Here is a 140,985-nt window from a genome sequence, read left to right on the forward strand (position 1 = left end):
TTAACTTATGTTAACTTTATGGCAGGACTGGTTTCGAAGTTAACTTATGTTAACTTTACGGCAGGACTGGTTCGAAGTTAACTTATATCAATAGCGGACCTGTTTCGAAGTTAACTTTTTGGCAGACATAAAAACAGTCCTAGGACCAAGTCCGCTTTTCAAGTTAACTAGATTTTGATCCTAGGAATGGTCAGAGCAGTCCTAAATTTGGTCACAGGTTAACTTTGACCAGTCCAAATGACTGGTTATCAAGTTAACTTGCTGTACAGGTTAGGACTGCACCCATCTGTATCTATAATAATATTCAAGATAATAACCAAAAACAGCAAAATTTCCTTAAAATTACCATTTCAGGGGCAGCAACCAAACATCGAAATGTCCGATTCATCTGAAAATTTCAGGGCAGATAGATGTTGACCTGATGAACAATATTGTCAGATTTGCTCTAAATGCTTTGGTTTTTGAGTTATACGCCAAAAACTGCATTGTACCCCTATGTTCTATTTTTAGCCATGGCGGCCATCTTGGTTGGTTGGCCGGGTCATCGGACACATTTTTTAAACTAGATACCCCAATGATGATTATGGCCAAGTTTGGTAAAATTTGACCCAGTAGTTTCAGGGAAGAAGATTTTTCTAAAAGATTACTAAAATTTACGAAAAATGGTTAAAAATTGACTATAAAGGGCAATAACTCCTAAAGTGGTCAACTGACCATTTTGGTCATGTTGACTTATTTGTAGATCTTACTTTGGTGAACATTATTGCTGTTTACAGTTTATCTCTATCTATAATAATATTCAAGATAATAACCAAAAACAGCAAAATTTCCTTAAAATTACCATTTCAGGGGCAGCAACCCAACAGCGGAATGTCCAATTCATCTGAAAATTTCAGGGCAGATAGATCTTGACCTGATGAACAATTTTAATCCTGTCAGATTTGCTCTAAATGCTTTGGTTTTTGAGTTATAAGCCAAAAACTGCATTTTACCCCTATGTTCTATTTTTAGCCATGGCGGCCATCTTGGTTGGTTGGCCGGGTCACCGGACACATTTTTTAAACTAGATACCCCAATGATGATTGTGGCCAAGAAAACCCAACATCGGTATCATCATGTAATAATAAGAGCGTTTGCAATCATGGAGAATGTAGGGGATTTAATCTTAGAATAAATAAAGGAAATATTTATAAAAAATTCCTGAAGTTTCTTTTAAAACCTATTTTTTTTAATCCCGTAATACAAAAAATGTTATCAGAATTAATATTGCATCTGATAAAAAAGGAAATTTCCATTGGGGACTTGGTGCATGAGCCTGAAAATATTATACATATTAATAAAAATGGATAAATAAAAATATGCTTTTTTTAACTTTTTATTTCCAGTTTGTTTGCAATATTCAATACTAACATGACTAACTTGTTTTATCCTCTAAATGTTGTATTGTGAAAGACGTTTATTAAAATGTAAATACACCATCCGTACCAGATCCTGCTTCACATATGACACCGGTCTTGTATCTGCAATATAATACATATGTTATATCAAGACAGTGATGGGCATCACAAAATAATAAAATATTTTTGATAATACTAGTACATGCTGAAGTATAGAAACAGGTCTATTGAAAAGTATTAAACAAATACCAAATAAACTGCAGATTAAGTATACTACCAAAAGAAGAAGGTGTTCAAAATATATTGTTAGCATTTCTCCGATCATTACACATATAGACGACTTCATACTGGAATACAAACATACGGGAGTATTTTAACTTTACAATTGTTGTCGAATTGGTTGAAAATAGTCGACCAGTCTGAAATAGTCTTACTCGATTTCGACCTGTATCCGAACCTATTTTTTTTCAGTCTAAACCATACTTGACCAACATCTTAACAATACTCGACCAGTCTGAACCATATTTGAGCGAATAATCGCTACTTATTATGAATTTAACTTTATTTCTGTTTAACTAGCATGACAACCGCTATAATATAATAAAGATATTTATTATATACTTAGTAGTAAATACAGATAAATTGTATGTGTAATACAATCATTGGCAAGCGTGCTGTATCAGCCACCCGTGATGATATCGATATGAGCACGGTTGCAAAAGCTTTATCACACCTTAAATCTGTATGACGTCACGTCATCGATTGCAGTCACTGTTGCAAAGGCTTTCAAATCCCTAATCTGTATGACGTCATGTCAAAGCTATAATCTGTATGACGTCATGTTACATAAAACATCTACTTGATGTATATGTATATAATGAAGTGTATATGATATAGCTCTCAACCAATATAATCCCTCGAGCAGAGCTCTTGGGATTATATTGGTGTCTCGGGTTGATACGGATGCGATATTGAAAAAGCCATATGATATTCTCTCTCTCTATATATATATAAACAGATTTTCAGAACCTTAAATGATTCTCAGATTGATCAAATATAGATGGTTAAATCAAATCATATTGAATAATAGTTGACATATAATAAGTTTTAATTCAAGTTTTAGAATTTTGTAACACAAATATTTTTCTTTACAATAAAACCACACCTATACTAGGTAAACGAAATAAATAAAAAGACACTTCTTGTTCTGCATATGAATTTTATTAAATTCTGAAACTAAATTTTCCGAAATTCTGAAATAAAAACCACAAAAGTGTAATGGTTTCATACGATAGTTACATAACTATCATTTTAATAAGGTAACAATAGCCAAGACAATCATTGAAATTGATAAACCTTATATTAGAATGTAAATGATGTAGGAAAGAAAGTCACAGGACAAAAATCACAGACAAATCATGCAAATGTCATGAACACGAAATGTCACAATTCAGTTTTAAGATTATTGAAGAAGAAAACACTTATTCTAGAAATTATTTTTTTCTTTTTCTGGAAGTATTATGTATATACGAAGCAATTTTGAAATCATCTTTGTTTCAATGAATTCATTAACAATCAAATGATTGGTATGAAAACAAAACTACAATTTAGCTTGGAACTTAAATGGCTTCATTGAGCCAAGAAATATATCTATTGCATGATTAAAATTTAATTAATTCTCATTTATTAAGGTTAATGAACAATTTCCTAAACTTACAAAGGAATATATGTAAAAAAAAGTAAATAATTTAAGATATTTCTCTTATATATTTAAACAATTGTAAAAAAAAAATCAATAGTGACGTTCTGTCCTGTGACGTTCTGTCCTGTGACTTTTTGTCCTGTGATTATTAGTCCTGTGATTTTTTGTCCTATCAAATTTGTGACTTAATTCCCTTCACTAGATTATAAACTCTACAGCAATAATATGACAGTTGGTATCCATTCGTTTGATGTATTTGAGCTTTTGATTTTGCCATTTGATTAAGGACTTTCCTCGGCGTTCGGTATTTTTGTGGTTTCACTTCTTTCTGCTTGAGTATAAATATTGACGGGACATAAACGCGCTAATAATTTTACTACTTCGAGAATTAAGACCTGCTATATTAAAATGAAGTAGCTTAGTACAATGTAGTAGTGTACGCAGTGAACTTTTTGCGAAAAAAAACAATGATATAATTAGAAGAGTTTTTGTATATGTGGATGTAGTATTTAAGGTGTTATTTTCAGCAAAAGCATTACCTTTGTAAATAGTTATCCAATGTACCAGAATTATACTTTAATACGCCAGACGCGCGTTTCGTCTTCATAAGACTCATCAGTGACGCCCAGCTCTTAATGGCAATAACGACAAACAAAGTACAAAGTTGAAGAGCATTGAAGACCCAAATTCTAAAAAAAATGTGACAAATACGTATACGGCTAAGGTAATCTATTCCGGTGATAAGAAAATCCTTAGTTTTACGGAAATTTAAAGTTTTGTCAACAGGAAATTTACTTCAATAACCATATAAATATGAAAAGATGTTAAAATAAATAAAATTATATAACCATTGAACATTTTGAATGCTAATTTTAATTCTTGATATCTTATTTTAATACCTTTACAGCCCTATATATACGATGAAAAGGAGCAGACGTCTTTCATTATCAGATGTTTTCAATGCTTTTACAGCTCTATCAGCTAATGAAGAGAAACATACGTCTTCATCATCAAATATTTTTATATACACATTAACATTGTTTAATATTTGTTTTTATTTCAATTTTATTGCATTTAGGTATACGATAATGTTTTGGTACTAATGTACATAAATCTTTTGTCAATTGATTTAAAATTTGATAAAAATCTTCTTTAACGGGAAATAGTGATTACCCGTTAAAGTTTAAAGATTCCATGTTTACATTTCGTGAGGGTGACCTTGACCTGTTTCCATATCTTTGTGGCTATATACTCTTTGGTTTATCACATTGTGCAATAACATGTCCTTCTGCGCCACAGTTAAAGCATATATTATCTCTAATAGGACTTCTTTCTGGACTTGATAATCTTTGTGATTGTTAGAATCCATTGGTTGAATTACCTCTTTTGAAGATGTCCAGTATCTGTTTGATGTTCCATTTTTTTCTTGAACATCTTTTTAAGTTTTGACTCAATTTTACTAATTACATCAGTATCACTTGTTCCTTTTCTGTACAAAGCTCTTATACTTGCGGTGGATTCATGGTCCCCATGTCTCATTTTAAAACTAATAGTGTGATTAACAGGCAAATTTACCTACATGTACTGAATACAGTACGCTGAAAATAAGAGAGAGGTAGTGAACCAAAAGTTAATGTTGGGGGCCTGCCAACATGTTCAAACACTGATAAATTCTGTATGACTGTGTTTATTCTAATTCAGAAGCCTGTCATGTATAATTTGTCGTTTACGGCAGTATTTCATATACATTGTATATGTTTAAGCTAATTGTTTGATGCATGTATATCCGTTGAATTTCTTGTTTGAATTGTTATTTAATCTCTGGTGGGAAGCGGTCTTGTTGACAGTCAATACATACTATACAATACATTCTAGTATCTTATTTTTATATAACATTAGTATATTCCAAATAATTAAGATATGTTACCTGACAAAAGTGTTAGATATAAAAAGTAAACCGTTATATAAAGGGGAAGTCCAACAAGTAGAGTGTTAACTGCTGAATTAGTGTTTTAATGTTTGAAAACTTTTTTACCATTTTTTGGCGAGCCTGCAGCTTTGGTCGCAGAAAGCTCAACATAAGATGAGTGATCCGGCGGCGTCGGAGACGGCGTTAGCTACCTTCTTAAAAGCTTTATATTTTAGAAGGTGGAAAACCTGGATGTTTCACACTTTGTATATGGATGCCTCATGTTACGAAGTTTCCGTCAGTCACATGTCCAATGTCCTTGACCTCATTTAATGGTTCAGTGACTACTTTTTTGTAATGTTAAATTCTCTCTTATTATAAGTAATACGATAACTCTATCTGGTATGTGCGAACTTTGCAAGGTCCTGATATCCGTCAGACAGTTTTCACGTGAACTTGACCTCATTTCATGGATCAGTTGAACAAGGTTAAATTTTTGTGGTCAAGTCCATATCTTAGATACTATAATCAATAGGTCTAGTATATTCAGTGTATGGAAATACTTTGAGGTGTACAGTTCCAGCTGGCAGGTGTCATCTGACCGTGACCTCGTTTTCACGGTTCAGTGGTTATAGTAAAGTTTTGTGTTTTAGTTTGTTTTCATTATACTGTATGCAATAGGTCTACTATGTTTGGTGTATGGAATGATTGTAAGGTGTACATGTCTAGCTGGCAGGTGTCATCTGACCTTGACCTCATTTTGCATGGTTCAGAGGTTAAAGTTAAGTTTTTGAGTTTTTAGCTTTTTTTCTAATACTGTATTGAATAGGTCAACTATATTTGTATTATGGAAATATTTTATGATCTATATGTCAGTTGCGCTGGTTTTATTTGACCTTGACCTCAATTTCACGGATACGTTTTTGTGTTTTAGTCTGTTTTTCTTTAATTAAAACCAATAAGTCAAATATATGTGTTGTATGGAAAATTGTTAGCTGTACATGCCTGCCTGGCATGGTTCATCTGACCTTGATCTCATTGTCATGGTTCATTGGTCAATGTTTAGTTTTCTTGGTTAATGTTAAGTTTTTGTGACAGTTGTAATAAAGCTTTATATTTAGGACTTTAAGTCAAGAAGGCCAGACATTTCAGCGTGTGAACTCTTGTATTTGTTATATGAAATATATGGCATCAAATGTGTGTCAACACGAGTTCAGGCGGTCGAAGGGTTAGAACTCTGGCCGGATCAAACCGAAGACTTTCACATTGGTATTTACTGCTTTTCCGCTAAGCACACGTTATTAGAGCAAACCTGGTCAGCTTTGAATCAGAATACTGTGCACGTGTAAGGTGGCACGTCATCTTTGGGAATGTTGCATTGTGAACTAGCACGATAAGGTTCAGGTTCAGTATGTATGTCTAGTACAAAACAGGGTTAATAGTAAAAAAACATTAACAGCTTTTTGTACTGAATACGTATATTATTGTGCCGCTAAACGTTAAGCAGCCATTCATTATTATCGTATTCAACTTGCATTATTAAAAAGGTGAGAATGCGGACGTCTGTTTGTCGACATCAATATTAACAATATAATATGTTCACTGCACATGCTCCCAAGACAGTGTGAAAACAGACCGCTCGTATTAAAAATTTGTGTTTTACTATATAAGCATTACATAGACATTTGAGTAATAATGTCTGGGAATAATAGAAAAAAGTCATGATTCAATAATGTTTTGTTTATAATCCTGGTACTTTGGATAACTACTTACCAACTCTGCATGATAATGTATATGTCAAGCGATTATTTCGTTTACGACATCAAACGACAGTTTATTTCTGCTAGAGTCCTCAAATGTACCTTTCTACATCATGCTTTTTGAAGCTCAGCTTTTCATCTCTTTTTCTTGTTTGTAGTCTATTATTGGATTAAATTAACTCTGTCACAAGGTGGATTTACAATAATTAGAAACCATTCATAGGATGAATATGTTATGGCTGGAATTATCAATTAGAATTAAATGTTGCCCATAAGCATGATAAGTGGACTTACACTAAAGTATGATACCCTCGTCTTATATTTAAACTATTGTGTAATCAAAGGGGTACTGCATGTTAACATGGTTAAGGTATTGAGTCTGTTTGTTTTGATCGCTTGTTGTTGTCACTATGATGGAATTTATTGCAACTGTGTTATAAGTGAGAGTTTTTTTTACTTTAAGTAGATATAGGAAGGTGTGGTATGAGTGACAATGAGACAACTCTCTACACAAAGACAATTTATAAAAGTAAACCATTATAAGTCACCTTCAACACGAATCCTTGGCTCACACCGAACAGCAAGCTATAAATGGCCCCATAAATTACTAGTGTAAAACCATTCAAACGGGAAAACCAACAGTCTAATCTATATCAAAACGATAAACGAGAAACACGTATAACTACATAAACAGACGACAATTACTGTACATCAGATTCTTGACTTGGGACAGGTGCAAACATTTGCAATAGGATTAAACGTTTTTATGGTACCACCCCTTCTCCCTTTTCTGAATCAATAGTATAACATCATAACATACAAAAACACACTATAAAATATCAATTTGAAGTATTAACTCAATAAAAAAACAATTAAGATCCGGTTTAGCCCACAATTTTTTGCATAAAGAAATGTATGTACCGATTCAGGAACATTCATTCGTTTTGTGCGTTCGGACTTTTGATTTTATCATTTCATTTTTTTTCAATTTATACTTACATTTCGATCTACTTGTAAATAACTTTGGAAGTTTTAACACGTCTTGTATTACAGGATTTACAATTGTTGAAATTCGGATGGTCGGAGTACAGTTTTGAATAAATTGAGAATGGAAATGGGGAATGTGTCAAAGAGACAAAAACCCGACCAAAGAGCAGAAAACAGCCGAAGGCAACCAATGGGTCTTCAAAGCAGCCGAGAAACTCCCGCATCCGGAGGTGTTCTTCAGCTGGCCCCTAAACAAAAATGTATATTAGTTCAGTGATAATGGACGTCATACTAAACTCCAAAATATGCAGGAAGAAACTAAAATGTCAAACCATACAAGACTAACAAAGGCCAGAGGCTCCTGATTAGGTACATGCGCCGAAATGAGAGAGGGTTAAACGTGTTTGTTGAGATTTCAACGTTTATTTAGACTAAACTACGTTAATATTTTGCCTGTCCTAATAAACTCATCATAGATACCAGGTTAAATTTTTATATTTACGCCAGACGCGCGTTTCGTCTTCAATAGAGAAAGACTCATCAGTGACGCTCGAATCAAAAACTGTTTAAAAGGCCAAATAAAGTACGAAGTTGAAGAGCATTGACGACAAAAAATTCCTAAAAGTATTGCCAAATACATCTAAAGTAAATATAGGACATAGGAACATATATGTAGGACTAAATATTATTACACATGGTTTTAATCTTCCAGTTGGGATTCAAACTGTTCATTGTCACCTCATCAGATTGTATCAATACGTCATAAATCAGACATTAACCTCAATGCTAAGGGCATTCTATACCAGCAATTCAATCTGCTCAATCATTCTATCGTTTCTATGACAGTTCGCATTATTGAAAAGATATACCATAGCTCTAACAATCCTAATCTTTCAACGACTCTCCGTCGACAAAAAGAGGACTACTGGATTAGACAATTGGAAACTGCGACACCTTATGGTTGCAATGACAAAATTGATGGTATAGGTATATTTAGTCCTTCGTGTTACTCGGTGAATTTGTTGAATATCTTTAACTCGACTCCTCGATACAAAAGCCGCTAGGAATTCATCACATTCGCACGAAACTTTATTCATTACCCCTTTCAAAACTTCATTCTCTGTTCAATTTCTGTTTTGAATCCACTGTTACAAACCCTCATTCAAACCAATACAAACTTGAAGCTATAATTTCGGATGTTGCAAGTCACAGACTTTAAAGTCAGTCCGCATTGGAAAAGATGAAAAAGAGAAAAGATCTTTCCTTAATCTTCCCTTTGCCAACAAAGGTCTCGATGGCGTCAACTTAGGCAATATCCTTCATCATAAATTAGTTCAATCGTAAATACCTCCTTATTTTAAAGACCAGTCTGTACCAATCATATAATCTTATACCTATACCAAACCTATTGCAACTCAAATTTTCAATTACAAACACGTTTTGTAGGATCTCGATATTGACGACTTCAAGTCTAAACCTCCTGATTGCACTTGTGCTAGTTCCCAATCCACACATAATCCGGCTGGCCACGTATTTACCGGTGACCTCAACATTGTTAATAACACATCTCTACGAAATGTGTTATCGAAATGTCCAAAATATTGTGAGCCTAAATCCATCAATTGGAAATACAACTTTAAAATTTTGATGGATTTAGTCGAGGATTATGCCAGGCAATGGGCTAAATAAACTCATCATAGATACCAGGACTAAATTTAGTATATACGCCAGACGCGCGTTTCGTCTACAAAAGACTCATCAGTGACGCTCGAATCCAAAAAAAGTTAAAAAGGCCAAATAAAGTACGGAGTTGAAGAACATTGTGGACCATAATTCTTAAAAGTTTTGCCAAATACAGCTAAGGTAATCTATGCCTGAGGTAAGCGCGAGAAGGAAGACGTAGACACTCTTTCCGAATGGATTAAGGCAGTGAGGTCGTTGATACAAATCAGGATTAAGAAACTGGATGGGTCTATCAATGCCCATGCTACGTCAATCTTGAGACCCAAATATTGCAAAACACTTATACTACCTCCATAACAAATATGTTGTCCCAAAAGATAAAGCCCCATCAGCATCGTTTTTGTGTGTAAAACTCATTACATTGACTGCTTGATAAACGAATTAGGTATTGAAAATTCACTTGGAAAGTCAACATATACCCTAACGACACTTACCAAAGAGGAAATCCTGGATAATCATAGATCTGTTCTATGTTCTTTTGGAGTTTCAACCAAAGATGAAGAACTGGATCATCCATCACTGTATTGGATACCTAAACTTCACAAGTGTCCTTACAAACAACGGTAAATTGCTAGGTCTTCCAAGTGCTCCACGAAACCTCTTTCTAAATTATTAACATATATTTTATCAGCAATCAAAGACGGGCTTCAAAGTTATTGTGAAACTGCCTATTCTAAAGGTGGCGTGAATCAGATGTGGATACTTAAAAATTCCAAAGATCTTTTAGAGTACATACAATCTAACTCTCTTTCATCTTGTAAAAGTATTAAAACATTTGACTTTTCTACTCTTTACACAAGTATTCCACATTCCAAACTAAAAGACAAATTGAAACAGTTGCTTTGCTTCATAAAAAAGAATGGCCAACGTAGTTACAAGTGTCTTATCTTAGGGAGGGATAAATCTCACTTTGTAAAAGATCACTCAGATTCAAACAAAAAATTCTCTGAAACTGATATTATCAAGATGCTTGATTTCTTGATTGACAACATATTTGTTACGTTCAGATGACATGTTTTTCAACAGACTGTCGACATTCCAATGGGAACAAATTGTGCCCCTCTACTTGCCGACTTGTTTCTTCATTATTATGAGGCTGACTTCATGCAGGAACTTCTTAAGAAGAAAGATAAGAAGTTAGCGATATCCATTAACTCTACTTTCCGCTATATAGATGATGTTCTTTCACTAAATAATTCAAAACTTGGTGACTATGTGGAACGCATCTATCCCAACGAACTGGAGATAAAGGACACTACAGATACAGTTAAGTCAGCCTCATATCTTGACTTACATCTAGAAATTGACAATGAAGGTCGGTTGAAAACAAAACTTTATGACAAAAGAGATGATTTCAGCTTTCCAATTATGAACTTTCCATTTCTAAGTAGCAACATTCCAGCAGCACCTGCATACGGAAATATATCTCCCAATTGATACGATATTCCCGTGCTTGCATTTCCTATTATGATTTTCTTTATAGGATGTTGTTGCTCTCGAGGAAGCTATTAAACCAAGAGTTCCAAATGGTGAAGTTGAAATTATCCCTTCGTAAATGTTACGGACGCCATCACGAGTTGGTTGACCGTTATGGAATAACTGTTTCACAAATGATATCAGATATGTTCCTTACGTCGTAACTACAATGCCCTTTCTCTTTCATGAATGTGACCTACCGAATTAGACTATTTACCGGATTTGTTATCACATAAGCAACACGACGGTTGCCACATGTAGAGCAGGATCTGCTTACCCTTCCGGAGCACCTGAGATCACCCCTAGTTTTTGGTGGGGTTCGTGTTGTTTATTCTTTAGTTTTCTATGTTGTGCCATGTGTATTATTGTTTGTCTGTTTGTCTTTTTCGTTTTTAGCGATGGCGTTGTCAGTTTATTTTCGATTTATGAGTTTGACTGTCCCTTTGGTATCTTTCGTCCCTCTTTTACAGCCATATCTGACTGCGGAAACATACGTCTTTCATAATCAGGATTTGAGTTATTACTTTAACTGCTCTATATAAGAATTTTAATTAACACAACTGTTGTTCATACATCAAGTGTCGATTGATGTTCAATTTGATAAAGTCATCTCTAATGTGAAATAAAGATTGTCATTAGAAATTACAAATTTCTCATATAAGACAAAACAAGTGGAATCAACTCGCAAACGTTATACTGAAAAAATTAGCTTAACATTGAACACACAGGGAGATTTGGGCGTCACCAAACATTTTAAACCCTGGCACAATCTATATGAATCTGTTCTAATTCAAAAGCCTGCAATTAAGTATTTGTCGGTAATGAATGACTATCTGAAATATATATGTTCTGGCTTATTGTTTTGTGCATACTACATATCGTTATATTTATTGCTAGAACTGTTATTCGTTCTCTGGTGGAAAGTTGTCTTAACAATATTTTTTTTTTATTTGAGAATACGAATGGTCCCCGAAGGGAGGAACTTCCAATCAAATTAATATTGTTGGTTGTGAGACATATGCAAGCCAACTGCATGTTTGTGCATACATGTATTTTATACAACGACTTCATGATTTCTAATTAAACAATTTATGTTTACCCTGGAATAAAAAAAATCTGCATATTTTAATCTACTGTTAAAGACAATTAAATTGCAACAAATCGTTCTCTTCGCAGGAACAACATTGACAGACACTATAAGTAAGTTGAAAGATACGAAATAGACATTGAAACTCATAAGTCAAAAAGAAAAAGAAAACGCCATGGATAAAAAAACAAAAAAAGACAGACAGACAAATACTAGTACATGGCGTATGCAATACACAACGATATTAAAAAGGAATCTTTAGATTATAACATTTTAAAGAATTTTTGTTAATTTTGTAATGGATTTATTTTTATTTTCCCCGTGTTGTACCCAATAATCCACATGCACAATTTAAGATCAAGCTGACCATACACTCACTTAACGAAGTGTTTATGAACAGTAGAATAATTAATATAAACAGATCTTGAATTAAGTTCATCGCGATTTATGGATATTTATTTGTGTTTTAAGGGGTATTTCTAGTATTTATGCGTATATGTAAATGGATTGTGAGCGTTTTTCGTTTAATAAATCTTGGATGTAGAATAGTCTGATGAAAATGACATGGTACAACTTGAATAAATTTTCAGGTATGTTACACTCTAGTATAGAGTAACTAATGACGGTGTGTTTGAATATAAGTCATATCTGAAACAAAATCTGATTCTTTATTTCAAACCATTCCATTAAATCAAATAAAGTTAAACAAGAAAACAGTGTTTCATGTTGCATTCATAACCCAACATTTTCCCCCTTTGCTCATAACAACAAAACAAAAGTTATGCATGTTTTAGATAAGTTTTAAATAGCAAAACAAGCAAACTGAAGATATGTCCCATTCATCCCTATTATCAGAAAAGAGGCAAAACGTTTTAGAAATAAAACCTTTCTAGATCGCGTTTTGTATTTCTTTTACTAAAGTGGAAAACTACTCTTTAATTTCATTAGAACATGTCAAGATTAAAGCTGTTCTTTGCACTGTCGATATAACTGTTATATTTACCACTGGACATATAACACCGGCAAGGGAATTAGATTATGTTACGCGTTTCTGTTGAGAATTTAATAAAAAAAATCCCTTCCAATATTTACCTGTCGACCTGTCTACTTTGTCAACCTGTCGACCTGTCAATCTGTCGACCTTGTCAACATGTCTACATGTTTGCTGTTTAGAAATTTTACTTCTTTGTTATTATTAATCATTTTTAAATGATTTGTTGCGTATTAAAATTGTAATTCGGCTTTGAACTACTTGTTCCGTATACTCCAGTTGAGCCCAATTATCTACATAGGTTGACCGATATCAAATAACACACGTAAAAAAATACACTGATACAAATGTAAGTTGCAGACAGTCAGACATACCAGTATGCGGCAAAGCATACTGTTGGTCTTTAACCTCTTTTTTTAGTTCCTCTGATATGAATGACGAGATATCTAAGTATATAATGCTTTTTATTGTAGCTATTTTCATCTTATCATTCAGAGTCATTGTAGAATTGACATAACTTCTGTCTTTCATTATAATATCTTAATCCTTTTAACGTCATATCATGTGAACATCTTGTCAGAACATAATCTGTTAGGGTTAGTGTAACATTGTATTGTCCTGTAATTTTCGCGGAAACTTTATTTTGCGTATAGCCCTTTCTAGCCCATTCCGCGACAATTTGGCTTAGCGATTCAACGTTTTACTTGATGAATATAAATAAGGACAAATTCAAGTTAGATATATTCGGGACGATTTATATTCGTGCTATTTTTCTACTCGCGAAAGTCACATCAATAATTCTCTTGCGAAATTAGTTGGTTGGAAATAATTTACATTCATTAGAACAGTAGTACTAGGTTTTATCAGTTTGCTTCGGAAATCTTCGGATAAATCCACTACCCTTCATGTATCTGTCAGGAACGGAATAGGCCGCGAGTAGTGACAATTGGTTTGCTTCCTAATTTGGAACGGACTATCTGATGAACTATTTTTTCAAGGATTTCAAATCAATTTTAAGCCAAAAAACATCATAAGATTTTGTTTTCATGGTTTCTAGCATCTTTGTTTTCTCAGTTCCTGACTAAAAACACAAGCTAACATATTTATCAGAATATCTGCTTGAAATTATTATTATCAAAACCTTTAGCAACTATTAAACTTAATGTCACTGTGAAATAATAGAAAACAGTTTCCAAACAAATTTAAAATGTTTCAACGTATTTGTTTTTGTTATAGCTCTATATTTATGGCAAATTGTGAAAAAAGTCAATGCGATACTTTTATTTGTCTTAAAAGTTCAAGGTTATTTGTTAGAGATCAGAGTTTAATAGTTCCTGTGTTTATTATAGACATCTGTTGTTGTTCTGTGTAACGTTAATTGGAGTCATTTTTCCTTGCATTAAGTACATAGATCTTTAATTATCCATCAAAGATTATCAGGATGTAGAAATACGAGTCTGGCGTTAAAAAAAATAATCTTGGTATCCTGCCAATAGGACTGGTAGTGTTCCTTTATGGGAAAACATAGCACGAAGCTTTATAATAAAATAAGTATAAGAGAGTCAAGATCTTTTATTATAGTTTCATGGTTGAAAATTTTAAAGGAAAATGATTTACAAAACAAATGATGTTTTCCAATCAAGAGCACTGTATAGAGTTTTGTTATCCAGTTCATCAGCAGGTTACATACAATTAAGTTTGATAAGAGTGTTCCCGCCTTCTATTGGTTATACTCTATTGTAAGTATTATATTAGGGTCTGAATTTGGGTCATACATTTCTGTGGTTTAAGTGATTCTGTTTCTTCTTCCTTATTCTTTATATTTTGCTGCTTATTGTTTTAAATTCCTTATAATAAAGCACCCCATTTTTCTATTATTTCGGTCCTTTATGTCTATTGTTTCTATGTTGGTTGTTTTGTACTGATGTTTTCGGTGGAGCACATTGCAATTGGCTGTTACTGTTTGTTCTAATTTAGTGTTGCGTCACTACTTTCCAAGGTTTGAGGGAGGGTTTAGCAAACCAATTGTGTATGTGCCTTTACAAAGGCAGGAAACCGTAAGTCAGTTATTGTCGTTGGTGCATTTCTGTCATACAATATTAGCTGTGTCTTACAGCAGTATGTTGGAATACTCAGTGTCCCGGTTACAGCAGAATGTTGGAATACTCAGGTGTCGGATTAGACAGGTTCCACTGTACTTGTGTTAACATAAGTTATAGTTATGAATGAGGCCTTTAGTTTTCAAATTTTAATTGTGTCACATTTTCCATGTAGGAGCCTTTGTAGCAAACTGTACGATATAGGTTTTTTTTTCATTATCGAAGGCCGTATATTTGCCTTAACAACTTTAATCTGCTTCAATAGATAGTTTTATAATTGACTATCATTCCATATCTCTTTTATACATTTATGTATATATATTTCTGTAAGTCAGATGTATATTTGTGCAAAATGTTATACGTATTAATGTTATACTTAATTCAGGTACTCAACACGAAAAATCAAGAGAGAACATTTTCCCGCCATTTTGATTCCTCAAGTAATCCCCTATCAATATATAGTAATTTTATGGAATAAAATTGAGAAAGGAAATGGGGAATGTGTCAAAGCGACAACAATCCGACCATAGAGCAATCAACAGCCGAAGGCCACCAATGGGTCTTCAATGTAGCTAGAATTCCGGCACCCGTAGGTGTCTTTCAGCTGGCCCCTACAAATATGTATACTAGTACAGTGATAATGGACGTCATAATAAACTCCGAATTATACACAAGAAACTAAAATTAAAAATCATACAAGACGAACAAAGGCCAGAGGCTCCTGACTTGGGACAGGCGCAAAATTGCGGCGGGGTTAAACATGTTTATGAGATCTCAACCCTCCCCTATACATCGAGCCAATGTAGCCAAGCGGCGTTAAACTACTACCAATCAATATGATAATAAGAAGATTTGGTATGATTTTCAATGAGACAACTATCAAAAAGATACCAAGTGACACACAAATCAACAATTATTAGTCATCGTATGGACTTCAACACTGAACAAAACCATAATGCATAGTCAGCTATAAAAGGCCCCAAAATGATTTATGTAAAACAAATCAACCGAGAAAACTAACGACCTGTTATATGGACAAAATGAACGAAAAACGAATATGATACACACCATCAAACGATAACCACTGATTTACAGTGTCCTGCCTGCTACATATAAGAATGTTACTACTTTGAAGAAAACATAAAATATTGATTTTCAAAAGGCAAATGTCTAAAAATACAAGTAGATCATTGTTTCATAACGATATAGAATTTATCAAACTTTGTAGATTTATAAAGATTACTAACACAGGCATATGTGCGTCTCGTTAAAATTTGCATCATTTATTGTCTAAGCAAACTATTTTCTGTATTTTTCTGTTTTCATTTAAATATTGTACCTAAAATGCCTTTTCTATATCTAAAAATATATGTGGTTTTTTAAGAATACAGAAATGAAGATAACAGCGCGGGATAAAGTTTTTTTTATGCATTATTAACGGAAGGATTTCAGCGGAGAAGTCGGTTGATCTATCACGATCAATGTCATCCAAAATATAATTATTAAAAAGGCGGCAATAATCATTATTTTTGAATTTTAAATAAACATGCTGCTCTCAAAAATTCTAATGTTAGTGTTTTTTCTTTCGCTCTTCTGCTACATTTCCTTTCGCTAATGGTGTTAAAAAAACGCCTAAGTTACGAAAGTAGAGATTCGAAAAGTTAGTTATAAATTTGAGTATAAGTGACATAATATTTCTGGTTGAAGTAATTATTTACACTTTAGTAACGGAAATTGATACGGACTTGATGTAGCATAAGTATGTGTGTATTAGTATAGAAAACTTAACAGCAGGGACATATATATTTTCTTTATTCCAATGTTTTCTGATTTGCTTAGAGCGTCTAAATGCAACATTTGCTGTAGAAATAAGTATTGTTAGAGGAATTACTTCAAATGATGGAGTTATCGTTGGATGCATTACAAGTCATCTAGGTTCGGTTTTTCAAACAGTGATTGAAATATTCCTGTTTCAAAAGAGTTAATTAGTATGTTATACGAGTTATGACGGTATCAAGATAGCTTTAGTTATACCATTGGCATTTATTTGCTTGTTAACATTACTCATGTATATAGTGATTGTTGTGAGAATCTTCAAAAGACAAAATAACCGCCTGGGTTCCTCTAGCAACACAATGATGGCACAGATGACGATGAGGGCTCCCAAAACATTAACTGTAGTGATGTCGATCATACTATTTGTTAACGTACCAAATTGTATTATTGCGTTTTATTCGGAAATTCTATGGACGTTCGGAAAACATCATTAGATGGACTTTTTACACACTATTTTTGGTAATAATTAATCCACTTTTAGATCAAATTATTTATATTCTTCGTCTTGCAGATGTTCGTTAACAGATTTCAAAGGTACATTCCGGATGCTGTAGAAGAAACGATTCACGGGTTGAACCATGAAGTGAAAGCACAAAATTAATGCTCAATTCGAGATTTCGGACATTTCCGTTCCGAATCAATAGTTTTTCTTTCTTAGCACTACAAGTTTGCAGATAAAATCGGAGCTGTCAAAGAAATTAAGTCGAATCATGTATATATGAAGGCTCCTCGTTGAAGTTCGCACCTTGATCTAAAATGGTTTTCTTTTATAAACTGTTATTTGGATGGCGAATGGTCTCATTTGCACTCATACAACATCTTTCTGTATACAATTTATATGAAAGTAACATTCGGAATTGCTTTTCCAAAGAAGTAGGGCGGAGGTTTTCTAATAGATAGTGATCATTAAAGCAATCACTAAAACAATTTGGACAGTATATCCTACAATGCAAAATGCAATCGACAGACCAATCCGTGAAAAAACGCCACAGAAAGACAAACACCATTAAGAGCACCAACTTCAAAAAGCTTGGAGTTGTACAAGAATAATATTAAGTGGATTGATCTATAATTAATATAATGAGGACACACTTCATCTAACTATATTGTTTTATTTAAAACATTACATTATTGAAAATAGTGAAATAAAGGGTACTATTTTATATTGGATGCTTGCAATTAGTTCAGTTATGGTAAAAAAAGAATGCAAAGCAATTGCCTTTTTTTCGGAAAACATATGCCAAAGATATAAATTTGTTGTTGGTACCCTTTTAATTATTCTAAATGTATTGTCATGCCTTCGATAATATTTAAAATGTTAAATTGCTATATATATATATATGGAGATAGGAAAAGATGTGACATGAGTGCCAATGAAAAACTCTACATCCAAGTCACAATTAGTAAAAAGTTTACGATTATAGGTAAATGTTAGGCCTTCAACACAGAACAACGGCTCACGCCGAACAACAAGCTAGGAAAAGGCTCAAAATGACTAGTGTGAACCAATGTAAACAGGAAAACCAATGATTTAATCTTCACAAAAAAACATATCATAAAACGACAGCGACTGAACAACAGGGACCTGACTTAGAACAGGTGAAAACAACTGAAGCCGGTTTTAACTGGATTACATATTTCTTATATACCAATAAGATGCATTGCATCTGGTTTGAATAAAATTGTATTTCTTAATCTTTCTCCGTTGATTGCAAATGGATATGCTACTGATGAAATTCATAAAAGCATTTTTTTTTCAAGGTTTTTTTTTTAACGCCCATTTCCAATTTCGTCCAAATTTTTTAACTGTGTTTATATTTCTACCAAAAATAAGCTATACACAAAATATTTTAAATCAAAAGTTTTTCATTGTTAAACAATTAATATTATTATGTTTGGTATTTATGCTATATCAATGTACATCAATTTCTCTAATTCTTCGTCAATTTATCCATTTCTGCACTCATTGCATAAAAACATTTAATAAACGTGTGGTTCATTTGATCTCAGTTCTTCATTGGTTAAAATCCGATTATGACGTCAAATTTTCTTGTTTTCTTCTGAATTTCCAATTGTGACGACATGAAAAAAGGCGACTATGCCTGATGACGTCACATAGAAAGATCTTTTTGCAGATCAGTCGCAAAGAAGGAATAATTTTGCCTGCGTATTGTTTGAAAATCATTAGAGAAATAGATTCCACCACCAAATCTCGTGTAATACGATATTTATCCACTCTCGACAGTTAAATGTTAAATATTTAAAACGCTCGGCAAGCCTCGTGTTTTAAATTTGAAAATTTAACTGTCTCGAGTGGATAAATATCGTATGACACTCGATGCAGTGGTAGAATCTATATGTACCGATTCTTATGTGTTGCTGTTTCGTGATATTATTCAAATTTTCTTTGACAACATGACTGAATTTTATCATAAAATAGTATTCTCGTTTTAAACTCAATCGGTAACACATGTATTATCATCATGTACAATTCGGAGATTTTCCATAATGCATTCATATCACACATGTCTGTTGTGACGTATTATATCTTAATGAACGTAATTTATGTATAACTGGTAAATCATTAGGTCGGTAAGGGATCTCGTTACTAAAAATCACTTAACACTTTTACTAAATTCTTCCATTGTTATACAGATTTGGTTTTGAAGTTTGGTTGTTCCTATAGAGAACTTATTTCAAACGAGATAACACATCCTCATGTTTACGCAGATAATGTTTACTGTGCCCGGGAATTTAGAAGCAATCCTGGTAAACTTATCAATCTTGTAAAAAAATCAGTATATAAGGCTGACAATGAAACACTGTAATTAGATCTTTGAATATTGATTTTTGGTTTTGTAATTTATAATATTATTCTTATATACATATGCACTTCCATCGATCTACAATCTGTCGATACCTGTATATTGATTTTGCACACGTTCATGTTTTTTTCTAAGTGTTTTGTTTCGGAATGACGTATTTACACTGAATCGAAAGGGTATTGGTGTGTACTGATTGATAATTTAGTCTTAGATGAATTGATTTTTATTGTTAGTTTTTATTGGCTTTGAACTAGCTGTCAGTTGCTTCGAATACTCTCAGATCAGTACTTAGTGTCCTTTTGTTTTTGGGATATACAAGTCCCCGGCTACGTCCATTTTGTGTAGTATTTCTATGTGTATCCGTCTAATGAGTCAAACCTTTTTCAATATACTTTTTTTAGTTTGTTCTTATCGTGTTGTACTGTTACACTACTGTCCAAGGTAAGAAGAAGATGTGGTATGATTGCCAATGATACTATTTTCAAAAACAGACCAAAACGACACACAACTTAAAAACTATATTTCGCCGTACGTTCTGTAACAATGTGCAAAGCCCATACCGCATAGTCAGCTATAAATGGCCTCTACATAGCAATGCATAACAATCCAAATGTGAAGACTAACGGCCTAGTTTGGTTGTTTTTATAGTGATTAAGATAGTAACACAATGTTGACTGTTGTACCCCTATTTTTGACATTATTACATATTATATATGTTTGTTTTGTTCACACATCCTTGCCAATATAATCATGATAATGGAATTTGATGCAACTGGCATACACGTTAGAAGTTTAGCTAGCTAAAAAAACATGTTTATCCTCCATTTTCTACTAACAAAAGTGCCTGTATCAAGTCAGGATATGACAGTTGTTTTTCTTTCGTTTAATGTGTTTGAGCTATCGGTTTTGCTATTTAAGAAGGGACTTTCCGTTTTGAATTGTCCTCGGTGAGCCTCTAAATGTTAGTATTTCAGTGTTAAGATTTATAAGTACTTGTTTAGAAATAACAGAAAATTTGTATTCATGAAACTAAATAAACATGTAGTAGTGATGTAGCTTATTTCTGTTTATGTGTTATAGAGAGTACTGGCATTCTATTTTATCAATTTTCAAATACCATCTAGCATAGTTACTTTATCATTTGTTTTTTTAATGTAATATATCTTTTAAATTACTGTATAATTAATACTACATATACATGCATATGCTCAGACACGGACCTTTTTTGGATTAAATAAATTTTCTTAATATTCTTATTCTTATATCAATATGAAAAGGAAAATCAAAACGGGGAATGTGTCAGAGAGACAACGACCCGACTTTGCACCCGGAGACGATCCTCATTGGCCCTTTTACACAATGTATATCAGTGTAGCGGCAAAAGAGGGACAAACGATACCAGACTGACATTCAAACTCATAAATCGATAATAAACTGACACCATGGCTTAAGAGATAAAAAAGAAACAAAAAAAAACCAGTCATACAATAGGACACAAGACACATCATAGAAAACCAAAGACAAAGCAACCGAAAACTTATGATTATCTCATGTTCTCCTAAAGGGTACGCAGATCATGCCTCACATGAAGCACTTGGCGTGTTGCTCAAAATATTACAAACCCGATAAAAAGTCTAACTCGGTAGGTAACATTCATAGAAAGGGACAATGGATGTCACACTACATATGAAACATATAAATTAACCAAATTAAATACAAAATATGACAGTTGTTGTCTATTCGTTTGATGTGTTTTGTCATTTGATTTTTTGCCATTTGATAAGGGAATTCCCGTCTTGAATTTTCCGCGGAGATCAGTATTTTTGAGATTTTACTTTTTTTCTGGTTTTGTTCAACAGAGAGTTCTAACAAAAATTATCCGTTAATTATAAAACAAAAAATGATTTACTAATTTTAGCCAGATCAAGACATCTTTTCTCAAGAAGTGTCGCACAGTCCATCTCTGTTGTAATGCATTTGGTTATATCAGAGAAACAATGAAATGCGAGATAGATGAACATTCCAAAAGAATGTGATACCAGAACCCGACTTGGATATTTTTGCATTTCTGTAAATAGTTATCAAATGTACCAGACTTATAATTTAATACGCAAGACGCGCGTCTATGCAAGACTCATCAATGACGCTCAGATCAAAATAGATAGAGTCAAGAGCATTTATGACAAAAAATTCCCCATAAACTTGTGTCAAATACTGCTAGGGTTATCTATACCGAGGATTAGTAAATTATCAGTTTTCGCGAATAATTCTGTTATGATTAAGAACTTATTGATATTTTGATGGCATCTTTTCAATGGTCAAATGCAAAGTGTCTGCTTTTTTATGAAGAAGAATTCAAATATATATGTAGCACTCAAATATAGGGGGGTCCAAAGCTATGGCAGATTTCTAATCTATAGTAAATGTGACATCATGCCATCCCAAATCTATGGAAGATTTTTTATAATCCTAATAAATGGGAAAACAATTAGAAAAAACGAACATTTTGAACTTTCATATAATGTTATTTCATCGTAAATACTTTTTTATTTGATGACAATTTCAATCATAGTGGTATCTAGTTATTCAACAATTCGCTTTTTAAACTTTCACAGCCGGCCAATAAATTAGTTATTATAACTCCTTTCCTAAAATATCCGGTACTGAAATCAGCGGTATCTTTATTCATCGCAGGCTTCAGTCGGTACAGTTCATTTTGTCCCTCTTTCGGATAGTAGGTTAAATCTTCCTTTAAACCACCACCAAATTGTTGTCGGGTATAAATCTTAATCTGGAATCTATATTGTAAACGGCGGTGACAATGTTATATGGCGTTATTCAATTGTGACGTTTTGAAAAAGATCTGCCATAGATTTGGAGAAAACAAAAATCACCAAAGATTTGATTTTTTTGACGTTTGTAACGTCACATTTGCCATAGATTAGGAATCTGCAAGAGATTTCGTAACCGCCATTTATTTGAGTCCCACATATATCTAACCATCTGATAACTAATCTATAACTAAATGCAAGTGTATCCATGTAAAACAAGTATTTACATGTAATAGTGTTGTACAGTATTTATTATTACTATTAACTTTTAATGGCATTTGAAGGTTATGTACATGTGTATGTTTAAAACTTCAATGTATTGAACTGAAAATCTATAGAATTAATGACATGAATGGATAGTTGTCTTAATGCCAATTGTTTGTTCTTTTTTGTTTATTAATCAATATTTGTTTTAGAGATAATTAATGTAATAATTTAAAATGATTGAACTACGTATTAGGACTATTGAGACTAGTGCAGGCAAGAGTAACCTGATAAATGTAACGGACGCTCTCACGAGTTGGTTGACCGTTATGGTATGACCGTTGTTTCACAGGTGATATCCAATATATTCCTTATGTCGTTACTACAATCCCGTTCTCTTTTCACGAGTGTGACACATATGACATACCAAATTAGACTTATTACCGAGTTTGTACTGACATGATCAACACGACGAATGACACTTTTTTAAAAGGATAGGCTCGCCCTTCTTGAGGACATGTGATCACCTCCAGTTTTTGGTGGGTTCTGTGTTGCATAGTCTTTATTTTTTATGTTGTGTTTTGTGTACTTATTTTTGTTTGTTTTTCTTTGTTTATTTTTAGCAACGCATTGATCAGTTTCAATGTCTCTCTGACATCTTGAAATTCAAAATCATAACAGTGACATTTTGGTATTGAAATAGTACATTCATCTGAAAGTTATACAGAAGTACTACACGATAAAGGTGGTAGTTACAATGTATTGTACAAGAAAAGTCTATTTGCAAAAGAAGCTGTGAGTGTTCAACAATTTAGGGTTTTACTCTCTTATGCAAACTTGACCGAAAGTCGTTTGAATATTATCTTAAGGTCACTGTTGGTCATATAGCTTCTTTCCTTTCTATGTATCAATACATCCATGACTTTCAAATGCATTCCAGGTTAATTCCGTTACTTATGGACGCCATCACGAGTTGGTTGACCGTTATGGAATAACCGTTTTACAATTGATATCGGATATGTTCCATACGTCCTATCTACAATCCCTTTCATGAATGTGAATGTGAATTGAAATAGACTATTTACCGGATTGTTATAACATACGCAACACGACGGGTGCCACATGTGGAGCAGAAACTGCTTACCCTTCTGGAGCACCTGAGATTAACCTAGTTTTTGATGGGGTTCGTGTTGCTAATTATTTACTTTTCTATGTTGTGTCATGTGTACTATTGTTTTTCTGTTTGTCTTTTTCATTTTAAGCCATGTCGTTGTCAAATTATTTTCGATTTATGAGTTTGACTGTCCCTTTGGTATCTTCCGTCCCTCTTTTAAGGTAGATCCGAACAAAAGATCTGCGAACACATAAAACTTATACTGAGTTATTAAAAACATGTCGTTTAAAATTTTTCCCTGATACTAACTTAGGCATAGTCGATATGTTTTAAAATGAAGATTCTTTGTTATTAGGAAAATTATGAAATGTCGGGGTTTTTCCTAAAATGCCTTTCAACTTTTTTGGGTTGTTTTGTACTGCCTTTTTTATTCGTTTTATTAAAACAGGTAAATATGCTTGATACATTAATCGGAAATGTAATGCAATACGTATAGCAGCATAGTTCTCCCTGACAATCTCTGTGTAGTATGTTTATTTTGGCGAATTATCGATAGGATGTGTGTATTTCCATTGGCCCTAATTGTATCCGATTAATAGCAAAATTTCAATTTCAGATTATAATAGCATTTAATAATTGTTGCCCAATTCAGTAAACGTACATCTAGGTACAACTAATTTGAAGAAATCCATTTTTTTTATTATAGAGCATGAAGTCAAATGTTCCAAAATGTTTCAATACATTATTGTATTGCGTTATTGTGTACAAAAAACAAAACAAAAATATTTTCATATTGCAATTTGATAAAGCTTTATCCAAATGATAAATTATACAAGTACATATGTACAACAATATTAAGTTTCCTCCTTTTGTCTTGCAAAGCACTATCGTAATACTGACAGTCTATGTCTCTATCCTCATGTCACATAACACGTAAAGTGAATGAATCAGATGTATTTGGTTGATTAAAAAGCGTTTCTTTCATTTTATAACATCAGACACATAATGCCTGGTGTTTTAAACATGTATATTCATATTAATGACATGTGTATCTAAGGCAGTTAGAACTTCGAAGACTGGTTCTACCTCCAACTGAATTACCTTTGTTCACAATTATGAATACTCTGATTACCTAACAAGACTGATATGATCTTGTCCTTCAATGTCCTATATCAGAAAGAAAACAGTTAAGAATTGAATGCTTCTTTATGTAACTTCATTGGGGTGTACAAGCGTTGACCGAAGCGCTTCATTCTAAAAATGTGCTCACTTTCAACACTTTTACAACCCTATGAAGTTACAAAAAAAGGAATCCAATACTTATAATTCAATTTTTTTAGCTAGGATCATGAAAGCACGAATTTTATCAACTTTTCATTTGATTCACCTGTGCACTTTATTGTTGGACCTCGTGTTATCCATATTATCATGAATGATAATTTTTATTGAGTAATACAATTGCTTAAGGAATAACACGTGATGTACAGTTATCCAATCAGAATAAGTTATTATAATGAAACATACATCTAATGTTATTATTACATAATATGCTTACACTAATAGACTATAATAAAATGACTGTTATAATATAACATATACACATGCTGTGACGTAATTAACTGATTTAATAAACATACTTCAAAGGTTGTCGTTTGATTATGTGTTACATATTTGTTTTTCGTTCATTTTTTTTACATAAATAAGGCCGTTAGTTTTCTCGTTTGAAATGTTTTACATTGTCTTATCGGGACCTTTTATAGCTGACTATGCGGTATGGGATTTGCTCATTGTTGAAGGCCGTACGGTGACCTATAGTTGTTAATGTCTGTGTCATTTTGGTCTTTTGTGGATAGTTGTCTCATTGGCAATCATACCACATCTTCTTTTTTATATTCTATAACTGTTGATGCTTAAGTTTTCTATTTAAACAGTTTAGACTTTCTTACTTTTGCTGACAAACATATTCTACCAGCACATTTCAAAGCTCTATCATAACAATGATATGATGTTTCCTTATCAACGGGTATCTCATAGCATACACCTAGTGTTGTCAATTATCCAGATTAGATACTAGATTTAACCAAATATTGAATAATGATGAATTTAAATCTAGTAAATAAACTCATCAGAGATACCAGGAATACAAAATTGATATTTACGCCAGACGCGCGTTTCGATAAAAAAAAAGACTCATCAGTGACGCTCAAATAACAAATGTTATAAAAGGCCAAAAAAAAAGTACGAAGTTGATCAACATTGAGGACCAAAAATTCCTGTAGCTAAGGTAATCTATTCCTGAGGTAGAAAAGCCATAGTTTTTCAAAACATCAAAGTAAAGCCTGTTGTCTTTTAAAAATATCACCAAAATGATGAAAGCTTAGAAATCTTGGACACTGAGACATAACAGTAGGCGACAAAAACAACTGTTGATCTTTAACCTCAAGTTTTAGGTCCCCGGTATCAATGATGAGTTATGTAAGTTTATAACATTGCTTATAGTAAAAAAGGTGAGAAAAAATATGCCACCAGTAAAATCTGTTAACTAGAAAACTTGTCCACAGGTCTTGTTAGGTCAAGAAGACCTGTTCACAATTCTGGTCTGGTCCTGTAAAGCAGACTTGTCCACAGATCGGGTCTGGATAAGCTGATCTGCCCACAGGTAAAGTTTGGTCCAGCAGACCTGTTCACAGGTCTGGTTTGGTCAAGCAGAAATGTCCACTGGTCTGGTCTGGTAAAGTAGACATGTCATCAGGTCTGGGCTAGTCAATCTGACCTGTCCTGGGAACACGTCTGCTCTATCAAAGTTGTCCTCGAGACTAGTCTGCAGCAGTCCTAAAAAAGCAGACATGAGGTCCTGTCTGCTTGGGATAAAGTCGACTTACAGACCTGCTAAAATGATCCCAAGCTAACCTCTATAACAGTCGTAAGGACTGCTTTCAGTTACTTTGTGTACACCCATCTGTAGCTTTTAATAACTGCAAGTACTCTCAAATCGGACGTTCGTAATAATGGGACCTGTTGTTACTATTTTGTAATATTTTTAATGTTTACTTATCTAGTGTGTTATATCGTCTCTCTATTTCTGATATGTTCCAGCTTCGAAAAGTGTTTGCCTTTGTAAATTTCTATTCTCGTGTTATGAGCAACAAAATCATTTATTTGAAAAAAATAGTTTCGATCTCCATAAATGCATTCCTTACAAAAACATTATTTTTGTTGTTAACCTATGTACATTATTCTATCTAGCGGCTTTGTGTTCAATGTTATGATTGCCTTTTAAAACTGTTGAACATATCAACCTTTAATTTAATGATTTCTTATTAACATTGTGTCATAGATCAAATGCATTCGTTCAGTGTATATTCAGTTGTTTGTATTAATATGTCTTAAGTAAAACTATTTGAATTGATATTTTATAATGTGTCTCTCTATGCTGTGATATTACACTATTGTTGCAGGTAAGGGTGAAGGATGGTACCAATTAAATCGTTTAAACCCGGTGTATTTGTTTGCACCTGTCCTGAATTAGGAACTTGATGTTCAGTGGTTGCTGTGGGTTATAAGTGTTCCTCGTTTCCCGTTTTTGTACACATATAAGACCGTTGGTTTCCGCGTTTGAAAGGTTTTGCACTGGTTATTTTGGGGGTCCTTAATAGCTTGCTTTTCGGTGTGAGTCAAGGCTCTCTGTTGAAGACATATAAAGGTTTTCTTCTACAAATTGTGACTTGGATAAAGAGTTGTCTCAGAAATTTAATATAATTGAAATTAACACAAAAAAGAACGACTTGATGTACGATAAAATTGAAACAGCTTAATAAATACAGGTATTCTTTGTGAGAAATAAATACAGATAAAACAATTACTTTATTCAAATAATGATATAAGATGAGAGGTATAGATATATAAATCGATAATGATTGCATGTACATGTACATTTGTACAAGGATAGATAATATTTATAAAGGTAGACGTTAATAATTTATAGTGGGAGTATTTTTTTTCTCTTATTTGCTTTTCCCCCGACAAATGAGACTTTAAAAATCAGGGCCCCTTAGTGGTTCTCTTGGCACTCATACCACATCTTCTTATGTATGTTTATCAATACAAAGTGCACAAATCTCCCCATGGAATGTCATCAATATCGGTTGCAACTTATTCCATATCAATGGTCCAACTAAGGTAATATTCAATAATATATGTTGTAGGTCAATGTACAAAAAATATCAACTTTTTTGTATGAGGCTAAAAAACTGGAGAAGGGTGAGGACTTACCCTTCCGGAGCACCTGAGATCACCCCTAGTTTTTGGTGGGGTTCGTGTTGTTTATTCTTTAGTTTTCTATGTTGTGTCGTGTGTACTATTGTTTTTCGGTTTGTCTTTTTCATTTTTAGCCATGGCGCTGTCAGTTTGTTTTAGATTTATGAGTTTGACTGTCCCTTTGGTATCTTTCGTCCCTCTTTGATAAGATTTGTGTATGTTGCATGCTTCAGTAGTTATACTTGGTGGTGGTACTACTTGCGCGGCATATTGACTTATTTCAGCATGAAGATATTTACAAACACCAATAATGAATGTTGAGGATTTGGATTTAATTAACGATTCAATAAATACTAGTGCTTTCAAATAATGTGAAATGTGAGTTGTAGGTCCTATCCCACATATTCTGAAAAATAAGAAGTCTAACAATATGAAAGAGGATGTTTCCTTTGTATAAAGAAAACGATACTTGTCCTTGTCGTTGGAAATCAAGTTTCTTATCAAATCATCAATACCATCATTTTTCATTCTATTCAAAACTTGTATAAGAATTTTATTGTTATCTGAATGGATCTTTCCTAAGAACATATTGTGTTCAGGTATAAAATAGTTCGGACAAAAACAGATGTGTACCCATAAAATCAGTTTATCTATGCAGAGAGTAAAACAATAAAACATTTCAGGTAATTGGAATGTGTCAATATCCACTTCCTCTGAGACCCAGAATAAAGCCGTCTTCAGAAAATAAGAACACAATAAAACTGTTGCTTGATCGTGTGTGTTAATGATATGTTTTAGTGCTAGTTTGAGGAGACCGTAACATAAGAGTTGAGTGTGGTTAAACGAATGTATAAGTTGTTTTTCGGCCATTGAGAAAGATAATCTCCATAATACATCACAATCTAGTTGAGTCCTTGGTCCAATAGGTACTAACAAACAACCATACTCTATAATCTTATCAATAGTGGAATTAGAGGGCCATTGCTGTCGATAACGGAACGCCCATTGCATTGCTTTAAACGGTAGGTATTTACTACGTAGACAGAATGCAGAATCAATGGTTTGATGTTAATCTGATAAACAAGGGCCGTGTGATGATAACTGAAGATGTGGAAACTTCTGATTTATATTATTTATAAATTTGGTGACGGATAGATATAAACCGTTTCTCGAACTTTCAAATGATTCACATGTTATAAAGTTAGTTTCGCCGTCCCCTCCCGCTATCAATCGGAGTCTTATAAATCCAGGATGATCATTATCAGTCTCCATTAGCAGTGTTGTACGATGTATAGCATGTTTGATATTCTTCACATTCGGTATTACATCCACGGTTTTCATTACGAACATGATATCTCTATCACTACCTGCTAAATAAATTCCCTCTGCTAGACTTCCGCTCGATATTTCTATGGTATTTGAACTTCTGTTTAGCTTCATTGCATTTTGTATTAAATCCTGTATGATAAACAGTTGTTGTCTTTTTCGTATGTCTATTTCAGTACCCAAGGTTTTCACTAAATAGTCGTATAAGCATTTTACCTTCAAACCATTTCCATTCCAGAACCTGTAATCTTATAAACACATATTGTTTCAGTTATTAGATTTGGAAATCGTCCCTACTTTTGTGTTTAGAAGATTGCATAATTGCTTTTGCTATTTATTGCAAATAAATATTATCAAAAATACTCCAATGATATTTTACAAACACTTCAGTTTATCACGCCAATGCATTAACTAAAGAAACAAAGAATTAGATAAAGAAACACACATTCGGTGTACACTACTTCTACTTAACTCTCATTTCAGAACACTAAGAATTTAATCAAAAGTGTTATCTGTCCCTGATAACGAGGGGTGGGGGTATTGTTCTGTCTAACCAGATTACCTCAGACACATTTGATGTTCCTGTCCAAAGTCAGGATCCTGTAATTCAGTGGTAATCGTATGTTTCTGTCTTACATAATTGTTTTTCGTTCGTTATTTTGTGCATAAACTAGACAGTTAGTTTTCTCGTTTGAATATTATCACATTTGTCATTTCGGGGCCTTTTATAACTGACTATGCGGTATTTGCTATCCTCATTGTTGAAGACCGTATGGTGACCTGTAGTTGAACCTTTGTGAATGATTTCATCTCTTATTGAGAGTTGTCTTATCGTTGGCAATCATACCACATTATTTTGTATACTGATATACTTAGACACTTTTCTATTGTTGCACATTTCATTTGCTAACTATAAGTCGTTTTTGTTGTTGTTTTTTTATGTGTCGTTTTGACACATACAACGAACTTTGCATGAAATTGGTGCACACAAACAAAGAAAAGAAATAAAACCCCGTTTGTATTGTTGATTTAGATGCAAAGTCCTAGTTTGACTTTTACAAACATATTGTAAATTCAAATAGAAAAAAGTGGGTATGTCAAAAGAGCTGAAATTTAATACTCGGATACTCGGTCACCATACTCGAGTACTCGCGAGTACTCAGATGAATCTTCAACCTTGAATGTCTATTGACAAGATTAGGTTTTAGGTGGGATGCAGTTTTTTTTGTTACTACCTTTCATAAACATATTAACGAAAGACAAATGTACTACAAACATAGTTTGATCCTCTGTGTTTTTGTTAGCAATTATTGTTTGTGTACGTGTTCATAGACCAAAATCCAATAAAATCAAAAATATTGAGAAAAAAAGTCCGACAAAGTAGACAATACATGTATCATTTGTTCCAGAGGAGTTGGTATTTTTTGTAATATGACTTGTCCATTGATTATTCATTAACAATATTGGACTTCAAATTACTTGTGCCTTTTCGTAATGCTCAATCTTACTTTTTCCGAGTGTTTTTCCACTATAGTTTGTCGGACCAACTTTTAGCCATGACGTTGTCAGTTTATTTATGACTTTAGGGTTTGAATTTCGATCTCGTACTTTCGCCTATCTTTATATTATAAATTAAACAATTATAGTTAAGTTTCAAATTAATTCAAATGTACATCTCATACCAATCACGTTCAAATAGAAGTCTTGATTGACAAATTAAGTTTTTACGGCTTGTGATGTGTTAATTATTAATCAATGAAAGTTTTCATCCGTGTACAAACACCGTTTAAAATGTTTCAAATCAGTTCCGTATGGTTCACCGCAGGTCACTTTGGTTCTGTTATTGTTTAGAAATATGATCTTGACAACAATTTCAGACGATTGACTATCTGACTTTTTTGTTGTTGTTAAAAGTTGTGCACATGGAAAACAAGGAAAGGATTTTGCTGGTACTACTAAAACAAAATGTATCCCCAGGATAAACATATTTGTGTTCTTAGCTGATTTTATTTAGTATAACGAAAGGGTATTTCAAAGGAACTAAAGTGAGTGGAAATGTGAAGAGAAATATCTCAAGATGTATAAGACGCATTGCCAAACGAGTATCCGAGTACTAAAATTGTACTCGAGTACTCGGTCTTTCGAGCGAGTACCTGAGTACTCGAGTACTCGGCCTTTCGAGCGAGTACATGAGTACTGGAGTACTCGTTGCCATCCCAAAAAAAGTATTCCTGATAAATATAGCGGATAAGCAAATATGTTATTGTATGGGTATCTGCGCCTTCCAGGGTAAAGGAAACGTTTGACGCCGTATTTTTCCCAGTACTTCATTTTCCTCAATCCATGAACATTTTCAGCGCTATCATTTTCATCGTTTCTTGAGTTCCGGTTCATATTTGCTGTAAAATATCAATTATGGCTACAATATACTAAGCAATGATATGAAATAATAAAATAACTTTTCAGAAAAGAAAATGAAATATTCCTGACTTGATACAGGCATTTCCATAAACATGTTTTTAATGCTAGCTTGTCGACAGTCAAATTGAATTTCATTATTTAAACAACAAGTGTGATTATCTTTTCATGCTTTCAAATAAAAAAAAAATCCATACTATATTTAGTTTCATACAAATGTTTTAGAAATAAATTGTGGAATCATGAGAGGATATTTAATGAGAAAACTATTTACCCAAGCTACGAATAGTTGTAAACATGTAGCAGGAATTCCTATAAATTAACCCAATCATGTATTTTAAACGTCGTTATACTTTAAATCTCATATTTTTTGGCGATATAGTACACTTATATGTATAGATATGGGATCAGAACAATAAATTTAAAAAATAAATATGACACAATTACTGGTATTAAAGAGATAATCGTAACTGGAATTACGACTATCCCAATATGGCGACGGCAGATATGGGTAAAATCTGTACAGTCATTTTTCTCAAATGTAGCATGTTTTTGTCAATAGTTACTCAGCTGCAAGGTTTTTCTATACCATTACATCATATTTGAATCGTAACGGTGCACTGGAATTGTCTAAGCGCTTTGAAAATTGCCGTTGAAAAAATAGGGATGATAATCCTAATTCGAAAAAAAGATAATCGTAATTATGGTAATAAAAACTGAAAAGATAATCGTAACTAAAGTGTTTTATGGAATTTAATGTTTAACCCAAACAAATCTAAAAAAATTATAGTAGGTGAACCTTTAGATAAAACTAAGAAATGGTACCTAGAAAATAAGCATTTGGACGAGACTAGTGAATATAAATATTTGGGAGTTTATTTTACTCGCTCTTTGACTTTTGCTTACCATATCAATCATTTACTAAAAGATACTTTCGAGCGCAAACTGAATTATATGACTAAGCTACTCAATGAACACGGATCTTTTAATCGCATATCTTTTGGGGATGCTCTATGGAACTCGGTCATCCGGCCTTCTCTAGCACACGGATGTGCCGTATGGCTACCGTCATCCGCTTCTATAGTCAACATTTACTTAAAACATGGAAATACAAAACCGCGAAACTGATTTTCAATACTAAGATGAATATTCCAAAAGCTGCTTTTTCTTAGATTTGGGATGGGAGCCAATAAACGATTTTTTTCATAGACAAAGGGTGTCTTATTTTGCTAGGATTCAAGGCCTTGACTGAAGTAAACTATGCCGAATTGTATTTGAAGAGCTCAAGTCCATAAAGCTTCAAAGTGGATGGGACTATCCACAACATATGATCAATTTATTCAATATGGTTGGTCTGGATAACTTTTATAACTCGAATGTCAATTCTAATATATTTAAACAGTTTCTTGGAAGGTTTGCCCGGAGAAGGCAATATCAAGTAATAAATGATAAAAGCAGTCTAAATTTTTTCCTAAAAATTTAATTTTGCACAAGGAAGGCAACCATACCTGACGAACTTGCTGGACTTCAAGTCTGCAAGACGACTAAAATTGTTAATACGAACAAATTGTTTACCTGTAAACAAAGTCTTGTATAGGATGAATCTTAGCGAGAGTCCCACTTGCCAAATGTGATTATGTAAAATCTGACGAGTCTATTGAACATTTCCTATTAGAGTGTTCTGGCTTCTCCTCAATCCGTAATAAATACATAATTGATATAAATGAATATATAAGTTTTACTTTCCCGGGCCTCTGCTTCACAAAGTTATCGTCCTACGATAAAATACAAATACTGGATGGTGATTTCATCAGGTTGATCCCTACATTAGTAAAACATATATTGGACAGTTTAAGTAAAAAAATGTTCCGTGAAACGATAGGAAATGAAAAATCATCTCTTTTATCATAAATTTTAGTGTTCAACTTTCCGTTAGTGATATAGATATCAAGATCGAGGAAAGGGCAGTGGTCATTGTTAGTATTAGATTTATTTAAAGTAAATTCAACAGGATAAATTTCTTTAATATACATACTGAATTCGTCGTTATTGAGAGCCAAACTATCATCCAAATATCTAAAAGTATTATTAAATTTGTTTATCAGATGTTGTTTCGATGTGTCTTTGCTTATTTTTGTCATAAATTGTAACTCATAGCAATACAAAAACAGGTCCGCAATAAGTGATGCACAGTTAGTCCCCATTGGAATTCCGATAATCTGACGATATACGGAATCCCCAAAGCGAACAAAAATGTTATCTAGTAAAAATTCAAGGGCATATATAGTATCAAAGCCTGTCCAATTGACATAGTTTTTTTGTTTATTGCTACTAAAAAATGACCTAAAAGAGTTTGAACATATATATTCACATTCTGACTTTTTAAATGCCCATTTAATTAAGTGTGTGAATTTTTTCTTAATGAGAATGTGAGGCAATGTGGCATACAGGGTAGAAAAATCAAAACTTTGAACAGATTCAAAATCACCAATATAAACATGCAATTTATCAAGTACTTCCAACGAGTTCTTGACACTCCAAAAGTAATTAATTCCACTATTTTCGAAGGCCTTATTTGAACAATTTATTATCAGGTTTGTAATTGTACCAAGTGTGCTTGTAAGAAGAATGGACAATTTAGTAGTGGAACAATGGCTTGAAGACGAAATAAATCTATATTTGTAAGGTGTTTTGTTGTGTAGCTTCAGAAGCCAATACATAGTTGGGACTTTCATTGTATTTGGCTCTGCTTGTAAAGCGGTAGCTTAAAGTTTATGTTTGTTACAGATGTCGTTTTCTGAAAATGAAGTCAGTTGGAATGTTGGTGAATTGGTGATTTCTTTTTTCAGAACCTCTATGTAAAATTTACGTCAAACAATAATAATAAATAAATTTTTCCCGTTTTATCCATTTCATACAGTAAGTATGGAGTGAGTCGTGGATGATATTACGACACTCATTCCAATCAATAATTGACGGGGGACGATATTTAGGTCTTTTACTGAGGAATGATTTTAACTCTCGGTCTTGAACGATGTTAAGATCTCCTGTTATAACATGGGACATGGGTCCATGAATATATTCGGAGGTACTACAATTACATGAAGTAGGTGTATTTCCACTGATATTAACATCTTTACACAATTGACTATAATTAAAAACAAATTTCCGGGTAGATTTCTTGTAAATTAGCATTTTATTGTTATCCGTACTGATCCTTTCTAGAAACATGTTGTGCTCAGATATTAAATAGTTCGGACAGAAACAGTTGTTTACCCATAAAATCAGTGTATTCATGCATTGAGTCAAAACAATAAAACAATCAAGGTAATTGGAATGTGTCAATATTCTCTTCCTCTGACAATAAGTTTTAATACTAATTTTAGGATATCATAAAATAAGAGTTGGGTGTAAATAAACGAATGTACTAGTTGTTTTTCAGACACAGAGAAAGATCTCCATAACAGACTACAATCTGTCACAATCCTTGGTCCAATAGGTACTAACAGACAACCATATTCTATAATCTGATCAATAGTAGAATTAGGGGGTCACTGCTGTCGATAACGCGAAGCCGTTTGCATTGCTTTGAAAGATAGGAATTTACTGTGAAAACATACTACATCCCGTATCACACCTACGCCTTTGATGATATGCATAATGTCTTTATCACTACCCGGTAAATCTAGTCCTTCGGCAAAACTTCCACTAATATTTTTTGAGTGTCAACCGAACTATTTTCACAATTTATTATGTCCTGTATGATTAATACACTACAAAACACAGTAAAAGTCTAAAATGGCCTATATTTGTACTCGACTGGACTGATTTTGACTCGACCAGTCTTAATTGAGATGAAACTTACTTGATAATACTCGACTGTAGTCTGAACCATACTTAATTGTCTGAACTTGAACTTTACCCGTCAGAGCCATGCTCGATATAGTCTGACCATACTCGACCTAGTTTGAACCATACTCGACATAGTCTGAACCATATTCCACAAAGTCTTAACCAACGTAGACCTATTTTTTGTATCTATACATTTTATTTTATCAATTTAGGAACTGGAAATTTGAACAACAATTTCAAACTATAAATGTATTCATTATAGCATTTAAACCTAACTTTCACTATAAACATCACCATATTATTTATCAACAGTTACACATATATATGTAGCTATTTTTTTATACCAGATACTATACCTTTTATATTTTCAAAAAAAGTTGGAGAGTCCCCATTGGGACCATATATTGCAACAAGAGAGAGTCGACAGACCCCTACAGTTAAGAAATCCTATTTTCAAACTGGTCATTTATCAAACAGTTCAATAGGTGTAATATGTAACTCTATCCAACAGTCAAATGTTTTAAGTATACTATGATGGTATGTCATTCCTGATTTTTAAACATACTAACAAATAAACAATATCATACATTTAGACATCTGTAAAAAATATATAAAGTAAATAAGATCACAATGAGCTTGGTAGCAATTCAGGGTTTTCAAAATAATAATTCCCCTCCCTTTTTACTCCCCCCCCCCTTTTCCGGGTCATTATAAGTAGTAACCAAATTTACTAGACCATCAACAAGTTGTTTAAATTCATTAAGTAAGAGGTATTGTCATGGTATAGTAAGAATTTAGATAACAGATCTGCAGGTAAACCATTTTCTCCTCATAAACTGTAGAAAACTATATAGCCAAAATTAATTAAACATATACATGTTAAAATCTTTAGAATATATATAAAAAGTGTTGATGATATACATGTCGGTTGATGCATGCATTAGATTAGACGCTTTAAACACAAGGACTTTAGTCCATCAGCTGATAAGGCAAAATTTCAGTTCTGTGTTACACCCCAGGGTACCGCAATTTTTTGGTATAAGTCTAAAGAGTAATGTCTGAAGAATATTTTAAGAGGTGTTAGACTTTTGAAAAAGTGTCCAAAAGGGGTTAAAAGGGGTCTTATTTAAGAGTATATCAAAAATTTTGTTTCACACATATATACAGAAAAAGAAAAAATAACCAAGTATTCGGTACAATTAGGGTAATATCCAAAATTCATGATGTTGAATGAACCAAAGCATACATACTAGTGTTTTCTTGATAAAAAAGGTATATTTTTTACATTGAAACATAGAACATCAAGTAACTAAAGACAGTTGAACAAAATTCAAAGGTAAGAAAGGGAAAAGCATGGAATCATGGCGGTTGGTCTAGCCAATTGATGCTGATCAAATCGTTCTTAACAATCCAATCATGATTGTTTGGCGATGGAACAGTGTTGTGTTTTAGAGCAGATTTCCAAATCTTTGCCTGAAAGTTGAATCGTTTGATGTGCTTTAACATTGCATCTTTTGTTGGGGCAGTAGATGACAATGAATGTTTTTTGCATTGCAAACAAAAAATCTGAATTTCATTGATGTTATTATAATCGTATCCATATATAGCACACAAAAACCTCTCGAGTGTTTTTGACAGTTCTTCGCCTACCTCTTTTGAAATTTTCACCAAGACGGGATAGACCTTCTGAAAACTCCACAGAACGATTCAAAACGCCAAATGCTTTGCGTTTTCCCTTACCAGACAAAGCACTAACTGAATCACAACCACTAAAGGCGTGAAATCCTGTCAGTGCTCTACAAACATTCTCCCCAAATTTTGCGCACATTTATTGCACATTTAAAAATCTGCATTTGGAAGACGTACCTATCAGAAGAACAATATTTGAACTGATGCGATTCTGAAAAGAGCAGGCCAATACTTCCACATCAGATTGATTTTATTACAATGAAATCGTAACCTTTGTCAGCTGCGTGTTTTGCATGAAGAAACATTTTTTTGTCGGCTTCTTCCTGTTTGCTTAGAAGTTCAGTGCATTTAACACTTGTCACTATTTCATTTTCAACAGTGATACAAATAAATCAATTCCTTCAAGTGTAAATCTATAGGATTGTTTAATCCATTCCGACACAAAGAATTTAACAAGAGCGACTTTGTTTCTACCAACTGACAACGATTTCCTCCGTTGCCGAGGACACGATTGTGATGGTCTCGAAATTATTGTTATGATTTGCCCTCCCAAGGACCTGCGATCCCGTTCTATTTTTTTTATGGATATTGTGGGATACTGATCAGTGACAAAATCAATGCGGGGAGCTCTTTTTGAAACTGAAAGGATGGTTTTAAAAACAATATTTGCCAAATCAGAAAAAGTACTTGGTATCCTTGTGATGGATAAAATGACTGCCATGCAATTAAATATCCACATGCTTTCCTCAGGAATAGCTTGCATTTGCCGATTGACTTTTGAACAGGCCGTTCACTGATAAATTGTCTGATGCCAACATTCCCTTTTTATAGGCGTCGCACATTAATTCAGAGGAAGAAACAGTGCCCGAGGACAAGCCTGATAGCTGCTCAGATGTCTCAAATGGGTTTGTCCACCTTTGCAGTGTTTGAACCAATTTCAAAACGTCAGTTTCATCTCATTTCATTCGAGTTTTGTCAAGTTCTGTTTGTGTGGATGTGTCAGGATTAACTATTCATGCCAAATCTCGACATTTTGATGATATTGAAGCTCTGTCATGTGCATTTAGCAACCAACGTTTAACATAACCTTTATTCAAACTGAAACCAACAATGCCATCTCTTATTTTGGTATCTCTGTTCAACGTTTGCTCGATTGTTTGGTCAACTGGAGATCTAGAAAATCCATGAGAGCTTCTCTGAACACAAAAACCACCAGATGAAAGATATACATGGGCATCAGGATATGTATTTTGCAGATTTTGCATGTGAAGCAAATATACTGACATGTATCGGGAATAGTTTTGACTTTCATATGCGAAAAACCATGGTAACATTTTTTCAACACATGCCAAATGAAGTTCCCACTTACCTTCCCTTGTTGCTCTTATACATACCAATAAAAGTTCGACCATTTCTATGTAAGAATTCCAGAACTTTTTCATTAGTCCCTCACTTAGATTGCAATATACACTAAATGCCTCAAATAGTTTACCAACAGAAGGTGAAATTAGCAAGGTTTTTAAGTTGTTTTCTGTTAAATTTTGTCTGATTTGAACTAAGATTGACAAAGCAGATGCTGAAAATTAGGATCGAGAAATTCATTCTCATCATTTGAATTAAGCCAAGAACCAAATGCTTCCCAACGTAATCGTTCAAAAGCTTCAGATACAATTTTGAGCAATCGCAGCGCTCGATTATAATGTTTACCTTCAAATACACCAGTCAAAGAACCTGACCCAATAACTCCAGACTCCAACAGTAGATCGCCCAGCCCTGCATCGCCAAACCGTTTCCCAATGACTGCTATAAAAGCACATGTAGTGTGACAATATGTACAAAATTTATAAAACAATAGTGAAGCAATATATCCAATTAAAAAGGAAAGAAAAATGATAAAAAGCACTATCAAATGAGGAACAATGTAAATATTACGAAAAGCAAATAAATAGTAACCAGATGGTATGTCAAATCGACATAATTGTGTGCCAAAGAAAGTAAAAAGTCTAAACAAATTCCCCAACTGACTATTTGACCTACGTTCAAAGCAATGTTTGTCGATTGAAAGACTGAACAATCTTAACTCAATCACCACATAGCTAAAACACAAAATGTAAACAAGCACACCTTTATTGAGTTCGATAGAGTGCACCTTTTCAAAACGCAAAAAAATTACTTTAATTTGTATTTTTTTCATAAATATTTTGTTACACATTTACTTTATAAAATAATTTGTCTCAAAAAACCAACATAATCGACAACTAAATGTTTGATTTCAGTTGCAAATTGATAAGCTTTAAGTGCGTATGTGTGAATATATTGTCAACTGAATCGAAGACGGTAATTTGATGATTTCCGGTATTTCACGAGTATTTGCACGTACGTATGTTTTATTGAATAATTCATATTTTAGACGATATATACATACTGCAAATAGTTTAAACATTGCATACTGGTCAATTTTAAAGTTTAATTCACAAAAACGCATAATTGTATTACGAATTTCTTTATGAAATGAGAAAATATGCCTTAATTTTAACCCCAAAAAATCGGATTGTTTGTAATGTAAATACACACTTTTTTTAAACAAAAAATCTTTAGTTTTACATTAAATATGATAGTTTTATATCTGTTTTAGTTGTTTTAACCTATACTTTATTTTTTTTTTCAATCGCTTTAATTAAAAATTACTTAGTAGTGATATCTTAATAAGGGGACCATTGTAACACATTTTTTTGCGTCTAACACCTTGTATTTTATCAATAAGATACTGAAGTTGAATTTTATCAAAAAAAATTGCGGTACCCTGAGGTGTAACACAAACTCCTTAACTAGAGCGCTTTTGAAAACTAGCTGATGGACTACTTGCTCCTTTTGGGGTTCAATCAATACTTTAGTCTGTTACATTAATCTTTTCGATTTAAAAAATGAATATCATCGGTTGATACATATCGTCCTAAATGTAGATTAGGATTTACAACACTAGAAGCTAGTAATCCTACAGTGATTTTAATATTTGAAGTAGTTTTTTTTTTAAATCATCAGGGGAAAAATATGTCTGTTCACAAAATTCATGAAATACGTTGGATAAATGATTGCAAAGATATATATTTTTCAGATTACGTGTCCTCTGAAATAGACATTCGTACAAGACAGCAACTATTTATCATCCAAGACATGGTAGCCAATAACATCCTGCGACGATTAGGTTCCAGGTCAACAAAACTATCAAGTGAAAGTTTAGCAGAAGGAATTGATTTACCCGGTAGTGACATATATACAATGTACTTCCTCGAAGATGTAGACGTAGTACGGGATGCAAAAAATATCAAACATCCAATATAACGTACAACCCTGGTTATGGAGACTAGTAATGATAATCCTGGATATACGTATTTGTGACTAATAGCAGGCGGGAAATAAAACTCTTTTTTTAAACCACATAAATGCTTTGAAAGTAATATAAATTGGTTAAAAAGCCCATTAAACAAAACAAAAATGATAAAAACACAGCATCTTACGATTGTATACAATATTTTATTTTTTAGAAATAATACAACTAAACCTAAGCGAAATTAAAAACATTATGACACCGTTTAACAACAACGTATAATCTTTTTAAAAAAACATCAATGAAATAAATCGCATTAGATAAGTAAAGCAACACAGTATGCAGATGTACATGTATTGTGATGCAATTAATTCAAAGTACCTATTTTACTGTTTTACAGATAAGGAAATACACATATCAATAGAGTTGTCTCATTGGCAATCATACCACATCTTCTTTTTTTATTTCAGTGCAAACAAATAGGAACAAATTATGCATATAACTGTTCAGGGACAATCTACAGTATACAGCATTAGGTAGCTAGATAACACAACCAATATATTAATTTCAGATATTGTTCTGTCTTACTTCATTGTTTGTGCCAAATCAAGCTTTCTTTCTTTTTTCTTATCTTATATTTTGTTTTACCTGTTATTTTCGTATCTTAGTGAGATTTGCCTTACATGTTTTGAATTCAGGGCACAGAAACAAAAAGAAAAAAAATACAAAAAAACCCGTACCAATTAGAGTTTAACAAGATCAATCATGATTATATATCCGTACAAATCTGCATTTGACCAACAACCAATAATAATACACAATTGTATCTAAACGGCGGACTTTGAGGGTTTTTCAGGGGCCATTATAATGAAAGATAATATGTGATGTATGAATAAGGCGTTCAGCAGCAAATCTAAAAACCAAAAGTAATGTATTAAAGTATTTTTCATGAACTACTATCATGAACAGTCAATATCCCAAAACATTAAAAAGATACTGATGCAATAATACTTAAACATCCAACCAGCTCTATTGTTGAAAACTGGCGAAAGGGCATTCACAAGCCCAGATTGATCAATGATGAAAATATAAGCTTAATTTAATAACAAAAAGAATATATTTTGTGTTATTTTTCATATTATTATTACAAACATGACAAAATGGCCATTATAATGAAGATAATATGTGATGTATAAGTAAGGCGTTCAGCAGCAAATCTAAAAAATAAAAGTAATGTATTTAGGTATTTTTCATGAACTACTATCCTGAACAGTCAATATCCAAAAACATTAAAAAGATACTGATGCAATAATACTTAAACATCCAACCAGCTACATTGCTGAAAAAAGCCCAGATTGATCAATAATGAAAATATAAGCTTAATTTAATAATAATGAAAAAAAAAAGAATATATTTTGTGTTATTTTTCATAATATTATTACAAACATGACAAAAACATGACATACAGAATATAGTTTTTTGTCACTCCAGCTAGTCAGTACATGGCTTAGTCCTGAGCATATACGTTGTACCTTTGATATAGAAAAGACAGTCCACCAGATTTTACATGCTGCAGTGCCTTCATAAGAGCAAAAACTGTCGGAGTTTTACTTGAGATTTTCCATTTATGTAATACAGATGCAATTTGGCTGTACATATCTTTTGGATAATTGTACATGGTTGCCTCAATATCTTCTACTGTAAGTCCTAACTCTATTCCAAGGTGTATAACACAATTGCCAATATGTTTTGTAAGCTCTGTTAAAACATCATCGTCTACAGGGCTTTGCAGACGGCTTTCAGACACATCTAAAAGTAAAAAAACAAAAATCTTTTCATTTGATATGTTGTTATTCATTTAAATTTTGATATTTTATCTAGATCTTAACATACAAATAAAGGTATCAAGCATACTCTGATCATTAATCGAAACAGGGGGACACACACCAACTAAAAGAGAAATCAACAGAAACACTGAATTGCTACAAAAACAAACCCCAACGTACATAGAAACGGACATTTTGATAACAACTGCGATATTCATAATTTGGTTCAAAACATTTTAAGAAAGAAAAAACAAATTACACATATTTATTTATAGTGGATTGTGAAATAGTTTTAAACATTAAAACCTTTGCACTTAGCGGGTGCGAGTGAGTGTTGCTTTGTAGAGGCATTAGCCTGCTCTTTTTTGAAATCTAAAAGGGTATTGTTAACGTGTCAGCCATTTATCGTCCCTTTCCGACAAACTATCATTTTTCCCCAAGAACGAACTAGCAAATGGTGTCAAGGGAGAGCCGAAAATTCAGTCCCTGTAATTTACATCCTGGAACGGTAATCCAACCAATAACCTTTTTTTTTAGTTGTCCGATGCACCACTATACCACGGCTCACACTGTGGACTGAACCTAGTTTTAGGGCAAGTCAAATCATCTGCTTATATGGCAATGTATCTTTATTACGTTAGTCGTAATCACATGTTACTTAGGTTACTATAGAAAACAGGCATGTGCACACTGAAAAGTTAATTTAACAAAACCATCATTCTACAACAAACATACCGTTCAGGCTAGTGTCTTCCCTGAATATCTACAAGAGAAGTTGATACTATATAAAACATGGCATCTGATTTCTGAACATGGGAAGACAAATGCATTACGTATTCACAAACTACAATCAGTACATTCATTAGAGTAATCGATGTTACCGAAAGATAGTTCAAATTAAATAAAACCATGTACGCAATAATGTGTTATGACTTAAATATAATTCAGTACATATCCAACATCCTTTTTCAAAATATAATTAACACTTAGAAATAAACATGTTATTGCGCAATGTCAAACAAAAAATATCTAGAACCGTGAATATTAAACTTTGTATGAATCACATGATTGTATATTTTAATTTTGCATAGTAGTGTGTTGAATGCTGTAAGGTTAATTAACAATCAGACCATATATAGCTTGTGTATGTGTAATAGAATAAAGGGGACGCACATTAGTATGTTTGTTTTACTCAATTGTTTTAGTGTTGACAAACAGGTCAATACAAATGAAAAAAAAAATATATGTGTTTATGTCAAAGAAGACACGATACATACATAATGACCAGGGTGCAGCGTTTGTATACAATACATTACCTGGCATAGGAAATGCTGGCTCAAGTCAACTGCTATCAGAGCATCTCTAATGGGTTTCAATGATGGGCGTTTCACTTTTGCTTCAATTTCTTTCATACATTTTACCATTGCCATGAACATAACACTATGCACTCCATTAGCCTCATACTGGTGTTGTATATTGCAATATTCCTGTGTTTCCAATCCCATGTGAATAATAAATTCACCAAATGAAGAAATTCCAAACTTTGAAGCTAATCTAACAAGATGCTTGTTGCTTGGAATAGTTTTCAATTCTGTTGTGTCTAGACCTATAATAAACATTAAACTGTTATGTTATCAGAAAGCAAAATGAGGATGTTAATGTTGATGTATGCCTTTTTTTCTTCTTTGTTACATTTTTGTTTTATAGTGATTCAGATTAAAACACAATGTTGAATGCTAAACCTATATATATTTACAATTTTTTTTTGGCGTCGGTTTGTTTTGTTCATGCATCTTTGTTAATATAATGAAATATGATGCGACTGTCATACAAGTGAGCTGATTTAGTTTTAAAAGCAGGTTCAATCCACCCCTTTCTATCTATGAAGATGCTTGTATCAAATTCAAATTAGGAATATGACAGTTGTTATCCATTCAATTGATAGTTATCAAGGAACCAGGATTATAATTTGAGCCGTCAGACGCTCGTTTCGTCTAAATAAGACTCATCAGTGACGCTCAGATCAAAATTTTTTATCAAAATAGTTATAAAGCCAAACAATTACAAAGTACTTGTATTTGAGCTTTTGAGTTTGCAATTCGATTAGGGTCTTTCTTCTTAGAATTTTTCCTCTGCATGATTTTACTTTTTATCAACTGTTTGTTCGAAAGTTTAAGGTAGTTTTTGAAACGAATTTTGACAAGAGGCTTTGATATTGTCCCAAAAGTAACCAACAATTGAACGAAATTAATCTATTTGTATTCGATCTATTAAAAAAAACATAATGCCGCTACTCACCTGTACACCTATAGTGACATTTGGTTTGTTTCTGTAAAAGACATTATGTGAAAAGATGAATAGCAAGCATAAAATAAAACAATTGAATATGATAATGTCACGGTCAACAAATGCGGATCTGATTTGTAGTTATATATACATTCCGAAATTTTGGATTGGATAACCATCTCATTGGCAATCATTTAATCTTCTTATTTGATAATGTTGTTGTATTTTATTCGTACGTCAACAAAAGTCCAAAACAAACAGTTAACTACATAATCCTCAACATAATAAGGTAATCAACAATATCACCCAAAACATGTTTATTAGCGACACTTTACACCATCCCAGTAGTCAGCACTTCTGTGTTGACATAAATATCAATTATATGGTCATTTTTATATAATTCTTGTTTGCAAAAGTATGAATATTTCGAAATACTACAGACTTTCTTATTCAATGCACATATTATCATATATATATATATATATATATATGATAAGCCGTTTTGGCACATTGTTTTTGGAATTTTTGTTCCTCAATGCTCTTCAACTTTGTACTTGTTTGGCTTTATAATTATATCGATCTAAGCGTCACTTACGAGTCTCATGAAGACGAAACGCGTAAAGTCTGGCGTATTAAAGTATAAGACTGGTACCTGTGATGACAATTACCGTACTAATGTTCATAACAAAAGCCTCAAAACAAATATTTTAACTGCATAATCCTCAACACAATAATGTAATAAAAAAAATCACCCGAACTACACATACCTTAACATACTAATGATAACAAAAAGCCGACAACAAATTATTCAACTACATTAACCTTAACAGACAGAATGACGTTACCCCCTCTTGCAACAAGCTGTTTACTTCATAAAACCTCAACAAAACAACATTCTTTTGTGTTGTCCCTACGATAACCTGACCAGGAAAAGAAATACATGGTGGTTATTAGAAAAAAAATCAAACAAACCAGACATCTCAATGGTAAAGCACAACACACAAATTACTCAATTTTCTTTTAATAGATAGGGACACACAGTATAGATACCTATATACTGAATTGTTACCATAGGTGTGTCGGTAGGCATATTCCCTGGTAATGTCGATTTGTGTTGATAACTTACCTGATCAAAGAACCAGTACATGGGATATTTCTTCTTATGATTTCGATTCCCAGCTGTGCATGTCCATTCGGTACCCTGTGAAGCGTCTTCTAGATTAAGCAGACATACTGAGTTGTTACACACTGCTCCTACTTCAATGGTGATCTTATTCGAAACTTCCTTGTGATCGATCTGTTTTCCATTAATTCTATAGTAGAACGCTATAGACGACTCAAGTGTCTTAGTAAGACATTCTTGTACGCTTGCAGCTATGTCAGGTGAAAGAAACTGTAACGCTTGTCGATTAACCAGGTTTACCATTACGCGATTGTCTTCTAGACACATTCTTATTTCATTGTCGTCATCAACTATAAATATCGCAGCTTTGTGAAAAAGACATTGCTTTCCATCTTCCTCTTTCAAAAGCCAGTTATTTGATGCAGCACCAATAACCTTAAAGACAAGTGCAGATGGAATAGATGATATTGCTAGATCATATGCTAATACGATTGTGTTAGAATCGCTGGTTCCACGTAAGAAAAAGTCAGGGGGAGGACTTTCGTTCACCATGCATGGAACTAGGAATCTCTCATCTCTAGAAACCGAGTTATAGCCTTTCGGCTGGACTAGGATATCTAGGTGTATGAGTAGCTTTGCAACAAAAGCTTTAAGTTCATCGGTCGGTAAATATTGATTAAAGCTGTCTTGTCCCCAAAGTTTCCATAGATCACTTTTGTATATATTCCCAGTAAGAGCTAGGTTTTGAAGAATTTCTTTGAGTTCTACATTGTCTGGCCAGAACATCTCATCAGTGATGAATGACCTCATAATGTTGACCAGTGCTGGGGTATGTATGATGACGAACCCTTCAAGGCCAGGTTGTTTGTAGTACATCACTTTACCAATTGTATGTTGGTTCTGGAGGAAATCTTCTAGTTGCTCGTCTGTTAGAGCCAGATCTTCATTTAGTCTATTGATATACTCAAGTTGATTTCTAGTAATGATATTGATATTCTGGGATCTCATATTATCTATTTGCAATTCTAATGGCACCCATGCCATTGGTCTTTTTTGTCCCCATGTCGACTGTTGCATTGCAAATCTGACGAGTTGTTGAGTCAAAGCCTTGATCTCCGGGTCATGCTTATTTGTACCGTTAATGAAGTATACAGTATCCAGGAACATATGCTTTCTTTGTTCGTGCTCTTGAAAAAGATCAGTAATTTCTTTCGTAAAATATATTTTTCTGTTGCGAGCTTCTTCCTTCAAAAAAACAGGGAAAGATTGATAATCAACATAATAATATGTAATATAATGTATAATCCTTAATAATAATAAAAAAAGAGTTTTTTGTTATCGATTATTCAAGTCCATTTTAATTGATATTTACAAAGACAGAGGCGATCAAATTAACATGATTTAAGAATATAAACTTTTTAACATATGCAACCCAATTTGAGTTGTGATTTTAATGTTGTTAAGGGGGCTTGCGGGTCTAAATCATTTTTTTATTTAATATAAGATTTCGCTATATTTTTCAATTAATGAACTTTATCTTAGACTTATTAGAAAAGTGAAATAAAAAATGGAATCACCGTTCATTTACGCTCACAATCTGCCTTCGAAAGAAGTATGCATTTTTGTTAATGTCCTTTTTTCTGTTGAACTAATAGGAGAATTAGCGGTAGTATCGAAATAAAAAAAGAACTAAATTACAGAAATCGCTAAAATTTTACAATTATTTTGTTTATGTACAGCTTATTTGAAAACAACAATAAAAAAATATAGGTCCCCGATGAGTTGAAAATGATATTTCAATGTTAATGCCAAAAACAGGGCATTTTTGCATCAAAGGGAGATAATTTGGAGCTTTTTCAATGATATGTACATTTTAAAAGTCACCTGTGTCCAACACGAGTTGATTTTTTGGAATGATTTTTGTACCATATGTAAGGTGCATTTTTTTCTGCACCAGACGAGCATTTCGTTAATAAATGTCTCCTCAGTGAGTTTAGAGGCAAAGGTATATGAAAATTCAAAACGTGTGAAATAAAATGAAGAGCTTAAACATCAAAATGTACACACAAGTAAAGTCATTATAGGACAAGGGAACAAAGCTTTGCTCTAGGGAGATAAATTTCTTTATATAGAAACCTTGTCAGCATTTTGAAACGTCACATTTTAATTACACAAAATCCGTATTTCATTCCAATTTGCAATTACTCAAATTGGAGCTGATGATACTATAATAAATTTTACTGTCATAATTACATGTAGTAATTTGTTCGATATAGTTTGTCCTTTAGTGTTATTTATTATATAAAAGAAGAGAAAACCAAACTAATAAACCGACATACTGGAGTAAAGTAATCACTGTGTGTTGCTGCAAAGAGAACCATCGGCATTATATCATCCCCTTCTGGACAGTATGTCAGAATTGAATTGATCCAATGCATAATTAATGCTGAAATAAACATTTGAAAACAATATTTTTCCATAACATTGCATATACCTTACGACTGAAGGGATAAGCGGTTTCTGTTTTTTAATCATACACATTAAAATCTGGTTCTAACTCTGGAACAGAAATACAGTGTTTGTCATTTTGACAGGAAAAAGAAATGAAGAGCTTTGATTTCTCACGTGTATCACAAAGAACGATCGGATAGTTTTCGATAATCAAGATATAGCTAACAATTTACTCACATTAGATATTTGAAATATACTTCTTATCCATACTTAGTAAATGGTATTTCCTACGTATTTCAATTCATATCAGATGTAAAGCAAGCCATATCTTACGTAACGACATAAACTACTTATACACACTTAGTAAATGGTATTTTATACATATTTCACCGATTTCGGTTGACATATTTTAATGCAAGGAATCATTAGTAGATTGACAATGCGACAACTGCCATAATGATCATATTACACAGACGTAAACAATCACCGTACGGCCTTCAACAATTAAAAAAAAATACCATAAACTAAGCTCTTGAAAACCCGTTATGTTCATTTGCAGGCATTTATATCCTACGATTAACACACATATAAGAGATATGAATATATATGCAATTGTCTTTATTCTCTAATTGTAACTGTTTTACGTTTTACAAATACTGTACTTACATTCCGAGGTGACATCACCTTGTGGATATTCCGTCAGAGGTGTTTTCAATTCATATCTACCATTGAACATAATGATGAACGAACCTCGATGTTGAATGAATAATTGATGCGTCATATCATATGACCGCTGTCCACCAAAGTCTACTAGATCAGACGGGGCAATTTCGATAATGTATTGACCTTTTCTTACTTCTTCTAAAATATCTTCTCGAACTGTATAATGGTCTAATTTTGAAACATCTGGTAATTCATCAGGTTCATCTTGCTTACATTTTTCTTCTCTATGGACAATTTGTGTTTTCTCTAATGTTGGAGCTGAAGTGAACGCACTTTTGATTGCCTTTTCATGAACTTGCGCAGGTTTGCTTTCGACCTCATTGGCCGATTCCATTCTGCTTTTTCGCATTGCATTTTTGAATTTTCTAACGAAACTTCGTACGCCAGATTTTAATATTTTTTTATCTGACGGCTGTCTGTTTTTCTGTAGAACATTTGGTTGTCCACGTAAAATTCTAGAGAAAACTGCGTGTGATCCACCACCTGCATATACAAACATGAAATCATAATGTTTACATGGATATACTGTACAGGAATTAAGCAATTATAGCAATACAAGAGTAAAGTTTTTGTTACATAATCGACCACCCTATGCTTAATTCCGAATCATAAGCGACCTTTGGTATTGATGCAATATTACCCGGAACCATCACTACTTTAGGTTTTATAATAGTTTATTGTCTGATATTCAGGTATGCTTACATTTGTTCTGTTTGTAAGAAAAACTGTTGGTGTTTTAAAGGTAATGACTAATATCCATTATTACTCTTGGAATAAGACATCCTTGAACCGTCTTCCACCTGAACAAAAATATTAATACGACGACTAAATTCCTTGTCTGCCTCAATCGTAATGGACATTTAATGTCGAAATACACGTTTAATACAGACATTGGTAACATAATTTTATGGGTCTAACATGGGTAATGATTCGATTAGAACCTTGTTTAGTTTCATAAAGGCAGCAAGAACGATAATCAATTGTTGTAATGCTATTAACATTCAATATTCAATGTTTCTTATCACAACTTTTTTGTATAAAATAATGTTCAGAATATATTATGTCAGGAATAAATCTGGTGTATACCACATAACTTAATTACCTTTACGAACAACTGGTGAAATTATGGTTAAACTACAACTTTTTTTTTATTTCAGGTTTTTTCATAAATTGTCTGCTGGTGAAAACAAATCGTGTTTGCATCTTTATTTCAATCTAGTGGTCATAAAAAATGATAATCCTTGTTCCTGGTAAATATTGCAAAAATGTATGTCTTTTAAATTAATAGTTAAACAGGCATATAAAAAGGAGACACTGTAGTATATATTTCCACAGGTACAATTTTATTTTTTACGTTTTTGAATGGCTCTTGATTGTTTTTTACTTTTTTAGAATGTTTTGATTTGTGATTTATCGACATACTTAATTTTCATTTTGAAGTTTTATCTTACGGTGTCACCTTTTACTCCGGTTTAGATACAATCAATACTATTCAATATATGCTGTTCTATACGGTTGAACAACCGGTCAAGGATACGCTTAACTATGTTTTGAATATACACATTACTCTGAATTTCATATATAAGTGATATGTAATATACATTATTGTATTAATATATTTTATTTGGTTTACCATCTTTTAAAGGCACCATTTCCTCTGTTTTCAAGTGAATACCATTTCTGCCAAAATAGACAACCAAACCGTCTGTAGATTTCCATGTTAGGGGTATGTCATCACCGATGAGAATGCTAGCTAAAGTGCTTTTTCCACAGTTGCAGGCACCTGCTAAAAATACTCTGTTGTCAAAAGACTGGTACATTCCTCTGGCTAATATGACCTTGAACTCACCTGGGCTACCTATCCATGGAAATTCGGCAACATGTTCTGAAAAGTAAAATGTATGTTCAATTACAAAATATGAGAGCAAACTTATGTGTATAACTATGTTGGTGTCCAAGATTAAACGACTCTACCTAAAAAAGCCACTTGTACATACCAATTTTTAAATGTAAACAAATAGGATGCATCAGCTACGTACTCTTGAACCTGATGGACTTAATGAGAGAGATGAAAAACAGTTCTACCCAAAACCAAAGGATTAAATCATGAACTTAATTCTATTTAACGAAAACAACTATTTGTTTAGATTTAAAAATTGGTATGTACAATAAACGGCAAAAATATGTTTTATATAGACCATTAATCAATATGTCAAACTTTTGTGTAGCTCAAGCTACAAAGATATTTTTTGTCATGCATCCGATTTCACCTAGATAAATGCACACGCCCGATGAAGCTAATTTGTTTAGCGAAATATTGCGTGAATAATATATAAAATATAACAACTAATTTTATAACACTCATTAGTGTGTTAAAGTTACATTCTTAGACACTTATATCACACTTTTTAGGCGTTTATATAATTTATTTTATTGTGTACATGTATCGTTACTTGTAACGATCCAGCTCCCACGTGGGAAAAATCGTTGACTATTATTCAGACGTTTGATATATATTTTTATTCTTAGTCTGTATCGAGTGATTTATCTCGCGATCCGATTTTTCTTACAGCCTTACCATCAGGCAAACTATGTCTTTTTTTAAAAAGCTTAGAGCTTTGAGTCTTAAAATAGTTAGAACCGAACATCATGTATCAAATTTAAATACTTATCTATCTCAGGGTATCGTTCCGATTGGGCTTATTTTGAAAGCCTCACCCCTTACCACCGGTGAAAAATCTATCAGATTTATGGATAGATGGAATAATATTCTCCACAGTAGTTCCGTGAAATTGATGGATCTATTACACGCTGAGGCGTCTCATAAACATTTAAATTTACAAACTAGTTATAACCATCTTTACAATAAAGCATGCCAATAACTTTCCGGTCCTGAATTGCTCACCATCAACGAGCGCCTCCATGACATCTTGCGCATTGAATCCCGGAAATTACACAAAAAAACAAGTTAATAAATTTAAACGAGACGGCGCACTTTTAGACACTGTTGTTAGAGAGCAGACCACCTTAACTCTCAATCGTACCATCATAAATGGAAAAAAATCCCGGAATCGCCGATTCAAGAGAAAAAAAACAAGGCTGCATGAACTCTACAAACACTGTAGTCAATTTGTCTTCAGTAGCTTTGTCGGAGACCGAAACTAAGGTACTGTCAAAAGGTCTTAATTTTTGTCCCACGCCGGGCAAAATAGATTCTATACTTTTGGAAGATGACCTAGACAAGTTAACAAGATCCCTCAGAATCAAGGAATATTTTTTCTAAGGACACCACAAAAAGTTCCACTGATAGTGACACAAGTGATCTCGACTCAGATGACGACCAAGAAGATGTCGATATTCCCAGATTCAGGAAAAAAAGTTCACGGATTCCTAAACCCAGTAAATGTGCTACTTTAAAACATATTATTGACAAAATTAAATCCGACGTAACACATCTGTCCACTGCTTCTTCCAAAACATTCAACAATTTATCTTCTGAAGAAAACGAAGCTGTGCGGTTACTTAAAAACAGAGACGACATTATAATTAAACCAGCAGATAAAGGTAGCGCTTTTGTCGTCATGGACAGATGTGACTACATTCAAGAGGCGGAACGTCAACTCTCTGATGAGAGATTCTATAAGAAATTAGACTCTGACCCCACCCCTCAATTTAACAAAGAGATCACCACAAACCTGAAAAACATGTGTGAACAGGGACATATTGATGAAACCACATTTAAATATCTAAAACCGGAAAAATCAAAGCCGGGGCGTTTCTATCTTCTGCCCAAAATACATAAAGTCAATAATCCAGGTAGACCAATTGTTTCCGCCAATGACCACCCTACAGAGAAAATATCAGAATTTATTGACTTTAATCTCCGACCACACGTAGAAAATGTACCATCATATATACAAGACACAACACATTATCTTAAACAAATGGAATTTTTGAACCCTCTCCCACCTGAAACGATCCTTGTCTCGCTTGATGTTACCTCCCTCTATACTAATATCCCCCATGATGATGGTATTGAAGCCTGGAACTCTCGTAACACCTTACATCCACCAACTGAATGTCTCATCCAGCTTCTAACTTTGGTTTTAAAATGCAATAACTTCACATTCAATGGTGAACACTTTCTCCAAGTTAATGGAACAGCTATAGGAACAAAGATGGCCCCGTCTTATGCCAATATTTTTATGGGGAAATTAGAACAGAGAATTCTCAATTCTTTTCTTTATCAACCCCTCTCTTGGTTCCGATTTATTGACGATATTGACATGAAGTGGGATAATACTGAACAAGAACTAGATTTGTTTATTCAACATGCCAACGATGCCCATCCCTCAATAAAATTCACATATGAAATCTCTGACTCTAAGATCACATTTCTTGACACTACAACGCAAGTGAGGGATGGAAACATATTTACAGATCTGTATTGCAAGCCCACAGACAAACATCAATATCTGTCTCCTTCAAGTTGTCACCCTAAACATTGCACCAAGAGCATTCCCTACAGCCAGGCCATACGAATAAAAAGGATTTGCTCCACCAACGATGTTGCCAAAAAACGACTACAAGAACTTCGCGGTCACCTAAAACATCGAGGCTACAAAGGAAAGACATTGATAAAGGTTTTTCTCGTGCTAGCAACATCAGCCGAGATGAACTTTTACAATATAAAGCCAAAAAGGTCAACAGGAGGGTGCCTTTTGTGTTGACTTACAATCCAAAATTTGACAACTTGTCTCACCTTATCCGCGAAAGTTGGAAAGATATCGAAAAACATCCTAAACTATCCAAGATCTTTCCCGAGCCACCTGTACTGGCTTTCCGCAGGCCCAAAAGCCTTAAAGACTTGCTGGTGAGAGCTGAGTTATCCTCTCAAGCAGGCTCTTCGTCAGTGGGCTCTTGTAAGGGTTGTGGAAACAAACGATGTCTGACTTGCAAAAAAATACTGGATACCCTGACTTTTAACAGTCACTCCACTGGTACAGAATACACCATATTTTGCAATGTTAATTGCAAGACTACAAATGTTGTGTATCTCCTACAGTGTAAATGTGGTAAACAGTATGTAGGCGAGTCAGAACAGCCGTTTCACAAACGAATGAACGGTCATCGTAGCGACTACCAATGCAAGCCAGACCTCCCTCTTAGTCGACATTTGAGACCCCCTGGCCACACTAAGGCAGATCTCAATCGACTGACCATTACTATCATTGACCACAACTCTGCTTGGTCTAGGGAGGATAGACTTACTCGGGAAAGATTTTGGATTAGAAAATTAACAACTTTGGCACCAAATGGGATAAATGAAAAGATGTAGTTCGACACCATGCAGTGCTTCACATCTGGGTTATATTACTTATTATTACAGTCTCCGTTTGTATTTCTTTACCTTACTCATCTCTAAAATAAATCTGTTGAATATAACAATTTAAATTGCTTAATTGTTTTAGGGATGTATAAGTACCAAGCCACGTCCAACTATTTTACTTTAGTCAAAATTTGTTATTATATTTTAACGGCCGTTTGTTTTAAACATCGCAGACTCTAATGTAACTACACTACAGTTGTCAAATCTGAAATATTTAGAAATTTAGACCGTTCAGTGCTGTTTATTTGGAATTCTTATTGACGCAATCTTTCTTGTAACATCATAATATCGACACCGTTAAAGCTTTAAAATTGTGCTAGTTCACATCGCACATTATTATTTTTATTTAAAGCATATATGTGAACTCTCTGATGTAATTAGTCATATAACCTATGTCATATTCAACAAATTTTTAGAATGGTGCAAGCGTCTTAACTGATGTTCGGTTTGCCTTTTTTATTGTATAAATTTCAAGATTTAGTAAATCTAAGAAGACTTAAAGATGATTCATTTAACATCAGAATCTGACTGACGAAGGATATCTGTTATCCGAAATATTTATAAATAATTACATTTATAGTTCCTTTTTATATCATTGGTGTTGTTATGTACACTTTTTAGGCGTTTATATAATTTATTTTATTGTGTACATGTATTGTTACTTGTAACGATCCAGCTCCCACGTGGGAAAAAATCGTTGACTATTATTCAGACGTTTGATATATATATATATATATATATATATATATTGTGGTTTATTGTTTATTTAACAAAGGAAACAACCTGACAACGTTTGGAATCAAAGTTAATGAACGAGGTGTTTATATAAAGGCTATAAAAAATATTTAATTGTGGCAAATGTTCCATCATGCAACAAAATTTGAAAATAATTAATTTCTTCTTTGTTTGTTCTACTAGGTTTTTTCACTATGAACATTAATTCACAGCAAACCGTCACTTCCAATGTTACGTGATTGCTTAACGAGCACTATTTAGTTAACATTGTAAATGTTATTAACGCTTATGGATAGATTCAGTATGTTGAATTGTCTAACCATCAACGTATTTTGGGGAAAATAATAATCTAGTGTTTAGTCGTTCTTTTGTAAAGTATAATAGTTGACAATTCTACGGTTTCTATTCTAAATGCTAAAAAAAAAATAAAAGCTTATAAAAATCAGTAATTCTCTAGAGAATGTATTTTACAGATGTATGAATCATTTGTAATAACAACTATGAGTTATCCTAATATATCTGTATTTTTAATGAATAAACTGATTCGTTGAATGCGTCCGTCGATGCCATGATTTTTGGTTCAATATTTAATAATAACCCATTTGGTGTCGTTGTTCATTTTTGTGTTTTTCCCATTATTTTATATTATGATAAATATATTATCATGTACTGATTATGTTGTTAGTCTTTACTTTTTCATGAACTAAAATGCATAAAGAAGCTTGAAATATGATACCATCGGTTGCAATTACTTTGATTCCCAGACACTAATTCAGCAGTGTCATAATAAGACCTGTTTTTTGCTTATCGTTTTTAAAATTTATCTCATATATGTGCCAGGGTATACTCCTACTTTTGTTTCTCATTATCTAAGATTGGCTATTAACATCCTAGTTAAATTGTTAAAATCAGTAATATTTGAATTGGAAAATAGAAAAATAAGTTACGTGTGATCCTACACTCTTCTATTATTCATGGTAGACAATATTCAACAAACGGTTTCGACCATTTAGCTTGTTTCAAGATCTTGCTAATTAGTTTGACTTAATTTTGTTATCTTAGTATTATAATTTTTGAATGAAATATTTCTCGAAACCACATTTATAGCAATCAGTGTTAACTTCAACATCATACAGGTGGTGACAATTTTTATTGCCAGATGTTGGTTATTACCTTCGTCAATTTAGAAATAACTTTAATGAAGTCATAAGTGTTATGTATCGATATCTTTAGTTATCTTAGAATTTAATTTATGTAAAGATAAATCTGTGTTTATTTATGACATACGTACCACGCATTTTAGAGTCAATTTTATAATACCATACTCTCCAAATGTTGTACTGTATGTGAAGAAAAGCTAGGCGTATCTTCCCCCCAGGGACATTTTAAGATATGACGATTTGTGATTGAATTTTGTTTTCCCATGTTTTTAAAAGTGGGAATATTTGAACAGGTTATACTTCATTTTATATTACATAATTAAATCACTTCATGTTATCTTACAAAAGATATACTTCACATATTTTTAGAAATGAAACGAATATCAGTAACTATGTATGCTGACGAGTAAAGCCAACGCTATGTACTTCCATTATATATTAAATATGCAGATTACTACTGGTTAGCTTACCCATTTGGTCTTTTGACTGTTCTGCTTTGGACACAGAAAATTTACTGGTTGTATCCGCAACTTTGTTTTCTGATTGTTTTACTGTTTTCTCAGATGTATCATTTAGTCCCTGAAAACAAAGTATGTGAATATAAAAATAAGACATTGATAAATAACAAGAAATGTCCAGTGTTGAAGAGTGTTTGATGACATCGTAGTTAAGAGGAAAGTATTGGTAATTCGAATATCCTTCGTGTTTTTAGGTGTTGGGGAGTAATATTTTCAATTAGGAAAATATATTTCTATTTTTTAGGGATATTGCCATAATGTCATTGAAATATGAAACAGGAGATAAAAAGAAGAACATTATCACGTACAGATATACTGATTAAATTGTAAACTTTGTCTCGTGACACTTATAAAACCGTTTTCGAAAAAAATCAAAGTAGCTATTTTATATTGACATGATTAATGCTGGTTTTGAATTAAACATTAACTGACAAGGTACTTCCACGAAATAGTTTTCTAAGAAAAAATTAAATTGTGCTCTTCAAATCTTGATAACTACGAAATCATAGTCCAGCGGATATAAGAATAATCTATAACTTTTTGGTAAAAATAATGAAACGTGGCACAATAAAAAGTTAAGGAATATAAACAGAATTGAGATATGGAGTCAGGGAAAAAAATTAAGGATGGTCGTTTATAATAACACACTTTTGTTAAAGTCTCCGGATATAGAAGAGTTCAGTATAAAACATAAATTTAAGACTTGTCAATAATCGTGTTTATTATAAATACTCAATTAATCAAAATGGCACCTTAAAATGTCAATGTTTGAAGGTATTTGTAGATCAACAATGAATAGAAAGTTAACAGATTTTCTAAACTGATCAGGAGTTGAAGACACAGGCCTAAGGTTTAGTAATTATACCAAGGAACATATATCATGATTTCAAACTGACGCTGTAAAAAATGTCAAAAAAAGTTTGTTATGTGGTTTAAATGATACATAAAAAATAAATCATTTATTTGGATCCTAAAAATAACGAATATATCATATGTTTGTAAGGGATGAGATAAACTACGAAATAAAATTTGCCGATGCCAAACAAAACGACGTCCCCTACCAGCTTTAAATTTTCAGTTGTTGTTTATATTTACATGACTTCTGAAAATATATCAATGAAAAATATGTACTAAACCTTACAAACCTTACAAAGATACAAGACCAGTATTATCCTTTTTTTCAAATGGGAGCGAAAATAAATATTGCGCAAAAGTTATTATTTGGCATAACAACTTTATAGAACACATTCAAATTAGCAAGTGTTCAAAATAAGAATCAAATTAGCAAGTGTTCAAAATAAGAATCAAATGCAGGATAATCAAATTTAGGACAGTAATCAGTTTCCCTTTCATAGCCCTCATGAGCGATTACATAATGTTTTGCATTCCATTACTACTTTTGCCAACACTCACCAGAATGGCAATCATGTATCAACAAATCAAATAACCGAAAACACCACTTTTTCGGTAATCTCCACGTTTCCCATATCACTGTTCTGCATCTCGTGTAGAGGATATATTGTCAATAATAGTTCTTGTCGTCTGAGTGAATGTTTTTTCTTAATTCACTCACTTTATGAAATGAACCGGACCGACCACACAAAAGTATAAAATATCCTTCTTTTACTTTTTAAATTTCCGCGATATTTGAGTTTTGAATAATCTGTACAAATGCTTCCTATGATTCTTCATATAAGGAACCATGTGTCCAGAACTGAAATCGTATCCTTCTGTAAAAACTGACACTGTGTAACAACCAGTGAAAATATGTAACAATGGTAAGTCTTTCTACTGCGATGTTCCTACAGCAAGTCATAATCAATGAACTGAAATATTAGTTAAGTCTCTGAAAACGGATTTCTAAGTTTCTATATTGTTCAAAAATCATTCAGGAGTGTTGCTCAGATCATTTTCCAACCTAGGCATTTCAGCCCCAGCAAAAAATTATTTACCAAGTACTTCTAGATTTTACTTTAATTCAACAACACCACCATATGTTTTAGTCAACAATAATTTAATTTTGATTTTGGCGGCCATTATTGTTTTTTTGAGATGTCTTCATATCCAAAAATGTTTATCATCTTCATCATCATACTCACAATCTGCAAAGTTTTGTGCTTTTACCATAAAGAGATCAATTGTGCCAAAGTATTGTACTAAGCCGCTTGACTTGAAGCACAGATATTTGTTCACATGTATTTCAGTGCTGTTACAAAGTCCGAAAGACAAAAAAAACTTTAAAACTAGCAGGTCCGTTTAAAAACAAGAATTTACATGTTATGTGAAAGCAAAACAAGAATTTGTCTACAGAACACCCATACCTCAGTCGAACTTTAATTTTGTATGTTCTGTGGACTGTGAAAATGTGGTAAATTCTTTAATTTGCATTACAGCTACAATGGTCATATTAAAGTGAACATGTGTACAAAGTTTGAAGATTATTGGACCTTAAATTAATTAAAAACTACCTCGACCACAAACTTTTACCTTAAGGGGTCAGACGGACGGATAAACGAACGGGCGAATAAACGTACGGACGGATGAACGGTAAAACGGGCTAACGAATGGACGGACAGACATGAAAACATAATTCTCATAAGTGGGGCATAAAAACTAAACAATTATAAATATTTTTTAAAAGGTTTATCATTAGAAAATATATGATATATACCTTTAAATATTCGAATGCCTCTTGGTATATATTACCAAAAATATAGTCCTTATTCTGTTTATATGCAACTTCAGCTATTTCTAATGGTGTCATACCCTGTAACATCAACATATAAAATGATAATTGAAGTCTTCTGTTCTATACAAAATATACAGAACTCCCAGGAAATTCAAAACGGAAAGTCCCTAATCAAATAGCAAAATCAAAAGTTCAAAAAAATTGAGAGATTCGAACGAACCTTTGAATAGCAAGGACGTTAATTTGAACAGGAAAAAATATAAATGTAAGATTTCCAGGATTTCTGGGATCTGTATTCATGTTTTGGTAGACGAGCTTACTAGTTTAAAGTAAGTGGTGTTTCTATGCTGAAAACAATGATGTCATTGTTTGACAACGTTACATTCCTAAGACACGGGAATAAAACTAAAGCAAGTATATCAATAATGTTCGGACAAAGTGATAATACACAAAGTAGACGAACATCAAATTCTACTGAACGCCATTATAACAAAAGAATGGCTAAATATATTTAAAAAGTTGCAAAAGAAGACGACAATTCAGATAGAAATAAAAATATTTTACAAGAAACTGTTAATATCGATGATAATCAACCAGTGGAAATTGAAACTGTAAATCTACGGAATGCAGCACTACGAACTGTTTTTGTGTAGTTTAGATACCAAATAGATAGTAAGGACCTTTAAATGTTCAGAAGGAGAATTTTGCTGTGATGTGGTTAGGATATGTTTGTTTACTATATGACTCTCTGTGTATCGCATGGACTTTTTTAAATGTTCAGAAGGAGAATTTTGCTGTGATGTGGTTAGGATATGTTTGTTTACTATATGACTCTCTGTGTATCGCATGGACTTTTTCGTAAATGAATTTAAAATTCAATTCTTAGTCCTTGTAGTATTTATGGCATACCACCACCTCATTGTTATCTGCTTTGTCAGCCGGTACAAACACAAACTGATTGAAAAAGATGGTGTCACAATCCTTGAAAATATAGCGTAATTTACTATTTATTATGTGATCCAGTTTACATTATACTTAATGCCTACCATTGTTTTTAAATATAGATAGGAAATTACCAAGTGTATATACTTTTGTGTGCTTCTTGTTAAATAGTTGTTGGTTTTGTTGGGACTAAGATTTTGACATAGTTTTGACTGTACCCCTAATTTGACATTTTGACCTATTATGTCTGTTTGTTTTATTCAAGCATCGATCGTTGTCAATATAATTGAATATGATGCCACTGCCATATAAGTGATAGGTTTAGCGCTAAAAAAACAGGATCAATAAACCATTTCTACATGCATGTATCAAGGCAGGAGTAGACGGTTGCTGTCCATTCGTTTGATGTGTTTGCGCTTTTGATTTTGACATTTGATTAGGGACTTTCCGTTTTGAATTTTCCTTGGAGTTCATTAATTTTTTATACAATGTTTAGTTCGTGATTTCGATTGATACATTTACCATGAGACCTATTATTGTGTCGTCTTTTATCCATAATATTCATGATAGCAATAGAAGAAGTTGTAAATATGTTCCTTTATCCAAGTATATTGTCTTTAAGACCCACGGGATAATCTGTTATCAATCGTTAAGTCCAAAACAGTTCAATATTTTTTTTAAATCTTCAAATTGTTTATGCGATTGCCTTTGTTGTTTCTTGATTGTTTCATGCGGTTGAAATCTAATGACTTTAATAGTGTGGTTGTGTTTACCTTAATGTTAATAAATTTTCTATTGTCCTACATGCTGTTTACCACATAAATTGTAATGTCACAGGAAAAGGAGAGCGAATAGCTCTCCCGTTCACGGTTGACCTTACAGTATTATCCGAAGAAGATTATATATCAGGTTTGTCATTTTGCGGCATTGCATATATCTGAATATCCAATGACTACAGCATCGTTGCCACCATTGACACAAATATAAAAAGTGCTACATTAAGATGGGAAATTCCAAGTGACGGCTTATGAATTGATATTTGGAATGGATTGTTGTTTATTGTTTTCTTTCCATTTCGTTAAATCTTGATTGGTTAAAGGGTAATCATGGTAATGAGTAGATTAATTTAGACCGAAAGTCATAACATTGAATTAAGAGTTACAATAACGGAATATATAAACAATTCATGAAACAGTCGAAGAACTCTTACCCTTCCGGAGCACCTGAGATCACCCCTAGTTTTTGGTGGGATTCGTGTTGTTTATTCTTTAGTTTTCTTTGTTGTGCCATGTGTACTATTGTTTTTCTGTTTGTCTTTTTTCATTTTTAGCCATGGCGTTGTCAGTTTGTTTTAGATTTATGAGTTTGACTGTCCCTTTGGTATCTTTCGTCCCTCTTTTATCAAAACTATATTAAAAAGCCCGACAAAATGCCGTCAGTAAAACAAGACAGACATATAACAAACGTTGGTCCGAGAAAACAGTTATGACGTATTACATTTATCTAAAACAGAAAACATATTTTAACAAAACTTAGTACCTACTCTATCCAAAAAATATTTGTACAATGTAGTGAATTAATTTTGGGACACATTATATCAAAATTATCGAAAGTAAAAAAAAAAAAGACTCACCAGTGACGCTCGAATCCAAAAAAATTATAACAGCCAAATTTACCTACATGTACACGTAAACATTATTATCGACTATTTATACATGTAACTTCAACTCCATATTTCTATATTATACATAAAACATAAAGAAATAAAATTGAAAGGTGTACGAACAAAATTCAAAACACTGTCCGCATAAGGGACTATATTCGTAGAAGCGAATTATAGACAGAAACTGTTGAATAAATTCACGTTTCACTAATAATGTAGATGACCTACAACACATTTGTTTTTATTTTGAAGATGTATTCGTTATAATAATCGTTTGTATTTCTTCGAATGTCGTATTTAATGCACAACGTCATACACTGAACACAAATATTTAATTACCTTAAGCTATTGGCAAGGAAATGGAAATTAATTCATTTATTTGGACTAATTTAGAAAAATCTAACCTTTTTATTTCTAGCTGTAATATCTGCACCTAGGCGTATCAAACATTTTATTGTGGCCATTTCACCATTTTCAACTGCCTGATGAAGAGGTGTTTTACCCTAGGGAAAACCAATATTGAAAATAATATAAAAAAAAGATGTTGTATGATTGCCAATGAGACAACTATCCACAAAAGACCAAAATGACACAGACATTAACAACTATAGGTCACCGTACGGCCTTCAACAATGAGCAAAGCCCATACCGCATAGTGAGCTATAAAAGGTCCCGATAAGACAATGTTAAACAATTCAAATGAGAAAATACTTGCTACCAAGCATTGAAATTAAAATCTGTTATATCCGTCAAAATGTATTTGTTAATTTTCATCACAAGTCATGACAGTAAGATTAAAGTAAAAATGTACCAAATCCACTATGGAAAAATATATAACAAAATACCGACCTGTAAGGATAAGTATATACAAACTGACAAATCAGACGCTATCAGCTGACGAAACCAATGAAAAAATGACTATCATACAGATGCAAGGTTGTAAATGTCACGCACAATCAGGGATTTCACAGATGTTAAAAAAGAGGAGAATATTTGCAGTTTTGTTTAGGACTCTAACGTACTCAACAAGAAGATCAAATAAGCCCGGACGAGCCAGCTGATATCCGGGCTTCTGAAGTCAGTAACAAAACAAAACATGCAATTATTCTTTTTGTTGGCAACTTTTGTTTTCACAATAGGTTTCGGATTGAGATAATATGAATTAGAGTGTCTATAACACGTACAAACTGTGTGATATCTATTCGGTTGAATGCATGTATATGTCGCGGATGAACATCAGTATTGACCATACTGCACTGTTACACGATATCACTGGCTTATATTCAGTATTAGTATTAGGTCTGTCTATGACATTAATATTAGGCAATAAGCTAAAAGGAAAAATGTACAAATTGCCGACAAAACTGATTCTTTCAGTATATTTCGAACTTATAATGCATCATGGCAAAAAACATAAATTATAACATCAGTTTATCATTTTTTGTTGTTGTATGTAGCATTTCTTAGGCTTTATTCGTATGTTAGAAATGTCACTTATTTAAAGAATTAACACATTGTGTAGCTTTTCCTGGAGACTTTGTTTAGAAGTAATTTTTTAACAAAGTAGACATTTTTATGTTGAGGACGAAACAACATTAATAGATGCAACAAACAAAATGTTTGAGATATTCGGCCTAGTTAGAGTCTCTAAGCAGAGGCAAATTTGACCACAACGCTAGATAAACTAAGAACAGATTGTTTTTTATTGTAATTGTATAAGGGCGTAAAAGTAAATTTAATTGTTTGCACGATCAACACTTTTACAAACCTATATAAGTACAAAAGAATCATTTGTTTTTAGTTTATCTAGAGTAATGATAGGATTTTCCTCTGGTTATATGAAGTTCGGCAGTCGATCCTGTTTAATCTTTACTATAACGATATTTTTTAATTGAGAGTCTCATTTGTGAATTGTCCATTGCATGACAGATATCAGAGATGCATTCGAAGAACCCATTATTTAGTTTCATATTTCACTTGTAAATTTAAAAAAAAAGTTTACCTCATCATTTTGATCTGACAAATTGGCACCTAGAGTAATTAAGGTTTTCACAGCGTTCAGTTCACCTTGACTCGCTGCTTGATGTAAAAGTGAATCACTCTAAAAAGAAATATAACTATTTTCAATCAGGCAGCCATTTACACGAACAATAAGATTAGAAAACATCTAGAAAAAAATCATTAAAGATATCATGCTTTGAATTGAGTACGCCAGACATGCATGTGTTTACACTCGAATCAAAACAATTGGAAAGCATAGCAAATTATTTGAAGAGTAAAGAAAACCATTAATAAAAAAAGATAAGATTGCCAATTCTTCCTAAATTCATATAGGGTTAGAAAAAATTCATAATGTTTCCATGATTCAAATTGTTATGAACAGTATATTTACAAAACGCATTCATTTCTTCAAATGCAATAATGACTACTGGGCTGGTGTGATCAATTGATACAAAGTTATATCAGTCCAGTGGTTATAACAATTGAAACAAAATGCAGGAAAGCAATTTAAATAGGAAGTTGAATAGTATTAAACTTTATGTGGTGCGTCTTAAGTTCTTTCCTGAATTATTCATCTATAAAAAAACGGCTTGAACCAAACAGTCAAACGATATGAATATACAACTAATGGAATACAAAAGGAGCACCATATTTATAAAGCCTTTCATAGCCCTGTAAGGTAAAGGTCTCGTGATAATACTGCGATTTTTCTTTGTGAAATCGTCATTCTGCAATGCCAAATTTAAGAAATTCATGTACCAAGTCAAGAATATGATAGTTCTTATACATTCGTTTGATGTTTTTGATTTTGCCATTTGATGAGGGACTAAGTTTATAATGCATTATAGCAAATAATGGTTTATCTTCTTTTTTTTTTTACAAAACACGTGTATAATATGTAACATATCTAACGCTTTATTCTTATGTTAGAAAGGTCACTTATGTTATTACAAATCAGACAAATAGTTTTATTCGGTGGGTCCCATTCGTGGAAGGGGGAGGGGATTGTAGTTACGATATCATAGTTATCAGATGTACCTGGATTATAATTGAGTACGCAATTTGTGAAACGGTTATTCCATAACAGTCAACCAATTTATACCGGAGCAGAATGATACAAACAGAGAAAAACAGATTTTAATCTAAAAAAGACTAACCTTTTTGTGTTTAAACATATCAGTTAATGTTCGGTTGGGACCAATTATAGAGTCCCAAACCAGTAATTTAGTGCATATGTATCTAGATGATACTTGGAGTTTGATAATATGGTCACGTTTATGATAAATGATATTAACAAACTCACTTAATACGGATTTGTACAAATATGGAATGCATTATAGTCTTTGTCTTACCTTTAATTCCCTCATATACCAATGTGATTTTTTAAAGGTTTCTTCCAAACAGTACAATGGCGTCCTTCCCTATTAATAGAAACATATATAATATAGACACCATTATTATTTATCCAAATATTTACCAACAACACATATTTTGATGAAGATAATAATGATTTAAAGAAAACTTGCATCTTGTTTGATGTATGCCTTTTACGAATGTTCATGCACTGTTTTTTTGTAAATGTAAGTTGCATCACAAAAATGATTTCAAACGATCATATGTAGGAATAATGTTGACAATGAATTGGTCATTAGAGACCTTATGCTAAAACATTGTAAATCACTAATTTGTTAAAAGCTGTCAAAATTGTGTGCAAACAATTTATAAACTGTTTACATTATATGTGCAATGCATTGTGACTGTTGGACACATTGCAAAGTGCGGTTTGAGAAGGTATCGTTATTACATGTATCATTTAGGCACACTTAGATTATAAACTGTATTTCGTTCAATTGACTGTGGAACAAAGAATTTATAGATAAAATAACAGATAGATTATTTGGACTTTTCGAGAATACATGTATGTTTTTGTGGATTCATTGTTTTTTGGCGATACTATTTTTATGTGGATTTTATGTTTTTAAATGTTCAACGAAGTATGATTGTTTTTTCAAAATCTTGTAGCAAACCTTCGGCAAAACCATTGATTAGTTACCCATGAAAATACAAATGTCTATCAATCTACATAAATTAATATATAAAAAAAAAATCCACAAAAATACTTAACTCTTGTAAATTTGCTAATATGCTTTTTTAACATGATTTTTTATTAGTTGTAATTAACTTTTCACTAGCGTTACGTAACTGCGGGTAAATTCAAGTCGCTTATGTGTGTTTTTAGTGTTTTGATAGTTTTGTATGTTTAAAGTGTGTTTGATAGTTGTGTGTGTCCATTGTGTAGGTCAAGCTATTTCCAACGTTTGTTTACTGTCTATCAGTTTATTTAGCTGTAACATCATCTTCTTACTATGTAATGGTATTGAATCCCACATCCATGCGCAACCAAACTACTTTTATTTTTTTTTTGTCTGTCCCCTAGAAGAGGTGTCCCGATTTTCTACGTACTAAGTATGATTAATAAACTCATCATCGATACCAGGATTCAAATTAGATATTTACGCCAGACGCACGTTTCGTCTACAAAATACTCTAAGTGACGCTCGAATAAAAAAATGTGAAATATATTAGTACGTAGCTCTATTGTTAATACTGTAGGTATACTGTAATTCGTGGTCTATCATGATAAACTTTTAAAACTTGCAATGCATGTCAGCAAACAATTAGATGAATTTAAATTTAAAAAAAGATTGCAACATTTTTTGAACACTCTGTTTCATGAGACTACTGCATAACTGAAACATACCTTAGACGAACTAAGTTACCACAGCCTTTAGATTTTGAATTTATATTTGCGTTTTTGATACATGTATTTGTAGGTTTTGTTTTTGTTTCGTGTATTCAAAGGAAACAAGCAGTTTTTCTTATTTATAATGATTACAATATTTGGGATCCTTCAGATAGTATATATGAAGTACTTTCTAAATCACGTGCTTCACGATGTTGATCATTTGAGTTAATGTCTCAAAAGTGTGTTGATCTTTTTATTGGTTCTTGCATGATTTTGAAATAAGTTATGATAAAAGTAATCTATATCGATCATTTCATCAGAATATTGCTTCTTGAGGTTACATATCTGTAAATATAGACAATATAATTTCCCACAGGAACTCTCTTTGCGGCTAAAACTGTGATACTTTTTATACTATGAAGTTTCGTAAAAAATATATATCATAAAATAGAAAGTTGATATGCACATCTATTTTATTCAAAGGTCAAAACATAGGGCTGTGTGGCACATTTCAACATGTATATGCCCTGAACTGGTAAGAGTTTAAACATATATTAAAAGTTTGTACTACCCCGAACTGTACGTTTCTCCTAATTCAGAATACATGTTTCAACGCAATGTGTTTATATTGTTAACAGTCCCAAGTTATGTCTCTTTAATTTACAACATAGGGATCATATCTGGTATCCAGTATTTAAACATGTCAAAAATATCTATTAATACTTTATAGCTCCTAAAAAGAGGCGTGGTATAAGAAAGAGTTAAATTGTCAAAGTGCACCTTGAGAGGATGAGAGAGCCGATATTTCATTTTGAGTGAGAAAAATACACTGTTATCGTCGTTTTTTTTATTAACAACTGAATAGGTAAACTAAAGAAAAAAAATATTGGATATTTTTTCTCACTTTTATGTTGCCGATGAAAATAACCCAAACAAATGACTTCCATTATTGAATTTAAAAAGAATCAGAAAAAATGCAATACAATTAAAGACAATTGTACAAACATTCATGTTCATCGAATATTTGATTAGCGTATAATTTATTTGACACTTTTTTCTTTGTACTTTTTACTTTTGTAAAATTTGTCATAAGTGTGCATGGAGGTTTTTTTCAGAAATGCAGGTTCAATAAAAGAATGAGTTTAAACTACTCAATAAGTGATAATATCAAATTATTTAAAGAATGCAAAGAATTTATACTGACTTTCTAATTATAAAGCTTGTTGATTAGCGATATGAAATAAGTGTATGTGTATACATAGAGACTTGCTGATATAGATTTATGTTTAGCTAAAACTATTGCTCAACCGGGTTTGTATATGTTGGGAAGGCTTCAGAGGTTATCCAGTTCAGTATATTGAAATATTTGTACAAAATGGGAAAATTAATGTAATTGAGAATCAACAGAGTACAGATGGACACATTCAACATTACACTCATTCAGTATACTCTTTATAATATATGGATAACATTATATCCTCTACTTACGTATTTTAATTTCAAAAACTTATTTTATAATCTTTAGGTTATTCCATAACATGAAGACATTTAATTTTACTTTTTTTTCAGGTAAGGACTTTAATATAAATGGAAGAGGGTTTAAAAGATGCTTCTGTCCGGATAAGCTATCTTTAATCTATTCAAGAGATTGTCATAGTGTAAAGCCATGTGTATTTCACCCCAATGACCAATCACAAAATGTCAAGGAGAACTCTTCTACGGCAACAATCAGGTGTTAATTTGAGTCTATTTTGAATGTTTTACAAGGATTAATTATCGAGAATAAATCAACAGTGAATTGCAAGTAAACACAACACTGTGAACGGAACATTATACTAGATGTTGGGTGTGTACTGATTGATATTTAAGTCTTAGATGCATGAGTTTTTATAAGCTGGTATTGGCTGTAGACTAGCTGTCAGTATATATCCGTACTTAATGTCTATTTGTTGTGGAGATGTATACGTACCCTGCCATATCCACTCGGTGTTTTTGTTAGATGTATTTAAATGTTTATCAATCTGATGAGCTATGCCGTTTTCAATTGGTATTTATAGTTTGTTCTTAGGTTGAAATGTTACACCTCGGTCCCAGGTTAATCAAGGCCTGGTCCCTTTACACTAGTTTTACCCTGCAGTATTATATATGTTCCTGTCCCGAGTTAGAAGCATGCAATAGAGGTGTGGTCATATGTGGCCTTTTCTCATTTGTTTTAAGTTTATTGTTTTGCATAGTTTGCTTTTGTTTGAAGCGATTACACAACTGTCACAAGTTAGAGGAAGGGTTTAGCCAGCACACCAATGTTATCCTGCCACTTTATCTATATGCCTGTCCTAGGTCATATTCATACAATTAACAGTTACCTATTATACTTGATATATATTACAATCTTGTCTTGTACTAGCTTTTTTCATTTTCAAATTTGTAATCGTTATTATAGTCTATATTAAGAAGACATTTGAGGTTATCGCCTTTTCGTATATGTAAGCAACATACTACTAACCAAAGAAGTTTTAAAGGTGTGTCCTGTCCCGGGCAGCTATAGTTTAGCTCTAATATCACATTCTTCATAATACATGAACATACTCACATTGATATCTCTGCTGTTAACATTGGCTCCATACTTAATTAATATTCCAGCAATATCTATGTGCTTGGCCACATGGAGAGGAGTTTGATTCTTTCATAAAATAAAATAAACAACTATACTAAACAATTAATTGATACCAGCATTAAGTTTTAAAAGCTATGTGTCTTTCACTTGCAGAACCAATCATATTATGTCAAAGAAAATTCTTAGATGACATCAATCAGTTGTTAATATGAGTGTATTTTTCAAGTTTTAATTTGACAAGAATAAGTCAAAATTGAATTGGCGTAATCTGTGAACGGAACATTATACTATAACACCTGTCATTCTTCTTTAGGGGACTCGACATTCCTCGATTTTGTCAATAAAGGAAGTTTTTCATCTTTTTTGTACGTACAAAACATATGAATATGTTTAATAAATTGTAAATTAGAGTTAAAATGCTTTTTGTTACTCGTTTTGCAGGTAAGCATCATACTATAAACCGAAAAGGTTTCAAATGTGTGACCTGCCCCGGGAAGCTATAGTTTAACTCTAGTATCACATTCTTCATAATACATGTACATACTCACATTGATATCTCTGCTGTTAACTTCGGCTCCATCCTGAATTAATATTTCAGCAACATCTATGCGCGTGGCATTATGGAGAGGAGTTTGATTCTTTCGTAAAATAAAACAAACAAAGGTGTTTCCATACAATTATTCAGTACCAAAATCTTTATCCTCACAAACCAATCATATAATGTCAACTATAATTCTTAGATTACATCAATCAGTTGTTAATTTGAGTCTATTTTTGACTGTTTAAAAAGTTGTTAATTCCGGAGAGTAAACTGACAGTGAACTTTGAGCTAAGTAGGTGAAAGGAACATTATTATCTGCAATTTCGTACTTTATTTGACCTTTTTTACTTTTTTGGATTCGAGCGCCACTGATGAGTCTTTTGTAGACAAAACGCGCGTCTGGCGTATATACTAAATTTAGTTCTGGTATCTATGATGAATTTATTTAAAACCACTGGGTCGATGCCACTGCTGGTGGAGATTTATTTCCCCGAGGGTATCACAAACCCAGTAGTCAGCACTTTTTGTGCTGACATGAATTGTCATTGATATGGTTATATTTATAAATTTACTGTTTACAAATTTTTGAATTTTTTGAAATACTAAGGCTTTTCTACCTCAGGCATAGATAACCTTAGCTGTATTTGGCAAAACTTTTAGTAATTTTGGTCCGAAATGCTGTGCAATTTCGTACTTTATTTAGCCTTTTTAACCTTTTTGGGTTCGACCGTCACTGATGAGTCTTTTGTAGACGAAACGCTCGTCTGGCGTATATACTAAATTTAGTCCTGGTATCTATGATGAGTTTATTTATTATAAGCACAACGTCACACACTGAACACCATGTTGAATTACCTTAAGTTATTGGCAAGGAGATAGAAATTAATTCATTTATTTGGACTAACCTTTTTATTTCTAGCTGTTATATCTGCACCTAGGCGTATCAAACATTTTATTGTGGCCAGTTCACCATTTTCAACTGCCTGATGAAGAGGTGTATTACCCTAGGGAAAACCAATATTGAAAATAATATAAAAAAGAAGATGTGGTATGATTGCCAATGAGACAACTATCCACAAAAGACCAAAATGACACAGACATTAACAACTAAAGGTCACCGTACGGCCTTCAACAATGAGCAAAGCCCATACCGCATAGTGAGCTATAAAAGGCCCCGATAAGACAATGTAAAACAATTCAAACGAGAAAATACTTGCTACCAAGCTTTGAAATTGAAATCTGTTATATCCGTCAAAATGTATTTGTTAATTTTCATCACAAGTCATGACAGTAAGATTAAGTTAAAAATGTACCAAATCCACTATGGAAAAATATATAACAAAATACCGACCTGTAAGGAGAAGTCTATACAAACTGACAAATCAGACGCTATCAGTTGACGAAACCAATGAAAAAATGACTATCATAAAGATACAAGGTTGTAAATGTCACATACAATCAGTGATTCCACAGATGTTAACAAAGACGAGAATATTTGCTGTTTTGTTTAGGACTCTAACGTACTCAACAAGAAGATCAAATAAGCCCGGACGAGCCAGCTGATATCCGGGCTTCTGAAGTCAGTAACAAAACAAAACATGCAATTATTCTTTTTGTTGGCAACTTTTGTTTTCACAATAGGTTTCGGATTGAGATAATATGAATTAGAGTGTCTATAACACGTACAAACTGTGTGATATCTATTCGGTTGAATGCATGTATATGTCGCGGATGAACATCAGTATTGACCATACTGCACTGTTACACGATATCACTGGCTTATATTCAGTATTAGTATTAGGTCTGTCTATGATTTTAATATTAGGCAATAAGCTAAAAGGAAAAATGTACAAATTGCCGACAAAACTGATTCTTTCAGTATATTTCGAACTTATAATGCATCATGGCAAAAAACATAAATTATAACATCAGTTTATCATTTTTTGTTGTTGTATGTAGCATTTCTTAGGCTTTATTCGTATGTTAGAAATGTCACTTATTTAAAGAATTAACACATTGTGTAGCTTTTCCTGGAGACTTTGTTTAGAAGTAATTTTTTAACAAAGTAGACATTTTTATGTTGAGGACGAAACAACATTAATAGATGCAACAAACAAAATGTTTGAGATATTCGGCCTAGTTAGAGTCTCTAAGCAGAGGCAAATTTGACCACAACGCTAGATAAACTAAGAACAGATTGTTTTTTATTGTAATTGTATAAGGGCGTAAAAGTAAATTTAATTGTTTGCACGATCAACACTTTTACAAACCTATATAAGTACAAAAGAATCATTTGTTTTTAGTTTATCTAGAGTAATGATAGGATTTTCCTCTGGTTATATGAAGTTTGGCAGTCGATCCTGTTTAATCTTCACTTGAACGATATTTTTTTTAAAGTTAATTGAGAGTCTCATTTTTAAATTGGCCATTGTATGACAGATATCAGAGATGCATTCGAAGAACCCATTATTGGGCTTCATATTTCACTTGTCAATTTAAAAAAAAAAGTTAACCTCATCATTTTGATCTGACAAATTGGCACCTAGAGTAATTAAGGTTTTCACAGCGTTCAGTTCACCTTGACTCGATGCTTGATGTAAAAGTGAATCACTCTAAAAAGACATATAACTATTTTCAATCAGGCAGCCATTTACACGAACAATAAGATTAGAAAACATCTAGAAAAAAATCCTTAAAGATATCATGCTTTGAATTGAGTACGCCAGACATGCATGTGTTTACACTCGAATTAAAACAATTGGAAAGCATAACAAATTATTTGAAGAGCAAAGAAAACCATTAATAAAAAAAAGATAAGATTGCCAATTCTTCCTAAATTCATATAGGGTTAGAAAAAAATCATAATGTTTCCATGATTCAAATTGTTATGAACAGTATATTTACAAAACGCATTCATGTCTTCAAATGCAATAATGACTACTAGGCTGGTGTGATCAATTGATACAAAGTTATATCAGTCCAGTGGTTATAACAATTGAAACAAAATGCAGGAAAGCAATTTAAATAGGAAGTTGAATAGTATTAAACTTTATATGGTGCATCTTAAGTTCTTTCCTGAATTATTCATCATATAAAAAAACACACGCTTGAACCAAACAGTCAAACGATATGAATATACAACTAATGGAATACAAAAGGAGCACCATATTTATAAATCCTTTCATAACCCTGTAAGGTAAAGGTAGCATGATAATACTGCGATTTGTCTTTGTGAAATCGTCATTCTGCAAACTATGCCAAATTTAAGAAATGCATGTACCAAGTCAAGAATATGATAGTTCTTATACATTCGTTTGATGTTTTTGATTTTGCCATTTGATGAGGGACTAACTTTATAATGCATTATAGCAAATAATGGTTTATCTTCTTTTTTTTTTACAAAACACGTGTATTATATGTAACATATCTAACGCTTTATTCTTATGTTAGAAAGGTCACTTATGTTATTACAAATCAGACAAATAGTTTTATTCAGTGGGTACCATTCGTGGAAGGGGGAGGGGATTGTAGTTACGATATCATAGTTATCAAATGTACCTGGATTATAATTGAGTACGCAATTTGTGAAACGGTTATTCCATAACAGTCAACCAATTTATACCGGAGCAGAATGATACAACCAGAGAAAAACAGATTTTAATCTAAAAAAGAATAACCTTTTTGTGTTTAAACACATCAGTTAATGTTCGGTTGGGACCAATTCTAGAGTCCCAAACCAGTAATTTAGTGCATTTGTATCAAGATGATACTTGGAGTTTGATAATATGGTCACGTTTATGATAAATGATATTAACAAACTCACTTAATACGGATTTGTACAAATATGGAATGCATTATAGTCTTTGTCTTACCTTTAATTCCCTCATATACCAATGTGATTTTTTAAAGGTTTCTTCCAAACAGTACAATGGCGTCCTTCCCTATTAATAGAAACATATATAATATAGACACCATTATTATTTATCCCAATATTTACCAACAACACATATTTTGATGATGATAATAATGATTTAAAGAAAACTTGCATCTTGTTTGATGTATGCCTTTTACGAATGTTCATGCACTGTTTTTTTGTAAATGTAAGGGCGTTTGCATCACAAAAATGATTTCAAACGATCATATGTAGGAATAATGTTGACAATGAATTGGTCATAAGAGACCTTATGCTAAAACATTGTAAATCACTAATTTGTTAAAAGCTGTCAAAATTATGTGCAAACAATTTATAAACTGTTTACATTATATGTGCAATACATTGTGACTGTTGGACACATTGCAAACTGCGGTTTGAGAAGTTATCGTTATTACATGTATCATTTAGGCACACTTAGATTATAAACTGTATTTCGTTCAATTGAATGTGGAACAAGAATTTATAGATAAAATAACAGATAGAATGTTTGGACTTTTCGAGAATACATGTATGTTTTTGTGGATTCATTGTTTTTTGGCGATACTATTTTTATGTGGATTTTATGTTTTTAAATGTTCAACGAAGCATGATTTTTTTCAAAATCTTGTAGCAAACCTTCGGCAAAACCATTGATTAGTTACCCATGAAAATACAAATGTCTATCAATCTACATAAATTAATATATAAAAAAAAAATCCACAAAAATACTTAACTCTTGTAAATTTGCTAATATGCTTTTTTAACATGATTTTTTATTAGTTGTAAATAACTTTTCACTAGCGTTACGTAACTGCGGGTAAATTCAAGTCGCTTATGTGTGTTTTTAGTGTTTTTGATAGTTTTGTATGTTTAAATAAAATTGAGAATGGAAATGGGGAATGTGTCAAAGAGACAACAACCCCACCAAATAATAGCAGAAAAAAAAACAATAGCAGAGGGTCACCAAGAGGTCTTCAATGTAGCGAGAAATTCCCGCACCCGGAGGCGTCCTTCAGCTGGCCCCTAAACAAATATATACTAGTCCAGTGATAATGAACGCCATACTAATTTCCAAATTGTACACAAGAAACTAAAATTAAAATAATACAAGACTAACAAAGGCCAGAGGCTCATGACTTGGGACAGGCGCAAAAATGCGGCGGGGTTAAACATGTTTGTGAGTTCTCAACCCTCCCCTATACCTCTAACCAATGTAGAAAATTAAACGCATAACAATACGCACATTAAAATTAAGTTCAAGAGAAGTCCGAGTCTGATGTCAAAAGATGTAACCAAAGAAAATAAACAAAATGACAATAACACATAAATAACAACAGACTACTAGCAGTTAACTGACATGCCAGCTCCAGACTTCAATTAAACTGACTGAAAGATTATGATTTCATCATATGAACATCAGGCACAATCCTTCCCGTTAGGGGTTTAGTATCATACCATCATAACATATATGAGAAGAACATAACCCGTGTCATGCCAACAACTGATTTTAGAATAAATGTGTTTAGTTCCGATGCAAAGACCTTATCAGTGACTCAATATTAACGCCAAAATATGCAATCTTTAATGACTTGACAACAGTATCGTAATTATATCCCTTCTTAATAAGTATATTCAAAGGTTTTGTAAGTTTCTGAGGTGAATACTGACACTTTTTGCTTTCTAAAGAATATTTCCATAAAAAGTGTGTTTGATAATTGTGTGTGTCCATTGTGTAGGTCAAGCTATTTCCAACGTTTGTTTACTGTCTATCAGTTTATTTAGCTGTTACATCATCTTTTTACTATGTAATGGGATTGAATCCCACATCCATGCTCAACCAAACTACTTTATGATTTTGTCCGTCCCCTAGAAGAGGTGTCCCGATTTTCTACGTACTAAGTATGATTAATAAACTCATCATCGATACCAGGATTCAAATTAAATATTTACGCCAGACGCACGTTTCGTCTACAAAATACTTAGTGACGCTCGAATAAAAAATGTGAAATATATTAGTACGGAGGTCTATTTTTAATACTGTAGGTATACTGTAATTCGTGGTCTATCATGATAAACTTTTAAAACTTGCAATGCATGTCAGCAAACAATTAGATGAATTTTTATTTAAAAAAATATTGCAACATTTTTTGAACACTTTGTTTTCATGAGACTACTGCATAACTCAAACATACCTTATACGAACTAAGTTACCACAGCCTTTAGATTCTGAATTTATATTTGCGTTTTTGATACATGTATTTGTAGGTTTTGTTTTTGTTTCGTGTATTCAAAGGAAACAAGCAGTTTTTCTTATTTATAATGATTACAATATTTGGGATCATTCAAATAGTATATATGAAGTACTTTCTAAATCACGTGCTCCACGATGTTGATCATATGAGTTAATATCTCAAAAGTGTGTTAATCTCTTTATTAGTTCTTGCATGATTTTGAAATAAGTTATGATAAAAGTAATCTATATCGATCATTTCATCAGAATATTGCTTCTTGAGGTTACATATCTGTAAATATAGACAATATAATTTCCCACAAGAACTCTCTTTGCGGCTAAAACTGTGATACTTTCTATACTATGAAGTTTCGTAAAAAATATATATCATAAAATAGAAAGTTGATATGCACATCTATTTTATTCAAAGGTCAAAACATAGGGCTGTGTGGCACATTTCAACATTTATATGCCCTGAACTTGTAAGAGTTTAAACATATATTAAAAGTTTGTACTACCCCTAACTGTACGTTTCTCCTCATTCAGAATACATGTTTCAACGCAATGTGTTTATACTGTCCCAAGTTATGTCTCTTTAATTTACAACATAGGGATCATATCTGGTATCCAGTATGTCAACATGTCAAACTATCTATTAATACTATATAGCTCCTAAAAAGAGGCGTGGTATGAGAAAGAGTTATATTTATAAAGTGCACCTTGAGAGGATGAGAGAGCTGATATTTCATTCTGAGTGAGAAAAGGACACTCTTATCGTCGTTTTTTTTTTAATTAACAACTGAAAAGGTAAACTGAAAAACAAAATATTGGATATTTTTTCTCACTTTTATGTTGCCGATGAAAATAACCCAAACAAATGTCTTCCATTATTGAATTTAAAAAGAATCAGAAAACAAATGTTATACAATTAAAGACAGCTATTATATAAATCGAGCATTCATTTCTACGTAGTTCACACTCACTTTGTTATCTACACTGTTAATTTCAGCTCCGTTCTTAATTAACTTTTCAGCAATATCTATGTTTTTGGTCACATGGAGAGGAGTCTGATTCTTCGAAAAATAAAACAAACAACCATATTGTAATCACACAATTAATCAATAACAATTCAAGTAAAACTAGATTGGCACAGTATAAATTCATTTTACCTCAAAGTCAAAGATAATTCTTATATGACAGCAATCAAGAGTCCCCGATGTCTGCGCAGCCAGTGGTACTGCGCATCAGCTGCTTTCGTTATATCAACAACGCAACGCAACGCAAATAAAATTGTTCTTGTTTTAGCATTCCGAAAGGATAAAAAAGAAGACAATTGATAAGTTCAAGATTGAAATAATAACTGCAATCCCGTGATTTACAATTTTTGGCCGATGTCCATTAAAAAAAATACAGCATCAAATAAAATGTGTTTTACTTAGGTCAAATTTTCATCAGATTGAAATAAATTTTGCTCTGCATCCTTGGTGGTGTGGTTGGATTGAATTTAGCTACCTTTCGTAACAGCAAATCTTTCCTCTATTCAAAATAAGCTATTTTTGGAAGGCATGCGCGAAATCACCGGACATTTGAGGAACTCTCAGAACAGAGGTTTCCCCAATTTTTGACACACATTACACAAAATCTTGAGGGTGAAACCCTACAAACCGATAATTTTATAAAATAAAAGTATGTTATGAATGTATTCGCACAATATTATTCAATTATTGGTTTTTTCAGTTGGATGAAGTGAAGTCATAAGTCTTAGGTGCGCGGATACACCGGACTGCACCGTAACTTAATATTATCGTGTTGCTTTGAATATAGGAACAATTGCACTGTACAATTAACTGAAAGCTTGTCACGCCAAACTTACGTATAATGTGCACTTTTTTTTTGCTACGAAATATTATCGGACCAACAGATTGTGTATAGTTTATTAGATACGTTTTCAAAAATGGAAGTAAAGTAATGAATATCAGATAATCACCTGTAAGGATTGAACATTGAAAATATCATTACAATCAAATCAAATACTTTTGCGGGGTTTCGTAAATTATACCATAGCTTTTGTTGAAAGCCCCGGCCTTTACCTGACGAGAAAGAGGTTACCGGGGACCTTCAGCAAAAACTATCGTTTAATTTACGAAACACCGCAAACCTATCCAAAAATAGTAAATATCTGTGTAAACTTATTGCAACTTTCACAATTTAAAAAAAACTTTACACAAATATGTGAAGATTTATGTATATAAAAAAAGACTCAGTTCTTGACAGTGATGATAAAAGACTTTCACAAATTGCAGCAAATAGAACAATAGTTTTACAATTATGCTACATTAAACACTGGGGTAAAGCTGATGACCGTAACTGCATTCACGGTCATCCCAAGATGTCGGATGAAAAATTAGGTCAGTTTCTGTATTGTCTGTTAAAGTGTTTCTTTATCATTTTCTTTACAAATCATACATTGAAACGACGTAAATTTATAAAAGAATCACTCGGAAATCATAAATTACTACCGAGAAATGTGCATGAAATGGGAAATTCGATTTGAAAAAATCGTTAAGATGACCGTAAATCATAATCAAAATATTTTCAAGATGACCGTAACATATAACAAGGATGACCGTGATTGGTAAAAAGATGACCGTAACTTGTAAAGGATGACCGTAATTTGTAAAGGCTGACTGTTATTTATAAAGGACGACCGTCAATTCTAAGAAATATCCGTACTAGTATTCAAAGATTTTTGTTGAGTTTGTCAATCTCAATAGGGGCTCGGTTAGCGGATATAAATATTTTTCATAAATTTCTTTTTTATACTATAGGCCGTATTTTGGGTTCATGACAAAAAAAGTAAATTGCACATTTCTCGTAAACAATGAAATATTTATTGATAACGTCACGTTAAAATCTTAATACAAATTGACAGCGATACGACGAAAATTTGAAGAAACATGAATGTGTCCCTAGTACACGGATGCCTCGTCTACACTATCAGTTTCTATGTTTAGTGGACCGTGAAAATGGGATAGAACTGTAATTTGGCATTATAATTAAAAATATCATACCATAGGGCAAATTTGTACTAATTTTTAAGTTGATGTAACCTGAAGCTGGACAAACGGACACACGCAAAGTCCAGAAAAACATAACGTTCATAAATGGAGCATAAAAACAATAATAATACATATGAATATTCGGCAATGTCTTGATATATTCAGGCGGAAACCCAGTTGAAATAGAACAAAAGAATCGTAGCTCTTTGTAAGAGAAGGCGATTAATGTTTACTGTAATGTTTACTATAGTAACAATTTTTTTTTAAATTATTAGAAACAAATATATAAAACGACAATTTTCTTCTCAATTACGAAGTGTTTAATTTTAAAAACACCATTTGCATAAGTTTTCAATTTATCTATTACATAGTAATGCAGAACAATAAGATATCAAGTCGACGACATAAGTACTATAAATTGGATGTAGAAAATGCTTAACCTCCCTCCAATTTTTTTTTTTACCACGGACGGATAACATATCAATCTATTAGTTCAGAAAGTTTCGTGTCTGCCCTTCCATTATGTGAATCAAGAAAATATTCTCCAAAAAAAGTAACGATTGTATCTAAAAGAGAAAATCGAGTGCACCTTTTTTAATATGTTAGGGCGTGTTTGAGGTATATATTTTGTCTTTAAAACGTACAAAGCAAGAGTATTTGATATCGCTTCAGATTTTATAATTTTTATATATCAAAGCTACAGGTTGACTTTATAACGTAAAAAATGACAGTACGAAAAGATGAAATGTATGGGTCAAGTGAAATACCTATCTAATGAATCACAAAAACAGAGTATCACCTAACATCCGATTAGATAATAGTTTTTAAGTTGAATCAATGCAGACAAGATCATTAACTGATGCTCATTAGCTAGTAGATACATTTGTCTTTTAAAATACAACTGACATATAAGGATCGTAATGGTGTTATGTGGATACATTTATTGGTTTTCAAGAGCAAAATTGGCAGCGCGATATCCCTACAATGGCTTCCATTTCTACGATTGTGAAAATGAAGTGCCTGGCGTAATGGGGAGATAAGTTTGACGAAGTAGAATCCTGACTGTATGAATAACATTTCTTTGTATATACAAATTGACAACATTCCCCCTTGTGATACGCTATTTGTACAAGACTATTTTAAGGATCTACTTTGCTGGAGCTCACCATCACTAGTTTAGTCATATGATATTTTCAAAATATTTTCAAAATATTTTCTGTTATTTTATTTGCACGACAAAATGGAAGACGATATAATATCTATGGGTGTACATGCATGGCATTTTTAAAAATATGTATTTATTATACGTCATTAAAAGAAATCCCAGAAATAAAAAAAATTCTTTTGTCTTGTAGTTGGAGGCTATGCACCACATTTTTTTGTTCATTATACTTGTAAGGTGTCATTTTATCGCACTTGTGTTGCATGGTTTCCCATTTGTTCATGTCTTGTTGCAAATTCATTTTAAAAATGCAACCCTCTACTGTAAAAAAGATACATATGGTGAACTATGCATTTGAAGCACGTCTTAGTTTCTTCTACTTATAGGATAATACTCTCATATTAATACGTTTATACCAACACGATTTACTTTATTAGATACAAAAAGGTAGTTATATGAATACGGATATTTCTTACAAATGACGGTCATCCTTTAAAAGTTATGGTCATCATTTACAAATTACGGTCATCTTAAAACCAATTACGGTCACCCTTGTTATGAATCGCTGATTCTGTTACGGTCATCTCGATTGTCATTTACAGTCATCTGAGTGATTTTTTTCAAATCGAAATTCCTGTTTCATGCACATTTCTCGGTAGTAATTAGTGATTTCTGTGTGAATCTTTTATAAATTTACATCGTTGAAATGTATGATTTGTACAGAAAATAATATAGAAACACTTTAACAGACGATACAGATACTGACCTAATTTTTCATCCGACATCTTGGGATGACCGTGAATGCAGTTACGGTCATCAGCTTTACCCCAGTGATTAAAGATTGTTTCTGATATATTTTCTATTCTATTAAATTGTGAAATTTTCAATATCTTCAGGTTATCTATGTTTGCTAAAGATGACGCATTTTTACATTTAGTTTCTTGTGTATATTTCGGAGTTCAGTATGACGTCCATTTTCTCTTAATTAGTATGCATTCGTGTTAAGGGGCCATCTGAAGCACTCTTTCGGGTGCGGGAGTTTCTCGCTGCATTGAATACCAATTGTTGGCCTTTCGCTGCTGTCTACTCTTTGGTCGGGTTGTTGTCTCTTTGATACATTCCCCATTTACATCCACAATTTGATGTTGCTTTAAAAGTCAAATCAGATTATGTTAAAATACAAACTGTAATAGGTTTGAGTGTAATGCACATTTTGCTTTAATTTCCAAATTAGATGATGAAAAAATTCTAGGTTGTAGATGAATGACTTTTTTTTACTTTATCAGTCAGGGGCATTACTTAAACAAGTAACAATTAAAATTACCTATACAAGTAATGTTGAAAACGAGGCTAATTTAAATATAACTTATATAAGTTATTTTTCTTAATATTATTTTTATAGGTGTCCAAGAATACAGATTTTACTAGCTTTAGATAATTTTCACAGTTATCTGGTTATTTTTCCCTTGATATATAAAAACTAATTCTTCAGAAACACTAATTAACTTTCCGACGCACTTATCTTTCATACCGACGCTTCTGGGTCAAAGATTGGTCTCTTGGGACTATTAACTTATCATTTTCCTCTAAAATCTTGAAGGTAGACTGATATAAATAGATAGATACTTGTGAATTAATTAAGACCTGAAGTTATTTATAAATTGTAACCTAAATCAATTACATATGTGCCTTAGATAAGTGTAATTGCTATTTTTTTCAAAAATGTATAAAATAACTTATTCAAGTAATATTTTTGTCATTATTTTCAAAGTAACCCTTTATCTCTATACTCCTCTCAAATCTGATAAATTCTTTATTTTGTGATATAAAATGTTGTTTAAAATCATGAAGACTACATTTAGTCTATGTTTCTATTGAAAATTAAAATAACTCTATTAAGTAATTTTATTATTTTTAAAATAAAAAATTACTTATATAAGTAATTAAAAAAAAATAACTTGTTTAAGTAACGCCCCTGACTGTTTATTAGTCAATTGAGACAACGGTTGCATATATTTTAATTGTAATTCATATTAGATAGCATACATCTGGCAAACTGTTTGTTCATTGTCTATAATGTAAATTCTTTCAATTATTTGTACAGCTGTTATCAACATTGAATCAATTAATCTATAGATTCTCGTTGAGCTATACCATACCACGATATTTCCAATATGAAAATAAGGAGATGTGGTACGATTTGCAATGAAACAACTATCTACCAAAGTTCAAATGAAATAGATGTAAGCAATTATAGGCAACTATACGGTCTTTAACAATGAATCAAACTCAAACCGTATAGTCGGCTACAAAAGGCCCTAACATCAAAAATATGAAACAATTCAATTGAGAAAAAGAAACAGTCTAATTTAAAACAAAATAATTTACAAAAAACAATATGAAAACATAAATCAACGAAAACCACTGAACTACATTCTCATCATTTGGAACAGGAACGTAAAGAACGCGGAGGGTTCAAACATGTTAGTCAAACTCTCTCTAACAGTTTTGTAACAGAGAACTTAAGAACAAACTATAAAACCAAACCTACTGTTTATTCCGATGTCGTAAATGGAACTAAAACAATGAACACATACATGTACATAATGATGCGAGACTCCAAAAGTATCAACATATTTTAGCAACAAGAAACTGAATAGCCCAATTTGAACTTTATCTTCTGTAAGATAATGTTTGACTAAGGCTTGATGTTTATAATTTTTCTTTTTGACCAAGGGATGATATCCTTGTTGGCTGATGATTGCTTTAATTTTCATCATTTCTGAAATTTAAATAGTATTGATATATATTTCAATATCAACACGTCAGCAATATATTGATAGTAACACTAATAAATAATTCTGCTAGACTTCGATGGAATTAAGGATAAAATACTTAATTGGTGATTACTTTGACAAAAGGAATGCCCTCTTTTATTTCATCTAAATTTAAAGAATGAAATATGTCGCCTTTGGTGTGTATAGTAGGGCTATTTTATCTTTAAACTAGACAAATCAATATAAATCGATCAGGTTTAAGATCAAATGTTACCTGTCCAATAGAGCTATGAAGCTATATTTTGTAGCAAATATTGTTTAATACATAATTCATGTACATACTCACTTGAATATCTCTACTGTTAACATTAGCTCCATTTTGAATTAAAATTTCAGCAACTTCTTTGTTTTTAGCCACATGGAGTGGAGTATCATGCTGTTTTAATATTTAATAAATAAAAATTATGTTTTGGACAATTTCAACAGTACTTATATGACGGGTAACATTTTGTATTCGTTCTAGTGTTATATGGTTTACCTAGAAGACCACCTACATTTTGGTACTTTGAAAGCAATTGTGATTGATACTCTTATCCAAAAAAACTACAGTGTGATCTTACTGTCAGCTCTTTGACTTTTTTCTGTCAATACATCAATAAACTGATTGTCAGGAACTTAATCGTAAATAAAACATTTAAATCGTCGAATGAGAAGACACAGATGTCAGATTGAATTAAGAACTGTAGGTTAATATACGCAACATAACCACAGATTAGAAAATTGGGAACTTCAAAGCTCATTACTTACCACAGTAAACTTTCATGTCGTTTTTATTTCGAAATTTACCAACCGAATCTTAAATCGCGCCGTTTTGAATTTGAATGTAGGTCCTTTACAAATGTTCATACATGATTTAGAAACTGTACAGTTGAACATGCATCGTTAATAAATAATTTTATTTTTGTTTGAACACTGAACTGTTTATTATACACATAAAGAGTTATAGTTATGTGACACATAATGAGTGTAATTACGGAAATGGCTACATCTATGTTTGCTTGTCACCCACTTAATAACTAATGATTTGGCTAAAAAGACGCTGCCACGATTATGTCTTATGTAAATGTCATGTTTTTTTTATAAAAAAAGACACATTTTGTCCAATTTAAACTTTTGCTACTTGAACATGGCCATCTTTTCATAAAATATTCCAATTACTCTCCCAATCGATCAATGTCCTCTCTGGACATTCGAGTCAATACATGCACAATGTCATCGTTTTGTATGCCCCTTATCGTTCAATTCCACCTGTCATGTTTATTAAATACATGTAACTATTCTCTTATCCAACGTTTCCAAAAGTGTCTGATCATTTCTGTATTCTTTCTTCATTATTGTCTAGTGTTAAAGCCCGTATAATCAACAAGTTTCGGAGCGAGATGACCACCTATTTATCATGCAACATTTGTTCTCGTTCTGCTCGACCCTTTTGAATAAACCTATCATAGATGTCAGGATTGAAAGTTTGTGCTTACGCTAGACACACGTTTCGTCTACAAAAGACTAATCAGTGTCGCTTAAATACATTTCGAAGAAAGAAGTTAAAAAGGTCAAATAAACTACAAAGTACAGTGCACAATTTTCAACGCATATTTCTTACAGTGAATTGAGTTTTGTTTGCTTCAAGTTGAAGACCTAGCTGTGACTTAGAGATGTAGAAAAGATGTAGAATACAAGCGCTGTTCCTTTGGGTTTTTTTTGTATATTGTTTGCTGTGCATGCACTGAGTTATATTCATTTATGGATACCCTAAAATCTGTTTTTCTGATATTTTAATAAATTCCTGTTCTTCAGCTTTTGCAATAGATACAGTATAGTTTGGCGGCCATAAAAAGATAAATGAAAATTTTTATAATGAGGGTGGAATTATATATACTATAGCTGATTATGCGGTATGGACTTGGGTCATTGTTGAAGGCCGTACGGTGACCTACAGTTGTTAATTTCTGTGTTATTTTGGTCTCTTGTGGGGATTTGTTTCATAAGCAATCATACCACATCTTATTTTTTTTTATACTAAACATCTAATATACTCTATGATTAGTATATATGTCATTAACAGTAATTCCATGCACCAAATGTTATTGAACTATATATATATATATATATATATATAAGTACGTCTGAGTCAGTGACAACTCTACAACAGATGTATCCATCGGATCGCCATCAATGATGGTGATACATGGCTGTGTACCTAATGTCTGTTGTAGAGTTGTCACTGACTCAGACGTACTTCTAAATATAATTATTTTCTGTGACTGTATATTACATTAATTTGTAGGATCCTTTACTATAGATAATTTAGCTGATCTGTAACAATAACATCTTCATGCCTTATATATCATGTACTGTAGTACGCCGCTAGATTAAAACTGACGAGGAAAGGTAACACATGGCCAGCGGAAGCTCTTTTTTAGAGAGCCCAGGTGGTCGTGTGGTCTAGCGGGACGGCTGCAGTGCAGGCGATTTGGTGTCACGATATCACAGTAGCATGGGTTCCAATCCCGGCGAGGGAAGAACCAAAAATTTGCGAAAGCAAATTTACAGATCTAACATTGTTGGGTTGATGTTTAGACGAGTTGTATACACATTATGTACACAGCCATGTATCACCATCATTGATGGCGATCCTATGGATACATCTGTTGTAGAGTTGTCACTGACTCAGACGTACTTATAAATATAATTATTTTCTGTGACTGTATATTACATTAATTTGTAGGATCCTTTACTATAGATAATTTAGCTGATCTGTAACAATAACATATTCATGCCTAGTCCGAGATTACTCTGACGTCCAACGGCGGTTTTGCCAGACAAGTTGGGGCCGTGAGACGTCAGAGCTCGTCCCATATCAAAAAGTGAATATTTGCCCACCCAAAATAGATGCGCTGCTTCGTCGCTTCTGGTGCCGACTGACGGCCTTGGAAATATATAAATCGGGTATCAATCTGTTCATTTTTCATTTATCTTTTCATTTATGTAAGTTTCACCTACCTGCCAACCTTTATTTTTCCATATTTTAACAGTTTTCACAGAGACCCATCGATTTCTGCATTTTGCCTTTCATTTTCAAAGATTATCACGTGACCACGAGAAAACAGTGATGATTTATGCAAATGACCATAATGTAACACCTCGTTCATTTACGATGCAAGTTATCTAAATGTCCGAGAGCTTCCGATTGTTCTCGTGGTCGGAACTAAATGCTTAATACCGATCTCCTGTAAAGGAGGTGAAAAATCGTGGTTGGCTACTAAATGTTAAACATCGATCTCCTACAAAATTTGCATATTTGAGTCTCGAGGCCACGAACTCTCTCGTAACTTGACGTCCATTTGAAAGTGAAAGTCAAAATGCAGAAATCGATGGGTGATATGGGACGAGCTCTGACGTCCCACGGCCCCAGCTTGTCTGGCAAAACAGCCGTTGGACGTCAGGGTAATCTCGGACTACTTCATGCCTTATATATCATGTACTGTAGTACGCCGCTAGATTAAAACTGACGAGGAAAGGTAACACACGGCCAGAGAAAGCTCTTTTTAAAGAGCCCAGGTGGTCGTGTGGTCTAGCGGGACGGCTGCAGTGATGGCGATTTGGTGTCACGATATCACAGTAGCATGGGTTCGAATCCCGGTGAGGGAAGAACTAAAAATTTGCGAAAGCAAATTTACACATCTAACATTGTTGGGTTGATGTTTAGACGAGTTTTATATATATATATAAATAAAGACAACCGTATTATACCGCTGTTCGAAAATCATAAATTTATTGAGAGAAAATATATCCATGTTATAAACTAAAACTGAGGGAAACAGATCGAATAGAAGAGGATAACACCTACACAACAGAAACACTTACATGACTTAAGTGCAACAAAAACACAAACGACAATGTTACACACACAGAAACGAAATATAAGATAACAATTGCCATTTTCCTGACTTGTACAGGACATTTAATGAAACAACGGTTTCAGCCTGGTTTTGAGGCTAGCCAAACATCTCAGTTTTATGACAATGTTAAATTGAACACTAAACTGACAACATTGCATGACAGGACTAATACAAATAAATATTATATATCATTTAATATAATATACAAGAAACAAACCAAACAACGAAAACTTTGTATTGACCAAAAAAAAAACATGAAAATGAGGTCATGGACAAATGATACCTGTCAAACAGACTGGTACATCTTGCTATTATTTTATACACCAAATATTGTTAATCGATTGCTTTGGGTTGTTGAGATCAGATTTAGATCAGTCTGAAGGACATTCACACATAATTATATTAAGGCAATCAATAAAGAATTCACATCATAGTCATGAAATATGTGCACTGAAATCAGACCTTATGGAAGATGGAGGAGAAAGACAAAAGCCCGTAATTTTTTTTTAAGCCTCGTGAAGCCCCCTTTTTTTTTACCGTATTTGAAACATCTGTTTTTTTATCAAAAGCTACATGTACTGCGAAAATTTTACCAAATATCGATTGAATAAATATTTTAAACTGAAATAAAAATATGGGTGAAATTAGAAACTAAATCTATTATTAAAAAGAAAGTTCAGTCTGAAAATCCCAAGTGAAACGATTCATTAAAAATGTTAATGATTTTTCAATCATAAATCATACTGGCTTAGTTTTATTAGTCTGTTAAATTAATGTAGACCTTATTGTTGATAGGCTGAACAGATTTTAAACAGGGTCAAAATCTCACATTTTGCATAATTTTGAGGAAAAACAAGTCTGGTGACCCCCTTTTCACTTTTCATTTTTGGATTCAGCATAACAATATCTACAAAACATGTTAAACTAAATACAAAACGGCCGGGGATCCTTAATAGGGTCAGCCAGGTTAAATTGTTTACACATATTACTTCTAACAGACTAAACTAGTCTTATCGCACTGGTCTCATTTCTTGACGTAGTGGTTTCCTCTAGTTGTGTAATGCTGAGCTTATCCGAACGGGTCGAATAACCGGTTGCTTAGAATGTTTCCTTTCGTTTGTTACTTTAACAACTTTAGCAGTTGGGTTTATTTCTAACGTAAATATTACAACATATTTGTTGAATTTTGAATGTTTCAATACATTGTCGTCATTCCTTTTGGAAGGAACTATGTGCTTGGTTAACCTCTCGTTTTTATATGAATCAGAGTTCCTTCATTAGTCTTTAACAGGATGATAATTAAAGCGGGACCACTTAATTCACATTCAGATGTATTGTTAATTTCTTTCCATTAACAATACAAAACCTTTTTAATTTGGTTCAAACGATATATACACATGGAAAAAAGTATTGCAACATCTTGATTTTTTAAAACTTGAAAAATCAGCCTCTTATTTTGGATAAAATATGACAAAATATTTGTTAAATAATATTGTAACGTAGTCAATGATAACATTGGCATTAAAACGAACAAAAATGTATGAGAAAAAAAGTTTTATCTAACCAAAATATTTAAACAAAATGAAGTGTTTTTTTTTTGTACAAACAATGCAAACTTTTACTGTATTCGAACTTAACAATGTCAGACATTTCAAAATTAATCTTTAGATGAATGTTCACTTCATGGTGGATCGTTATACGCCAAAGATTTAGTACTTTGTGTGCAGCCTCCTTTCAAACGGATAACCGCTTATTTTGATTTCTGCCATAAGTCGGCTAATTTGTTGCTAATGTAGCAGCAACCATTCGTAACGAAGAGTGTTGTTTATTTCATGACGTGTTTGAACTGGGGTGTCATTTCGTGCACATTACGCCCAATAGTGTCCCATATATGGTCGATATGGTTCCAATGCGGGCTGCGATCGGCCGAACTTTAGCGAGTTCTGCACTATATTGGATACGGGCAACTGTTTGTCTGTTCGTAGGTAAAGATCCACGAAATGGTCTTATCGCACGATAACTAGTAGCCATGAGCCGATCTGGAACAGTTCTTGTATAAAGGCTCCTGTATGGTCATCACTTTCTTTTTAGGATTGTATTATTTGCAATAGGTTTCCTTCTGACCAACTTTTATTATGCTTGATTTTCCCTAGCAGATTTTATAGGGGTCTTCTTGATCTCGGAAGGTCCTTAACATCGTTTGTTGCCTAATTTTTATTATCAAAACGACTTATAGTGGAATGGTAATAACTAACAATACGTGCAGTTTTCACAGCGACATACCTATTACCTCATACTGATTATCTGTCATCTTGCTGCAGTTAAGAGTTGTGGAGGACCCATTACAAGTGTCAATCACATAACTTATAAACTTGGTTATTTAAAGTGTTGAAAACAATGAGGATACAAACATCTGTTTAATTGTTTACGAGTACAGTAGCTGCATGTATCGAGTCGATATTTATTGATTAAACTCAGGAGATATTTAAATAATGTTAACTACTTCTATTTCAAGAAATTATATCACCAAAAAGTGATGGAACATATAATTGTATCATCAATTATGACCCATGGTGAAAACAACAAAATTCTTTACAAATTGCAACATGGTTTCAGGAAAGGCAGGTCCTGTGAAACTCAGCTCATCGAATTTATTGACGACCTAGCTAATAACATGAACATGGGACAACAAACAGATGTGCTGATAATGGACTTTGATAAGGTCAATCACAGTTTACTAGTAAACAAACAACATACTTATGGAATAAAAGGCAACACAAACAGGTGGATAAAAAACTGGTTGAGTGGAAGAACACAAACTTTTGTACTAGAAGGATGCAATTCAACATCAGTCCCTGTTGACTCAGGAGTACCACAGGGCTCAGTCCTTGGGCCAAGCCTGTTTCTATACTACATCAACGATCTGCAAGAAGATTTAAATGCTACAGTTCGCCTGTTTGCAGATGATACCATCGCCTACCTGACAATAACATCAAAAGACAGTGGAAAATTTTTACAAGAAGACCTTGATAAATTAGCTGAATGGGAACAACTATGGTGCATGAAATTCCACCCCGACAAATGTAACATTTTGAGGGTAACAAACAAGAAAACACCAATTCAAACATCATACAACCTCCATTGTCACAATTTGGAAGAAGTGCAGGCAGCCAAATATTCCAAAATGGGATCAACACATACAACAGATAACCGACCAAGCAAATAAAACACTTGGATTCCTGAGGAGAAACATCAGAATATCATCAACAAAAGTAAAGAGCCAGGCTTATATTGGACTAGTAAGACCACAATTAGAATATGCCGCATCTGTTTGGGACCCAGCAACAAAAGAATCAATCTACAAAATAGAACAGATACAAAGAAGAGCTGCGAGATATGTGACAAATAAGTACAAACCAACTGCAAGTGTCACAGAAATGATAGACCACCTAAAAAGGAAACCGCTGCAACAACGAAGAAAGGAAACCAGACTAGCAATGTTCTATAAAATAGAGAATAATATGGTAGCAATAGAGAAAGAAGGACGACTCACACCATCAGTAAGAAAAGGGAGAATATACATTCTAAGGCATACCAAGTACCACACTCGCGTATTGATGCACACAAGACTTCATACCTACCACAGACTATAAGGGACTGGAACGCCTTACCACCAGACATCCCACAGGCAGAGACACTAGGTGCCTTCAAGGCCCTAGTGTCAAACCTCTAGAGCCTTGGAGGCTCCTACTGTTTTTAGCCAGTTTTTAAAAGTTTAATTTAAATTCACTGTATATAGCTAGTTCCACAGTCTTACTTCAACAATTTATTTACTTGGATGTCTTCTCCTGCAAACGGAACTCGTCAGAAACATTTATAGCAGAATCTTCAGTTTGTTGAAGGAGGCTATTATCCGACAGAAACAGAAAACATATAGAATGTTCCTCTTTTTAATTTTAATTTCAATTTGGTGTTGCAATACTTTTTTGCATGTGTATATCTTACAGAACTAGAAAAAATAAAGGAACGACATACACGGTTTTAAGACATATATACCTCGAATTTGACATAAGTGGTAATCTCAGTACCAAACCAAATCTGAGACAAGCAAGACGATACTAAAATTACTTCAACAAAACAAATCACCTGGCGAACATGTATACTATCAGAATTTTATGTTTTATACTAGGACATAATAAAAAACGATTTCTTTAGTTTACTACAAGAAATTTTTAATGATACTATATTGAGTAACTCTCAACATATATTATATTATTTTTGGATCAACAAAAAGCGTTCGATAGGGTTGAATGGGAATGGATAGATTTTGTATTGGAGAAATTTGAAAAGGTCGGAAATTTAGAGCATGGATAAAGATGCTATTATACCATGCTACTACGTGTATCAAAACTAATGGGTTTGTATCAAGATACTTTTCGATTACTCGCTCCGCTAGGCAAGGGTGTCCCATAGCGCCTCTCTTGTATATCATACAGACTGAACCCATGGCATGTGCTATTATGGGTAACACTAAAATAGAACGATTAAACTTACCAGGTGAGGGAGGGAACTTTATAGAAACTAAATTATGTATGTTTGCAGATGACACCCAGGTATTTAATAAAAATGAAAAATCTGTAGAAAATACTTTTAAAATTTTGTCTTCATACGAAAAAGCTTCAGGTTCTAGAATAAACTATGACAAATCAAATGGCTTACTTTTAGGGGCTTCTAAAAGAAAACGATTTAAATTTGATAAAATCAAATGGATCACAGGCAATGTTAAAACATTAGGAGTGTGTCATGGTTACGAAATAGATGACGATGATATATGGAGAAAAATAATAGATAAAGTTAAAAATTGTATACACATATGGAAAAGTAGGAAGCTTACATTTACAGGTAAAACACTTATAGTAAAAAATATGATACTTTCTCTCTGTTCGAAATACATGGAATTCCTGATAAGTATACTAAAGAGCTAAATAATATAATTTGGAACTTTATATGGGACGGAAAAGTAAATCAGGTAGATCGAAATGTCTGCTGTTTAAATGAAATAAAAGGGGGGATGGGAATGGTAAGTATAGATACGTTAATAAAAAGTAAACAAACAAAACTTGTATATCGTTTAATTCAGGAGCCATTAGAAAGCTGGAATGCGATCGGTAAGTATTGGCTACGGAAATTTGATGAAAAATATAATGATGCCTTTTTTGTATGTAAGTGTTCAAGTTTGAATGGTTTAGATATGAACCAACTGCCACAAGTTTATCAGAAAATTATAAATACGTGGTCAGGATTCATACAAAGTGTTGATACGTCGGTGAAACGAAAGGAAGGCTTAACAAACGTATGTGCGGTCATAGATCAGACATTAACCTTTATGCAACAACATTCTATACCAGCATTTCAATCAGCCAGATCGTTTCATCGTTTCTATGACAGTTCGCATTATCGAAAAGATATACCATAGCTCTAACAATCCTAATCTTTCAACGACTCTCCGTAGACAAAAAGCAGACTACTGGATTAGACAGTTGGGAACTGCAACACCTTATGGCTGCAATGACAAAATTGATGGTATAGGTATTCTATCTAGTCCTTCGTGTAACTCGGTGAATGTAATGAATATTTTCAACTTGACTCCTCGACGTAGACGCAGTCATGGTCATCGTCATTATATAGCACCTTCTCTGCATGATGTCTCTATTAATGACTTGCTGCCATTCACATGATTCATACAAAAGCCGTTAGGTATTCATCACATTCGCACGAAACTTTATTCATTACCCCTTTCAAAACTTCATTCTCTGTTCAATTTATGTTTGGAATCCACTGTTACAAACCCTCATTCAAACCAATACAAACTTGAAGCTATAATTTCGGATATTGCAAGTCACAGACTTTTCAAGCCAGTTCGCATTGGAAAAGATGAAAAAGAGAAAAGATCTTTTCTTAATCTTTCCTTTGCCAACAAAGGTCTCGATGGCGTCAACCTAGGCAATGTCCTTCATCATAAATTAGTGCAATCGAAAATACCTCCTTATTTCAAAGACCAGTCTGTACCAATAATTTCTTATACCTATACCAAACCTATTGCAACTAAAATTTTCAATTACAAACGCGTTTTGCAGGATCTCGATATTGACGACTTCAAGTCTAAACCTCCTGATTGCACTTGTGCTAGTTCCAAATTCACATATAATCCTGCTGGCCACGTTATTACCGGTGACCTTAACATTGTTAATAACACTTCTCTACAAAATGTGTTATCGAAATGTCCCAAATATCGTGAGCCTAAATCCATCAATTGGAAATACAGCTTTAAAATTTTGATGGATTCAGTCGAGGATTATGCCAGGCAATGGGCTAGGCGCGAGAAGGAAGACGTATACACTCTTTCGAAATGAATTAAGGCAGTGAGGTCGTTGATACAAATCAGAATTAAGAAACTAAATGGGTCCATCAATGCCCATGCTACGTCAATCGTTAAGGACCCTAATGTTGCAAAACACCTATCCGACCTCCATGACAAATATGTTGTTGTCCCCGCAGATAAAGCCCCAAATAACATCGTTTTTGTGTGTAAAAGTCATTACATCAACTGCTTGATAAACGAATTAGGTATTGACAATTCACTTGGAAACTCAACATATACCCTCACGACACTTACCAAAGAGGAAATCCTGGATAACCATAGGTCTGTTCTATGTTCCTTTGGAATTTCAACCAAAGATGAAGAACTGGATCTTCCATCACTGTATTGGATACCTAAACTAGATAAGTGTCCTTACAAACAACGGTTTATTGCTGGGTCTTCCAAGTGCTCCACGAAACCTCTTTCTAAATTATTAACATCTAATTTATCAGCAATCAAAGACGGGCTTCAAAGTTATTGTGAAACTGCCTATTCTAGAGGTGGCGTGAATCAGATGTGGATACTTAAAAATTCAAAAGATCTTTTAGAGTACATACAATCTAACTCTCTTTCATCTTGTAACAGTATTAAAAAGTAAAAACACAAAAATACTGAACTCCGAGGAAAATTCAAAAAGGAAAATCAAAAATCAAAAGGCAAAATCAAAAGTCCAAGCACATCAAACGAATGGATAACAACTGTCATATTCCTGACTTGGTACAGGCATTTTCTAATGTGGAAAATGGTGGATTGAACCTGGTTTTATAGCTAGCTAAACCTCTCACTTGTATGACAGTCGCATCAAATTCCATTACATTGTCAACGATGCATGAACAAAACAAACATACTCAAAGAGTAAAAATGTCAAAAATAGGGGTACAACAGTCAATATTGTGTTATCATCTTTTAAATATCACTACATAAACAACAAATGTAACAAAGTAGCACAAAAAGGCATACATCAAATTCAACATTCTCATTTTGCTTTTCCTATACGGCTGAATTTATCTATGTAAAGTCTACCTATAAATGCAAGAAGGTTTTCATTACTGGTGTAAAATTGCGCGTTTGAAATTCGCACAGGTAGACATAAAACTAATTTTGTCGTATGACGGCATACATAAATGCAGACTCACGTAAAGTAGATATAACAAAAAACAGACTTACAGTAAAAATAATAAATAAAATAATGGTGTGGTTCAAAGTATGACGGGATACATAAGTACAGTTTCACGTCAAATACGGCTGAATTTATCTATGTAAAGTCTACCCATAAATGATAGAAGGTTTTCATTACTGGTGTAAAATTGCGCGTTTGAAATTCGCACAGGTAGACATAAAAATAATTTTGTCGTATGACGGCATACATAAATGCAGACTCACGTAAAGTAGATATAACAAAAACCAGATTTAACAGTAAAAGTAATAATAATAAATAAAACAATGGTGTGGTTCAAAGTATGACGGGATACATAAGTACAGTTTCACGTCAAATGTATATCATAAAAAACAGACTTAACAGAAAAAGTAGTCTTATTGAATACAATAGTTTTGTCATTCATAGTATGTCAAGATCCTTAAGTAAAAGTAATATCAATAAATGAAATAATTTTGCCGTTCAAAGTATGTGGTTTTACATAACCACAGAGTCACTTCAAATGAATATCTAAAAAAGACATATAAAAGAATACTATAATACGTAATTAAGATGATAACAAACGTCAGTACGCAAAATCTATACTTCAAGACCATCTTGTATTATTTGTGAAGATGATACGGAATATTTATCAACAAGTTCTGGGTATCTTCCGATGAACTTTTTTAGAAAAAGGACGAGACGTTCTTTGACATATCCCTGGTTCATCAATTTTCTGCTCAGACACTGGTGACGTTTTACAAAGTCTGAATAGGAGCTGCAAGCTCTTGAATACCTAATAAGTTGGGAAATGTATATTCCATATGCAGGTGAAGTTGGTATATTACTACTAAGGTGGGGGAAATTGATAATTTCAAAATTAAAATCGTCTCGTTTGTCATAGATTCTGGTACTGAGATGACTGTGTATGTCAAATTCGAGGTATAAGTCTAAAAATGAGGCAGAGGAAGCCGTGTCTGTGGTCTCTTTAATTTCTAGTTCTGGTGGGTATATTAATGGAATCCAATCAGAAAAGTTCGGATTGTTAATGGAAAGAACATCATCAATATATCTGAAAGTGAAATTAAATAACCTGGCTTCTTTGATCTTCTTGTTTTTGACAAGTGTCTGAAGGAACTCCGATTCATATGAAAATAAGAAGAGGTCGGCAAGGAGAGGCGCACAGTTCGTTTCCCATAGGAATGCCGACAATTTGTTGAAAAAGTCTACCTCCAAATTCAACAAATATGTTGTCAATAAGAAACTCCAGCATACTGATCACTTGTTCCACTGTGTAGTATGTTTTACCCTTTTGTTCCTTATTAACAAAATATGCCTTGTGGTATCCCAAAGTGATAAATTTATAGCGTATGCTACCATTTTTATGATGAAAAGCATTGTGAATTATTTCTTTTAGACGGGTTTTCAATTTCACATGGGGAATGGTTGTATACAAGGTTGAAAAATCAAAAGTTTTAATAGAACTAATTTCAGAAAAAGACCGAGATTTAAAATTATCCAGAAGTTCTTTAGAGTTTTTCAGAATCCACATATGGTTAATACCACTACGTGAGTAAACAGTTTCACAGTATATCTGAAAACCCTCTTTAACTGCGGACAGAATTTTAGTCCATCTAATGGACAATTCTTTATTAGAACAAGCAGATGAGCCGGCAATGTACCGTTGTTTGTACGGAATTTTGTGAAGTTTAGGTATCCAATACAAACAAGGTAAGTCCTCCGATTTGTTGTTCAATGCAATGTTCATAGAAGCCATGAAGGACTTATGATTCGCCAAAATCTCATCCTTGTCAAATGATATGTTTTTGTATGTGGGATTATCTGAGTGTTCATTTATTCCTAATTCTTTTATAAGACTATAGTAATACGATTTACATACAAAGACAATATTATTTGAAGCTTTGTCCGCAGGCACAACAACATACTTATCTTGAAGAGATGATAGACATTTCACAGCCTCTTTGTCACTGAAAATGGACTTAGGTCGATCATTCACACAGTTTTTCAACTTATGAATGCGACGTTTTATCAGAGACCTGATTGTTTTGACCCATTCTGACAAAGTGTCCAGTTGAACTTCTTCTCGCTTAGCCCATGCTCTGGTGTAGTTCTCAATGGAATCCATAATTATTTTGAAGTTATGGTTCCAATTGATGTGTTGGGGTTCTCTAAACTTAGGACCACGAGAAATCGCCTTTCGGAGATTTTCATGTTGAATTATGTTTAGATCCCCAGTAATAACATGGCCAGAGGGGCTGTAATTGTAAGGCGAGTTGGAACAGTCACATGTCAGAGGTTTATTTAGGTATTGTTCTAAATCAAGGTCCTGTAATGCTTGTTTATAGTTAAATATTTTGGGTGCAATGGTTTTGGTGTAACTGTAGGATACAATAGGAACAGACTGATTTTGAAAATAAATAGGAACTTTAGATGTTACCTCCTTGTGATGTAGAACGTTGCTGATGTTGATTGCATCAATTCCTCTATTGTTAAAGTGAACAGGAAGGAATTTCCTCTTTTCCTCATGTAAAGGTTCCGATCTTACTGGTTTAAAGAGACGGAAAAGAGCTACATCACAAATTATACTGACAAGTCTGTATATTGGAGAAAATGTATTATTACCTCCTTTGTCAAGTGCATAATCTCTCAAACATTTAAGAAAATTAACCGGCAGTGAAAAAAGAATAGTTCTAATGTAATGTAACCCTAACGGATGATGCAGATGAGAAAGAAGGTCATCAAAGCTTCCAGAGGCCGATCTCGATTTGGAAGACTTTTTTACATTAGGCCGATGGTAACGTTTTTGTCCATGACTACGTTGGTTACGTAAGGTAGTATTAAATAAACTCATTACATTAACATCACTGCAGGCTGGACTTGACAAATTTCCTACTCCTTTGACATTATCATTGCAACCATATGGCATTGCAGTACCTATAATTGTTTGCCTTTTCCACATTGTAACTTTAATTAAGAGTTCTTTCATTAACACCCATACCACATCTTTTAATGTATATTAACATCAATACACCATCTTTACCTACATACGTGATAGATATCTTCCAACTCATTCGGTATGCAAGAGCTTTCAGTTGCTGCTCATACTGTGTAAAACGACAATAGTGTCTGAATAGAAAGTTGTTAAACCAGCGTAAACAAAGTCCCGTCCATGTTCTACATAAAGTTCATCGGAAGACACCAAGACCAATTGGATAAGAAATTCTGTATCAACTTCACATATGATACATGATGGTTTTGAAGTATAGATTCAGGTTACTGGTATTGTCTATCATCTTATTTCCTAAATTTGTCTTTATATTTATTTTTTTTTTTACTTTTTGTTGTTGACATAGTTATCCTTTTTTATAATGGTTAAGATAATACAACAATGTTGATTCATGTACAACAATTGTTGCCATTTTTACAAATTAAGTCTTTCTGTTTTGCTAACCCATTGGTGTCAATATAGAGGAATTTTATGCGGCTGTCGTACACGTGAGAGATTGATCCACTATTTTCTACAAATGGACTTTCCGTTTTAAATTTCCTTGGAAATATATATTTATTTTAAATTTATATTTTTTATCATTTCCTGCCTGCCAGGATTCAACCAGTCATCCATGTACGTAAACTTAATGACTGTTTCGACAGCTGATGGATGTAAACAATGCACTATTTTACTATGTTGTCGAGAATAAGATTGAGCTTACAATGGATATGCATTAACTCCCAAAAGCAACACATATGAATTCGTACTCCTCTTGTACCTGGTTTTCATTGAGCGCCATACAAATCTGTGCAACTGCCTGTCGTCTGGTGCGATACAAATTCTTAATTATATATCGGGGATAGCATTGTAAAGTGCACTGAGTATTTTATAAGACACAAGAGCATAACAAATAAATCTATTTGTAAATTGGGTCCTTGGTGATAAGTGTCATTAAGCAAACTTCCCTTAAACTTTGCAGACGTATAAAATACAATCTCTGTTTATTGTAGTTAACGTGACCTAAGTCAAATGCCACTCCGCTTTTAGTCTCCTTATTTGCCCAAAATTTGGGAACATATCCTTTTTTTAATTTATTTGTCTATACGTGTAGCTTGTTTTCAAGGATTAACAATGCGCGGTCTTTGTCTAATCTTTCTTTGAGTTTGTTTCAAATCTTGCCAATACCATGTTATAATTGTTCGGTCACGAAGATGTGTCGTTCTTTCATTGTACTCCAACTTGGAAGTGTCTGTCCATAAATTAAAAACATTGCTCTACCTGGGACAATGCTTTTGCTCGTCACTGTATAGAAATGGTGGTTTGATGTTCCGACTTCTCAAAACAATGTTATCTAAATCATTACGATTATCTTGTGAACGAGCAAACTATGTTCAGTTCAATAGTTTCTAATCCTATTTGCTAGTCTGATGATAACAATCAACACCAAGGAGTAAACAAAGACTCACAAATCCAAAGGACATGTACATCAACAGTTATAAATAATAATTAAGAAACAACACGAACACCACTAAAAAACGGGAGTGAAATCAGGTGCTCCGGAAGGGCAAGCATTTCCTGCACCGTATACGTTCTGTGTTTGTTTTTACATTGCAAATATGCTTTTCGATACACATCCAACCTAACGGCGTAATTCGACCAAAGGGTTTCCAGATTCACCGCGTTTATCTCTGTAATAATAACCTCAATTTTGTCTCACAGAATAATCTAGCCCAATCAATTAATCAACAGTAGGTCTTTTGACAAGATTTGAGAATATATATCCTGCAAGATGCCAGTATTTTCGAATTTTTTGTTTCCAGTCAATTGGTTGTAAACTTCCGGTATCACAGTAAGTAGTAAATGCGACTATCCTTGTGTCTGTCTGAATATGATGTCTAACCTCCACTGACATACTTTTGAATATTTCGATGTTTCAGTTAATAGATATAAGAAGATGTGGTGTGAGTGCCAATGAGACAACTATCCAGCCAAAAAAGCTATTTATAAAAGTAAACAATTATAGGTCAATGTACGGCCTTCAACACGGAGCCTTGGCTCACACCGATCAACAAGCTATAAAGGGACCTAAAATTACTTGTGTAAAACCATTCAATCGGGGAAAACCAACGGTCTGACAAAAAAGCCTATTTAACCAGTCCCGAAAATCCAAATTCGGCGGCGATTTTCTGATTCGGCCGATCATTGTGCGATCCCTACTTTCCCCTTCAGTGGCGGTTGATGCATCGTTCTTCTTTTCAAGAGCATACTTTTTTTCCCGATTCGGTTCGGAATTTCTGGAACACTGATTGTTTATCCTTATACAACATAAACTGATGAACTTAAGTTACCGGTTTTACTAACGTGGACACTCCTTACTAACATGATCGTGCCCTAGGCCGAACTAACATAACATAAGCCGTTATGAGGTATTTCTTCTTTTTTTTTGGAACACCAATATCCAACGTTACATGTTTTAGACTCAATGACTGTAGAAAATTCCACACAAGTGTTATTGATTTACCTTTGTTTGCAGCGTTGTTTTTATTTTCGATCTCCAGTTCTATGTCCATTTTTACCATGCTTATGATTTCTCTTGCAGTTCAGCTGAAAATTGCTACTAGTGTTCACACATCTCCTGTGTATTGTTTCTGATGCTATAGTTTTAAACTCCTGTTATATCCACTTCTGTAGACATTCAATTGACTCCTGTTTCCGCTTTTTAATATCCAACGATGGTGCATCGACTAAATACATTCTGTGTTTGTTTTTACATTACAAATTGTTGTACACTATTTCTAATTCCCTAAAACGACCTGCTTCTTTCGAGTTCACACCAGATATCCATATCTTTCAATGTCTTTAGCACACAAATTTTTCAAACATGTTCTTATTTTTTTACCTACATAGTAGTTTGTCTCCTTTGTTCTGTTTTTTTTTATTATTATTTCTAAACGCTCATTTGCGATATCGTTTGCCACTGATGAATACACCAAATTGTCGATTATTTGACTTGAAGTGTTTCACCATTCACATGTTTTCTCAATAAGGAAAATGTATTGTCCCATTGTCGCTGGTGCTTGGTAAATACACGCTAAGATAGATCACATAACTTTCGGTATCGAAACTCTTTCTTACTGTTTCCACGTCTCATTTTCAATTTCTGAACATTTAAATAAAAGCTGTTATTCTCTCTTATCGTATTTGATAATAATTGTAAATAAAGTCGAATCTTTATTCTTAAGTGTATATGCATTCAGTTTAACTGGGTTTTCATGTAAGTCATCTCCTCCGTTCGTTACTGCTTTTCCGTTTGACTTTAATCTTTATTCAAAGTATCTAGTTCTGTCGTGTTTTCCAATAACGATATCGTCAATTTTCCCAATTACTCAGTTTAAAATTAAGAAGATTGGTATAATTGCCGATGATACAACTATCCACCAAAGTTTAAATGAAGTAGATATGACCAAATGTAGAAAAATCGTAGAACCTTAAACCAAGATGATAAAAACCACATTGTATAGTGGACATTATAACGTCCTGACAAGAAACATATGAAACAATTCAATTGCAAAAACTAACGGTTTTATTCTTAACAAAACAATTTACGAAAAATTAAAATGACAGCTATAAATTAATGGCAAACACTCACCTACAGGCTCTCGACTTGGGACATTCACTTAACGAACGTTGCGGGGTTGATCATGTGTGTGTGCGCTTTTTGTTTACATTTACGATTATGATTGATTGTGGATATAAAAACACTAAATTGTTGCAGAGATACGATTGCTTTCAAACAAAGTCAGATATTAAATTGGTTTGTTTGGGACTTGGAGTTTGACGAAAACGTTTAAGCAATTGAATTATATCAATAATCGAGTTGGCTCCTCACAGAAACAAACATTTGATATTTACAATTATTAATGCATTATATGCCTTGTGCAAATGTTCGCACTATTCATGTTAGTTAACACAAAACTACTATATTTCTGTCTAGTAACAAAGGCATACTAGTTACAAATAGTACAGTCTTTGATGATAAATTTCTAACATTACGCTACTTGTAAATCTAAACCACAGAAACAATACACGTTGTTTACCAACTAGTTGTGATACAGACTACGATTTAATCTTGTCTTTACCTCAATAATGATATAAAAGAAGGACGAAAGATACCAAAGGGACAGTCAAACTCATAAATCTAAAACAAACTGACAACGCCATGGCTAAAAATAAAAAAGACAAACAGAAAAACAATAGGACACATGACACAACATAGAATACTAAAGAATAAACAACACGAACCCCACCAAAAACTAGGGGTGATCTCAGGTGCTCCGGAAGGGTAAGCAGATCCTGCTCTACATGTGGCACCCGTCGTGTTGCTTATGTGATTACAAATCCGGTAAATAGTCTAATTCGGTAGGTCACATTCATGAAAGGGAAGGGGATTGTTGTTACGACGTAAGGAACATATCCGATATCATTTGTGAAACGGTTATTCCATAACGGTCAACCAACTCGTGATGACGTCCGTAAAATTTACGAAGGGATGATTTCAACTTCACCATTTGGAACTCTTGGTTTAATAGCTTCCTTGTGGGCAGTAACCCTCTATCAAGAAAATCATGATAGGAAATGCAAGCACGGGAATATCGTATCAATTGGGAGATAGATATACTCTGTATGCAGGTGCTGCTGGAATGTTGCTACTTAGAAATGGAAAGTTCACAATTGGAAAGCTGAAATCATCTCTTTTGTCGTAAAGTTTCGTTTTCAACCGACCCTCATTGTCAATTTCTAGATGTAAGTCAAGATATGAAGCCGATTTAACTGTATCTGTAGTATCCTTTATCTCCAATTCGATGGGATAGATGCGTTCCACATAGTCACCAAATTTTGAATTGTTTAGTGAAAGAACGTCATCTATATAGCGGAAGGTAGAGTTAAAGGATATTGCTAACTTCTTATCTTTCTTCCTAAGAAGTTCCTGCATGAAGTCAGCCTCATAATAATAAAGAAACAAGTCGGCAAGTAGAGGGGCACAGTTTGTTCCCATTGGGATGCCGACAGTCTGTTGAAAAACACGTCCTCCGAACGTTACAAATATGTTGTCAATCAAGAAATCAAGCATCTTGATAATATCGGTTTCAGAGAATTTTTCTACGTTAGAAAAGTGTGGTTCCAATTTGCACTTATGAGAAGTGCAAATTATTCCAAGAACATGTTAGTAGCAATTAATCGGATGTTTTAAATGACCAAAATATGGTGACATCATTAATATTTCTTTACACTGCTGTTCTCTGAGAATACTATAAATGTTTATTTAAAGCCCACGGTTATTTATAACTGTCAATTGACGAAATTATTTTGTATGATCCTCTTTGTATCGATGTGTAGGAACAGTAGATTTACGATTAGTTTAAATACATTTATTACATATATTAGTTGATAAATAATTTTGCGAGTTTCATGGGTACAGGTAAACCTTTTTTTAAATTTCAATGAAGTAAAAACTATGTATAGGCTTGTGTGCAGAAGTTAATTAAACCAAGAAATCAAATATCCAGTAAAATACAATGCTTCCTCAATTCACGAAGTTCGTACCCACGAAAATGATTGAATCTACAGTATCTTATGAATATTAAACGAGATAATGTAACATTTTGGAAAAAAAAACACTTTTCAAACTGTGCAGTAGAAAAGAAGGTAGGTTTAGAAGAGAAACATTGATTGGTATTCATGACTTAAGTACATGTAACTGCAGATTATACTGATAGTATATCCCACTTAATACCTGTAATTGTTGATACCCCTGAATGTTTTCGATACCAAGATGTACAATCCCTAAACAAATAATATATAGTTACCGTTGTGACGATTGAACAGCGATATACTACTGTTGCCTTTATTTTTGTATGTTTTATTGGAGCAGAAGTTTTGATGTCAATTTTGATATATATATGAATAGTGCCAGTATTGTTTGAGCCTATTCCTGACATTGTATAATAAATCACCATGCTTCACATGTTTCATTCAAAAATATAAAGTACACCTATTATGAGGGTAAAACTTCCAAATGTGTTTAAATTATTAACTTACATCTTCTCTATACTTAAAATTCACTGAAGCACCTCTTGCGAGAATATTTTTCACTTTTACAACATCTCCAGTATAGGCTGCCCAGTAAAGAATCTACAAGCATATATTAATATACCGATTAACATTGTTGTCAATAGTTATATAATTATTATCTGTGACTGTATCTTGCATTAATTTGTAGGAGCCTTTACTATAGATAATTAAGCTGATCTGTAACAATAACAGCACAAACAACATTTTCCAAAAGACCAAAAAAGTGAAAAAGTATATTTAAACAAAACGCATTTGACTAACAGGTCGAACAACTGATGTTCTTTAACCCTGCTGACTGCCATTGGCGATTGCCAAATAAAATTGATCACAAGATGTAACAAAATGGATCTTAATATAAATTTAATACTAAACAGAAAAAAAAAATTAACTTGTGGCCGCGATGTTATGCCATAAGAATACGGTGTCAATATTTAGTACACCAGATCCGGATTTCGACAATAAATGTCTCTTCAGTGATGTTAGGGATCGAAACGGTATTTGGAAGGCCATATAAAAAGTACCCTCATTTGTAGATAGACTCTTGAATTTTAAGAGTCAATACAGGATGAACGGATCATATAAACCGGAAGGAAAATATGATACAAGCCATATGCAAACTAAAAAATATAAACGAGTCTAAATTGAAAACTACGTTCAAACCTATGATTGCGTTGGATAAAAACCGCAATTTTTATACGTGTGCATGTAAAACAAATTTCGTTGTAGAAGGTTCTAAAAACAGCACAAACAACATTTTCCAAAAGACCAAAAAAGTGAAAAAGTATATTTAAGCAAAACGCATTTGACTAACAGGTCGAACAACTGATGTTCTTTAACCCAGCTGACTGTTATTGGCGATTGTTGAGAATACCGCGGGAGTCAAGACGTCGCGTTTTACTGTTATGTATCTAGGGTTGACGTCAGTGTGCGACGTCGCCTTAGCAGTTCTGTGATAATGAAGTAAACGTCAAACTGTATGGTTGTATTGTTTTCTGTATACGATATCAGAAGTTAGCCTCGACAGCGATTGCCAAATAAAATTGATCACAAGATGTAACAAAATGGATCTTAATATAAATTTAATATTAAACAGAAAGAAAAAAAATTAACTTGTGGCCACGATGTTATGCCACAAACATACGGTGTCAATATTTTTTTAGTACACCAGATCCGGATTTCGACAATAAATGTCTCTTCAGTGATGCTAGGGATCGAAACGGTATTTTGGAAGGCCATATAAAAAGAACCCTCATCTTTAGAAAAAGTACCCTCACTTTTAGAAAAAGTACCCTCATTTTTAAAAAAGGTACCCTCATTTCTAAATAGATTCTTGAATTTTGAGAGTCAATACAGGATGAACGGATCATATAAACCGGAAGGAAAATATGATACAAGCCCAAACGAAAAAATATAAACGAGTCTAAATTGAAAACTACGTTCAAACCTGATTGCGTTGGATAAAACCCGCAATTTTTATACGTATGCATGTAAAACAAATTTTGTTGTAGAAGGGTCTAAAAACAGCACAAACAACATTTTCCAAAACAACTGATGTTTCTTTAACCCTGCTGACTGCCATTGGCGATTGCCAATTAAAATTGATCACAAAATGTAACAAAATGGATCTTAATATAAATTAATACTAAACAGAAAAAAAAATTAACTTGTGGCCACGATGTTATATATTTATCATAGTAGAATGTAGAACTATCAGCTTTTTTAAGACTTACAATACCATAAGGCATATACATACTTATTTCTTACCTGACTTACTGATATTTAACAAATGTGATATATGCACTGATTGGTCAAATTTTCTGACGATCTTTTAACACCTCATGGCCTCCCACAAATATTGTTGATTCCAAATAAATGTACAAAAGTGTCTGCATTAAACATGTTAAACCTCTCAAAATTATTGATTCCAATCAAAACAAATTCTTAAGGATGAGTATCTAAATAACAGCATGAGTTCTCAACTTCAAACCAGAATATACAACTTGCGAGAGGATTTAGCTTTCTAACTGTTAACTTCCCATGTATCACCAATAATATGCTATCTCTACGCTACACGATAATGACTTTTAAATCTTTCATAACACTTTCCGACGTTACTGTCACAATAACCAATCAGCTAGTCGATACAATTTGTCTGTGTAGCACCTTTTTAGCGTCACTTGTTTTCAATCGTTGACATTTCATACAAGAAAAGTTGTTGAATCTGTAATTTTATTTTAAATGACCTATAATGTGAATGTTTGCTTATAAGGGATGTGATGTGTAGATGAAGTAAGCGTTGCACGGTCACAAAATGTAAGGCTTGTATCATTGGTGTTATTATATATATTTGTATGTCTCCAATTTCTTGTAAATGAATTAAAAAATATATATATTATATTACATATGACAGTATATCAATACATTATGGTTAACTGCATTCCCAGCTCTCTTAAAATATGTTATATGTAATCAATATTACCTCATTACAATAGTTTTGCTTTGCCATGCATACGCTTGGTCTAGAATAAATAAAAAAATATATTGGTGAACTTCAAATATGAAATTATAGTTTGTTATTAAGGATGTATTCTTCTGACTTTTCAGTCTCGTTCAGTCTCGTTGAAATCTCGTTCTTGAATTATTTCCAACACATGTGATACAAGTGGAAAATATCAATGAAATTTAAAAAATATTATAATCAAACATAACTATGTGAAAAAAATTGTGTATTTACAATGAATGGTTTTTGAGTAATCCAGTTTTCAAATTTTACAACCAATCAAGTCATTATTTGTAGCCAAAATTTTGAGAAAATGGGTGAGAGATACAAAAAATGATTTAAAAAAATCATGTATATCCCATATCATTTTGGTCTTTTCAAATTTCTTAGATAGGTATTTTTTCAATCATTTAATAACAAAAAAGTTGAAATAATATGCATTTTGTTCATAAAACTGAAAAAAATCACAAAAATACAAAATTGACAGCATGTTTAGGGGCCAGTTGAAGGACACCTCCGGGTGCGGGAATTTCTCGCTACATTGAAGACCTGTTGGTGACCTTCTGCTGTTGTTTTTTTTTCTATGGTCGGGTTATTGTCTCTTTGGCACATTCCACATTTCCATTCTCAATGTTATGGTAAATTTTACACAAAAAAGCGTCAAAATATGATAAAACTTTCTTATATTAACACCTACCTATATTTTTTTTTAAGTAAAATTTATGTAGATTGGTCAACTTCATCTTTTTAGAAAGTATGAAAAAAAGTTTAATTGTGGAACTGTGATTTTTTTCACAATAATAGTCCAAAAATAGGTAAAAATGGATGAAAAATGGGAAAATCACCAAAATGGGCATTGTCTAAGGGCCGTAGCATAAAAATAAGTGCACCACCACATGATTTTTTCTTCACCAATTATTTTGTTACAGTCTTATAAACCCAAAAAATCAGGTTAAGAAAAAAAGTTTACTTCTAGAAATTTGTGGCTCCTCAGAGGTGTACATCCTTACGTTAAATATTTTTGTTTTAAATACTTTTAGATTAAATCTTTATTAGCTCTTGCTTTCTTCTTCATTTATTTTGTCTGAATACAATGTATTTTAATTGAAAAGATTATAACAATTGACTAGGTAAGATGAAAAACAATGAACATGTTTTTGTTGTCTACATTCCCTATCCAACATATTGTAAGTCTTTAAGAACTGGTTCGCAAATTACATTGGTCATGTGACTACTGAACTAGAAGGAAACTTACTATTTTGAAATTTCTCCAAACGAAAACGAACTTCTCGTGGCTATCCTGTCTATAAACTCATCATAGATACCAGGATTAAACTTTGTAGGTACGACAAACGCGCGTTTCGTCTACAAAAGACTCATCAGTGTCGCTCAAATAAAAAAAAGTTAAAAAGGCCTAATGAAGTACGAAGTTGAAAAGCATTGAAGACCAACATTCCTAAATATTTCGCAAAGTATAGCTAAGGTAACATATTCCTAAGGTAGATAAGCCTTAGTATTTCAAAAATTCAAAAGATGTGTAAACAGTTAATTTATAAATATGACCATATTAGTGATAATTCATTTCAGAACAGAAATGCTGAATACTGGGCTGGTGATACCCTTGGGGAAAGAAAACTCCACAAGCTGTTGCATCGACCCAGTGGTTGTAAATACACACATCATATATATACCTGTATTGAATTTTGTATTTACACGTCTACAAAAGCCTCATCAGTAATGCTCCAATCAAACAAGTCAAAAAGGCCAAATAAAATACAAAGTTGAAGAGCATTGCCAATGTACACCTGTTATCTGTTTTACTTGAAACATTACCCCACTTGTGTTTTCAAAACATTTTCATCTAGCTCCGAGTCTATGAGAATGACATTCTTATTTTAGCTTGAGTTGTTTTATTCAGATTGTTTTATAAGTAGTTTGCCTACTCGGAAATGCGACGGGGACACTGAAGTGCGATCACTACGCTGAAGTGCGATGGTTCACGCCAAAGTACGATGATCCTTTCGCTGAAGTGCGATGGTTTTGCATGAAGTTTGAATATTGTGACGTTTTGAAAAAGAACAAAATTCACAGGCAGGAGAATAAGATTTTGTAGATGAAAGCTTCAGGCAAACAAAGGAAAGTAAAAAGAAAGTAACGAACGAATCAAGTCCGGAACAGTTTTAAGCAATGTAAGTAAATACTCGAAAATGTCTCTGTGAGGTAGCAAACCATGTACTTGGGGAACGAAGTGTCAAACGATGAACCCAGTTTGCAGACGAGCTAAACAGTGTTCAGCAGTATGTTTTTACCTTTCGTACGACAAATAAAATGTCTTGATCTAAATATTTATTTTGAGTTCTCTACAAATACGTTTCACACGATTTTGTGTGGACTTCACAATGAAGTATTAGCAATGCGTGTGTTGTATCAAGTTTACATTATGTTGTTTAAATCCCGGGATACGGTAAATCCTGATTGGTAAGAACACCACCTTTTTAGCCATATGTTATATGTCAGGAATATGACAGTTCTTGTCCATTCATTTTTGATGGGTTTTGTTATTTGATTTTGCCACGTGATTATGGACTTTCCGGATAGATTTTTCTCTAAGTTCAGTATTTTTGTGATTTTACTTTTTATTGTTACAGTATTAAGTTTTGCTTCAACACGTTAGGCCGAAATTAATATGACTGCTTCCTACATGTACTTCCCAATTTATGTTGTTCTTCTCTGCGTTGAATCAGCTATAACTTCATTTTTTTAGTGGAAAATGTGACAATTACTATCATATAGACCTGCAATCTGAATATTTTCTTTCAACCTTCTCATGATATTTTATGAATCCATGCTACTGCGTACTAAGCGGAGAATTAGCTAATTCAATATTTAATTTAAACAAATTAAAATTTTAAAGTCTTTGGTTTAAACTGAACAGAAATTTAACCAATCTTTCAAATGCAAGATTAGCAATTACGTTTGTCAAATTTAAATTATGGTATTTCATTCAAACAACTCATATACATATGTGTTTTACTCAATGTCACAGACAGACCATCGCACTTCAACGTTACCACCATCGCACTTCAGCGTAGTTATTAACAAGTTAGCGTCACAATTTCAGCATTGCATTGTTAGCGTGTTACCCAACGCATTTAAGCATCGTTCATCGCACTTCAGAGTGATTATCGCAGTTCAGAGTACCATCGCGGTTCCGAGTCCTACATATATTTTTATAATAAGTTCTGCAATTGAAAAAGCAGGTATTTTTGTATGTCTTTTGAATATTGTGATTTGACTATTAAATGGGTTTTCCTTGTTGATAGATTTAACACCATTCGCTTTGCATAACTTTTTAAAACAATTAAAGGGCTTTTCGTGATATATGTCAAAAATAATATAGACAAGGCTTTGTAATCCTTTTTTTTTTTGTTATTTTATGTTAATATGGATCTTGTCTATGTACAAGCTTTGATTATTTGGAATTAATACAAAATTTCACTTCTTCGTTCTATGAACATCAACATTATTTTCTTTCTCCTAAAAAATACTGTTCTTCCACATGTACAGGAAGTTTTATCTAGCACTAATTGCATAGTTTTATTGTTGATGTTCACCCCATCTGTTCCAAGTTATAGGTTAGTTATATTCATATTAAAGAAATGTTTTGGTTTTCCTAAACGGAATATTTTATACACACAGACGAAGAAGTATAATTAATGACAAAATTATTTTCATTTACCTGTGTAGATCACGCAGGTTTTTTCAAAAGTGATGATTTCTAAAAACTGTTTAATATTTCACAGTGGTATCTTACTTTAACTTTATTTAAACCTGTTTATCTACTGTTGACCTCAATAATTTATACCTTATAAGTTTAATTAACTATGTATTTGCATTAAGGTATCGCAGATCAAATTTATTCGTGTGTGCTAATTTGCGTTTTTTAATTGAGTTAAGCCTTCCAATCGATATTTTATAGTGGTTTTTTTTTCTAGGTTGTGATGTTATACTATTGTTTCAGAAAAGGAAGAAGGTTTCATACCATTAAAACATTTAATCCCGCTGCAAAAGTTTGTGTTTTTAATCTGATGTACAGTAGTTGTCGTCTGTTTATGTAGTTCATAGGTATTTTTCGTTTTTCGTTTTCATATAGATTATACCGTTGGTTTTCCCGTTTGAATGTTTTTACATTGGTAATTTTCGGGACCCTTTATACCTTGCTATTCGGTATGAGCAAAGGCTCCATGTTGAAGGACGTATCTTGTCCTATAATGGTTTTTACTATTTTAAATTGTTATTAGGATGAAGAAATGTCTCATTGGCACTCATACCACATCTTCCTATATCTAAGGATGAAATATAACACATAGAATGATAAGAGTGACCCTGACATAATAGCCGAGTTAATCATTGTAAACTTTTGGAATCACTTAATGTAAAAGATCGTACGCAAGATACGCGATGACGTTCTGTGTTAGCAAGCGGAAAGGGAAAAATAAGCAGCTAAGAAATTTAATTTTTAAATTACAAAACATATCCAGTTCTCTGGACAAGTCGACCGCATCCGAAATATAAAAAAAAAATAATAGACATTAATAAACGTAGTGTTACCTTGTGACGTAAGGCGAATCTAGAATTGGAAATAAGACACATGGATTTTAATCGTGTGGAAATGTTATATAACTTTGTGTATACACAATGTTTGTTTATGTGTCAGCAGTTAGGTTTATGGTTTACTACAGGAGGACCTCTTATACAAGTAAATCAAAACCCTAACCACATGCACACCTTCAATATATTTTCAAACATTCAGCAAAGTAAAAGCTTCCTAACATTCAAACTGTATGAGGACTTATCCAGAAACGCAATCCCCTTATGAGTTTGACTCTTGTATCTTTTGTCCCTTTTTCATGCATGTATAAACTCTAAAAATGAAAAAAAAAAATCTCTCAAAGAGACAAACATGAGAAACTTCAAACCCCAGACCACATTTACACCTTCAATATGTCTACAAGCAGTCAGCAAAGTGAAAACTACCTAGCATTCAAACTGTAGGAGGAGTTATCTGGAAACGCTATGCACCTTTTATGGAAGTATATACCCCAAAAATGACAAAGTTCAATTCCCTCCAAAAAGCAAAACAAATATAATATATCATAGTTCGTTTCTGTGTGCGTAACATTTTTACGTTGTGTTTCCGTTGTGTCATTTGTTTTCGTTTATATTTGAGTGTGAATTCACATTACTATAAGACGTGCCACGGTACTTTTCTATCCCAAATTCATGTATTTTATTTTGATGTTATATTTGTTATTCTCATCGGATTTTGTCTAATGCTTAGTCCGTTTCTGTGGGTGCTACATTTTAATGTTGTGTCGTTGTTCTCCTCTTATATTTAATGCGTTTCCCTTAGTTTTAGTTTGTAACCCCGTTTTAGTTTTTTGTCCATAGACTTATGAGTTTTGAACAGCGGTATACTACTGTTGCCTTTATTTGCCCGGAATAACTATATACCAATTATTGGACAGACGGACGGCGAGTGGTATTCCTGTCATGTAATATGGTAATTTAGTTGTATATTTAACGTTGCCATAAAAGCGCGAGGTTTTGCTCATACCACCTAGTCAACTGTAAAAGCCCCAGAAATTCAGTTTTTTTTTACCCAGGCTTGGATGACACATTTTCCACCGGAAGTAAAGGTAACAAAAATCAATGAATCGAACATAAACTAACTAATGTTACCTTTTGAAATATAGGTTACGAAGGCTATTACATCGTTTAGACAACAGACCAATATTTTGAGGTTTCGACAAATAAATAAGTATGTGCCTAAATTAATTTTTCCATAAGGTAAGAAAAGCAAGAAATACCAATGGGCATCCAAACTCATGTCTTTAAGATAAATAGGCAAAGCCATGGCAAAAAATGAAAAAGTAAACAAAAGACAAATAACCGAATGTATACAATACACATCATAGAAAACTAAAAAAATAAGCAACACAGACAATAGTCTCGATCATCCAGCCGCTTTATTTTTCAAAGTAGAGCGTCTGGATGAAAAGTGATATAAAAATGGTAATTTATGACATTTGGAATAGTATCGGCTTTTTTAGCTTGTTGTCAAAAATAATGTCCAAGACGAATAACCAAGAAGTTGGTTTTTGACTTCGGAAGAAATGAAATTACGATAATATTATCGGAAAACACCATACACCATGGCTTAAATAGGCACATCCAACCTTGGTAAGATGTTATAACAACACATACTGTAACATAAATTGCAATGGAACCTGATACACAGAGTAGTTATATTCTTTCATGCATGTCCGTGCAACGAAAACGAGTTTATAATTATACAATAAATGTCAATTGTTATGTTGACTGGGACCACTCGAACAGTCGTATACGTTATAAATACATTTTGGGTTGAGTATCGTTAACTTTATAAATACTTGATGGAAAACTGCTATGACGCCGAAATATCACCTTCATACAAGATCAGTTTGTTGTATTTTTCTAAATAACGGGAGTTTGTATCTTGATATGTGTAAATAAAAAAGGGGAGGAGAGATACACAATGATATACACATTCAAAGATAAACAAACAAAGTGTTTCTAGAAGATGCCATTTTTTACACAGTACACTAAACGGTCAAAATGATATGTATACATTCGATTTTCTGCAAAAACAAAAGACAGCTAGAGTTGCTAAACAATGTATTCAGCATCGATGAAAAGAGGTGTCAATGAGGCAGCAACCAGTGAACCCAATGACTTAAATTACAAAAAGTAGACATCATCATGATTAAGAGTTTATCAAGTAGACTAGAAGATAACATTGCCAAAAGCTCAACATTACACAAACAAGGAGATGCGGTATGAATACCAATGAGAACTATCCACCTAAGGTTCTAATGAATTCGATGTGAGCAATTATAGGCAACTGTATGGCCTTCAACAATGAGAAAATTCCATGCATGGCTTGGATAGAGAATACAAACAGGGAATGTGTCAAAGAGACACTGGGCAACCCGACCGAAGAGCAGTAGTGCAGTAAACAGCCCAATGCCACCAATGGATCGGGTCTTCAACGCAGCAAGATAATCTGTGGGATTCAGCTTGCCCCAGGAAAATAATTTATACAATATATTTCTATGATGTTTTTTTTTTAAACAATTTGTTTTTTATATACATGTATATGCTATGCTGGTGACTAAACATTGATTTGATTTTAATAATTACTGAAGCATCAATCAGTATAAATAGACCACATTACAAAATGTTGGGTATACATTATTTTGACAGCCGCCACAAAGCAAAAAAAAAAAAGATACACAGACGTATATTGATTAAATGAAAAATATGACAAGAAACACATTGTTAACAGATATATTAGGGAAATTAGATTATTATCAAATTAAAAATCATAGGAACACAATAAAACAGTAAGTTTTTACGGTTGAATTTATCTCATTTTCATGTCGGGCCCTTTTATAGTTGGTAAGGAGTTTTTTTACTATTGAAGGTCATGCAGTGATCACATTTGTGTATATCTATGTCATTTGAACTCTGCTAGGTTGTTGCCTCGTTAGCAATCATACCAATTTCCTTATTTTTATATAAAAGGTTCTCAGGAGAAGTTATTGTTTTTGCGAAGCTGTCCAGTATTGCATCCTAATACATGATGGAAATTATAACAGTTGAAGTAGATTACACTTTTGAGTTATTATCTTTTTTTACAAGTTACTATGCAGTATGGGATAAATTTCATTCCATCTTTTCCATGTACATGATCAAACATGTATTCAAAGAGTATTGGGTTTCATGACTGACTGCTTAAGTTCTTTATTTCTCCATGGACACGGGCTACACTGGTAAAATGGTTTTTGGTGAAGGTTGGTTCATATATATTTTCTTCCCAAAAGGATTAGGCGGTTATTGGTTTAACAGCTAAGAAACATTCAGACTATTAGATGTCGTTTGTAGTTTTAAGATCAGTTAATTTTGGAAATGAAAATTGAGTTGGCTCATTGTGTGATCTCGCTGATCTGCTAGTTAAACTTGTGAAGGAAATTTTTCGACATATGCAATCTTAGTATTTGTTTGAGATGTTTTTCTATTTTGTAAGGTAAGTGCATCAGATATATATATATATATCTAAAATGGCCGCATAAATTATTACAAATGTGAGAATAATGAGACAAAACAAGGAAAAATCGATAAAAAAATAAAGAATAGAGACTAACGGTGACACAATATACTGTGGTTGGTTGCTTAACGTCCAGTGACAAATTTTTCATGCAAGTTTAAGATGATATGATACAATAAGAGTATAGTGGTATTTTATAGTATGAAGAGAAGAGTATAAAGTGGACCGGTGTGCAATAATATAAGAGTAGTTAAGATCTTGGGTTGCTTTTTTATCGTCTTGTGGTTAATAATGGTAATTATGACTCACTAAAAAATAAGGGTATTTTGTAATAGAAGCAGAAATATAGATTTAAGTATAACGGTCCACTACCGAACCCTTTTTAAGCGTACAGAGAGCGTGGTATCCTCTATACACGAACAGGGGCGGATCCAGAACTTGTTATTAGGGAGGGGAACTACACACACTCATGCTACAGTGTTTCCCGCATAATCAACCACATTTTTCCTACGAAAAATATTGGGGATCCGACTATGACGAGTGCTATAATATTTACGCAGGGCCGTAACTAGGCCTCAGAATAAAACAAGACAGGCGTCTGGGTGCCGCCGTCTGCGGTACTTGAGTAATGGGGGAACCAGGGATGACACAAATTAACCGGCCGAAACTAGAAAAGTAGTAAATGATCAAGTCTTAGATAAAAACCATGACCAAAAAAAGAGTAAAACTTATATAAAGTACTTTTAATCAACAACAAAAATATCCGAAATCTGAATATAAAGTACGGTCAATTAAAGCTTAATTTTGATTCTAGATCTTTATCACTCAGTTTCAGACAAGAACTCTGAGAACAGGAATACATGTGAAATGGGTTTTAAGCAGTTTTAGTCATTTAACTTTTTGTATTAAAATTTCCCATCAGCAAGTTTGCAAACATAGAGTGAGCTACAAGAATGTCATATATTCATTTACTACTACTGTAACACTGTGTTCTGTTGTTTTTCTAAAATTATATTGGGGAAGTGCTATTTATAGAAATGTTCTATATTTAATTATTTGTTACGCCCCCTATAAATATCTGACCAGTCCGGTTAATCACCCCAGACGCTATATTTAAATATGTGTCTGGGTAATCGAGACTACACAGACAACACCAATTATGGTGGAAGGGTAAACATGCCCTGTTTCATTTTTATCAATAAATATTTCTTCCTTAAATATTTATACTAAAATTCTTTTTCAGAATTGTCTGTCATCACAACATGATTCAAACAGCATGTAATAATTGATTTTGTTTTTTTGTTACTTGCTAAGGACACTGTCATCAAATCGAGTTTAGCTGAATCTGAACACTGCCAAAGTTTTTAAATTAAATAGCTTAGGGTAGTAGCATTTACACAGTGTCTTTTATCTACATTAATGTAATACCTTATATGGTCATTCTATATAATTTAACATCCATTTGATCATTGATTGATATAATCCAATTCTTAAACATTGTCAAAAATATTTAAACAAACCTTTAAATGTTAATATCGGATTTAAAGATATATTGTAAGCCTGTTATTTCAAATTGATATCCTGAAATATATGTCAATATAGAAACTCCGTCTAAAATAAGCCCAACCATTCTTTATCTGCACATCTATTACAAAAATAAACAAACATTAGCTTAAAAATCAACTAACCGTGCTGTATGCATGGTATGTTTCGTCTCAAAAAAATATATTTAAACTTACATTACAAGGATATATTTTTAGAATTCTTTCGTCAATTTGTTTCACAATTTAAAGCTCCAACCTGATTTAACAAAATTAATTTGTTATTAGAATGTTGCTTATACACATTGTTAACCGGTTGTTGAAATACTAGAAGAAAAAAGAAGGGGTTCAGTTTAGGGATTTAAATGCAAAACAAAAAATAGTATTATAACATTCTTCATTGATATTCAGATAGAATCCGACACTTATTATAGACAAAATGATAACATATTGTTTGGATATTTATGTCTGTTATATCTGGCGTTCCAAATTGTAGGCCTTTGAAACTAATTAAAACATACTTTTATAATTTGCATGCGTCTGAAATGTTTGCCGGGATTCCCTTTTGAGGAACACTCAAGAGGAGATTATTGTATACGATTTCAAATCTCTGAATAAACGGTAAAATATTGTTTCACCTTTTAAAGGAGATATAGTACGGCGGCTTCATGAAAAATTGTGCACATCCTGCTACAAGCATGGAACTTGGCACAAAGTAGAGTAATACTCTTTGATTTCAGATAGGGAGGCATTTGAAACAAAATGTCTCAATTCCGGTAAAATTCAAAATGGCGGACAGTATACTTAAATCAATCAGTCCGATATCGAATGCTGTTATGTTGTTATATAAAAAAGGTGTTTCAATCATGCTACTGCCACTTTTTTTGGCACAAACATTTGGTATGTGCTTCTTTTTGATATATGAAGAGATTAAAAGTCTTTGGAAGAACTACTTCCGGTTAAATCCAATATGTTTGACATGGTACTAATTAAGCGTATTTATTTGTGAGGGTAATTGAAATGTGTTTGAATGTATTTCTATTATCATATTGTACAGGAACCTTTCTTTGGTGCTTCTCTGGGATCTAGAGGATTCCATATATACGTTATAGGTTGTATCACTTTAAAATTACAACTTTCGGTAATACACAATATGGCGGATATAGAAAATCAATTTTCAATTTTAATATTCAAAATGTAAAAAAAAGTTGTTATTTTGTGCGCCGGTTACTAAACTCTTGCCTTGAAGTAATCTTTAAACTACTAACTCACTACTATGTGCACAATTTGTCTGGAATATCCTTGTAGCCGCTGCACTTCTAAACCTATTTAAATTGAAAAAGAACCAACCTTTATCTTTTCTTCCTCTCTTTAAACCTGAATTACGAGAAAATATTTTTAGAATTGGCGTTTCCAATTAAGACAAACGTCACATGTTTTCATCATTTAAAGGTAAAAGAAACTTTATAAAAATCTGGTGTCATTGTTAATGAAATGCACGGCTAGTCATAAATTGTCAACCTTTACGTGCAAAAATGTACGATTAAAGTAGGGCTTTATGCACTTAGAACGAAACATATATATATTTTTTTAATTAAGCATACAATATATATGAAATATAAGTGCATCAGTAATTTGTTTAACAGTTAGTGTAAGGTAAATATTACAGGAGCTATAGAATATAATGAATAGTCACGCATATTTTTCAGTTAAAAGATAGTAAAGTTTCAATTTATGTACAACAGAGGCAAAAGATAACAAAGGGTCATTCAAAATGAAAAGTAAAAAAACGAAACCAAAGACTGAGCAACACGAATCTCACCAAAAATTAATGCTTTTGAAAGATAGACAGATCCTTCTCCAGATGTGTTACCCGTCTTGTTGCTCGTGTTAGTAAAGCCCGGTAATAAGCTTAATTCAGTAGGTCACAATCGAGAAAGAGGACCGGATCATAGTTAAGACATTCGGAATATATGCCCTTACATCTATGAAACAAATATTTCATGACGGTCAACAAGCTTGAGATGCAGTCATTAAAACTTACGAATGATTGTTTTCAACTTTCGCACTCGGAACTCTTGGTTTGATAGCTTCCTAACGAGATTTGTCAAGGAAATCATGATAGACAATACAAGCCCTGGAATATCGTACCAACTAGTTGATATATATATATCTGGTATGCAGATACCACAGGAATATGCTGCATAGAAATGGAAAATTTCACAATTGGAAAGTGGAAACCATCTCTTTTGTCGTTAAGTTTTGTGTAAATATTCCTTTTTTTACCAAGTTTCAGATTATGTTTATACAAAATAACTATGAGAACCATTTGAATCATTCATATAGAATGCCCTTAATCAGAAAACAGTAGTTTATTTCATTCGAATTTGTGGAAAAAACATGTTGTTTTCATTTTGTATGTCATTGAAATCTCGAGAGGCAATCTGCCTTTTGTTGTTTTGTAAAAACTATGTACTTTTAAAACTAGATTTTCTCACATACTGATCATAATGTTGAACCATTTTGACAGACGGTTTTATGTTCTTGTAAATTTGTCTGCGTAATAAATCAAAAATGCATATGTCTTCTTGATTAAATGTCTACACGATCCGGTACCAGATATTTCACGATCGTCTCGCAAATACTTGACCACCGTTAAATATTCTTTCACGATCATTTCTCTCGTTAAACCGAATGACACCCGTGCCAATGACTTGTTAAATGAAATAGTTGTATATAAACTTAAATAAACTTAAGAATAATACGTACTTCACAAGGTATATCTTTTCAAAGAAATATGAAACTACGGGTTTCAACAGGTAAAATCGTTTGATATTAATTACAATAATGACACTATGAGAAATACCTTGTGTTAACATTTCCCTTAAACTTTAAATTTGAAAAGTAATTCAAATGTAATTTATATCTTTTAATGAAGGTTTCAATAGTTTTAAACGATTATCAACCAAATATTATATCTTAACAAAATCTTTGACTGTAAATGATTAGTATATAGATGATATGGTGGTCATTGTCGTTCGGAGGATAAATATCTATCTATACATACGAAACTTCAATTACATTTCTTTGCAGATAGTGGTTTGTATACGATTTCAGTCAAATAATTTTTTTACCAAAAATGTACATTTTGAAGGTTTTACTATAAGGTTGTAGGAACCTTTCTTTTCATACCCGAATATAATCGTCAAACCTGTAAAATTTTAATGAATCCAATGATCATGTAATTAATGCATCAAATTATTCAGGATAATATACATTCGTTAAATACGACTAATAAACATATGTTTAATTGAACTTAATAATGAGAAAATGTTGCGTTTTATGTTAATGCTGAGGTAAACGCGCAATGACTTTTTATATCTACTTAAATTTTAGGGTTAAAGCAACGGAAACGCGTTGTTTGAACGTGGGCATTTGAATAAACGCCGTTTTCTACCATTAGTGTGCTTGATATGCATCGATCTATACAATGCATATCATGTGAAGTGAAAATAGATTACCGAGACGACTTTCACATGACTACCGAGTGGTGTTTGTATCAACACAGATAAGATAAGGATATGTAACAGGAAGAAATTAAAACAGTTTCTGCCTATTTACCATTTGACATCGAAGTATGAGGTAAAACAACTAAAGGTGTTTTATAATTCGATATTTGATTAAAAGTAAAGTTGCATTAGATGATTGTATTAATAGTATTGCATGAAATTACGCGGCCACTGATACTCTTGATAAGGAAACGTCATCCAGCATTTTCAACGTCCCAGTAGTTATTAAAAAGACCGTTAATAATATGAACGCAATAGTTATGTGCCACTGTTTACACATCACTCATTTGTAGTGCATTAAAAACGAAACCAGCTTGAAAGGAAAAATCAAATATAAAGATGAAGAACATTATAATTTAACAATCCGAACAGTGTCAAAATAAGAGGATCAATGCTAGTGAGAAGAATAACGTTAGAGTTTTGAGATATTCAAATTTTAAACAATTGTTTTGTATTGAAGATAATCATATCAATAATATTCCTTGTAAACACATGTACGCCAGCTGTACATGTACTATAATCTAGACACTTCATCGGAATTTACATCATGCAGTTTGAAGATCAAATCAAATGTTAGGAATGGGAGCATTTAACATCCAAAATTACAGAAAGCGACGAAAAGTCAGACCCAGTGTAGCACCTTATCGATTACAGTTCCTCAACTTGTAATACACAGTGTATCTATACCTAGTTGTTTTCGCCTATCAAAAAATGTATGGCCAGTTTTTTTTATTAGTTTATACAACACCTACAATGCTACTACTGGTGGAGGATCTGTTCCACAGGTATCAACGATTTGAGTTGACCCTATACATAGCAAATTCAAAATAAGTGATGATAACTATCATACCAGCCTAGATAAATATAGATTTATACATTGATACCAGTGGATTATCGGATTTATCCAATCGAGATAGTTAAATTATCAAATTTAAATTCCATTCATCGACAAGGACTGGAAAATTGATAATTTAACTATCGAGATTGGATAAATCCGATAATTCACGAGTAACTATGTAAGAATCTGTTTCTCTAATGATTAAAAAATACATTTTCTTATTTTGTTAACAGGAAATCCCCTTCGAGTGCCACATTCCACGAAGTTGTCAATTTCATTAACACCTGTTAGCATATTTTGATTCATCCAGTTAGCTAAAAAGGTCACGACCCTTAAAATATTCCAATGATCTTTTGAAATCACCGGCAACCACTCGTTGATAAAACAAATTATACAATGGGTTCGTAAAGGGATACATTTCCATAGAATTAGAGACACCATTGTATTAATGCTATGCAAAAATGTTATGCATTGTAAATTTCAATAGACAGAAAAAAAAAGAAACATTATAGTTTTATTTTGATCTGTAAAAGCAAAAAAGTATTAAAATTAACAAATTCCTCATATAAATTGGTCGAGGTACTTTTAAATGTAATCAGTTCAACAAATGAATACTTCCGGTTTACATAATAGGCATAATGTCACTTTAATATATCATATATGTATATATTAATGTATAGCAAAGGTGAAAATCCCGAAAGACAAACTTATTTTTTTACCTTTTAACATCAATTTAAGGTAGACGAAAGTAAGGATTTCAAAACCATAAGTTACTCATAAGTGTGCTAAATGAATTATATCTTAATATAGCTTATTAACATCAGAAGTAAAAGAACTTTCGTAAAATGTTGATGAACCGTATCAATTAAAAAATATGTTACGACACACGTGGAACACGTTAAATTCAAGGTGTTATTTCAGCCATGCAGAAATGTATATGAGTTATGAAGTAATGTTCCTGTACATTTCAAAATCTTTCGGCAAATCAGAAATATAGCCTTTGATTTTGACAGGTACCATATTTGCAGCCGAATCTGCGTACTCTTCCAAAAACCCTGCGATCAACCCTAGATGTTGGTGGTGTACATGATGCTCAGTCTTTAGCTTTCTATATAGTGTGCTTTATGATGGTATGATACTAAACCCCTAACGGGAAGGATTGTGCCTGATGTTCATATGATGAAATCATAATCTTTCAGTCAGTTTAATTGAAGTCTGGAGCTGGCATGTCAGTTAACTGCTAGTAGTCTGTTGTTATTTATGTATTATTGTCATTTTGTTTATTTTCTTTGGTTACATCTTCTGACATCAGACTCGGACTTCTCTTGAACTGAATTTTAATGTGCGTATTGTTATGCGTTTACTTTTCTACATTGGTTAGATGTATAGGGGGAGGGTTGAGATCTCACAAACATGTTTAACCCCGCCGCATTTTTGCGCCTGTCCCAAGTCAGGAGCCTCTTGCCTTTGTTAGTCTTGTATTATTTTAATTTTAGTTTCTTGTGTACAATTTGGAAATTAGTATGGCGTTCATTATCACTGGACTAGTATATATTTGTTTAGGGGCCAGCTGAAGGACGCCTCCGGGTGCGGAAATTTCTCGCTACATTGAAGACCTGTTGGTGACCCTCTGCTATTGTTTTTTATTTGGTCGGGTTGTTGTTTCTTTGACACATTCCCCATTTCCATTCTCAATTTTATTTGTTGACTGGCATTTTTTGCCTTTCTTTTATGGCAAATATAAGAGCGGAAATAACTCTCACATTGAGTCGGCGGAAGGCTTTGGTCAAATTCTGCAAACTATCCTGTGAAAAACACGAAGAATGTTAGAAATAAATTTGTAGTTAACTTATACGGTTGAGAAGAAGTAATGATAACAAGAATAACAGTGTTCATGCAGATATTTGAATGTGTTCGATTACACGGTGTCATTTTCAAAAACGCGTACATCTTGTATAACAAAATCATCCTGGAGGAAATAAAAGGGGTTAAAGAAAGAAAAAAAACTAATGATAGAAAACCAATTTTTGAAAAAGAATGGATGAGATTAAAACAACATTGTAAGAAGACGTCACTACGGGTTTTTATTATTATTGACTGTAACCTGATTCAGAAAATATAAAGTTTCTACTTTTTCATTATATGTACAAGTGTGCAAACGTTTAGATGGTATTTTTCAAGCCATATTTTTACCAATCTCATGCAAAAGACATAATGGTATGAATATTTAGCAAATGGCAAAAATGGTGAACGCTAAATTGACCTCTGTTTCTTTGCTTATTTTCATGGTCATAGGTCAGTGACCTCATGTCCAGAGAGCCTATGTCATTAAATTGTATGATTGAAATGTTTTATTGAATTCAAATAATTAAGGGGAGAAAACTTATCAAAGGGTCACCAAAACACTTTGTGTCAAATGCGTAAACAATTATTTGGCAAATTATCTTAGCATTTACTGTTACTGTTTCTGTGGAATAATGATAACCAGCAAAATTCAAAATCAACAAACATGACCTTGACTCTAATCCCAAATTACCCCCAAATGTACTAAGGACTTATCATCAAAAGTACTTCAGGTCTCTATGACTATAGTTGAATGAATTTATTCAACATATCACCTATATTGAATTTGAAAAACCAAATAACTCCAACAACATTGCAATTAAATCACATTGGTTAAAATAACTTACAAATCTTTAAGGGTAGTCCACAAATTTTGATAAATATGACGGTCGTAACGGTTATCATTCTCGGTTACGGAGAAATTTAGATCAAAACATTGATCACGAGAGATTACTCCTATAAGAAAAAGTTCGGTCACCAGGGTTAATAATGAAATCGTAATCATTGGCCAACAATCTTTAAGATATATCAAATAACATTAAAACAACCCAAACAGCAGAAAAAAAACCATCCGACTAAAGGCAAAAGGTATTTGGCTAAAGACAAAATTATCAAAACAAAATCAATAGGTCTATCAACATTTATCATTATATATATACACATTATACAAATATATTTATAGTTGCAAAATTGTTCATTAAACATAAAAATCAGATAATTATTTTCGACGCGAAACTTAAAAGCTATAAAAAGAAGATATGTCATATTACATTTCCCAAATTATACATAAATAAACAAAATCACGAGATGAGTAAATTAAAGCAATGCTTGATGGATTCAATTCAGGTTGGATTGCACATATCGTGAGGGTTCAATATACATTTCATTAATTTCAAATGACTTATACATGTTATAATTATGCTGTGATTAGGGAAAATTATTTCCAATATGATGTACATCAAAGGGCTTTGATACTGATAATAATAATTCGAAGAAGAGATTCTTAATTGTTCAACACAAAAATAATTATAAACTGCTGTACACGCTTGTGATCGAAGTTTTAAATCAGCACACCAACGAAGAATGACTACATTTTAAGCGAGGTTTTTGACGTTTGTAACATTCCTAATGAAAAGCTATCTTTATCATCATTAAAACAGATATTCAAGAATTTACGTACCTTTAAAAATGTTTGAAACAGCAATCTATGAAATTTATATATATTTTATTAATTTTTTTTCCACTATCAGCGAAAACAGATACTATAACTTAGATTTGAAAAGTGCAACACAAATGTCCCTTTTTCGTATTTATATCTTTTATGTGACCAGCCACGACATATCCAGGCTTATGGAGGTAGAACGTCATTGTGAGAAAAACACCGTTAACTATACGTGACTAGCCACTTCCAGGCTTAGGAGGGTACATTGTCTAAAATTTGCTTTTTGTATATTTATCTAGAATATTCCGAAACAAAACTCTCTGTCATGTTATTATGAAATATTTGTTGTACAATAGCAATGAAAGGAGTCATTTCGAATATCGGTATGAAAATGAGACTGTTCTATGACGGCTTTTATTTATTGAAGGCACTAATTTATAGAATACAAAATTATTGTATGTATTGGCTTTTAGTAATGTCATGAATGTTAAATAGCGTTTTTGAATAAAATGTCAAAGACTTAAATTTACTACAATACAAACAATGCTTACCTCTATTTTAGAACATGTAATTTAAACTTGTTGAAATGAAGTTAGTTTAAAATTTGTCAAAGTACATTGTAAGCTTTAAAAATTTCTTTTTTTAAATTCGTCTTTTAATTTAAATTTATCATGCATGTCTCTAAACATAGTATGCGACGCGTAACAGTTTATAAGTAAGTGTTCTCATATATGCATTTGATACGGTGCATTTATTATGGATATATTTCAGACTCCATTTATGAAAGAAAATTTATAAAGCAGACCATTTTTTTGTAGCTTTATTTTAAAACATGTAATTTAAACTTGTTGAAATGAAGTTAGTTTAAAATTTGTCAAAGTAAGCTTTAAGAATTCCTTCTTTTTTTTTTAACTTAGATTTATAATGCATGTCTCTATACTTAGTATGCGACGCGTAAAAGTTTATAAGTAGGTGTTCTCTTATATGCATTTTATACGGTGCATTTGTTAGGGATATATTTAAGATTAGATTTATGAAAGGAAACTATAGAGCAGAAATTTGATTTTTTTTTGTATCAATTTAAATTGTAGATTCAAATATTTTTCACTTCAAACGATAAAGTAAAACTTCTTCAAAACTTATATATGATGTATAGTTCGGCGTCAGCAAAAAAGAAGCCAAGGAAAGTGTTTATCTCTTCTTCACAAATACGTATTTCATTGAATCTCGATATTTATCATGTTTATAATTTTTTAACAATGACGTTCTACCTCCATAAGCCTGCAAATGTCATGGCGGGTCACATATTAGTAATCATGATTTTTGAAATTGCTGGTTTATTGACTCCCTAATGTTTATAATGTCCCATTTTTGTATATGAAGAAATTCATTAAAGAATACAAATACAATAATGTTCACAGCTGTTTTTATTATCGTATATCGTGTTTCTCTTTAATTTACATTTTAATATCAAGTTGCATGTGTATGTTGTAAAAGCTGTATTTTAAAATCACCTTCAATAGATGTATACAAATAATTATAGTTAATAGGTCAAGTGTTTTCAGATGAATAAATCTAATTACGTGTAAAGTAAAGGCATCTCTTTCGTTGGCAGAGATAATCGTTTATTTATTACTACATTGTAATATGCATTGACGCTTGACGATTGACATTCCTATACTAAGCCACTATTGGATATATTGTCATATAAATAGGCAATGTACGTAGAAACGAAACCCTAGAAATATTTTCCATAATTCAACATTCACAGTCACTCAAAATATACTTGTATAATACATTTGTGAGGAGCATTTCATATGCTAGAAATGTAATAAAAAATATATCATAGATAAGAAGACTTGCTAAAATATTACTAATATCAACACCAATAAAATTTTATAAAGTGTTTTTGTCTCCCTTATCATGATATATACAATTCCCCTGAATCCCTAATATTGTTGGAGTAACATAGTACAAAATTCACTTCATAATGAATGTGCAAATTTTACAAGCCCCTTAAGCATTTGTTAAGGCCATGATTTAATAACTTCTAAACTAAACAGTGATTTTTAGACAAAGCAAATACATGTAGAATATAGACTATACACATAAATAATTACATTATATGTATGTTTCATTATAATACGTTATTCTGATTAGCTAACAGCACATCACGTGTTATTCCGTAAGCAATTGTATCACACAATAAAACTTTTCATTCGGGATAACACGTGGTCCCACAATAAAGTGCACAGGTGAATTAAATAAAAACAATATAAAATTCGTTTTTTCTTGATCATAGCTAAAAAAATGTAATTATAAGTATTGAATGCTTCTTTTTGTAACTTCATAGGGTTGTAAAAGCGTTGACCGTGCGCACATTTTTAGAATGAAGCGCTTCCGCGCTTCATACAAAATGTACTTCGGTCAACGCTTTTACACCCCAATGAATTTACAAAAAGAAGCATTCAATTCTTAAGTAAACAGAACTTTACTTCTACACGTCATGCATGAGAAACAAACAGTTAAATAAATCATAAGCATAACATGCAGCAAGCAAATAAACATATCAAGCAACATGCTATCACAAAAACAAAGCTTAAAGTAAAGCAGCAAATGCAGAATGCAGTAAACAACTCAGCATTTTGTCAACATGAAAACACACGATAAATAATGCAATTAAGCACCAAAAGCAGTCAGCATGCTCAACGTTGGTCTAAGCTGCAATTCAAAGTAGGAATTGATTTTGAGAAAGTTTGTTTCTAACTATATGTTATGGTTTTCAGCTCACTCCAAAATTGGAAGTATAATGCGTAAATTAACGGAGACCATACCTTGTTACCTAGATTAAGTTTTATCCGTAATCAGATTGTATCTAAAGAAATAGATATTTTTCTGTTTATTATAGTATTGATCAAATCATTTAAGTATGGCTCCACCTAAGAATCATGCAGAGGGTGATACAGTGATAGTTGTCAAATTGACTTTTTTGGGCTTCATATGTTCTATTTTGATAAGAAACTAAAAAAAATAACAATTACACATGTGTTGTACATTTGGTTGCTATGGTTACGATGGCACCATAACAACCCTTTCATTTCAGTCCTAAAACCTTAAAAATTTCTGTTTTTCATCACATATTTTTTTATAAACTGCTAATGAATTTCGATAAAACAAATATATGTTATCATAGTTCCTCATTTGTTCTAAAAATTAAAGTTGATAAACAGAAGTTGCAACTATGGCAACTCTTGTTTCCATGGCAACCAATTGTTGCAGTTTTTCATTTTCTTAAAAGGAGTCAAAATAACGTTTTTCAAATTCTATTTTCTTCCAAGAGCAGGGTCCTATGGATAACCTGTTTGTTTGCATTTGTTCATTGGACCTTTGTATATAACATATCAAAAAAATTCATTTGTAGCCTCCTTTAGATTTTTCAGAAAAAAAAGTTTTTTTTGTCTCATTTTTTTTTGTTTCATTTTTTTTTTCTGACAATAAGCTAAATTATTTTCATGTGTTTATAGCACAATTCATTTGATTGTGTCTTTTTAGCTTGTATAACACTTAAATATTGAAACAAAGTAAAGAAAACAGTTACTTATTTATCATTATCCTCAAATTAAACTACCAGTTTCCATGGAAACAGAACACACCAATTTTGAGAATTACACATTTTTGATAAATGTATGCTTTATAATGATAAAATTTTAATGAAGCATTTTTTTTTTAAATTTTTTTCCATGTAATACATTGTAACATCAAATTAATCAAAATAATAAAATAAAGGAAATTTGGTCGTCATGGAGACAAATGCCTACATTTATAAAATCTTCGTTTAAAATCACTTAAACAATATTTGTTCAAACTATCATTTTCTGTACAAAATCATTGTAAGGAGCAAAAATATTAAATATTGATGCTATAATTAAATCTTTCAAACAACCCTTGGAAGATACTTGCCCCCCCCCCCCCTCCTGACAGTTAAGGTCTATATTTCATCAATGAAAGCTTTTCAGATATGTTTGTAGTGCAAGAAATAGCCTTTAAATCATTATAAAATGAACTTATTCCTTAATTTTTTCTGGAGAATTCAATGTGAAATTTTGACAAGAAAAGGGGGGTATGAACCCTATCAATATAGTAGTAATGGTTCAAAATAAAGCTCAACACTGTTTCTAAAAAGGACAACAAATTGGTTGCTCTATAGGATCAGAATACACATGTATCTCATCAACTAAACATTTTTTAAAGATCCATGACAATGAGCCATTGTGGTCAAGGTCAGACAGACATGTACACCTTACAATTGTTCACTTCAGTACACTAAAGTAGTTTTATCTTGTTTTGCTTATGATAATTGAAAAACATACCAAAACACAAAACTTTACATTGACCAATGAATCATGAAAATGAGGTCAAGAGCAGATAAAACTACCTGGTAGGTATATTTTTTATGGTTTTGTTTAAACATTAAAATGTTGTCAAGGAAAGGGGACACCTGACTGAAGGAAACTTCTTAGCATAAGGTATCTGCATAAAAGGTTTGAAGCATCCATGTCTTCTCCCCTCTAAAATATAAAGCTTTATACAAATAATTTACACTGCTGCAGCCAGATAGTAATCAGTAAATCTTTAAGTCTCCCATACATAGAGCTCTATTTTCACAGGCAATACAAAAATCAGTTAGCATTATTTTCTTTATTATTCTATAAAATTTTTGTTTTTACAAATAGTCAATCAAGTCTTTCCCTTTAAAAATGCAGACACACACAAGTTAATTCAGTCCCTTCTAAACAAACCACTTGAAGCATTAGGGCAAAAATTGTATGGCCCAGTCCTTAATGTCAGATCAAAACTTCTTCAAGCTATAATTCATCCAAAAGGGTAGTATGTCCACTGTCGTATTGATATCTTATAAAATGCTGCTTCCAAGATATTATATGTAACTGTGATAGCTCTCTGTCTGTTATGTAACTCAATATGTAGTTCCTCTAGAAAATCTACAAAACAGAAATGAAACTAGAATTGCCATTGCAAGCAATAGCGGATGTCACCCTTCCCCTATTGCCACTAACCGGCAGCCATTTCAAAATGGTTTAACAGTGAATGCACATATATTCATGGCAATACATCTTTCTGTAAATTTTCAGTACATTCAGAGCATTTTAAAAAAAATCACATTTCTGCTGTTTCCATGGCAAACGGCAGCCATTTTGAAAATTTCAAAGTCAAAAGTCTCATCTGTACTTGCCAGTTAACAATAATATCAAGTTTCATTAAGTTCAAAGCATTTTGAGAAATTTTGACTTTTTTGCAGTTTCCATGGCAACGGTGGCCATTTTGGAAATTCCAAAGTCAAAAGTCTCATCCAGAGTTGCCAGTCAACTATCATATTAAGCTTCATCAATTTTGGAGCATTTTAAAATTTTTGAGATATTTGATCCTGTATCCATGGTAACAGAGTAGTTCCAATGATGTCAAAATCAATCAAAACCTGTATATAGTGGATAACTATATTGTGTAAAAATTTGTTGATTTCAAGTTCAAGCATATCAAAATTATTCACCAAACCCTGAAGTTTTTAGAGCATTTTGACACTTTTGCTCTGTTTCCATGGTAACGGCAGACATTTTGGAAATTCCAACGCCAAATTCCACATCTACCAATGTTGCTCATCGTTACCATGAAGTTTCAAAATTTGGAGCATTTTGATATTTTTGAAATTTTTGATGCAGTTTCCATGGCAACACAGTAGTTCCAATGATTGCCAAAATCATCCAAAACCAGTATATGGCTGGCACCTACATTGTATCAAAATATGATGATTCTGAGTTTAAGAATCTCCAAATTATTTACCAAAACCAAAAACTGGAATTTTTCACAATTATTCTGTTTCCATGGAAACGGCAGCCATTTTTTATGGTCTTAGACCCACCTGCACCCCGAAATTTTTTGTTCCACCTTATAGTGAACTATCATTAAGATTGGTTCCATTTCACTCCAAAAAACATGCCGGACAAAATAGGTGGAAGTATAATAATAACTAGAATTGCCATTGCAAGCAATAGCGGATGTCACCCTTCCCCCCATTGCCACGAAGCGGCAGCCATTTCAAAACAACTTAACAGTGAATGCAGATCTAATGATTGTGATATATCTTTCTGTAAATTTTCAGTACAATAAGAGCATGGTCAAAAGTTACACATTTCTGCTGTTTCCATGGCAACGGCGGCCATTTTGAAAATTCCAAAGTCAAAAGTCTCATCTATACATGCCAGTTAACAATAATATTAAGTTTGATTAAGTTTGGAGCATTTTGAAATTATTTGACATTTCTGCAGTTTCCATGGCAACTGTGGCCATTTTGGAAATTCCAACTCCAAAAATCTCATGCAGACTTAACAGTCAACAATCATATTAAGTTTCATTACTTTTGGAGCATTTTGAAATTTTTGAAATTTTTGACATTTTGGCTGGTTTCTATGGTAACACAGACCATTCCAAATTTTTAATGGCAGATACTCCATTGGTACATGGGAGGGAACATACCATCAGAGTTTCAATGGATTTGACCTACCATTTTAAGGAAGTAAAGGCCACTTTTGAAGGTTTTTTAAAGCGTTTTGACCATTTTTGCCTTGTTTCCATGGTAACACAAGACATTTTCGAAATTCCAACGCCAAATTGCACATCTATCAATGTTGCTCATCGTTACTGTGAAGTTTCATTAAATTTGGAGCATTTTGATATTTTGGAAATTTTTGGTGTAGTATCCATGGCAACATAGAAGTTCCAATGAATGCCAAAAATCATCCAAAACAAGTATATAGTGGGCACCTACATTGTATCAAAATATAATGATTTTAAGTAAAAGCGTTTCCAAATAATTCCCTAAAACCAAAAAGTGGAATTTTTCACAATTGTTCCGTTTCCATGGTAACGGCAGCCATTTTTATTGGTCTTTAGACCTACTGCAACCCGAAATTTTTTGTTCCTCATCATAGTTGACTATCACTAAGATTGGTTCCATTGGCTTCAAAAAATCTGCCGGACAAAAATCATTGGAAGAATAAGAATAATAACTAGATTTGCCATTGCAAGCAATAGCGGATGGCACCCTTCCCCCATTGCCAGGCGAGTGGCAGCCATTTTGAAAAATTCAAAATCAAAGAGGGCTTTTACACATGTTTATTAACATTGTTGTAAAATTTCAACTCGTTTGGAGCATTTTGAAATTTTTGAAATTTTTGCTGTTTCCATGGTAACAGTGACTATTTCCAAAATTCAAAAGACAGGTGCCACATTGGTACATGCCATGTTACATATCTATAAAGTTTCATTGGGATTGATGCTATATTCTTCAAGAAAATGTAGCTTTTATGTGTTTTCCCATACGGTCAATGCTAAACATTCGCCCTGTTTCCATGACAATGGCGGCCATTTTGGAACCTCTTGATATTGCATGCACATCTGGGCATACCATGTAACACTTCCACAAAGTTTCATCCACTTGGGTCTTATAATGAAAGATTTGGAATTTTGCCAATTTTTCACATTTTTGCAGTTTCCAAGGAAACGGCAGCCATCTTGAACCATTCCATGGTGCCTGCAACTCTTCACCTTAGGGTCCTCTATATAATAGAGTTCCATCAACTTTGGTTCATTGGATTTCCAGAAATATCCTGGACAAAATCTGTGGAAGAAAAATAATAAAAACTAGATTTGTAATTGCTAGCAATAACGGATGGCACCCTCGTCCCCCTATTGCCAGGCGAACGGCAGCCATTTTGAAAATTTCAAAGTCAAAGAGTGCATCTACACATGCAAGTCATCATTTTTGTAAAATTTCATTAAGTTTGGAGCATTTTGAAATTTTGGACAATTTTGCTGTTTCCATGGTTACGGCAGCCATTTTGGAAATTCCAACTTCAAAATTCAACTCCGCACATGTCAGTCACTATTCCTATAAAGTTTCATCCAGTTTGCAGCAATTTGAAATTATTTGACAATTTTGAACATTTGTCCTGCAACCATGGTTACAGTAGATAATTCCAAAATTCTAAAAGCAGACATCTTATTGCCACATGTCATGTTATATATCAATGAAGTTTCATTTACTTTGTTGCAATACTCTCTGAGAAAATGCAGATTTTATGCATTTTTCCATAGGGTCAATGCAAAACTTGGCCCCAGTTTCCATGACAACGGCGGCCATTTTGGATTATCAAAATATTGTTTTGACATCTTAGCGTACCGGGTAACATTTTTATAAAGTTTCATCCAGCTGAGTGTTATAACGAAAGAGTTAGAATTTTTGATATTTTAGCTGTTTCCATGGTAACGGCAGCCATTTTGAAAATTCCAAAGTCAAATTGGAAATCAGCGCATGTCAGTTACCATTCCTGTGGAGTTTCTTCCAGTTTGGAACACTTTGATTTTTTTCGCATTTTTGCTGTTTCCATGGAAACGGCGGCCATTTTTTACCATTCCATACCCAGGTGCACAACTTTACATGGGGGTCCTCATTATAGTAAAGTTCCATCAACATTGGTCCATAGGATTCCGAGAAACACGACGGACAAAATGTGTGGAAGAAGAATAAGAAAAATAAGAAAAAAAAGAAACGTAGAATAACAATATGTCACCCCAACTCCGTTGAGGGTGCCATAATAACTAGAATTGCCATTGCAAGCAATAGCGGATGTCACCCTTCCCCCAATTGCCACTAAGCGGCAGCCATTTCAAAATTGTTTAACAGTGAATGCAAATATATGCATGGCAATACATTTTTCTGTAAATTTTCAGTACATTCAAAGCATTTTTAAAAATTCACATTTCTGCTGTTTCCATGGCAACGGCAGCCATTTTGAAAATTTCAAGGTCAAAAGTCTCATCTTTACTTGTCAGGTAACATTAATATCAAGTTTCATTAAGTTCAAAGCATTTTGAGAATTTTTGACATTTTTCCAGTTTCCATGGCAACGGTAGCCATTTTGGAAATTCCAACTTCAAAAGTCTTATGCAGACTTGACAGTCTACAATCATATGAAGTTTCATCAATTTTGAAGCATTTTGAAATTTTTGAAATTTTTGACATGTGTGATGGTTCCTATGGCAACAGAGACCATTCCCAAAATTTAAGGGCACATACCACATTGGTACATGGGAGGGACCATACCATCAAAGTTTCGATCAATTTGACCTACCATTTTAAGAAAGTAAATGCCACTTTTAGGTTTTTAGACCATTTTGACCTGTTTTGCATTGTTTCCATGGTAACGGCAGACATTTTCGAAATTCCAACGCCAAATTCCACCTCTACCAATGTTGCTCATCGTTACTGTGAAGTTTTATAAAATTTGGAGCATTTCCATATTTTGGAAATTTTTGGTGTAGTATCCATGGCAACATAGCAGTTCCAATGATTGCCAAAATCATCCCAAAGCAGTATATAGTGGGCACCTACATTGTATTAAAATCTAAAGATTTTAAGGTTAAGCATTCTCAAACAATTCACCTTACTCCAAAATTATATTTTTTCACCATTTTCCCGTTTCCATGGTGATGGCAGCCATTTTTTAGTTCCAAAGTTGCACTGCAACTGGAAAGTCATGGTTCCTTGTTATAGTGCACCATCATTCAGATTGATTCCTTTGGCTCTGAGAAAACTGCCGGACAAAATTAGGTGGAAGAATAATAATAATAATAATAATAGTGAAAAAGAAACAGAGGAATAGCAATATGTCACCCGACATTGTCGATCGGGTGACATAATAAGAAAAAAAAGAAACGTAGAATAACAATACGTCACCCCAACTCCGTTGAGGGTGCCATAATAACAAAGAAACGGAGGAAAAGCAATATGTCACCCGACATTGTCGATCGGGTGACATAATAATAATAACTAGAATTGCCATTGCAAGCAATAGCGGATGTCACCCTTCCCCCTATTGTCACTAAGCGACAGCCATTTCAAACTTGTTTAACAGTAAATGCACACATATGCATGGCTATTCATCTTTTTGTAAATGTTCAGTATATTCAGAGCATTTTAAAGTATTTCACATTTATACCGTTTCCATGGCAACGGCAGCCATTTTGAAAATTTCAAAGTCAAAAGTCTCATCTTAACTTGTCAGTTACCAATAATATCAAATTTCATTAAGTTAAAACCATTTTGAGAATTTTTGACATTTTTGCAGTTTCCATGGCAACCGTGGCCATTTTGGAAATTCCAACTTCAAAAGTCATATCTAGACTTGACAGTTAACAATCATATCAAGTTTCATCAATTTTGAAGCATTCTGAAATTTTTGCTCCTGTATCTATGGTAACATAGTAGTTCCAATGATTATCAAAATCATTCAAAACCTGTATATAGTGGACAACTATATTGCATAAAAATTTGATGATTTTAAGTTCAAGCATACCAAAGTTATTCACCAAACCCGGAAGTTTTTGGAGCATTTTGACCTTTTTGCATTGTTTCCATGGAAACGGCAGACATTTTGGAAATTCCAATGCCAAATTCCACATCTACCAAAGTTTCTCATCGTTATGCTAAAGTTTCAAAAAAATTGGAGCATTTCCATATTTTTGAAATTTTTGGTGTAGTTTCCATGGCAACATAGCAGTTCCAAAATGTGCCAAAATCATCCAAAACGTGTATATAGTGGGCACCTACATTGTATTAAAATCTAAAGATTTTAAGCTTAAGCATTCTCAAATAATTCAAGTAACTCCAAAATTTTATTTTTTCACCATTTTTCCGTTTCCATGGTGATGGCAGCCATTTTTTAGTTCCAATTTTGCACAGACTCTGGGGAGTCAGGGTTCCTTGTTATAGTGCACCATCATTCGGATTGGTACTTTTGGCTCTGAGAAAGCGGGCGGACAAAATTAGGTGGAAGTATAATAATAATAATACAGAAAAAGAAACAGAGGAAAAGCAATATGTCACCCGACATTGTCGATCGGGTGACATAACTAGAATTGCCATTGCAAGCAATAGCGGATGTCACCCTGGTTCCCCAATTGCCACTAAGCGACAGCCATTTCGAAATGTTCCATCAGTAAATGTAGATATATCCATAACAAAAGATCTTTCTTTCAGTTTTCATAGCTTTATGTACGTTTTTCTGTTGTTAACAATTGTGCCGTTTCCATGGCAACGGCTGCCATTTTGGAATTCCGAACTCAGAAGTCAAGTCTACATTAACTAGGCAACATTTGTTTTAAGTTTCATTAAATTTGAAGCATTTTGGAGTTTTTCATACTTTTGCTGTTTCCATGGTAACGGCTGCCATTTTGAAAATTCCAAAGTCTAACTTCTTCTGCAAATTGATCTCTCCATAATTATATACCATCATATATCATTTAATGTCTCTAGAATAAATTTAACACTTATGTTCTGGAATGTTCCATGAAAAATTCACCCCCCTCAAATTATGTCTAGAGACCCCCCAGTTGAAAAAAAATGTACCATGTTGCAGTGTGCATGAGTCTCTTTATATCATAGAAGTTTCATATCAATTGGAACACATTTCTATTTTTCACATTTTTGCTGTTTCCATGGCAATGGCAGCCATTTTTTTAATTCCAAGGTAAGGTGCAAAACTGCACATGGTGATTAACATTATGTTATAGTTCCATCAACATTGGTCCATTCAATTCTGAGAACTAAGCCGGACAAAAAGTGTGGAATAAAACTAATAAGAAACTAGATTTGTAATTGCTAGCAATAACGGATGGCACCCTCGTCCCCCATTGCCAGGCGAGCGGCAGCCATTTTTGGAAATTCCAAAGTCAAAGAAGGTATCTACCCTTACAAGTTATCATTTTTGCAAAATTTCATTAAGTTTGAAGCATTTTGAAATTTTGGACAATTTTGCTGTTTCCATGGTTACGGCGGCCATTTTGGAAATTCCAACTTCAAAATGCAACTCCGCACATGTCAGTCACTATTCCTGCAAAGTTTCGTCCAGTTTGCAGCACTTAATTTTTTTTGGAAATTTTGAACATTTGTGCTGCAACCATGGTTACAGTAGATAATTCCAAAATTCTAAAAGCGTACATCTCAGTGCCACATGTCATGTTATATATCAATACAGTTTCATTGACTTTGGTGCACTACTCTCTGAGAAAATGCTGATTTTATGCATTTTTCCATAGGGTCAATGCAAAACTTGGCCCCAGTTTCCATGACAACGGCGGCCATTTTGAACTATCGATATATTGTCTTGACATCTTGGCATACTGGAGAACATTTTCATAAAGTTTCATCCAGTTGGATGTTATAACGAAAGAGTTAGAATTTTTGATATTTTAGCTGTTTCCATGGTAACGGCAGCCATTTTGAAAATTCCAAAGTCAAACTGGAAATCAGCACATGCCAGTGAACATTCCTGTGGAGTTTCTTCCAGTTTGGTCCACTTTGATTTTTTTCGCATTTGTGCTGTTTCCATGGAAACGGCGGCCATCTTTTACCATTCCATAGCAAGGTGCACAACTTCAAGTGGGGTTATTCATTATAGTTGAGTTCCATAAACATTGGTCCGTTCAATTCTGAGAACTCGCGCGGACAAAATGTGTGGAAGAAAAATAAAAATAACTAGATTTGTAATTGCTAGCAATAACGGATGGCACCCTCGTCCCCCCATTGCCAGGTGAGCGGCAGCCATTTTGAAAATTCCAAAGTCGAAGAATGCATTTACAGATGTCTAGTAACATTTTTGCAAAATTTCATTAAGTTTGGAGCATTTTGAAATTTTGGACAATTTTGCTGTTTCCATGGTTACGGCAGCCATTTTGGAAATTCCAACTTCAAAATGCAACTCCGCACATGTCAGTCACAATTCCTGTAAAGTTTCATCTAGTTTGCAGCATTTTGATTTTTTTTGGAAATTTTGAACATTTGTCCTGCAACCATGGTTACAGAAGATAATTCCAAAATTCTAAAAGCAGACATCTTATTGCCACATGTCATGTTATATATCAATGCAGTTTCATTTACTTTGTTGCAATACTCTCTGAGAAAATGCAGATTTTATGCATTTTTCCATAGGGTCAATGCAAAACTTGGCCCCAGTTTCCATGACAACGGCGGCCATTTTGGATTATCAAAATTTTGTTTTGACATCTTAGCGTACCGGGTAACATTTTTATAAAGTTTCATCCAGCTGAGTGTTATAACGAAAGAGTTAGAATTTTTGATATTTTAGCTGTTTCCATGGTAACGGCAGCCATTTTGAAAATTCCAAAGTCAAATTGGAAATCAGCACATGTCAGTTACCATTCCTGTGGAGTTTCTTCCAGTTTGGAACACTTTGATTTTTTTCGCATTTTTGCTGTTTCCATGGAAACGGCGGCCATCTTTTACCATTCCATACCAAGGTGCACAACTTTACATGGGGGTCCTCATTATAGTAAAGTTCCATCAACATTGGTCCATAGCATTCCGAGAAACACGACGGACAAAATGTGTGGAAGAAGAATAAGAAAAATAAGAAAAAAAAGAAACGTAGAATAACAATATGTCACCCCAACACATGGTGATTAACATTATGTTATAGTTCCATCAACATTGGTCCATTCAATTCTGAGAACTAAGCCGGACAAAAAGTGTGGAATAAAACTAATAAGAAACTAGATTTGTAATTGCTAGCAATAACGGATGGCACCCTCGTCCCCCATTGCCAGGCGAGCGGCAGCCATTTTTGGAAATTCCAAAGTCAAAGAAGGTATCTACCCTTACAAGTTATCATTTTTGCAAAATTTCATTAAGTTTGAAGCATTTTGAAATTTTGGACAATTTTGCTGTTTCCATGGTTACGGCGGCCATTTTGGAAATTCCAACTTCAAAATGCAACTCCGCACATGTCAGTCACTATTCCTGCAAAGTTTCGTCCAGTTTGCAGCACTTAATTTTTTTTGGAAATTTTGAACATTTGTGCTGCAACCATGGTTACAGTAGATAATTCCAAAATTCTAAAAGCGTACATCTCAGTGCCACATGTCATGTTATATATCAATACAGTTTCATTGACTTTGGTGCACTACTCTCTGAGAAAATGCTGATTTTATGCATTTTTCCATAGGGTCAATGCAAAACTTGGCCCCAGTTTCCATGACAACGGCGGCCATTTTGAACTATCGATATATTGTCTTGACATCTTGGCATACTGGAGAACATTTTCATAAAGTTTCATCCAGTTGGATGTTATAACGAAAGAGTTAGAATTTTTGATATTTTAGCTGTTTCCATGGTAACGGCAGCCATTTTGAAAATTCCAAAGTCAAACTGGAAATCAGCACATGCCAGTGAACATTCCTGTGGAGTTTCTTCCAGTTTGGTCCACTTTGATTTTTTTCGCATTTGTGCTGTTTCCATGGAAACGGCGGCCATCTTTTACCATTCCATAGCAAGGTGCACAACTTCAAGTGGGGTTATTCATTATAGTTGAGTTCCATAAACATTGGTCCGTTCAATTCTGAGAACTCGCGCGGACAAAATGTGTGGAAGAAAAATAAAAATAACTAGATTTGTAATTGCTAGCAATAACGGATGGCACCCTCGTCCCCCCATTGCCAGGTGAGCGGCAGCCATTTTGAAAATTCCAAAGTCGAAGAATGCATTTACAGATGTCTAGTAACATTTTTGCAAAATTTCATTAAGTTTGGAGCATTTTGAAATTTTGGACAATTTTGCTGTTTCCATGGTTACGGCAGCCATTTTGGAAATTCCAACTTCAAAATGCAACTCCGCACATGTCAGTCACAATTCCTGTAAAGTTTCATCTAGTTTGCAGCATTTTGATTTTTTTTGGAAATTTTGAACATTTGTCCTGCAACCATGGTTACAGAAGATAATTCCAAAATTCTAAAAGCAGACATCTTATTGCCACATGTCATGTTATATATCAATGCAGTTTCATTTACTTTGTTGCAATACTCTCTGAGAAAATGCAGATTTTATGCATTTTTCCATAGGGTCAATGCAAAACTTGGCCCCAGTTTCCATGACAACGGCGGCCATTTTGGATTATCAAAATTTTGTTTTGACATCTTAGCGTACCGGGTAACATTTTTATAAAGTTTCATCCAGCTGAGTGTTATAACGAAAGAGTTAGAATTTTTGATATTTTAGCTGTTTCCATGGTAACGGCAGCCATTTTGAAAATTCCAAAGTCAAATTGGAAATCAGCACATGTCAGTTACCATTCCTGTGGAGTTTCTTCCAGTTTGGAACACTTTGATTTTTTTCGCATTTTTGCTGTTTCCATGGAAACGGCGGCCATCTTTTACCATTCCATACCAAGGTGCACAACTTTACATGGGGGTCCTCATTATAGTAAAGTTCCATCAACATTGGTCCATAGCATTCCGAGAAACACGACGGACAAAATGTGTGGAAGAAGAATAAGAAAAATAAGAAAAAAAAGAAACGTAGAATAACAATATGTCACCCCAACTCCGTTGAGGGTGCCATAATAAGAAAAAAAAGAAACGTAGAATAACAATATGTCACCCCAACTCCGTTGAGGGTGCCATAACTAGATTTGCCATTGCAAGCAATAGCGGATGGCACCCTTCCCCCATTGCCAGGCCAGCGGCAGCCATTTATAAAATTTTTGCTGTTTCCATGGCAATGGCGGCCATTTTGAAAATTCCAAACTCAAAGTCAAGTCAACATAAGCTAGGCAACATTTATTATAAGTTTCATTAAATTTAAATCATTTTCAAGTTTTTCATATTTTTGCTGTTCCCATGGTAACGGCGGCCATTTTGAATATTCCAAAGTCAAACCGCCGCTGCATTTTTTTCCCTCCATTATCATGTACCATGTAATGTCTCTAGAATAAATTTAACATTGATGTTCTGGAATGTTCTATGAAAATTCAAAGTTTTGACCTTTTTGCATTGTTTCCATGGTAACAACAGATATTTTGGAAATTCCAACGCCAAATTCCACATCTTCCAATGTTGCTCATCGTTACTGTGAAGTTTCATTAAGTTTTGAGCATTTTGATATTTTGGAAATTTTTGATGTAGTTTCCATGGCAACATAGTAGTTCCAATGAGTGTCAAAATCATCCAATACCTGTATATAGTGGGCACCTACATTGTATTAAAAAATAATGATTCTGAGTTTAAGCATAACCAAACAGTTCACCAAAACAAAAAACTGGATTTTTTCACATTTGTTCAGTTTCCATGGTAACGGCGGCCATTTTTTACCATTCCAATGTCTCTTGCACAACTTAACATGGTGGTTCATATTATGGTACAGTTCCATCAACATGGGTCTGACCAATTCTGAGAAATAGCATGGACAAAATGTGTGGAAGAATAAAAATAATAACTAGATTTGTAATTGCTAGCAATAACGGATGGCACCCTTCCCCCATTGCCAGGTGAGCGGCAGCCATTTTGAAAAAATCAAAAGTCAAAGACTGCATCTACAGATTTGTATTAACATTGTTGTAAAGTTTCTTCAATTTTGGAGCATTTTGAAATTTTTGAAATTTTTGAAATTTTTGCTATTTCCATGGTAACGAGTACCATTTCCAAAGTTCCAAAACCAGGTATTACTTTTGGACATTCCATGTTTCATATCCGTTCAGTTATAGAAGGTTTAATCTGATATTCTTGCAGGAAATGCAGTTTTAATGTGTTTTCCCATAGGGCCAATGTTAAACTTTCGCCCTGTTTCCATGACAATGGCGGCCATTTTGGAATTTCTAAATATTGTCGGTAGATCAGGGCATACCAAGGAACATTTCCATAAACTTTCATCCAGTTGGGTCTTACAATGAAAGATTTGGAATTTTGATTTTTTTTTACATTTT

The 140,985-nt window shown here is 33.0% G+C and overlaps 2 protein-coding genes across 2 annotated transcripts; both read right to left on the minus strand.

Moving 5' to 3' along the window:
• Positions 1-41,042: 41,042 nt before the first annotated feature.
• LOC139498107 (uncharacterized) lies at positions 41,043-59,836 on the minus strand. The gene is made up of 10 exons (XM_071286442.1): positions 59,714-59,836; positions 56,995-57,103; positions 50,874-51,125; positions 49,184-49,723; positions 48,406-48,512; positions 46,070-47,311; positions 44,956-44,986; positions 43,974-44,263; positions 43,393-43,420; positions 41,043-42,640 (listed from the first exon to the last, which is right to left on the minus strand). The coding sequence occupies exons 1-10, from the start codon at positions 59,822-59,824 to the stop codon at positions 42,339-42,341; spliced, it is 3,012 nt and encodes a 1,003-aa protein (XP_071142543.1). The 5' UTR covers positions 59,825-59,836; the 3' UTR covers positions 41,043-42,338.
• Positions 59,837-62,725: 2,889 nt separating this feature from the next.
• LOC139497534 (serine/threonine-protein phosphatase 6 regulatory ankyrin repeat subunit B-like) lies at positions 62,726-105,787 on the minus strand. Its single transcript, XM_071285762.1, has 9 exons — positions 105,767-105,787; positions 104,004-104,096; positions 83,726-83,815; positions 77,365-77,454; positions 70,246-70,335; positions 69,674-69,763; positions 65,690-65,758; positions 64,339-64,437; positions 62,726-62,839 (listed from the first exon to the last, which is right to left on the minus strand). The coding sequence occupies exons 1-9, from the start codon at positions 105,785-105,787 to the stop codon at positions 62,726-62,728; spliced, it is 756 nt and encodes a 251-aa protein (XP_071141863.1).
• Positions 105,788-140,985: the final 35,198 nt, after the last annotated feature.

Source organism: Mytilus edulis, chromosome 12 (assembly GCF_963676685.1).
Source record: "Mytilus edulis chromosome 12, xbMytEdul2.2, whole genome shotgun sequence".
NCBI classification, from domain to species: Eukaryota; Metazoa; Mollusca; class Bivalvia; order Mytilida; family Mytilidae; genus Mytilus; species Mytilus edulis.

Coding starts and splice junctions, on each gene's coding strand:
- LOC139498107 (XM_071286442.1), bottom strand. CDS start 59,824: ATGTTGATGTTACAGGGTATGACACCATTAGAAATAGCTGAAGTTGCA. Junction 47,312..48,405: donor ACAGTGATTACTTTACTCCA/GTATGTCGGTTT, acceptor GTTTTTTTGAAG/GAAGAAGCTCGCAACAGAAA. Junction 43,421..43,973: donor GCCAGCATTTCCTATGCCAG/GTAATGTATTGT, acceptor CTTCTCTTGTAG/ATATTCAGGGAAGACACTAG.
- LOC139497534 (XM_071285762.1), bottom strand. CDS start 105,787: ATGTATATGCCTTATGGTATT. Junction 104,097..105,766: donor TGTATATGCCTTATGGTATT/GTAAGTCTTAAA, acceptor ATATGCTTGTAG/ATTCTTTACTGGGCAGCCTA. Junction 69,764..70,245: donor TTAACAGCAGAGATATCAAT/GTGAGTATGTAC, acceptor ATTTTATGAAAG/AATCAAACTCCTCTCCATGT.